General features: G+C 48.4%; 5 long non-coding RNA genes across 6 annotated transcripts; 2 read left to right on the forward strand and 3 right to left on the reverse strand.

The window, feature by feature from the left end:
- Positions 1–36914: 36914 nt before the first annotated feature.
- LOC138916019 (uncharacterized) lies at positions 36915–42913 on the reverse strand. The gene is made up of 3 exons (XR_011422653.1): positions 42760–42913; positions 37878–38671; positions 36915–37549 (listed from the first exon to the last, which is right to left on the reverse strand). It is a non-coding gene; the product is annotated as an uncharacterized lncRNA (long non-coding RNA).
- Positions 42914–49855: 6942 nt separating this feature from the next.
- LOC138916018 (uncharacterized) lies at positions 49856–63068 on the reverse strand. Its single transcript, XR_011422652.1, has 4 exons — positions 62949–63068; positions 62784–62836; positions 53048–53132; positions 49856–51575 (listed from the first exon to the last, which is right to left on the reverse strand). It is a non-coding gene; the product is annotated as an uncharacterized lncRNA (long non-coding RNA).
- Positions 63069–73073: 10005 nt separating this feature from the next.
- Positions 73074–90698, reverse strand: LOC102147353 (uncharacterized). Of its 2 annotated transcripts, none has more exons than XR_001379647.3 (4): positions 90555–90698; positions 74644–74852; positions 74183–74322; positions 73074–73866 (listed from the first exon to the last, which is right to left on the reverse strand). It is a non-coding gene; the product is annotated as an uncharacterized lncRNA (long non-coding RNA). The 2 variants fall into 2 exon arrangements; XR_011422654.1 differs by lacking the exon at positions 90555–90698 and adding an exon at positions 89911–90105 and having other exon boundaries at positions 73077–73866.
- Positions 81883–86898, forward strand: LOC138916020 (uncharacterized). Its single transcript, XR_011422655.1, has 2 exons — positions 81883–82053; positions 82756–86898. It is a non-coding gene; the product is annotated as an uncharacterized lncRNA (long non-coding RNA).
- A 7850-nt stretch (positions 90699–98548) lies between the features above and the next one.
- On the forward strand, positions 98549–99996 carry LOC138915872 (uncharacterized). The gene is made up of 2 exons (XR_011422273.1): positions 98549–99188; positions 99333–99996. It is a non-coding gene; the product is annotated as an uncharacterized lncRNA (long non-coding RNA).
- Positions 99997–124727: the final 24731 nt, after the last annotated feature.

Here is a 124727-nt window from a genome sequence, read left to right on the forward strand (position 1 = left end):
AGGGAGCGGGATGGCCTTGGCCCACAGGTCTGGTGCGTCCGCCTCTGCTGTAAGGTGACAGCAACACGTGGTTCCTGCCCTCAGTGTTGGATGAAGCAACCTAGTCCATCCTTCCCCGTCTCTCCTGGTGTAAAGCGGGTGCACCAGGGAACTTTTATGAGACTCCGGGGAAGACATTAGTTAAGTTAGAAAAGAAAAGCATATTCACAGGAAGAGGAGGAAGCAACGGAAGGTGAGATATGAGCACTTTGCTATAGTGAGAAGTCAGATGTGTATAACACAGGAACACCTGTAACGCCTCGTACAATCTTTTAAGACGTGAGTCTCAATAATGATAGATTCCTCATATTTTCAAGTTTGAAGAGAATAGTCTCCCTGCCCCTTTGTTTGACAGGAAAGGAAGTTGACTCAGAGAAGGACGAGAAACGCCCCTCGCTGAAAGCGGAGGCAGGCGTGGCATCTGCGTACTCGGGAATTCCAATCGAATTGTCTTTTCATGGGCATCATTCATTCTGCTCACAAAAGAATAACACATTTGTAACCCGCAGAAAAAAAGGACATGGTTCCTAATTTAGAAACTCTTTGGTGCTTTTAGAGGAAGTACGTCAAGTTAAAGCGTGATACTAATGTCAGAGAATTTTTCTGAATTTTGTGTCTGTGTTGGAGGAGATCTTCTGGGTAAAGACACACAGTTGTTCAGCTGATGTTTCCTCAGGCAGCGACTGCCAGTCTGGCAGATTCCACGCTGGTTTCAGCATGAACCGCAGTCAGAGACTAAACAGCTGTGAGCCCTTCACGGGGTGGAGCGCCAGCCCCCACTCCCAGAGACGCCCCCTGCACCCCAAGGCCCAGGGGACAGCAGTCACATCAGGGACCAGGATCACCAGAGTCCCGCTCTCTGGGCAGCTGTTAACCTGGATCAGAGAGCGAATTCTCATTTCCAAAACAAAAAGGGGGAAGCACGGCTGGAAGACTGAGGACGAAAGGGAAGCCGGTTACGCGGAGCGGGGAGCCCTGCAGGGAGAGCGCACCCAGGCAGTGCCCAGCAGTGCATCGCTGCAGCGCGCAACCAGCAAGAAGGAAGCAAGATGAAAAGTCTGACAAGGGGACGTGAGCACCCAGGGCATTCCTCTCCTGCCCTGAAGCAGAGGGGAGCCCTGTCCTGCTCAGCACCAACCGCCAGTGAGAACCTGCAACAACCTCAGACACCCGTTCTTCTCCAATGAACGTTTGTTCAAAACAACCCTCCCCAGTTTCCTCCTGAATCCTGACAAAGCTGATCCTCTCTGTGTCTCTTCAGACTCGCCTGCAGCTTGCTGCAGTTTCCCAAATTGCGTTTCCTAAATTGCAGTTCTCTGACCCCAAATAAATACTCTGCCTCTTCAGCTGGTTTCTGTTTTCAGAAAGTTGACCAAAGAATGGGTGTGAAGCTCTGGAGAGCAGGCAAAGCAATGTGGCCACCCACTTTCTTCTAGGCAACAAGGAAATAAAGTCGGATGACATTTATGCTTCTGTCCAGCTTTTAGACTCGCCGCCTGTCCTGGTTGCATCCTCGTGTCCAGGTGAAGCTTTGCGCTGCTGCCCTCTGTCGGACAGAAACTCAACTTACTCCAGTATCTTGTTCTGGCCAATTTCTGTCAGTCAGAAAGGTCTGAACTGAGCTGGAGTCCCAGCCAGCTCCCAGCCGCCTGGCCTGTGCCAAGCCAGGCTTCCCACAGGGCCGTGGGGAGAACTGACGGCTCTTGTGACCGTGGAAACAGCACGCCGGCTCCACAGACTAGAGGATAGAAAAAGCACCAGCAGTGATCTCCAGACTCTGTTAGCTAAGCATATTGTTCAAGCAAACTCAGAGAGGCTGCCTGGTGTGCGCCAGGCTCCAGTCAGCCCCATGGCAGCCCCCACCCAGGACGGCAGCCTCAGCAGAGGCCCCTTTGGAGAAAACCCAGGCTAAGAAATCTCGCATGGAGAAAACCCAGGGCGATGGCTTTGAAAACCTCTCTCTCTCTTCAAAACTGCTTCTATGAACTAATTCCCAAAATATAAAGCGCTCTTCCCCCTAAAATTTAAAGTATCAATTTCCTTACTTCCCCAGACAAAAATTCTGCCAAATTTCTGCAGCTCGGGGAGCCGTAGTGTGTCTGCATGCAGTGTTATGGTTGCCAACAAAACGGGAGCTTTCCGGAATGTGTACAAGTCAGAGGACTGTGTGTTTGTGCTCAAAGGCCGTCTGTGGGGCTACTTGCTAACACCCCCCAGGTGCTTATTTGTGACTTATTTGGTTATATGGGCCCTTAGCACCTTTGGAGGCTTAAAATTTAACTTTCTTGTTTCTCAAAATGGGTCTATCTCTTGGGGCAGACCCACTGTAAGCAAGAATCAAAATTTTAACAAGTTAAAAGAACGAACTTATCATGAGAAACATGACAGTGACACGGAGAATTCTGGATGTGGCAGACCTACGATCATTCTAGCCCGTCAGCCCAAGGCCAACAGGAACGGAGCTGAAGTCCGAGAAGTCAGCGTAAGGAGAGAGGCTGCCCCCAGAGTAACAGTGAAGCCGCTTAACTGACAGAGGAAAACACGAGTTATTACAGGGTTTGGGGAAAGCGTGGGATTAAGGTGAAAATTAAATGCAGTGCTTGACAGGCTCAAAGCCGACCAGGGCTGTGGTTGAAGGCTCAGCATCCGTCGGACCGGGACGTCGGCCGGAGCACTGTTTCTTCAGAAGCCACGTGGTGGAGATGGCCGTGGAACGCTGTGTCCCGACAACCCTGGTCTGAGGCCCTGCGTCTGCTCTGGAAATTGAGGCTGCTCTGTTGTATCGAACTGACTGTGACCCTCCAGGCGAACGGAATGTTCCATCCCTACTGACACAATTCCAGACAGCAACGTTTCCGGTGCCTCTGCTAAGAGAGAAAAGTGACCCAGCATGACAGCATCCGACAGGACAGGCGGCCCCCTCCCCCGCATTGACCTCCGACCTTCCTCCTTTCTTTTCCTCATTCCTCCTGGGCCCTGCTCTGTTTTCCCTTGTGGAGAAGATGACGGGCCACAAAAGCTCTTATTTGACACATTCTTCCTTTAGCTGTGCTCATATTTTCGGTCAAACTTCTCTTTTCTGTTATGATCCATTTTCTGTCATCTTCCTAGTTGAACGCTGAGAGGGGCATAGGGGTCATATCTTATTTTCAAATTATTGGGGGAGACATCTCACAATTTGCCTTGATGGGGTTCAGGACATGCTACCCCAAGATGTGGCATATTGAATATCAAGCTGAAGGAGTCTGAGGAAACAGCAGAGGCAGCAGGCTTGCTCTCAGCAACCACCCGCCTTTTTCCCTGGAAGCAGGAGCGAGACCCCCGCCTGCCCCCATAGAGGCACCCTCCCTGCCAGGAGGAAGGGCGTCCTCAGCACCAGAGACCAGAAGGCAGGGCTGAGAGGGCTGTGTAAACAGACCTTCTCACCTCTACGCCACTTACCACCCCAGCCCAAGCCCCTTCGTCTTGTCACTCTTCACAAATTTATTGTTTCTTTGTCTAACAAGTACAAGAGCTTCCTGCGCTGGCCGTTTCTTTGGGTCTTCATTCTCTTGTGAAGGCTCCCATGGGCATGTAAATATTTAATAAAATTTGTCTGTGTTTTTCCTGTTGATCTGCTTTGTCAGTTTAATTTTCACACCCAGCCAAGGATGCTAAGAGGGCTGAGGAAAATTTTTTTCTCCCCTACACCTAAAATACAGCTAAAAAGCGATATTTACTTAATTAGAGTGGAAATGGGCCAAATGGTGCTTAGTAAGAGGATTATAATTTTGGTTGAAGTTATGATTTGCCTCAATGGAGCCAAAATAAAATACTGAAAACTGTCTGAGTAAAACTGACTATCTTATATTTACTTAGTAATATAGTAGTTTGCTTGTTAAAGCTTAACACTTTGCCAAATTAAGTAGAAAAAAAGTCGTTTTCAGTCTTGCAGCTTTTTTTTAAGTAGATGCTGACATGCACATACATTCCTTTTTAAAAATTATAGGAAAGTTAATAAATTACTCTTGATTAACTTTCAGATCAAAGGTTTTCTTGATGTGACTTCTACATAATCTTCTGAATTTTCCAGATGAGGTAGATCTGAAATCCCCAGGGCGATTTCTGCCCGTGGAAAAGCTGGATGAGCCTGGACTTCCCGAGTGACGTCACAGTGAGACGAGCTTCGAGAACAGGACTTTCGAGACCACGCCAGCATTTCAGGAGATCGTCGAAGGAAACACAGAAGACCCTTGTGACAGGCTCAGTTTCATAGAGTCCTGTTTTCACTGAGTACCTATAATTGCAGATTCAAAACGAACTCTTAAATTATCTTGCTTTACAGCATTCAAATGTCTTCAAGACAACATTTTAAGACCTATCTAGCAAGGTGCTCACAGTACACCATTTTTAAGTGATGAAAACAAGCTGCAGAACAATCTGGATACAGCACCCCCAGTTTGGTTGGAAAAAAAAAAAGGAAAGAAAAGAAGCAGAAAACACTCCACCTGTGAGTTGTTGTGTGTGTTTAAAAAAAGGCATCAAAAATACCTGTCTATCCGGAGGGAAATTCATCAGACTGTTAAATGTCATTACCTCCCAGAACTTGGAGAAGGGGCAGGAAAGCCTCATGTTTTCCTTATGGTCCTTGTGGCCTTCGCACCTGTTATGGTTACACTATATTGATTGCTTAAAAACTCAATTAGAAAAAGGCTATCCGAGTTCCAAACACCGCGTGTCCCTCTTAACTCACAGCTTCTCTAGGTGTGAACAGCATTAACACTTAGCAGGAATGTGAATGTCATGGCTTTTAATTTCAGTATCGACTGGCTCACTAAGCTCTTTCTGACATTAGGATATAAAGGAATTGTCCTGAACCTTACACTATGTAATGTTACCGTGTAATATTATATATGATAGACAACGTTAATATGTAATATGAATAGTGGAGGCTCTGGAAAGTCAGAAGTCTAGTCTCTGTGAATTCATTCATTCGTTCAATAAGTGTTTACGTACATCCCACACATAAGGCTCTGAACCAGACATCAGGGCAGCGGACAGGACAGAGTCATGGTCCTTACTCCTGAAGAGCTTATGCTCCGTTGGCGTAAATACACAGAAATGACTGATATACCATGAGAAGCAGTCCAAGAGAGCTGTGTTGTATGGAGGGATGCAGGCCACACTGTGTGCAGGCAGGCAGGGAGGGCTCCTGGGAGCTTGCTCCAACTAGAGCTTGAAGGAGAGAAACTTTTCCAGGCAGAGAACATGGGTGAGGACATTCCAGGCAGAATAAATATCATGAATAAAACAATAGAGACATCAAAGTGTCTAGCACAGAATGGGATAAACTTTTTGAGGATATCAGATTAATTTACAATGACCTCACTTCCTCTGGAAAGTGCTCCCAGATGCACTGAGTTGATCTCCTGGGAACCATGCTTAGATTATAAGACACCTCCCCCCGCCTCCACCCCAGCCACATTAAGTTAGAACAGATATACACTTTCTTAACAATAACATTTTAAACATACACATGTATGTAAAGCTATGATCTTCATACAATTGAGTGGAGGTAAAAATTAAAGACAATGAGGTATTATTATGTATGTCAATGCATCTAGTTGGTGAGCCAGACATGTTTGGATGAATAATAAAATGACAAATTCATGAATTATTACATATTTATTTCATAAAATACGTTTCTCTTTCCTTCCACTTTATTCAAATTAATAATTACGTTGTTATGACTCAGATTTTCACCAAATTTGTATTCTAGCAACAGTAGTGCATGTTTCTTGGGTCATTATAGTGCGCGGCTTTTACTGGCTTCAGTTTGTGTCAACTTAACTCTCCTGGGGCAGTAGCAACAGGAATTGGCAATAAAATTCTTAAAGCAATACTTAGATTCAGAACTAATGATGAAATTTTCATATAATTTTTTTTACTTTTTAAAAAATTGAGATATAATTGACTTACATTTGATTCTGGGCATTGTAACGAAGCTACATATAATAAATTACCCTAATCACTGAATCTATTGTAAACTGTCTTAGTTTCATTTGTCATTGTCACTTTACAAAGTTCACGGTCTTTTACAGCTGTATCCACACAGTACCTCTTAAGTTTTTCTTCTTTAAAAAATTTCAGTGCTGTAATGTTGTAAAAAATGAAAACAGCAATGACGTATTGCTCAATTTATTGAAATCTCTCTTCATTCAAGGCTATATCTGAGCCTACAATATGTTCAGAAAATAATCCCTTTAGAAATTGCCTTAGGGACCATGGGCCTGCGAATCCTTGCCCTCACAGAGGAGCAGAGCCTCATTCCTCTTTTCTTTACTGTGCTGCTACTTCTGTTATCTTACATGCAGTTTTGAGTCAGAAAGAAGTTTTCTCTAAATTTTTTTAAAATATGCTTTTAAATTTTTGAAAGTGGACTAAAAGCATCTGAGTTTCTTGTAAGCTTTTGCTAACATGATTAGTAGTAAATAATAGTTCACACCAAATAACCAAATACAAGATTAATTCATTCTTTGTCAAAGATTGATTCCTCTGTATTTGGGATCTTCAGTTATTCTGCTTTCCTCTTCCAGGAAATATATATTTTGCTTAAATGAAATATGATTGCCGTGGCAGCATTTAACTGACATTCTCACTGTGTGTCTAAGTGTAGTGTTAAAGGTATATTTGGTGAGCCGACCCAGAAAACATCTGACACAATAACTGAATTGTTCCGTGGAATGTCGTCACTACTGAGCCATCGACACAGTGGAGACCTTGTCTCAGGTGACAAATTTGAACAATGCACAATGTGGTTCAAAGAACGCTCCTTGAATTTGGGCCAAAATTCTGGTTTCTACACTTTTTTTTTTAAGATTGGCACCTGAGGTAACATCTGTTGCCCATCTTTTCTTTCTTTTTTCTTCTTCTCTCCAAAGCCCCCCAGTACGTAGTTGTATATTCTAGTTGCAGGTCCTTCTGGCTCTGCTGTGTGGGACACTGTCTCAGCATGGCCTGATGAGCGATGCCATGTCTGTGCCCAGGATCTGGACCGGCGAAACCCTGGGCTCCTGAAGCAGAACGTGCAAACTCAACCATTCAGCCATGGAGCTGATCTCTACACTTGTTTTTTAAACAACGATGTTGCTCTATTATCATAGATCTGCCTAGGTAATCTCTCAGGTCAATGCCTAACACTGAAAATTTTGAGGTTTTTTTCTTTTTTTAAAGAAGAAATGTGATTTATTTAACATTACCATCTGGGGTTGGAAACCAATACTGCCCACTCAGAGAGCTAGGCAGAGCTGAGCAACACAACAACCAGTGTAGGACACAAGCAGAAAATTGTGTTTTAAATATCTTCACTTAAATCCCACAGTTGTTCCAACATATATAAAACAAATTAAACACTCTTTAATTTCAATTTTGTTGTTTTTTTCTGGTAGTTCAAAAATTTGTATAATGAAAGTTATTTTTCAACATGACTGTTGTTTCTGATGCAATATAGTTGAAATCAGTAATGTTAGATTTTTATTTTTTGGATGATTAATTTTTTTCTCATTTTATTATACATAAGATTTAAAAATTTTATTTTGAGTTTCTTCTTTATTTTTTACTCAGCTTACATTTCACCCATCATAGCATAAAATTTCTAAATAATTTCTAATGAAACTAGAAATTTTCAATTACTTTCTGTAAATTTTGTGCTATAAAAAGCTTGGGATAAAAACAGACAACACGATGTTCTTCTTCTAGGCACATCACGCTAACGTCCTACACCAGTGTGTTAACTTCTTGGCTGAATACTGCCCGTTTTTTTGCTGTTTAAACTTTCAAAAAGTTCTGGTAAGTGCACATTGCTTGTCTGTGCTGTGTCTGTACGCACAACCAACACTTTGCGTTCTTCTGAGACCGTGAGAAATTTTAGCAACAAAGACCTTCATTTTGACATTAATCTTGAAGATTGTTTGTGAAGCATTTGACAGTAGGGGGATAATATTTTTTGAAATTAGAATATAACAGGCAGTTTTTGCCGTTTCCTTCTCCATTTGAAAGAATTTTGATAGAAAATGAAGTATTGCATGTTCTGTGACGTTCAGGCTATGGAAAGTCAGAATCATTTGTTTCCTCAGAACGTGTTTTGCTGGAAACGTTCTCACGCTGTCAGAAACCACACGGGTCATCTTCCGGATCATCTCATGACCAGCGCAGCGCAAGGTTCCATCTTTCTCATGAAGGGGCAGATTGACGAGTGGTTTTTTTTTATGTTTTAAAGGGAAACACACTTGCATTTGATATTTCTGGGTTGTGATATTGATATGAGTAATTATCTTTTTTAATCCCTTGTTTTGATAAATAATAAGCCTTCTTTTAGTAAAGAATATCCATAGTCTTCATATGAATTCTGAATTCTTCAGTTTCGGGAATTTTCTCTGGCATATTCGAGTTGTGGATTTGACTGGAACAATTTCCTTGCTCATTTTCTTGTCTTGATCAGTAATTAAACTTCAGTAAATATATAATTTGCAATATCCGATCCATAAATTTCATGTGGATTGAGCTTTAATAATACACATGTGCTCAATTGTGAGTTTAAAAACTTTAAGAAAACAACCCCTTTGAAGATTTTTTATTCCTAGTTTCTGTTTTGAGTTTACTTTTATATTTTCTACTTCTTTCATGATTTTAACTTGTAGTCATTCCTAAGGATCTAAAAATTTTAAAAGTTAAATGTAATTTTAAGATTTTCATCCAAAATTTCAACAAAATACTTATAAAAAATTTTTAATTAAATGTAGAATACTTTAGAAATATTCTTATAAAACTTATAAAGCACAAAACATGTTTTCTCCAAAAGTTCTTTTTCTCCTAATGTATTCTAAATCATCTGTCAAAATTAAAAAGCAAAATACAAATTGTAATCAATTTGATACCATAATTTTAATCAAAACTAGTTAAATCAAGGTGATTTTAAAAATTTTTATAGTTTTAATGAAATCTTACTGTTTTATAAAAATAAAATGATTTGTAATTTTCCTATTCAGTGTCCACCTAGTGGCCAATGATGAGTCAGTACTATGCTTAACCGATGTCATAGATCTTCACATATGCAAATTTGAAAGTAATGTGGGGCCAATGATGAGTCGGCACTAGGATTAACCGACGCTATAGATCTACACATACAAATTTGAAAGTAATCTGGGGCCACCCCAGGGCCCAGTGGTTAAGTTCGCGCACTCTGCTTCCACAACCCAGGGTTTGGATGGTTCGGATCCTGGGCACGGACATGGCACCGCTCATCAGGCCATGCTGAGGCGGCATCCCACATGCCACAATCAGAAGGACCTACAACTAGAATATACAACTATGTACTGGGGGAGTTTGGAGAGAAGGAAAATAAATAAATCAATCAAAATAAAAGTAACCTGACTTGCCTACCATTGCAAATGTGTCTCAGCTGCCCCAGCAACTGTTATGAACACCACACTCAGCCAGCAGTGCCCCTGCTCCCGCAGATGGTCCCGAGAGGGAAACAGGAGAACAGCGCTCAGTACTGCTGAGGAACAACATTCACTGTAGATGGATGTGTGTTATTTACGGCATCTGGGAAGAAGGATTTGACAAGTGCGTCTTCCTCCTTCCTAGGTGCAAAAGCCGCTCAAATTCCCCTGGGCTCTAAGGCAGTGTTTGCCTCAAGCATCAACAGCAGCACAGTCCACAGAGCCTCATATAATCCAGATGTGGGGCCTTTTACTCGAGGTCCTGATGCAAGACACATAGAGGAGTGTGTCTCTGAGGGTTCAGGATCACAGCTTGTGTTGCACCAGCTACAGGCAGGATCCCAGGGACAAAGACGCCCACAAGTTCTTTAGGAAGTTTTATTTTTCTCCTGGTTTGTGATATGCAGGGTCCTCTGAAGCGTGGGGTGCATGGCAGGATCTGCCATGCCTGGGTGTAAAGGAAATGCTGGCTGAGTCATTTGGATTCTTCTCAGGATTCTGGAATTTAGAACTGAGGCTTGCTGGGAGCTGAGCCTTGTTAATGGCAGACGGCGGAACGTCCCTTTGTGGAAGTTCCTGGATCTTCCAGAGGCTGGGGAGTTTTTCCTCCTCCCTGGATCCCATGAGATACAATAACATCCTTTAACAAATGCCCTTTTTGTGTCGACTGGCTTGTTTGGTTTCATCACGAAGCCTGAGCGTCTCATAATAGCCTGTGGGGAGGGCAGAGATGAAGCTGAAGGGTTGGTGGGCACCAGATCGCAAAGTGACCCGACCCCTCCCACCAGGGGGTGGGAAAGCCACCACATGATCGTACTGTCTCCTAGGCCCCTCGATCGCCTTGGGACCATTGATAAAGTCTCCTTCCAGCACTTTCCTTTGTTTCAGGAATGATGTCATGGAGTGACAATGGCATGATGTCTCTGGAGAGCGGGTTTTTTCTTCGACAGGTGGCTTTGGGCATGGGAATAGGAGCTCTGTGTCCCTTATCGTCCTGTCGGGCCCCAAAAGCGTCTGACTTTCTGATGGTGTGGGAGAATGGGGATGCTGGGCATCCATCTATCCCAAACTCGTTCGAGTCGAGTCTCCTGTTCCAGAGAGGCGGACACTGCCATGAAAGAGCCTTCTCAGCAATGTCATTGCATTCACCAGGGCAGTGGTGAATTCAAGCCGACAACACAGTTCAATCTGCCTGGATGTCCACACTTGAGGCTGGAGGAGATCTGCAGCCTTCTGCTGACCGTGTGCTCCTACAGACACTCTCCAGCACGCTGCAAGCCATGTTCATTCATTTAAAAGCCAGCTCCTCATTGTCTTCTGTGCAATTTGTTGAAGTAAATGATTTTAAAGTACTTAAGAAAACTATGTTTAATAATGATTACAGTCATTAGAAATGATATGCAATTAATGTGTTAATTATACATCATTTCATTGAAGCCATATATTGCATTAGCAGGTATTTTGTTTTACTAGATTAGGTTATTGTATGCTTTAACTGAAATGTGTATTGCAAGAAACTTTATGAACTCTGAAGCATTAAAAGCGTTAGATTACATACTTGCGAGCAATAAAGCTTATTACTTTTTAAATAGCTTATCAATTGCAAAAATCAGTTGACTTCATATACACAAGTAATAATCACTTAGAAAATATAATAGAAGACAAAAATTCTGTTTACAATAGCAATAGGAAATATAAAATATTTAGAAATAAACTTAACAAGAAATGTTCAAAACCTAAATGAAGAAAACTATAAACACTCTTCAGAGATTCAAAAGTGGAATTGAACAAAGAGAGAGAGATCTTGGGTTCTTGGTTAGGATGTCTCAACGATATTTAGACGTTGGGTGTCCCTAAAATAATTTATAAATGTAGTGCAATTCCAATAAAACAAGGTTTTTTTTTCTGGAGCTAAGCAATTAATACTAAAGTTCATATGGAAAAACAAACACATGAGGAAAGCACTGAAAAGGAAGAGATTGGGGTGAGGTGGGAGTCGAGGATTGGAGAGGGACTTTCACCCTTGTTGCAAAGCCTCGACGCTGAACACAGTGCGGTGCTGGGACGTGAACAGGTGGGACAGAAGCGAAAGTGCAGAGCCACAGCCAACTCGTACATTATCCTAGACCACAGGTGATAAAGGCGTATCTCAGACCTCTGGGCACGTAAATGGACTTTTTAATAAAGGTACTGAGGCAACCGGATGGACGTTTGGAAAGAGGGAAAGTTACATCCATTTCTCATGCACTCAAGAATCACCTCCACAGAGATGAGAGATCCAGACGTAAACTCGTGTAGCTGTACAGACACTAGAAGAAAACGTGAGTGGATTCCTCTAAAATTCAGCGTAGGTAGAAGATTTCCAACCACAACTCAAAATCCAGCCGCAGAAGAAACACCTGATAAAGTTGACTACCAAAAAATTTAAAACGGCAAAACCCATAAGCAAAGTTGAAAGACAAATAACAAATTGGGACAAAATATTTGAGGTTTTATCACAGATAAAGGATTAATATCCCTAATAAACAAAGAACTTTTAAAAGTTGAGAAAACACTGAAAATCCTGCTTTAAAATAGGCGAATCAACCATTCCCAGAAAAGATATTAACATGGCCCTTGAACTTACGAAAAGACGCACAACTTCACTCATCACAAATGAAAATTGAAACTGCTCAGAGGTACCATTTCTCACTCATCAGATTGGCAACTATTCAAAAGCCTGACGAGGCACTCTATCGACGAGCACGTGAGGAAATACGCTCTCTCATACGTTGATGGTAGGGATGCAAAATACAAAGACACCCAAGGAAGGGGTATTTGTCAACATAGAGCAAACTCACAGCAATTCCACTTCTAGAATTTACCCTGATGATAAACCTACAAAATATGAAAATACATAGGTGCAAGGTTCTTAACTGCAGCATTATTTTTAATAGCAAAATATTGGGAACTATCCAAACACCTAGGAGTACTTCACAAGATAGAGTGCTATACTACTGTAAAAAAATAAGATTTCTACCAACTCCAGGAGGTATTAAGTTTTAAAAAAAAATGTAATTGCAAGAATATCTACAATATACTATCTTTTGTGTAAGGAGAAGAAATAAGAAAACACGTAAATCTGCTTATTCTTGGGAAAAGAAAGACAAGAAGGAAAACCCAGAAAACAGTGTAAGTGGTTACCTACAAAGGGTGAAGGGCACAAGTGGGTGTACTCAGTGCATCTCTGAGTATTCCTCTTGGAAACCAATAACACGACTACATTGAAGGGCAGAGTGCCAATTCAAGTAACTTCAGAACACTAGGGGAAAATAAAGAACGGCAAATGCATCTTAATTTCTTCTTAGCAGACATGATGTACACAATAATTTGGGTAGAACAATTCTGAAGCTATTTCATGTGTGTTGTAGGGTTGGGAAGATGGGCAGAGAAGGTACACAATGAGTCTGGAACATCCTGTTCAACTAGAAAATAAGAAATTGTTTTAAAAATAATGATGGGAACATATCAAAAGCATATAGGAGCCAGCTAAAAGGGGCACCAAATTGCCAAATCTGGGACAATTTTAACACTAAAATTGATAATGACAGGAATGGATTATACCTCATAGAATGAAATTGGAATCTATAGATCCATATTAATAATAGATAGATAGGTGAGAGGGAGGGGAAGAGAGAGAGAGAGGCATTTCTTACAAAAGAAAAGAACATCTGCTGATAAATGTGGAGAAAGTGGGTGGACACGGAAGATTAACATTTACAACCATCATAGCAGAGATGGATTACGGCAAGAATCATCAAGTTTAGGGAGAAAAGGAATCAGGTAATCAGAATTAATATCAAGAATGGGGGGGCAGATGGATATCCTATACCAGGAATATCTGAGACGGACACATCATCCTTTGTGTAGTTTTCTGGCCAGAGATGCATAACCTGAATCCAGTCATGGGGAATACCAGCAAACCTCAACGGAGAAACATTCCATACAATCATTAACCTTTGTCATGAAAGGCAACGAGAAGACTAAGGAACTGCTCCAGAGTTGAAGAGACTAAAACGGCAAGGAGACACACAGTCTTGCTCCAAATCCTGGGGAACATATTATAAAGGGCATTATTGGGACAACTGAAAAAATACGGATGGTAGATGAAACTATTGCGTCAATGTTAAGTGTCCTCAGTTTGATGACTGTGCTGTAGTTACATGTGAAAATGCCCTTATTCTTAGGAAATACTTATGAAGTAATAAGAGGTAAAGGGAAGTATAAAAAGATAACCCTCAAGTGATTCAGAAAAAATAAGCAGAGACCTGCACAAATAGAACGATAAGACAAAGGGGTAAAAATGTTAAAAATCTGGGAATCTGGATAAAAGATAGATGGGAATTTTGTATATTCTTATAATTCTTCTGTAAGTTTGAAATTATCACAGTTAAAAGGTTTTCTGAAGCTTGTGTTTGAGGATTATACTGATTCAGACCGTTCTTTGTCCATTAGTTTGAATTAGTATGAAACGGCTCTAATTTGTTACGTAGAACCCTGGGGCCTGGGAAGAATTCTTATCCTGGTGCCCGCAGGGTCCCTATGGGCGAATCACAAGCCAGAAACGTCTGTTATGTGATTCTACCGGGACTTCTGACCTCCTTAAATTTGAGGGAGTGTGTTTGGGAAGAAAAGCAGAAGTTTCCTGCTACTTAAGTCTAGAACGAAACAGAACGCATAGACTTCATATTCCAGGGCCGATCAAGTGGAAATGTCGGGGGGAAATCCCGGTCAACTGTAATTCCCATCATGACTAAGTTGCGTGAAGCTTCAGAATGCGGTGACCCAGCGCTGACCACAGGGAGAAATCACAGTCAGGTCAGGATCGCCATTTCCAGGATTCTTGGTAGGGCTGACTCGGCAATTCATCAGTCTTACCACTGACAGCAAACGTAAACCAGACCACTGCACGCGCTTCATCTCTCAGATGGACGTGCGGTACAGCGCGAAGCTGCGTCTCAGGACTGTATGTGGTGTTCACGTGCTCTTAGGACACGTTCCGATAGAGAAGCGTTTGCCCAGGGTAAAGGGACTGCATGTGATCGTCTCAATGTGAGTATCAGACGGTAAAGCTCCAGTTCGCTCGTTACTGCCCTGGACTTCCCAGCTCTGAGAGGGCTTGGCGTGTTCTCCAAAAGCTGTCATGTCATTAACTGGGAAACAGAAGCAACACCGATTCCTTCTAACCTGCTCAGTCCTTTTGGTGAGAAAGGCAGGCAGGCTTTCATGTGAAAGGTGTGGAAATCTTGAAAGTCGTCTCATTCTTCTCATAGCCCCTGGGCTCCCTGGTGTTTATAGTACAGCGTTATTCACAGTATAAAAAGAGGTCACTCCATTCTGAGTCAATTCATTGCAAACAATGGTGAGTACAAATTTCAGCTCTGATATTGTTGACTGTATGATTCTGAGCAAATGATTCATCTCCTGGAGACTCAGTTTCTTTAGAAAACAGAGCTTCCCAAGAAGGCCAAGCAGAACAGTGGGGGGTCTGGGAACCAGGTGACTTAGAGAATTGGTAAGAGAGCTGGGGTACCACCACACGCCTGTGAGAATGGCCAAAATCCCAAACACTGACAACACCAAATGCTGGCGAGGACGCGGGGCAACAGGAATTCTCCCTCATGGCTGGCGGGAATGCAAAACGGTGCAGACACTTTGGAAGACAGTTTGGGGGTTTCTTACAGAACTAAACACTCTTACCATACGGTCCAGCGATTGTGATCCTTGGTATTTACCTACAGAAGCTGAAAACTTATGTCCACACAAAAACATGCACATGGATGTTTACAGCAGCTTTATTGATAATTGCCAGAACTTGGAAGAAACCAAGATGTCCTTCAGTTGGTGAACGGATAAATAAACTGTGGTTTACCATCTAGACAATGGAATATCATTCAGCACTAAAAAGAAAGGAGCTATCAAGACACGAAAAGATATGGAGGGACCTTAAATGCATATAGTAAGTGAAAGAAGCCAATCGGAAAAGACGAAATTATGAACACAGGAAAAAATCAGTGGTTGCCAGGGGATGGGGGATAGGGGAGAGATGAACAGGTGGAGCACAGAGGATTTTTAGGGCCGTGAAACTACTCTTATGATATTATAATGCTGGATACACATCATTATACATCTGTCCAAACCCACAGAATGTACAACACCAAGAAGGAACCCTAATGTAAACTATGACCTTGGGTGACCATGATGTGTCCATGTAAGGTCATCGATTGTAACAAATGTACCCTCTGGTGGGGATGTTGATAATGGGGTCCTATGCATGTGTCGGGGCAGGGATATATGGGAAATCTCAATTTTTACATTCCTCTCAATTTTTTCGTGAACCTGAAATTGTTCTAAAAATAAAGTCTTAAAAAAGAGAGAGGGGCGTGGCCCTGTGGCTGAGTAGTTAAGTTCACGTGCTCCACTTTGGCAGCCCAGGGTTTTGCCAGTTTGGATCCTGGGCTCAGACCTGGCACTGCTCATCAGACCATGCTGAGGCGGCGTCCTGCATAGCACAACTAGAAGGACCTAAATCTAGAGTGTACAGCTACTTACTGGAGGGCTTTGGGGAGAAGAAGGAAAGAAAAAAAAGATTGGCAACAGACATTAGCACAGGGCCAATCTTTAACAAAGAAAAAAAGAGAGAGAGAGAACTGAGGGGATGTTAAATCCAGACATGAGTGGGGGGGGGGATGATGGGGGCCCCTCCATTGTGACAAAGGAGAAGAGTGAAATGGTTCATGTGGCTCCGCGAGAAGAATTAAGCTCCATAAGTGAAAGGGCCAGGGAAGTAGATAGTAGAGAAAGGCTTAAAATACTGAAGAATTTCCTAACGTCTGAGCTGAGCTACGTGGAAGGAACTGTTTAAGGGGTCACTAGTGGGGTCAAAAGAGGCCCTGGGTGATTCTAGATAGCAAAAGCCCCACGCGATGCCAGAGGCTGGACTTCTGGATAACCAAAACACTGTCTCCAAGATAACATGATTCTTTGCTTAATTTGGTCTAAAATTGCATTAGCCTTTTTAAGACATTAAAGCAAGCCCTTGACTGGTATCAAGCTTGAGATCAACTGAAGCCCCCAGATCTTTTTCACAAGAATTCTGCCAAATCAGACTTCCCCAAACCTGTACAGGCACAGCAAGTTCTTAATTTTTCTGGGTGATGTAAATGGAGAAAGGTTTAGCAAAGATAATGGTCAACACATGAAATCAGGCAACTCAATAGGCAAATTATACAGACACGGCAATGAGTCATCAACTGATTACATTTGTTAAGCCGGTCAATCCTTCTAACTTCTTGGGGTGGCTAATCCAGGCTTGCACTCTCTTTTGGGGTGTCTTTTCAAACTGTTTCTGCACTAGGACATAATGTAGGATTCCCCTAGAGTTATTAAGTGTCCTATTTTTCATTTTCTACGTGGTTAGTCTCTATTCTTTTACCACAAGCCAAGATACTTCCAATTACCTGACAGCTAGGTGAGTTGACCTGCTGAGCTCGTGTGATTCTCATCAAATCAATAGACATTTATTGAGGGTCTGCCTACCATATGCTTTGCTTGGTGCTGGGGAGAATACAAAGGAATAAAAGACATAATTCCTGTTCTCAAATAACGTGTCATCCATGTGGGGATGTATAATGTAACATACAAAGCCCGCACTCGTGATGAGAGTACAGTGAGTGGAGGAGAAAATGGACGTTTATAGGAATTGAGAAGACACCGTTGCTCAGGCTGATGTGATCAGAGAAGCTTCCGTAGAAAAGGTAAAGGCTTTAAGGATGCTCAGATCATGATCAGGCCTCGCTTTGGTTTTTCTTTTACTTTCTCTTTCTATTGTCAACAAGGGGAGATTTGTCAGAAGAACAGAGGTGTGTCCTAAGAACTCCAGAGGAGACAGGCAGCTGGGCCTCCGGTTTGGAAAGGCTTGGTAAAGCCCCAAGTCTTCCTTTCCGGATCGCCCTCTGTTTCTCTCAAGCAACCTGCTTCACACCCTCCTCCGCGTCCCTGGTCCATGGGGAGGCAATCTCATAGCTCCAGAAGTTACATGTAATTTCAACCTCCCACAGAAGGAGAATCCCAATTTTCTTTGTGAGGGTGGGGTAAAGCTGTTAGTTTGGGATGGATAATTTAAAAGACAATTGTCAAAAGAAAAAGAATTTAACATTCTCGGTTCACCATCAAATCTTCTCCCAAACATTTCTCAAAATTTGTTTCTCATCTCCCTATTTTCTTAAACTTTTTTGTAGCCATGTTTTTAGACATTGTTATGACAGTGGAACACACTGGGTAAAGCATCCATCAATTAATTACATTGGCATCTGCCTCCATCTATTAGCAAATAATCAAGAACTGACTGTGCGACTTTTCTCCTAAAGGCCGTGTCTTAAATCAGGACAGAGCTCCACAGAGCAGCTGATAGCATCCTCCACTACACTCGCAAGTGATCGATCGGACGGATGAGTCAAATTAGTGCTTCCAGTTCACATCTTTGCTCGGAAAGGTGGAGAACATTGGCTTTAGATTGTTTGTGGGGAAAGGCAAAGTGGGATGGTTTCTTGGCGGAGGAAAGCCTAAAAAATGAGTCAAAAGATCTCCGTTATGGTGTATAAAACCGTTTTGAGTTGATTGGTACAAATCAGTATCCAGTCAAGGTCAAAACTCTGCATTTTGTGGTTAGGCCTTTAAGTCTCTTTGATTACAGAGCAACCCAGCACCCCCCTCCCTCCTAGCCCACCTTATTATACCAAGAATTTATTGAGGAAAATGAGCCAGTAAAGGTTTCACAGATGGTGCTGACTTGATGAAATATATGTTTAAGAAGGAGCACTGTGGGCAGACTGATGAGAGCATTACAAGGACCGTAAACTAGAGTCTGGGACAGTACATTCAGGAAACAGTTGCCGGCGTTCTGAACAAAGATGATGGTGGTCTGAATAGGTAGTTGGAGCAGGGAATGGAGAGATGAATTTGTCTTAGACCCAACCCAAGGGACGGTTCCAAATTCTGGAGAGCATTACAGCAATTGTCTAAGATCTGTAGTAACATAAAAGGTGAGAATAATATTTACTAAACTTTGATTCACATGTTTAGGGAATGTCATTAGGTGGTGATCTCTCCTAAGAAATGTTCAAGAAAAACCTGGTCGACCAGCCACAGGGGATGACATAGCCCTAAGGCAAGAACGTCTTGTCGCCTCCCCCTCATCCTCAACGAGCAACTGTCCGACCTGTCCTTGGAGCAAGAGAATGAGAGGAAACACATAGCTTGCTGAGGCAGCCCATTTTTTGACTGAGCATCTTAATTATCAGAATGTTTTTCCTGACAATTAGCCCCAAACCTTCCTAGTTGGCCTTGGTTCAACCTTCTAGGACTATATAGTAGAAACCCCATTTCTTAGTAACTTTATTCTCCAGGCCAAACCTTTTCAGTTCCTTTAACTGTTTCTCATTCCCCTTCTTTGTTCCTCTTCTCTGGCCGTGCTCCCAATTGTCACTCTCCTTTTTGGAGTGTGTACCCAGAAGTGAACACCATGTACGACTGTTTGGACATGCACACCTGTGCAGCTCACCTTAGAATCTAAGTGTAAAACTTCGTATTAACCACATTCCGGTCTCCTTGTTGGATTCAGGTCATTGTTCAGGTGCATCAAGGCCCCTTTGAACCCTAAGTCTGACATCCGTGTTTTAGTAATTCCTCTCAGTCTGAAATCATCTGAAACTTTAATTAAAAAGCCAGCTCTGTCCATGTTAATTAAAACAGGGTCGTTAGATAGGGCAGGGCTGTGGGTGAAACCTCCCAGAGAGCTTCCTCCAGGATGACACGGTTTCATGAGCAATTCTTTGGATACGGTCCTTTACTAGGTACAAATGCACTTAACGCTATATTCTAGCCCAGACTTTTCCTTCTCATCTCCAAGGATGTTAAAGACTCTAAATATTGTCTGCTGGCAGCCATCCGTTGGTCTAACCAAGTAAGGATTCTATGGATGGATGGGATGAGTCCAGCATGGCCTGTTTGTTGCGAATCTGTGCTGACTCCTGATCTCTCCCGGAAGCCCTGCCAGACTGTGGCTCAGAGACTCCCCTTTCCTCCCCCTGGATGTCAAGACAGCACAGGCCTAACTTTGCCTTTTTGGAGCCTGTGCCAGTCTTCGCTGTGATAGATTAATACAGCACCGTGCCCTTTCTGGCAACTTCTCTCAGGCAGTTCATTCATCTGGGCCAAGAGACTTAAACGCACTTAAGGCAATTGGGTTTCAAGGGTCTTTTGCCAAAGTTGGATCCAACATTGCAGGTCTGAAGTTCTTCTCATGGATGAAGACAATGGAAGCAAATAGCAGCGAAGAGTTGTTTTCCTCGCTGTTTCCTACAGACATCTCCCCGCTGCCCCAGAGCAGGTCCTTGCCTTCCTCCTTTGCTCTCTGCTTCAAACACACCCCAGATCCCCCCACTGTGCACTTCTGCCTCTCACAGCCTCAGTTCCTACTAAACCTTAGCACTGCAGACGCTGCAGGCAACCCCAAGTGCACATTCCTCCTTCATTGTGAGCTTCTCTGACTTCCCCATGGGTCTTTCTAAAATCTGAGCCGAGTTCCTCGAGTGCCACACCAGCATCTTTGCTGCCCTCTCCAGCTTCCCTTAGGCTGGTTATTTGCAGAGATTATCCGTCACCCAAGCATTTTAAGTCGTCTCTATTTTATAGTTGAGTCACAGGCTAATACCCACCTTCAAGGAACTCTTTCTGAAATGCTTTCCCAGATCTAGTTTAAACGCCTGACGCCCTTCAGGGGACATGGACATTTTTTCTCAATGGAAGAGGTCAGCACTCCAAGTCAGGACTTTGCTCAAAGCCTGTACCTGCTCAAACCAGCTGGGCGACCTCAGGCCAGTTCCTTGATCTCTCTGAGGCCCAGAGGAGACAATTATGCATTCTCTCACAGAGGTCACCTCACAGAGTCGTGCAGGTGGATGACCGAGATGCCCCGTTTCAAGTGCCTTGATGGACATCTGATGCATGGCGAGCAGTCAGGAAACGTGTGCCTTTCCTCTTTGCCTTCCCTCTCTCCCCTTCAGATCACCAACCTGTTTTCACTTGTTTTTCATAATTCCTTCAGGGTAGAAGTTCCTCAAAATTTGTTGTTCCTTTGAGGAGACTCAACACCCAGCCAGCTAAGTCAAGAATGAGCCAGCCTTCTGCTTTTAGCTCCGATGAACGTAGCTGTGAGCTCACAGAACCCTGTCACTGCCACATCTCGCCTTTTGCAATTTGGATCGTTCCTCCATCTGGTTGGGTGTTAATCACTATTAATGATAAAAAATATTTGGAAAACATTTCAGCCCTTTGTACTCAGTTCTTCTCGTGTTTAGCTTCCTGTTCCAAAATATAGTCTATCTTTTAGATCACAGGGGTAATTTTTCTTATCCTAGAGCGCTCAACTCTGAGGAACCTGGAGTTGATGGAGAGCCAGAGCAGAGCTCCTTCGACAACGCCCGGGACGTGGAGGGACACGTTTGAGCTTGGTGGTTTGGAGCTGGGCTCCTCATAATCACTAGTCTTCCTTCGTTTCCAGATTCAGGGCTGAGCTGAAAGGTTTTGCTTCTTCAAATGCTTCTTTGAATTTCCATACTTCCTCCGATGAGAAATGCCCACCCGTCTGGGTTTGAGTGGGGATAGCCATTTGCATTAACCATTCATCACTACATGTTTCACTTTCTCTTTGCTCGTTTCCTCGTTCATTTTCCACCTGCTGCCATGTCTTCTTCAAGGTGGACCTGATCCCACAGAACAGGCCTCCTCTCCTAAGAAGGCTGGAACTAAACCTCCTGTTGAGCAAAACACACTTGTGAGTTTCTGGGCCAAGTGTGCGTTACCAGGTGGCAGGGAAGAAGCAGGAAGCAGTGGAGAGAGCATGTGCCCCATCGCTCGATTTCCTCAGTCCTCAGGGCAGCCTGTGAAATACAGCCACGCCAACCCTCACCTCCCAACCAGTTTGTTTCTCTGGATTTTTGTCTTAGGTCAGGCCTTACCCACAGCTGGATATACAACATCCATCAAATCTCTCTCTCTGTCCCTATGTATCTCTATCTCTACATATCTCTATCTGTATCTATCTCTCTCTCTCTGTCTCTGTCTCTGTCTCCTTCCTGGTTGTTCCAGGAGGAGTTATGCTTGGTTTTCAATGTCTAAGTGCTAAAATGGCCTTTGAAGAGGGGCTGGCCCCTTGGCGGAGTGGTTAAGCTCATGCGCTCCACTGCCGGCAGCCCAGTGTTTCGTTGGTTTGAATCCTGGGCATGGACATGGCACTGCTCATCAAACCACGCTGAGGCAGCGTCCCGTATGCCACAGCGAAGAATATACAACTATATACTGGGGGGCTTTGGGGAGAAAAAGGAAAAAAATAAAATCTTTAAAATGGCCTTTGAAGAAAGCTGAAATTTTTGCTGAACTCTTTTTGTTTGCAGATTCTCTATCAAAAATCTTTAAGGTAAGTCTCCCTGTCCGCGCCCCCCGACTCAAGTCACGGTTTTAAGCGAACTTTCAAAACTTTCTCTTGGTCACCGGACTGTATTTTTGAAACAATGTCACCATTCCAAGATAACAGTTGGCCTCCAATTTGATGAAGGATTAAGGAGTAAGTTCTTGAATTTGCAAATCTGAATGTGATGGTCTATACAGTCTCTGTTCCCCAAGTACCAGGGTCTGTTCTATTTTATTTTTTTAACAATTTCTTTCTTTTTTTGTTTGTTTGCAGGGAGAGATTTGCCCTGAGCTAACACCTGTTGCCAATCTTCCTCTTATTTCCCTCCCCAAGCCCCAGAGCATGGTTGGACATCCTGGTTGTAAGTCCTTCCAGTTCTTCCAGGCGAGTTGCTGCCACAGCACGGCTCCTGACAGACTGGGGCAGGGGTGTGGTTCCGAACCCAAGCCACCAAAGCAGCAAGAGCATGAACTCCACCACTAGGCCGTCAGGGCTGGCTCTGTTCTATTTTAAAAATTTGAATTCAATTCTTATTAGCTCCCAGCTCACAGCTCAGAGCGCCTCTCTCATTTTCATTCACTCTTCAGTCTCCCCTTTGAATCCATTTACAGGGTTTTTCCACGAGAATAGGCTGCCAAAAGCTCCTGGGCAGTCTGGGAGCATCACCAATGGCAGATTATAACACAATACATACCTGGTTTTGTTTGGCAGCACGACCCCTGAATTAGCCTTTCGTTTGTGGCAGGCAGAATGTCTGCGAAACAAGGAAATATTTTTATGCTCAAATACTGGACGGTGGAGGGAGGCAAGTTGTGCCAGTGGACACTCAAAGGTCAGTGCTGGATGGGACGTTTTGTGCTCGCCCCTATTGGTTACACTTGGGCAGAGCTCTCCAGAGGCTTGTAGGAAACAGGCACGGGATCCCCACCATCCAGGCAAGTGGTGACCAGAACAGATGCGAGCCGAATGATAAGCACAGTATCGCACAGCGGCAGAAATGAGGAAACTAGTTTGGAAGTAACTGAAGTAGAAAGGTCAGGAGAAAACCTTCAGCATCTCTGTGTGGGTGGGAACAGGTCTGGGAAACCTCACTGCGAGAACATGAAGGCAGAGGGGATGCTTCGTCGTCGGACTGGAGTCGCCTTCAGCGCCGGTCCGCGAGCTGAGTGCAGGCTCTCGGACTCCCGGATCCTAATCTTAACCTAACCCTAATCTTGTTGGTCTTCTGTCTCTGACCGTTGGGGAGCTACTGCTAACGAACTGCATATGGGAGAAGATCCTTCGGCAAAGAAAAAGACAGGAAACTATTTTCACCTCTGCTATTTTTAGCATACTTAGAAAAACTTCGGGAAAGTCATTTCGAGCTGATTGTTCAGTGTTCATTATTTCCTCCTCATTTAGTTTTGATGTTGCTCATGAATTCGCTAACATTTATTGAGTATTTGCTTTGGGCCAGGCTCACGGGAGGCCCATGATCAGCCATGCGAACCCAAGGGGCCACTAAACTGGGCAGTTAGTGACTTACGGGACCAGTGACTCGCAGAGGCCAAGAGGAAGAGAAGAAATCAATGGCATTCACGCCGATCTCAGTACCCACACCACAGTGCCCCCAAGAGCAGAGGGGGCGGGAGCATGGCTAGAGGAGCAGAAAGCTGCAGAGCTTTCCGGCTTTAGGCCCGCTCTTCACCGAACGAGAAGCGCTGTAGTTTCTGGTGCCGTGTTGTGTCCTTTGACAGAGAACTGCCACCTCCACCAACCATGATTTAATACAACCAGGTTGTCCAGTGTCAGCGACGGAGTAAGAATCCTCTGTCCAGAGAGGCAGCTGGACCTTGCAGCTTTGACATGCTTCCTGGGAAGCTTCTTTTAATCCTCACGGCTACCACCAGGATGGCCTCGGCAGACCCGACCCCTCCTTTACAGCCTTGTCTGGGCAGAGACAGTGCCCGACGCCTTAGCCTCTCCCAGAAGAGCATTTAACAGCAGCAACGAAAGACAGACATGCTGGGAATACAGACACCGAGAGCTACAAGATGCGTGGACCGTCAGGCCTCTGCCCATCCTCTCTCACAGCTCATCCCAGCAGCCAGACGTCCCAGCACCCAGGCCGGACGCTCCCTCCACCTCTACCTAGGGGAGCATGTCCTCGAGAGAAATACAAGCTCAGTGTTTCTGCACACGGCCGTTGATGGAGATTAGTGGTTAAAACTGGGCTTAGGAGGGGGCCGGCCCCATGGTCGAGTGGTTAAAGTTCCACGCACTCCACTTCAGTCAGCTCGGGGTCTGGGGTTCGGATCCTGGCCATGGACCTACTCCACTCATCAGCCATGCTGTGGAGGCACCACACCTACAATGGAGAGGAAGATGGACAACGGATGTTAGCTTTGGGCTAATCTTCCTCACAAGAAAAACAAAAAACAAAAAACAAAAAAACAGAAAAACCCCCTGAGCTTTGGAGTCCAACAGCCTGGATGTGAACGCTGGCTCACTCCACCATGTGCCAGTTGAGTTCCACAGCTTTATCAGCTACAACATGCTGAGAGCAATTGGGGGTGTGAGGGTCGAATGAGCTAGAACAAGTAGAGCCCTTAGAACAGGCCTGGCCCAGATGTAACGCTCAATAGATTTCACCTTCACGTGACACAATGACCGTCATGTCAGTTAGTCCAGTAAAGCCCGTCTGGCAGCATCAAGGCGACTCTCTCCATTTGTTTCTTGGGAAACCTCATGACCTGTAAAATCCTTGTAGCTTCTGCTTAGGTCAGAACTTATCTGATAAGTGAGTGGTCACTTATCTTCCATTAAAACAAATGTGCTATGGATTTAAAATGGCTCTTGAAAATAGTTTATTTCTTAAGAAAGGAAAAGCAACATGGACAGATGATTAAAGAAGAAATCTCCCCCCTTTCTCGAAATTGCTCAGATAATTGTCTCCATTTTTATTTCCTATTGATGGTTGGGTCCTGGCTAATCAGTACGGGTTTAAAAAGAGAAAGTCCTACGACGGGATGGAAAATCATCAGTCTGGGGGTGATCCCACCTCCTCCCCTCTCCCGCCCATCCAAGAGGACTCGCCCATGGCTGGCGCCATTTTTCCTCCTGGTGAAGCTGGGGTCTTTCTGACAGAAGAGTTGACGGGGGAGATGCGGAGGGAGCGTGTGGAATGGAGGGGAGGGACGAGCCCCCCAGGGCTGAGGGTGGGGAGCAGATGCAGCACCTCGTGGAGAGGCAGCAGGCGTGTGGAGCGTTTCAGACCAAAGGTGATTGTGGCAGGAGTGGTTGTGTTTGTGTATTTGGATCCCTTTCACAGTTTTGGTGCTTTTTCTTTGAAAGCCTCTCAAATCAATGATTAACCTAATCTTTCAAAACTTTCTTTTGGCAAGCGGACTGTATTCCTGCAGGACGTCAGCAGTCCAGGAGAGCAAGAGGCAGACTCCAACGTGATGAAGGATTCAGACAATGCTTTGGAACTTGTGAGTCCAAATGCGATGTCTATGGATTCCCTGTTCCCCAGTACCAGGGCCCGTTCTATTTCAAAATTCCAATTCCGTTCCCGTCGGATGCTCCTCGCGCAGGCCAGGACGCCTTCCCTGTTTCGCTCCCTCTGGGGCTCTCCCCTCCAGCTCAGCGTCTGCACTGTCACAGGCCATTTTTCCAGGAAACAAATCTGGTTGCATTCTTTCCCTTCCTTGGCCTCTCAGGGCCCCTTCTCTCCAGCAGTATCAAATTCAAGCTTCTCAAAGCGTCGTGACCTTCTACCCCAAATCCTCCAAAAGCTCCCCCCGCCCCTGTTGAGCCCCAGCACACCACCAGCAGGCCCCGAACAGGCCAGGCTGCTCCAGCCCAGGCCTCCACACGGGCTTCTGCTGCTCGAAACATGCTGCCTGCCCTTCCCGCCTGGAGAGTTTCTACTAGGCCTCCCGAGAAATCCTCGCCAGCCGCCCACGGGCTGTCATACCTCCAGTCCAGGGAAGACAGAAAACATCCCCTGACAGCCCCCTCACCAGGTGTAATTCTGAATTGTGCTGTCAACATCAGCTTTTGTCTGATTCCTCCACTCGACTTCCAGAGGGCAGGTCTGCAGCTCACAGCACAGGAACTCACCACGTGGTGGACGCCCAGGGATGGAGTCTGCACGAAGGAATGGATGCGTTTATCAACACCGGGCTGTCCTGTGGTTTTAAAGTAAGCCTAGAACATCTAACCACCATATTCCCATTGTTTTTGACCCAAAGACCCTCAAAAGTAGTCCACAGGGACTTTCTTTCTCTTGTGAATTTGTTTCCCATTTGGACAGTACACGGTCTCACAGTTGACGATGGTTTAACGTCATGAAGCCATGGACCCCCCCGGGAGAGCCTCTGGCTTTATCTGGGCCAAGCTGGAAGTCACAAGAATATTTTTCTGTGACTTGTGAGTGCCTCGTCCAGGTTAGACATTTATTAATAGTGAACCGAACTGAGCCTGGAAGACGAGATGATGTGGCAAGAGAGGGAGGCAGAAGACCCACCTGGAAAACCCCAAACCTGCTGGTTGTGATTATCCGTCGTCTCCACTGCTGTCTGGGGCCACGAGCACGGTTGGAGCAGCGTCACCTGCGTGAACAAGTTGGTGTTGCCATCCTCTCTCACGCCCTCAGCTCAGCATCCCTTCTGAAGTTTCCTAAGAAGCTGCTTTCCAATTCTTCACTTTCTTCAGCTCCCCCTTCCTCTTACTTTCCTAAGAGGCAAGAGAAGTCGTTAGATGGAGGAATGACTTGGCAGTAAAACTTAATGTTTTTGAAGAACGCTTTCAGTTGCCAGTATTAGAAAACCTAACCCCCCTGGTTTAATCAGTAAGATGGTTTGATCTGCTCCACATCAGCAAGTTTCGCTGTGCGGCCTCTGTGTTTGACATTCCAGCAGCTCAATGACGTCGTCAAGGACCAGGTTTGCCCACCTCCCTTCTCCGCTGGCCTCAGCGCATCGGCAGTCTAGCTCCCAGCTCCAGGCCTTACATTCCTTTGGGGAAGAAAAAAACATTCCCAGAAATATTTGCAAGACCCACAGAAAACTTCCCTTCACACCTGCTTGCCCAGAACCAGGTCACACATCCGGTCCTAGATCAGCCCTGGCGAGAGGAACGAGGTTTCCACGTTGGCTCCTAGTCACAGTCAACCTGGAGCTGAGACTCAGCCTCCGTCTCGGAAGAGGGTGATGACGGAAGAAAATTGCAAGACAGACCAGCCCCCGACCCCCTCCCTCCTTTTCTGACAGAAACCGTTCCTTCAGGTGCACACGGCATAGAGTGCGATTGATCTGTGTTGAATAAACAAACAGGGCTCGACACCTTGCCTCGGCCCTGCCACCGACCCACTGTGTGATTTTAAGAATTGATTGAGGGGGCTGGCCCGGGGCCGGGTGGTTAAGTTCGCACGCTCCACCTGTGTGGCCCAGGGTTCACTGGTTCGGATCCTGGGCACGGACATGGCGCCCTCATCAGGCCATGCTGAGGCGGTGTCCCACAGAGCAGAGCCGGAGGACCCACAACTACAATATACAACGATGTATGGGGAGCTTTGAGGAGAAGAAGAAGGAAAAAAAAAGATTGGCAACAGTTGTTAGTTCAGGTGCCAATGTTTAAAAAAAAAAAAGAATTGATTGAATTCTCAGGGCCTGGGTCTCCTCTTCTGCAAGCGGAGGGGTCTAGTGTAGCGTAAGCTGACTGTTGCTGGCTCTGTTTCCGTGACCTCAGGGGGTGAAAAAGGTGGCCATACCTCATGAGTGTCTAGCCTGTCCAGGGAATGGCTGGACTCTGAAAATGTGCAGCAGTTGTCAGCAATAATTGCTCTGTTTAATTTTTTTTTTCCTTTTTCTCCCCAAAACCCTCCCAGTACACAGTTGTACATTCTTAGTTGTGGGTCCTTGTAGTTGTGTAATTGCTCTTGATGCTGTTGAAGAAGTCTTGATCTTCTTCCGGGCCCAGCCGGGGCTCAGCAGCCAGGAGTGTACACACCTCCCAGCCAGTTTTAGTTTCTGCTCAAGGGAGCAGACAGGCAGGGCTCCCGAGGAACCTGGCCGTCCGCCCCACAGGGCCCTCTCTGACCTCCCCCCACAGCTGGGAAGTTGATCTCCGTAAGCCATTGTTTTCAAAGCAAGAGCCTCTGGACTTTCCCAGGAATTCCGCTGGAATGTCAACAATCTTCAGATCCAAGGCAGAAGCCAGCGGATTTCCTGAGCTGTCACAAAATCACACCCGTTGGATCCAAGGATTTGAGGCTTTTTTTTTAATTTTAAGATTTTTTTGCCTCGTTAGCTATAATTTTTTAAGTCTCTAAACATATAATATCTCTGACGTCAGTTACTGTTAATGACCTGCAACGAAAGGATGAGCCAACTGAATCATAATTCTGTAATAAAGACGTCACACAAACGGCTTCGCACGTTTCCCGACTCCAGAAACTGCTGGAAACACAAGCTCCTCAGTGTCCACCTTTGCGCTGGCTGCGATGGAGCACTGCAGGCCTGAGTCCATTTGTTGCCTATTGAATACCAGTCCCCATCCTTCCTAAGCTGAGGCGCCTCTCTGCCCTCACGGCTCTCCAGCAGGCCTTGAGACAGGGCCACGGGGAACACCAGGTGCCACGGTCCCGCGTGCTCACGGTGACTGTGCCTGCCCCCCAGATTCTCTGTGTCGCATCATGGCTCAGACACCGTGCTCCCCATCTCCCAAAGGCGCCAGAGGCCCGATCCCCACAGGCCCTCCTGTAAGAAGATCAGAGACAGAAGATCTGGGTGTGGATCAGTTCCATCCTCTTCAGCTCTGTGGTCTGGGGCAAGTTACCTGACTTATCTGAGCAGGTGCTTCCCTGTCTGTAAAATGAGGACCACGGCCCTCCCCAAGTGGGATTGTTGTGGGAGTAAATGGGATAGCATGTGCCCAGCTTCTAGGTGCGGCCTCTTGCCCAGCGGCTGGGTCCCTGCTGATTCCCGTCCCTTCTGTCTGCAGCTGCTGCCTCTGGGGTCCCAGGCCATTCCCGCTGAGCTCCCTCGAGACCGTCTGAGCAGCCCGAGAAATGGCCGAAAGGTACAGGCCGCTTCCTCCTGGGCCGACTGACAACCCGACTGACAGTCCAGACCAGCGGAGGGCTCTCTGGCCCCTTGCACGTGGAGGCGGGGGATGAAGAGAAATTCCCTGGAAGATGAGGACATGCAGATGCGTGATGACCAAATATTTCTTTCCTTTTTAGTTTCCTTTTCCCTCAAAACCCTTGCAGCTCTCTGAGATGCCCCCTGCCACCTTCCTCTTTTGCACCCTCACGTCCTTCTCTGCTGGGTGGCAACTGCTGAGGCTGGAGGATCTGAAGACGCTCATGGCTCAGGGTGCGCCAAGCCCCAGCCACGAGGGGCTGCCTTTCGCATGCTGCTTCAGATGAGTTTTTGGGTGTCTTCAAAAGCATCTGCTAAGACGTAGATGTGGACTCTGAGTGTCTGGTCGAACTGGTGTCCAGGACACAGGGATGGAGACTGAAGCTTGATGAAACTGTTCCAGGAGCTTGGGCCTCCCGATTCCTGGGGGCAGGAGTGAGCGGGGTCCAGCGACACAGAGGAGCAGCTCCAGCCCCGCTCCTGCAACGCCGGGAAAGGCTTTCCTTGGGTCTCCGTGCTCTTTTCTCAAGCCGAGCACTCAAGAGCGTTGGAGAGCTAACATCCCGATGCTTCTGCATTCTAGAGGAAGCCACAGCCAGGAAGAACAACGTGGCCCTGAGTCCAAGCCCACCCCCCAACCCAGGTGCACCCAGGAGTCTGGTCGAGACCAGGCACAGCAGTCTGGGGTCAGGAGGGTCCCACATCAGGAGTCATGCCCGAGGACTCCAGAAAGTTCTGAGTCCCTGAGAGGGAGTGAGAGGAGGAAGAAGGGAGATCCCAGAGAAGTCGAGTCCGGTGGTTGGGCTGCCCCTGTCTGCAGATGGCTCCTGGGGCCCAGCTCCTTCACCTACAGGCCCATGGCCCCCACCCTGCTCTCCAGGAGAGAGAAAATTGCCACTGGTCCGTGGATGTAAGAACTCTCTCCCAGTGGTTCCCAGATTTGTTGTTTTTTTAAGGGGCGGTGAATTGCTTTGGGATTGCCAAAATAAGGGCATTAAGAAAACCCCCAAAACTCCAAATAAATCTAGAGTCATTATTTCTTCATTGAGACAATATTTTATCACCAAAAAAAGGTAGAAGGGCCAAAAGGGCATAAATCTCAGGATAAAGGACACTTTTAAAACATAAGTAATTCACATTTGTAGAAACCTTTCCAAATTGTCTGACTTTTCTCATTTTTCCGTGGACGGAGGGAACTTCATCACAAATCAGAACAGAGAATCAGGAGACCTGAGTTCACGTCCAGACTCAGATGCTGTGTGCATCCTGCCCTCTGCTCTGCTCTCCCCTGAGCGAGGGAATTCTGACGGCTGGTCTGCCCTTCCCTGAGATCCTGTGCCTCTGATTATAATGTGGAAACTGACATCTGTTCCTGTCCCGACTCGGTCACTCTGGGTCCCGTTTCAGACCACATTTTGTTTCATCCCCGTTTGCAGCCCTGCTGACGGCTCCCTTCCTGGGATCTGTGGAGGCTGTCAGCTCACACAAAGTCAGCAACTTTCCCACCAGTCTGGGAGTTTCCCAGGATTTTCTGCCAAAGATTATTTTGGCGTCTAACAACTTTTTTGAGGTTTCCATCATCAGTATTATCATCAACAAAAAACATTTCTTAAGTTAACAAGGAAAATACTGAATAAAGACGATAAAGACTGATCATTCCGTGGGTGGAAGTGCGGGCGGCATTTCAAAGAGCAGGGCTGTCTTCACCTCGTAAACCCGTCCGGGAGCCGGGATGGGGCCGTGGGGATTACAGGTGGCTCCGGGGGCTCAGAGTTGAAGCAGCCAGTGGGGCCAGAGGCCAGCACCTCCCTTCTGGTCAACCGAAAGCCTCACGGAGACACAGGGCTCCTTAGGCAGGTGGAGCGGGGTCGGGGGAAGGGCAAGAGAAGGGAGACCCTGCAGGGCAGGGGGTCAAAAGGCACAAACATCCCACAGAGCACAGCCACACACTGACCAGTGCTCTCAGCGGGGGACGATGTTGCCCAGGTGGCATTTACAACGTCTGGAGACAGTTTTGGTGGTCACTCTGACCAAGAGGGTGCCATTGACATCCGCAGTGTGGAGGCTGGAGACGCCACGGAGCATCCTGTGCTGCTGACACACAGCTGCCCTGCAGGGCACAGGCAGCCCCACCGTACAGAGTTATCCAGCCCCAACGCCAGCAGTGTGGACATTGAAAACCCCTGTGTTTGGGTGAACTTGGGAGCGAGATTGAGGTGATGAGCTGGAGGGCACTGAACTTAGGTGTGAAAAACAAGAAGGTGTTCATTCTGAGTCAGCAAAGGAGGGTGAGGAGGACCACTCCTCATGGGAACCCGCAGCCCTCCCACCCGTTCTGAGGCCCCACAGTCGGTCCTCGGCAGCAGAAATGACGCAGAGCCCGAGCCAGGCCTGTGGTGGCCCCGGGAGCAGAAGTGTGGAGCAGGCTGGGGGCAGAGGCAGCTGGCGGCCTTCCTCCTGGATCCCAGAGCGCACGAGCCGAGCCAGTGGCAGACGGCAGGACGGCTCTGGAGGAGGAGGAAGAGGGCAGGGGTGTGGGGAAGCCGTCAGGCACAGAGGCGAGGGGGCAGAGCAGGGTCGCTGCCTCAACACGGACGGACCCGGGCCTGCACTTTCCCAGCCCCGAAGAGCTGCCCCTTAGAACAGGGCCACCTCACTGCTGCCCGTTCAGCACATCAAAATCCGTGAGCCAGGTGGTTAAATAAACCCCGGGTGGCCAGGCAGTGCCGAGGGATCAAAAGTTATGTGCTCCCGGAGTCTCGCCAGGCCCCTGAAAGCTCACTGCGAGTCACCCTTTCCTTAACCAGTGTCCCCTGGAACCTCTCACCGGCCAGGCCTGCCCAGCACGGGGGACAGGATGGAAATAGGAGCAGACGTGGTCCCCACTCGCACATCACTTAGAGGCTCGTGGGGGATGGGAAGTGGGCAGATAATCACGCAGACATCATAAACGGTAACTAAGAGGCACGCTCGGAAGGAGTAGAAACTCTGAGAGATGCTAATGGAGCGTCTGCTGCTGTGGGGACCAGGACCCTCCTGCGAAAGTGGGGTCCTGAAGGCCTAACTGCGAGGCTTTGCCATCAGAGGCTGTAAGTGTCGACTCTGGGATCACGTCCAAATGTACATCCAGACCCAGAGCCCCTGAGAGGACTGAGGGACGCTGCCCAGTCTCCCCATGGCTGCTTCACGCTCGGTCCTCCGTCTCGGGCGACACCAACCCAACCTCCCAGGGCTCAGGCCGCAGGCCGCAGGTCATCCTTGAGTCCTCTCCTTCTCACAGGTCACAACAGGTCCGGCCGGGACGCTTGCTGTTCCGTCTTCAGATCATATTCTGAATCTGGCCGTTTCTCGAAATCTCCCCTGTGAGCCCAGGAGCCCCCAGCCCCCTCACCTGGTCACTCCAGGAGTCTCCTGACTGATCTCCTGGCTTCTGCCCTCGCCCACAGGGCCTAGTCTGCAAATAGAGCTGGCACAGTTCTTCTAAAAGCTATAGCAGACCACATTCCACCTTTGCTCAAAACCTCTGTTGCCTCCCAGTGCACGGGAGACTAAAAACAAAAGCACAAGGACAGCGCAAGGACAGCACAAGGACAGCACAAGGACAGCCCGGGCGCCTGCTTCCTCCCCGACTTCGTCTCCTCCTAGTCTCGGCCCTCACTCCCACCACACTGGCCTCCTCCACTATTCCCAGAACATGCCTGCCTCAGGGCCTTTGCACGAGCTGCTTGTTCCCTGCCTGGAATCCTCCTTCTTAGACCCACATGGCTAACTCCTCCTCGAGTTGCAAGTGTCTTTTCAGAAACCAGCTTCTCCATAGGGTGAACCCTGACCCTCCGACACTGCTGCCACCCTCAACACAGGTCACCACCCCATCCCATCCACAGCACTTGTCCCTATTTCCTGTGCTCTATGTTTAATTGACTTATTTCTTTTATCTGCTGCGTATCCCCCAGAACGTGTGCTCCAGGGTCTGCGATTCCGTCCTTCTTCGTGGGCCGACGTGGCCCAGCTCTGAGGGCAGCACGGGGGAGCTCTCTGCTCTAAATGTGTCACCCAGCTCCTCATTCCTTTGCTATCATGCCTTATGAATTAATGCTTTAAATAAACCCTACAATTATATACTGATTAGCACAAATTGCATTGCATTTGCCCAGAAAAGTGATAATGTTTTTCAGGGTAAGCGTTTTGGTTATACTGTTCCGATAACTCTGTGTGGACGTGTCTTCATTTGCCATGAACAGGGACCCTCTAAGAATGGAAGCGGCCGGGCCTTGATGTCCGGTTTCCGCCACTAATAGGTAAACCCGGGCGGGACCGCTCACAACCCTGCTGGCTTTAGAGCTAACAGGCATCCAAACAGGCGGGGGCCCAGGTTCATTTAAAGCGCCCTCGCACGTAACACACGGTGACCTCGGGAGACCCGTGGTGCAGCCTGGGGATGTACCGGGTGGGGACAGTGTCCTCGTGGCTCTGACGGGAGCAGACAGTCCGTCCTTCCCCAGACACTCCTACAGGGGAAGCCGGTGCTGGGACAGGGTGAGGCAGGTGGGGATTTCCCTCCCCTTGGTCAGCTTCACAGACGGCCTCAGGGTGACAGACGGGTCATCCCCATGCACAGACACTAACTGGACGCCCAGGCTGCCTGGGGAGAAATATTGGAGAATAGGTGAAACTAACCTTAGTCCCCCCAAAACTAGACTTTTGTAGGGACAAGAGGCCGTAAACTTTGCCAGCACTTCAGCACGGCTGCCTCGTCGCATCCCCAGCAGATGGCAGCACAGGACCCGCCTTCCGTCCAAAGCAGATGAGCGACTTCAGCCCAGCTCTCCACTCCCAGGGGACCGTGTCCAGCAAACCCTGCCCGTCGCAGCTCCCCGAAGCCAGATGGCCGTGCGAGGTGTGCAGCAAACCTCGATTTCTTTCCCTCCCTCCCTGGACCTCAAACCACAATCACCAAGTCAACCGTGGAACCGTGACCTGGAAAAACAGCCAGGAAACAAAACACAAAACAAGCAAACCCACACTGTGAGCAGGCAGGTGGAGCCAGTTCAGTTCAGAAGAGTCAAAGGCGGCATTTTTGTGATTTGCCTTTTGAGGGTCAAGAACCTTCACGTGGACACTGACGTTCGAGTGATGTGCACTGAGCTGACAGTAGCCAGGGCTAGACCTATATGTGTTTAAAAACAAAACAAAAACCCTTCAGGTTAACCAAAGTATTTCTTAATAGAAAGGAAACCAAAGTCCAGCCCACTAGAACAGTGTTTTCAAACCACAGGTCACAATTGAGTCGTGTTTTGGAAATCAACTATGTAGGTCATAGCAAGCATTGCAGAACAGGACAGCACAGGACAGGACAGAATGGGACAGGACAGAACGGGACAGCACAGGACAGGGCAGAATGAGACAGGACAGGCAGGACACAATACTGTCCGTCAGAGCGCCTCCCTGTATACAGGGGTCTGAGGTAAAATCTCTCGCTCTGGGTTGTGGCCAAAGAAACCTGCAAAGCTCTCTGTGGAGGCCGTGTCTGCTCTCAACCTGTGTGCTTTCTATCGTCCAACACCAATAAGTGCCTCACTATCCGGAAGTCTGACTTAGTAAGTCCTGGGTGGGGGGATGCCATCAGACAGCAGGCTGAATTCAGGGGCTCCCGACTGTGTCCACGCACGTGCAGAATCAGGTCATCTGTCGTCACCATCATCCGTGTAGCTGTGATCTTCCAAAACAGTCCTAATTTCGGGCATCTTGTCCTGTTCTTCCACAAACACATTCACGCTCATGGTGGTCTATGTCCTAAATTGCAGTTTGGAAAAATCTAGCCACTGATTCAGCGGAAAGGCCAGGCATCAGAACTGAGACGTCTGAAGGAGCTGGGCAGGTGAATAAAGGAGTGAAGAGGGCCAGGAGCAGCGAAGGGATGAATGTGGATTTCATAGGAAATAGAGAATTTCTTAAGTTGAAAACTAATATTAAAAAAGGGAAAATGACAAAAAATATTGTGCTGGGCAGAAACCATGCCTGTCATGGACTGAATGGTGCCCCCCCTGCCCCCAAATTCGTGCATTGAAGCCCCAGCTCCTAACATGACTGTAATTGGAGATGGCCACTTTAGACGGAACTAAGGTTAGATGAGGTCACAAGGGCGCCCTGATCTAACAGGACTGGCGGCCTGATAAGCGGAGGAACAGAGATTTCCCTGCATCTCTGAGGAGAGGCCGTGTGAGGCACCGAGAGAAGAGGAGAAGGTGGCCATGTGCGAGCCGGGAGGGAGCCCTCACCAGGAACCATGCCGGCCGGCTCCCTGACCGTGGACATGCAGCCTGCAGGACTATGACATGAACTTCTGTTGTTTAAGCTGCCCAGTCTGGGGAGTTTGGGTACAGCGGCCAGAGCGTTCTGATACGAGGCCCAAGGCCTGCACGTGCCCATGCTCCCCACGGTCACAAGCTCCACCCCAGTTATGCTCTGGGCTGAATGAAGCGTGACCTGCTCAGGGGTGAGGGCCCCAGTCGGTTCAAGCATCAGCCTCACATGGCTTTGAAGTCACAGCACAACGGCGACAGGATATTTACTCACTGAACATGATTAAAACCAGTGCGTAAAGCAGGATAAGGAAAGCATCTTGAGATCACAGAAAGAAAAGGTCACCATGTCCTGAAGAGGCGGCCACCCTGGCCTCGGGACGAGCCTCCTGGTCACTCGCAGCCCCTCGGGCCTGGACGGGTTGGCCCCCGCAGGACACAGGCTGCAGGACACTTAGCTTTTACTTTCTTCTTCCTTTCCTGTTCCAGGTCATTGTCCTCCTGGTGCAGTTCCAACATTGTTTAATTTAACCTGCATGGTTCAGAATTTCATTCATTTGTCAATAATTATTTTTTCAGCATTTGCTTTGTGCCAAACACACGTCTAGATGCTGAGATGCATCAGTGAAGAGAATTCATGCGTTCACGGCGCTTCTGTTCTACGTGGGCGGTACAGACAATGGACAAAATCAAGAAGAACGGGTGACGTGCTAGAAGGCTGCAATGTGATCTGCACGGTTTCTTGAGACTCATTTCTGCTCTAGAAGAAAACAGTTGGGATGGGTGACACTCAAATGGAAGCACAGGTAAGTGAATTAGCATCATATGCCACCTGTTAGAAAGATGAAGTAGGGCCTGTGTGCATGGATGAAGATAGGAAGAAATGGCAGGGCCAGGACACGTAGCACTCACGACACTAAAATAGATGCAAGACACTCAGTATTCGTGAGTTCTTAATTTGGCCACCCATTTGGGAAACTCCTTGTGCCCCCAAGTAACCATGGCCCAAAAAACACAAATAAAATCCTAGCTGCTCAGCAGGCTAGTTGGCACAAGCACCCACAGCATGTGCTGGTTCCAGACACCCTCCCCGTCTGCTGAGACCCCAAGATCAAGTCCAACGTGGTCCTGGCCACTCTCGGGGAGGGCTGGTGTGGAGAGGAAGAAACAGACCCCGGACGTTGCTGTGGCTGTGGACCCGGCCCTGTGGGTCTTCTACCCATTTGCTCACCTTGTTAAGTGTGCTGACTTACCTCATTATTCTCCCAGTGTGAGTTTTAGTGGAGTTAATAAGCCGTGTGATTCAATCATCGTAATTTGATTTGTGAGCCTTTGTGGGAGAGCTTGCCTGGCTGTGGACATAGAGGCTGTCACAACAATGAAATAATCTCCCGTGTGACAAAGATGAAAAGGGCGGCATAAAAAATAGAGCACAGACGGGAGATGGGGAGGGTTTTATTTATTTCACTTTCTTTTTTTTCTTTGATAATGTTTTCGTTTACTTTTTATTGAGGTAACGTTGTTTTATCGCCTTATATGAATTTCAGGTGTGCATCATTACATTTTGATTTCCATGTGGACTATATCATGTTCACCACCAAAGACTGATCACTGCCTGTCACAGTACCTCTGATGGGGAGCATTTTAATCAGAGTGGCCAGGGAGGGTCTGGTTGAAAGGCGAACGCTGGCGCAAAGACTCGAAGGAGCTGAGGGAGCAGGACACACAGGTATGCTGAGGAGATCATGCAGTGCATGGGGAGCCCCACGTGCCAAGAGCCCAGCGTGAGCTTCTCCGATAAGCTCCAGGAACAGCAGGGAGGCCAGGGCTGCCAGAGAGGGGTGAGCAGAGCCGTGGGCTGCAAAGCGGGAGGTGGCTCGGGGCCCCGTGGTCCTTGTGAGACCTTCGGCTTCACTCCGAAACGGTTTCCACTGGAGGGTTTGCATGGGAGAGCGGTGGATTTACACTCTAACGTGATCGGTCTGGCTGCTGCTCTGAGAGGTTAGAGGGCAGAGGTGGAGGCCAGTTGGGGAAACCGCAGGGATCCAAGCAGAGGTGACGGTGGCTCAGCGGAGTGGAGCAGCACAGCTGGTGAGAGGGGGTGAGATTCTGGATCTAGTTTGAAGTAGAGCTGACAGAATGCCAGCCCTGGTGGTCTAGTGGTTAAATCCACTGCTCTGGCCACAGCCAGGTTCGTATCCCAGTCAGGGAACCACGCCATCCGTCTGTCGGTTGTCACACTGTGGCAGCTGCATGTTGCTGTGACCGAAAGTGATGCCACTGGGATTTCAAATCCCATCAGGGTCACCCACAGTGGACAGGTTTCAGCGGAGCTTCCAGACCAAGACGAACTAAGAAGACGGACCTGGCCACCCTCCTAAACCCTAGGAACAGCGGCAGAGCCGTATGTACGTACCTGCTGCAGAGCCAGAAGGTGAGGGGATGGAGCAGAAAGACAGGGCAGGTTCCGCTCCGCTGTGCACAGGGCTGCTAGGAGTCAGAACCCACTGGACGTCAGGGGCAAAGAGGATTTTCTATGAAATTGGATGTGGGGAGTGAGGAGGGGAAGAGTCGATGATGAACCCAAGAATCTAAGCCTCGGGGAAAGGACGGAGGAACATAGAGAGGGGACGAGAATCGTAAAGTCAGCACAGAGAAGGCTGGGTGACAGCCTTTTGACAATTTTACTTTAACTCAAAATGTAGCGTGAAAGTCTTTTGGCAAATATTTCTCTCTCATGTGGACCCACAGCTCGATGCAGCATCACGAAGCGCAAGCTTTGTTATTTTTCAGGTGAGAGAGAGTCTTTCAAACAGACTTTTCCTACTGTGTCTGCTGTCAACGCTTGTGTCACAGGACACCAGAGCAGTTAGCGACCAGGTAAGCATGATTAGGCTCATTTAGCTGATCACAAACGCATATGCCAGGTCAGCGCGGACAAGAATTGTAGACACGAAGGCAATCTGATGTTCCTTACCTCGGTGTCTCTCAGTTCTTAAGGTGCATGGGAATCGTGCAATGCCGATTCTGGTTCACTCAGGCAGGAACGGGGCCTGAGACTCTGCATTTCCATCAAACTCCCACGGGTGCCAATGCTGCTGTTCTATGGGTCGCTTTTTGAGGAGCGAGACTCCAGCCCTTTGTAAAGAGCGCCACAGTCAACATCACGTAGTGGAAAGGCCCCCAAATCAGAAGATGCGAAGTCTCATCCTGCATGTGAAGTGAACAGCACGGCTCAGAAGTCAATTTATTGTTTGGAGGAGGGAAGGGTGTCAAGCTGAGTAGTGGAGCTAGAGAATGTAAACTCAGGAAAATCAGAACACATCCAATCATCAAGACATCAGGGAGAAGAGACACAACGAAGAAGAAGAAATTACGGGATATTTGCCGCTTTCCTGCCTCCACCAGAGCAAGCTGAGCCATGAATCCAGGCGGAATCAGGGCTCATGGAGCAGAGGGATAGTGTGACAGTGGCCTGAGCACAGGTGACCCAGTGGCCTCTGTTATGGGCACCTCTCCCAGACTAAGAATGTTGCAAAAGGAAGAACCTCGTGAAATGAAGCGAGCACTAATTAGAGGTGGAGAAACATGTTGTGCCAGGCGTGCTTTGAGAAAGTTCCCAGAGGTATTTGGGACGTGCTTGTGTAGTGCAGGGTGAGATCATGAGAGAAGGAATTTAATTATGTAAAAAGATGTCTGGGAGGTGCTGAGCCCAGCCCCGTGCCCACGGGACCTCGGTGCGTGTAACTAGATGATGGGACTCCGTGCTGCCTCCCCTCTCGCGTGGAAGGAATCCACGTGGATCCAGCCATCTGTTAGTGACGCAACGGTGGGCCACAAACTGAGCTTCAGTCATCGTCTCAGCAAAATGACGGATGACTCTCCACACAGCCTGGCAGTCAGAGGCGTGGGCTCGGGGCCCAGACGTCCAGGGGTTAAATTCCAGCTCCACCCCTTGTGGTGGTGTGACCTTGGACAGGTTACTCACCCTCACTGTGCCTCAGTTTCCTCATGTTTGAAAATGAGGACACTGGTGGCAGCCACCTCATGTCACTGTCATGAGGGTTAATGGAGCTGGGAGTTGCACAGTGCTTGGAACAGCGCGGACGTGCTGAGAGCCACACATCATTTAATAAGCAGAGTTGGACTCACAGATGCTTAGAGGTCCACGGCCATGCTCTCCGAAGCCCATAGTTCTTTTCTAAGTCTTCACCTAAACTCCACGTTACCGTCAGGTCACCTTGGAGCATCTGGATAAGGACCTGGTAACTGAGCACTGCGTGCTGTTTCAAGGCCCTCATGTGCACATGTGTACTCTGTGGACAAGATCTCCCAGCAGCTAGAGTGGAGAAAAGCGCTGGGAGATTTTAAGGACTCCAGCTCATGGTGGGAGATGCAGGCTGGTCCTGAAGCTCGGGTCCAGACAGTTCCGTCGTCACCTTACAGCCCACGGGCAATGCAGATCCCATCTTTGCACATGCTCATTCGCCTAGCAGTCAACACACGAGGAAAACATTTCATTCCCGTTTCTAGCACTTGATATGTATTGAAAAATTGCTGCAGTAGGGCCCTATCTGCAAGTGAGTAAGACAGCTTTCTAGAATTATAGAGTAGTATTTCAAACCCTTGAATGGGGGCACTGCCAGACCCCCAAGGGGTGCAGTGAGGCTGGCTTGGGGAGCGGAAAGAAGCTGGGAGCCGGAAGGAACAGCTGCTGCCTGGCTGAGGAGCTGCGGGCGCTGCCCGGCAGGGGAGCCACGTGAGGGCCTGGTGCGCCTTCTCCTCCTGTCTCCCCATCTCTCTTCGGGGTCCCTTGGGGCAGAACGCAACAGGGAGATGACACAGGGAAAACAGGGTTTTCAGTGACCCAGAATCACAAAACAGGCTATAAATGGGTTGATTTGGAGCTGGAAAGAACGGTTCATTTACCACTCCACGCAGTAAAGCAGGGACAAGGTACGTGCCTCAAAGGTCAGGGTGTGTCTGGAAGTGCGCCAGAGCTGGCTACCTGGAGGTGGAGTCCTGGAGATGTTCATAGCATTGAGCAGACAGACAGACAGCTAAGAACCAAAAGGAGAGAGTTCAACGGCTACGGAGGGTGAGATCTGGGCTGGAGTAAAGGGTGACTTGATGTCAAGGATTTTAATATTCTGCTTTTTAACCACTAACGTGTGTATATGGGAACGAGGAGGAACAGTCAAGCTTAACCTCCAGCATTAACTTTGGAAAAGCGCCTCACCGTCTTGTTCTGGACACTTGCACCCAGGGAGAGGCCAGCAGCATCCTGGCCACGGGGACCGCATGCGAGGCCCTGACGGGTGGGCCGTTTTCCCAGGCTAGAGAATCTCACCTCCTGGTTCTGGACAGAAGGTCTCAGAGCCGCTGCTGCCCAGCTTAGCGGCCTTGGCCTTGAAGAAGCTGGTACGCCGCTGGTGCGCAGACGTGACGCTGCTGAAACAGAGCATCAAGAAACTTGTGCTGGCTTGCATCCGTTGTTTACGGCAGACACTGGTATTTGCATCGACATCTTCTTTCCAGAGTAGTTTTGTCACATGGCCCCTCAAGGATACTAATACTTCCACTTCTGTTGATTCATTTCACGGACACAATCCTGTATTAACGTGTGCGTTAGCCACAAGAACTTGCCCCTGAATTATGTCATTTATCTTTGAGAATCCGTGGATGTTTTCTTCTGTTTTCCAAAGAGACATCCATTTCATATGTCATGAGAAGGGGTTGTGCTACAGATTACATTGATTTACTTATTAGACAAAGAATAACTGAGGCCTCATCATGGACTCACCCCAATGCTAAGTGATCGGCCAAAATGTACGATCCTTGACCTCATGGAGGTTACACCCCACGGCGAGAGGAAGAGCTCAGTATAAACACACTAACATGAGGTATTCTCTGAGGAAGAGCTCCATGAGAACAGGGGGGTAGCTTCCTTCTAGCATTAGCATGGAATTCAGCATGTCAGTTTAGAAAAGCTTCTTGATGAAGTGGTATTTGAACTAAGACCTGAAGGATGTATTTTAAAAAACCCAGTGGTGGGTGGGTGGGTGGGAGGGTCTCTTGGCAGAGTAGAGAGTAGAGGAGAAGGCCGGGAAATGGAAAAGGACCCGGCCTGCTGGGCAACCAGCGGGAAGCTCAGTGCGGCTGGGGCACAGTGAGAGGATTCGGTGAGGCTGGGAAAAGCCGCATCCACGTGGGTTTATTGTACTCCAAGGTCAACTGGATCCTTGGGAGGATTTGACGATGAGTGATGTATGCCACTTCTCGACTTTGGTATGAAGATGGATGGCCAGGCAGGAGTGGAAGCCACTGCAGTGGTCCAAGTAGTGCCACCAGGTGTCTGTCTCCCGGGCTGACATTCACACAGAGAAATCAGGAAGCTTGGACGGGAGGAGAGCCATGAAAGAAAGGGGATTAGAGCTGAGATCTGTTCTGAAGGAGTGCTCTGCAGGGCCTGGTTATTTATTGCCTTCAGAGGGGGATAATTCTGGGTTCCTGGTTGCGCAACTGGGTGATCGAAGCAGAGGGGCTTCCTGGAAGAAAGGACTTGTGGCAAGAGCAAGAGTGGAGAGCAGGCCAGAAAGGATGTCAGGAGTGAAAGGCACTGTGCAACCGACACAGCGTACGCCACTTAAGAACTGCGCACCCCACAGAAAACTGCCACACCAATGCCAGCGGTGGGCAACAGACCAACTCAAGGGCAACACTCTCTCTTTACTAAAAACTGAAATTCCTGCTGGCAAAAACTTGAAGTAGGGCTGTGAGTTTTTCTGTACAAACTTGCCTAGGTTAGTTCACTGACATTTAAAGTAGTTGGTGCTTCCTGGCTGTAGAAGTGAGAAAAACATCTCTAAGAACAATGACAAAATCTTTTTCTTTTTTTCTTTTTTTGCTTTTTCTCCCCAAATCCCCCCAGTACATAGTTGTATATTTTAGTTGTGTGTCCTTCTAGTTGTGGCACGTGGGACACCATCTCAACATAACCTGATGAGCAGTGCCATGTCCACACCCAGGATCCGAACCTGTGAAACCCTGGGCTGCTGAAGCAGAGCACACGAACTTGATTGGCCACAGGGCCGGCAGCCAGTGACAAAATCTTAAGGCACACACAGCCCAGTCCTCTGGTGTCAACTTGCTCAGTGCCAAGTCATAGCCATAATCTCTTGGAGAAGAAAGAGCCTGCATTAGAGACGATCTGTGACTTCTCAGAGGTCTTATCGGTTCAGAAAATGGCAGAGTCAGGATTTGGGAAGATAAGGGAAAAAAAAGAGTGGAATTCTTACATGAATTGGGACAGAGGACCAGAATAATCCAAAGATGAACTACCACCTTCAGGCTTCAGTGGTTCTGCCCGGCTGTCTGCGTCCCCAGAGCCATTGAAGTGCTATCCACGCTTCAATTCAACTGTTTGCTGTGGTCATAGACTCCGTGTGTCATAAAGGCTCTGGAATTTAGGTAGAGTAATAAGATCATAATTACAGGCACTCCCTCAGCAGTCTTTGCTGTTGCCTCAAACGACGGAGGAAAACTTTCTACTATAACTAACTGCCAAAAAAAGAGAAAGTCACCCCTCCTAATTTGATTTTCAAGGTATCCCCGGTATTAACAATGATAGATGAAATCATTGCCTCCTGCTGGGAAGGGACTGTAAAGAAATTGTCACTCCCTGACCTTGACCACGGATTGAGGGCCTTCCTACACTTTCTTTTCAACATGTCCGGGCTTAGTGTAGGTCATTTGTCACATGAAAACCCAAGCTGAAGATGCTGCAGGTGACAAGCAAACAGGGCGGACAGGTTGGCCTTTGCCATGTCCACGCTGTCTGTGGACACTGCCTGGTGGTTCAGAGCTAGACTCAGGAGCCAGACCCCTGGGTGTGAACCCCCCTCCCTCCCACCACCAGCAAATTTCTAGCTGTGGGACCTTCAGCTGGTCAATGCTCTGTGCCTCAGTTTCCTCATCAATAATATGAGGGTAATCATTTACTGGTTCCTGGGGCCTCATATGGATTCAATGAGATACTATTACAAGGGCTTCTGTGACGCACTCCCTGAGTGTTAGCACAGCCCGCGGGCTCTGGGTGATGGGCTCGAGGCGGTGCTTGTTTGGGTTTTAGCTCTTCGTAAAGGAACCGCAGGAGGATGTGGTGACTTGGTAAATGGGGCAGCCCTAAGTGCAAATGTTTGTACCTGATTCTGTACAAAAGCGCCTGGGTTGTGTTAGAACCTAAACATAAAGAAGATGAAAAGACTTGCCTTGCGAAGGAGTTGACAATATTTAGGTAATTTTGACTCTGATTTTTAACTTAGCTGATGGATACTCTGCACATTCATGATGCTTATCCCATTTAAGTATTATTTCAAGACCTAGGAAAAACAATAAGTGATGGCTCATATTTTTAAAATTAATTTGCTCTTTCTGAGGAACCTACCACGTGAAAAGTACTTTGTGAGACTCATGGAACGAATGCAAAAATCAGGACCTTCCAGCTGTTCCTGGCATTATTATTTCTTATAATTTAGCCACTTGAAAATGTTCCTTTAACTTGATGCTCTGGATCCCACACATCTTTGATGACACCTCTGTCTTCTGCTGGTACCACCCTGCCTTCCCTCCATGGGCTCTGGGATTTCTTTTCTTGCACTCTGTTTTCCAGTCAAATAACCCTCTCCCAGTGCCTTTTGACTATCCCTACTTTTGAAACAACAAATATTGACTGTCTTCACGCGGCGTGCATGCCCTTGGGCCAGGTGCCGTGAGTTACGCAAAGATGAATGGCACTTGGACTTTGCCTGTAAATATTCAAACCAGCAGAGGACAAAGGCCACAGTTATGCAGCTGGTTGGCTGGTCACTAAGCCCTGGACTCTGCACAGACCTGGGGTGGAGTTCCAGCTTCTCCACCTACCAGCTTCAGCAAGTTATTTAAATTCTTCTGGGTTCCTGTTTTTTCCTCTACAAAGGGGCATGAAGATAATAATATCTGCCTTGTAGGCTTCTTGTGAAGATTAATCAAACAATAAATGTAAAGAACGGTGCCTGACGCATGGGAAGAACTCAGTACCACGTGGTCTTGCTGTTTTTACTATTATCATTATTTCCACAGGGAAGAGGATGTTGGGACTTTTTCTTCTGAACTCCCCTCTCCCTGCTCTTTTTCCACTCTGTCTCGTAACTGCACAGGGCTCTCTAGCCTTCTTTTTAGAGCAGAGAGAGAGATGCTCTGCAGAGGACCTGAGATCCGAGCAGATGATAAGATCTGGGTGCTGATGCTGTGCCGCGGTTTCATCTGCTTCCATGCTGTTGTCATTGCCTGGTTCCTGACCTTTGAGAATCATTTGTTGTAGAAAAGGACAAAGGATGCCATTACGCAGCTGGTGGTGGTTGAGAGGCATCCACTCAGTAAATATTTATGCTGCAGTGTCTGTGTCCCAGACCCTGAGTCAGTGCTGGGGATGGAGTCGGGGACACGGCAGCTACAGGCTCTGACCTCATGGGACACACCGCCTAGCAGATGGCAGACAAACACCCAAGGGTAGTCCAGTGGAGAGGGGCTCAGCCGAGGCTGCCGGGCAACGTGTGACCTTCCACCAGGGGCCACATCCGGGGTCTCATGCACAGTGTGGCAACTCTCAATTGCCCAGACTGGAAACCCCGGGTGAAATGAACAGCTGAAACTTTGAGGTGGAAGCAGGGGATTAACGAGCACAATATCAAAGTCCAGTTGTAGCAGTGGTTTTAAATTGCAAAAAAATGTGGGCCAAGGCAGCTAAGGGGGCTAAGTGTTAGCCTCTCCAAACTATTTTCTGGCCACAAGTGTTAGTTCACAAAAAGTAATCTGACGCTGGAGGTTATTGCTGGTATTTCCTGTGCCTTTCCCCAATTCTCAGGAATCCGCCAGCAGAGACTAAACTATGAATTTACACTCAAAATAACGTTGCACGGTGGGAGAGAACCAACTTCATCGACTGGATGAATGCCTGGAGGTGGCCTGGATTTGCCGAGTTAGAAAGGCTGAGCCCGTCTCCGAGCAAGTGGCAGTTCTAATGGCTACCGGCTCTGCAGTGACCTCAGACAAAACTAGCAGCCTGCTGCCTGGCCATCTGGCAAGGACCTGGTCACCGTCCCTTGAGATTCAGGAAGTCATGCTTGTCAAATTGCAGCTGCACACGGCTGGGGAGGGGGTGGGGGCTGAGGCCTGGCCTGGGACTACCCGCCTTCAGAACGAGTCTGGTGCTGTGTCAGGGCCCAGCCGACCTCCGATTCAGCCCCTCACACACGACTGCCTCTGTGACAGCAGAGCCGGCCCGAGTCACAATTTGAGGATGTCCCAAATGGCGGGAGAAGCGAACCTGCAGCGTCCCAGGTGGGCGAGGCTCGGAGGGCAGGCCGCAGCAGGGAGCGCCAACGCTTGCTGGGCACGACCTCTGTGTCTTGCAGAGTTCCAAATTCTGCTTGAATTACCTGGTAACCACTGTGCTGTGTGTCTAACATGAGGGCCGTCTTGCAGGGCAGGGAGTCGGGGAGGGGCCAGAAAAATGGGCGTCCTGAGGGCTTAGAGGAGAGCTCAGAACCTGAGATCAGGCAAAGGTCCAGCTGTGTGAACAGGTGCCTCGAAGAGTGGTCAGCAGGCTGTGGGTGGCCCTGACCTAGGGGCCAAGACAAGAGAGAGCCGAGGGAGAGCAAAGAGGGTACGGACGCTGGCAGTGGTTTGTGCTCCGCGTCGTCGTCTCAGAGGGTGAGAGCGACCCTCCTTAGCAGCTGCTGCCACAGGCCAGGAGGCTCCAGCTGCTTCTCTGAGGCTGGCCCTGGGCCTCCTGAGTTGGCCCCTGTGGCCAGCTGGGCGAGCAGGGAGACGGGCGGGCTGTAAAGGGCCAGGAGCCCAGGACTGTCATTTACCAGAAAGGCAGCACGATTCTCACGTGAGACTTGGGCACCTCTGAGGGGAAAATAGGATGGCCTCAGGCCTTCAGAGAAAATGTGCTTTCATTTTTACCAATTAATGTTCTCCCTCCAGAACTCCCAATAGATGTCCCTCCCTTTCCATGCAGGACAGGCAGCTGACAGCTGAGCCAGTCTCTCGGCTCTTTGCAGTGAGTGGGAAAGGAAGCGAGCGATGCCCGGGTCATCTACAAAGTGCCGCTGTGGGGTCAGAGAGGACGGGGGCAGGTCAGCCACCTGATGGCTTGCGAGAGTGAAACTGCTCCACGCAGAAATAGCCGGGTCTCCCGGGGCCCCTCCTCACCCCTCGTTGCCCAGGGAGTCTGGCAGGCAGCCTTGCGGGGTCTGGAGAGGGGACATTGCAGCCAGAGCAGCACTGGCTTGGGTCTAATACCAGCTCTGCTGGCTCCTGACTGGTGAGGTTTGGGGCCGTATTGCTGCCCTCTCAGCCCTGATGTCTGCATCCCTAAAAGGAGGGTGTTGTGTTTCCTGAAGCTGAGGAATGTGAGGATCAGATAAGACAATGAGAAATTCTGCTCCTCCGTCTTCCCAGACACCTCAGCCAGAACCGGCAGGCACGGAGACTGCTGCCCTCTCACTTCCCACTGTTCCCACCCCCAAATCTCTCTTGAATCTGCCCTTCCTCTCTCTGCCCGCTGCCCCTGCCTTACGTCAGCTCTCGGGCTCTCTCACCTGCACACACTGGTTCCCCGCCCCCGATTTAACCCTCCGTCTGTGCATCTGCTCGTCCATTCCCACTCCCACCCCACCCACCACCGAGTGTCTCAAGAGAAGGTCTCCTGTCTCGTCCCTCGGCACCGTCAGTGTCAAGCACAGCAATAGCAAATAGGCTCCCCCCGAAATGTTTGATGAGTGAATAACTAGGTAGAGCAATGAGTTAATTGAACAGTATGGGAGGCCACCTTTTCTACAAGATAACGTATGAATGTGAGCTGTTCTTTTCCAGTTCAACCAGTGTGAGTGTTTACTGTGGATCTGGCTCTTTGCTGGGTACTGAGGACACAAAGATGACTTATAGTCCCTGGTACTGGAGCAGGCTGGAGACCTAGGGAAGGACTGATGTTGCAGCTCTAGTCTGAAGGCAGTCTGGAGGCAGGATTGCCCCTTTCTCAGGGGACCTCAGTCCTTTTCTCTTAAGGCCTTCAACTGGTTGGATGAGGCCCACCCACATTATGAAGGGTAATTGGCTTTGTTCGAAGACGACTGATGCAAATGTTAATCATATCTAAAATATACTTTCTCGGCAACGTTAGACTGGTGTTTGACCTAACCTCTTGGCACCAAAGCTTGGTCAAGTTGACACATTAAAAACCATCCTCAGACTCATAGGTTGTCAATGACAGCACACTGTGTACTATTGTGTGCCTGCAACGTGAGCAGCTGGGTCTTGCTTTCTTGAGAAATTTCTCTTTGCTCTCTGATATTCAAACTGACAATTGCTAATTGCTCCCTCTGTACCTGCCGTGCGCGCTACTGGGTGCCCCCGCACCCCGTGTGCGCCATTCAATCCTCAAGCAATGGTGGTGCAGGTATTGCCACCCGCTGAAGATGGAAGAGGCCCACGTAATTGGCACGAGGTTCTGCAGTGACTGCGCAGTGGAGCGGAGTTTTGAGTGAGTGATCTTTCTACGACATGGTGATGCCGCTGGCAAACATGCGGCTGGGAGCCTGGCTTTTGCTGAAAGACGCACTTGCTTTGCCAGGAATTCTGCAGTGCCACCGGATTTTGTAAGGGGAACCCTCCAATACAAGGATGGGAACCCGCGCTCCAGCTCATTTCATGGCAGCTCTGCACCTGGGGGAGCACCGCCATTGGTCACAACCACATGGATCACGCTGAGTCGACAACCTGACGGGGAAGCTTCTCAGATCTCATTCCTATGACTGAGTTTTTCACAAAATAATTGTCTCCTTAACTCCAGGCAGAACACAGTGCACATAGCCACATGGCTTTCTCAGTGGAGAAGACAGAATTATCAGCACTAGGGTAATCTAAGTGTCTGCTCAACATATAAAGAATAATCTGCTTTAAACTTACCAAAATTAAGTAGCATTGGCTGCATATGAAGAATGAGCTTTCTCTGGAACTCCAAATTTTGGCAGGAAGAAAAGACAGATGATATGGACACGTGGACTCAGTAAATGTCTATTGGTGGCCAGCTAAGGGCCACACACTGCTGACCTTTCACAGAGTCCAAGATGGGGAGGACAGACCTCCACCTCAAGGACAGGGAATGGGGCAGAAGGGGAGAGTAATATTTCTTGAGTGGCTATTCTATGGCAGGCGTTTCATGCCATTGACCACTCACAACAAGCCCACGAGGGGACAGTATCACCCCCCGCCACAGAGTGGGGGACTCGGCCTCCACAAAGCACAAAGATTTGCCCAAGATCACACAACTGGTCAATCCTAGAGCTGGCACCTTAGCCCAGATCTCTCTCTAAATCCAAAGCCCATTGCAGAGAAAGTGAAACAAATCTACGAACCGTTGCAGCCAGCGCAGAAATATAACACTGAGGAGAGGTGAAGTGAGGTTAGAGAAACTGGAGATGTTATCTGAGATGGACTTTAAAGAAAACAGATGGTATTTTTCAGGGAGAGATGAGACAGGACATGAGCAAGACATGGAAGAAAAAGCAGGTGTTTGGAGGAGAGGAGTCCCACAAGCATTTGTGGAGTCTTTAAATCAGGATGATCGTTCTAGAAAGCGTAACCAGGACAGATTAAAGCAGAGCAGGCTGGGAGACAGGGAGACCCAGTAGGAGTCCTTGCAGTATTCTCAGGGGAACCAGCAAGCGTGGAAAGGGGAGAGGGATCCGAGAGCCAGGGCAGAGGGGGTCGTCCGTGGCACTGCGTTGGAGCAATTGACCCATGAGTTCAGAGAGCTGCAGGCGCAATGAAACCAAATTCAGGTGAGGGAGTAGGTGACCTGGTCATGGGCTAGAGTTTCCAACAGAGAGGAGAGGAAAGGAGAGGGGCAGCGAGAGAAGGAGGGGATTGCAGGCTCTGCCATGCTGGGAGTGGAGCAGATCCGAGTGGTGACCAAGTGTAAGACGTGGCCCTGCTGGGGAGGGGCTGAGGGAGAACGTAACCAGAGCTCATCCGAGGGGGAGACCCCAGGGACTGTGCGTCTGACAGTCACCCTGGAAGCTGCAGCGAATCACGTGGAAAGGAAGTCAGAGCCCTGGAGGCGGAGACATTGGAGACATGAGAAAAAAGTACTTAGACCTGGAAGCAGAATGCAGGGCAGAAAAGTCAGAAGTTTACCATGAGTAAGGAAAAAAATTGTCTAAAAAATAGATAGTGCATTATCCTGAAGTCATAGGAGGTAGTTCCATGAGAAAAAAATAAAATTCAAAGACATTTCACTCCTAACTTAAAATGAGGGAAAAAATGAAATATTAGACAGTCATGTAAAGAATTACATTTTCCATATTTGCTGGCAAGGAGCATCAAGAGAGCCACCTAATGCTGTCAGATCCAGATTTAAATGCCTTTCCCTCACTGTCCTGTGACCCACTCAGGCTACTGGAACCCAGTCAGGAAGAGAAAGAGAGAAGCTGAGCAAATTCTCTCCAATTTTTGTTGAGTCGATCACTTGCTGTCACTGAAACAGGCTTGCTTCTGTCTCACCCTGCCCATCTGTATCACTTGTGATATCAACTCCAACAGGCAAAGCATTGGTCCGTGTAACGTGCAGGAGGACACACAGCCTGGGTGGATGACCTCTAATCCGCACGAGGTATAAAAGGAAAGTCTGTCCAACATGGCGCCACAAGCTGCATTCCAGCCTCATGACATGAAATCAGGTTCCACCACTTGGTCAGCAATTGTGTTCCAGTTGTTGCTTCTGTTAACTGCAGGGTTTTGCAAGCCTGGAACTTCCACCCACCCCGAGCAGATTGCTGAGGCTTCTCTGGCATTCACTCTAAAGGCTCACGCACTGTCATGCATGCTCTGGTTTAGACTGGATCCAATTGTCGCATAATCCAGGGGGAAGATGAAGAGCTCTGTGCACCGATCTTCACGTAATTCCAATTTTCCTATTGTTAGGGCCCCACCTGCTAGGGAATTCCAAAAACCGATGCTTAATGATTACGCAGCAAATCATGGCAACAAAATGAGTGGTATGGCTGTCAGTCATAGGAAAAGACGAAGGAAAACAGTCCTGCTTGCAGGCAACTGACCAGCTCCATTTGCTTTGTGCTGACATTAGAATCTCATTTGGAAGGGACCGTGGAGGTCAGTGAGTCCAGTTGCTCTTTCTGAGCAGCATTGTTGCAATATCGTCCTCCAGGCTCAGGGAGCTGGCCACCTCATGGGGACGTGGCTTTGTTAACACAGCTGGAATCTTTGTTAGGAGCTCTATTTATTGAATGTTACTGAGTGCCAGGCACTGTGCCAGCTCTTTAAATTCATTGTCTGGGGTACAGGCTCCTCAACAAGCCTGCAAGGCGGGTCCCTCATCTCCATTTTCCAGATGGGAAACAGACTCAGGTCCCGTGGAGCCAGGATTGGAACACACGTGTGCAGGCTTGGAGGACAGCAAAACTGTGTTCTTTCCACTCATGTTCTGTGCTGGTTCCCAACGCCTCAGTGTCCACACTTCGGGGTGCCACATTCACTTTGAATTCTCTGAATCATTCCCCCAGGCCTTGTGGAACTCACAGGTTCTGCCAGCTCCTCTCTGGGGTGACAAAAATCTACAGCTTCTTTCGCAATAATCTTAGTGATAATAACAGTCAGCTTTTGAGTAATTTGCAAATATATTATTTTATTTCCTTTTCATGCAAGTCTAACAAAATGGATAAACAGGGAGTTTACAGTTCAGTTTACAGAGAAGGAGCCGAGACTCAGATAACTAAATTCCCTCAGTCACAGCTAGTAAAGCGAGGAATCTGGGATTCAGCCCCAGGTCTTCCACGGGGGAGGCCCATGGTCCTCAGAGGGAGCTTCAGCAGCCTCCGTGAATTTGTTTTAAATGCAAATTCTCAGGGCTCATCACAGACCTAACACACCAGCAGCTCTACGTTTGCACAAGCCCTCCGTGTGACTGCAACGCGCACACACGTTTGGTCCAGGCCGTCCTCTTCAAAGCCCAGCACAGCGTCCACTTCACCACGCCTAGTTCTGACCTCTGCAATGAACAGAAAGAGAAAGAGGTGACTGGTCCAACAGAGCCTTTTGTACCCAAAGTGAAAGCCTTCAATAATTTCTTAAGATTATTCTTGGGATTCTCGGTGTTGGAGAAAACAGGTCTCAGCCCGTTGAACTTAATTTTCTCTCAATGACCTCAAGGATGACTATCCTACAAAATGGAGATTGCATCTTTTTCTTCTACTTGCAAAATTTCCTTTTACCTCCACAATATTGCACTTGTGAGGTCCAGCACCGTCACAGTCACAAATGCCTATTAGAGGGTTTTTGCTTGTGATAGGGTTTTGCCTATGATCATTAAATATTTTTCCATTGGATTGTTTATTACAAATTAGCAATATCCATCTAAGTATTAAATCTAAGATGGTCATTTAATGGCCAGTAGAGACTATGGGGCCCAGAAAAGTGATCAGAAAGTGGACAATTTGAAAAGACAGTTGAGAACTGACAACTCTGACCAAGCAAATGGCCATTAAGATCAGTAGAAATGACATTTATTCAAAGTCGTATCCACTGGGAGAAAGCATTGCCTGGAGCACAAGAACCTGGCCTTTGAAGTGAGATAGACCTGGGGTCCAGCCGCAGCTCCATCGCTTACTATGGCACCCAGGGCACATTACATATCTACCCTCAGGCTCACTTTGTGCATCTGAAAAATGGGGATCCTATTTGAACCCACTTAAAGTGATGCCCCGAGAATTAGATGAACTCGTATATGAAAAGCACTTAACATAGTGGAACACAGTGGTTAACACAGACTGAAGACTCAAAAGCTGTTAGTAACTACTTTTACTTATTAAATACATATTTGTGCCAGGCATGTAGCAGGCCAGATGCCAGAGATTAACAATGACCATCTTGTGAACCCTGCGCTCTGACCCTTCAAGTTTGACCCTCTCACTCTATTCTGGCAAAGCCTGTTTTTGGTATGTTTTTAATGTAGCTTGTGGAGCATATCCAGAATTCACCATGTGCCATGGCAGGGCTGGGCACCAGTAGAACTTCTCTCATAAGTGCCACATTTGAACAAATCTAAGACATCATCACTGAAAGATGCATTATTTTAGGTACCATTCACAAAGCAAAAAGCACTGCCAATCATAAGTGTAAGATGGCACTGATTGTCAAATACTCCCTAATTTCAACTCAAAGGTGAAAAAAAGATTTTTTTAGGATTAATGCAATACGGTATTTTCATTTCCCCATCACTGCCTAGAATCCACAAAGCAACATTCTGTCTGAACTGTGTGTCCATATGTGTTAACAGGATGGAAGGGGAAGTAGCTCATGAGAAGGACATTTCACAATAGGCAGGAACTGGCTTTGAGGGAACCTTACTGGGCCAGAAAATAAATAAAATATCAGGGAGATAGATCCTGCACTCAGAGAACAGTAAATTCCTCGGGCTGCCTACGTCCATTTCAAAATGACTCCCACCATGTTGATTAATACATTTATTTTGCCTCTTCCATCTGCCGTTCTCAATGGGTGCAGGGCTGCAGGTGAAATAGCATCTGTTCTCTGTCGGGTTCACACACTGGTAGAAGAGAGAGAGACGCAGGTAAACACATGCAAATCGATGGTCTCAATACATTGAAATACGCACAAAGTCTAGCAATACCATAGGGAAGTGATACTTTGGGGGGTGGGGGTGAGAGAGTAGGGAGTGTGTGTGGAAGGAGTCTGCCTAAGAAGGAAATACCTGAGCAGTTTTGAGAGATGACCTGGAGCTGAATGAGTAACTGCTGAGAGCCACAGAGCTGACACAAAGGCGTGCGTGTCATTCTGTCTGTTCCAGCTCGCTTTCCTCCTTCCCAGGGCTGTGGACTGCACACCCCACTCAGAAGTCGGGGAAAAAGCACAATATCCTCCCACCCAAACCAGCGACCTTGCAAGCTCGTGTGAAGTCCTTCTCTATTGTTATACACACTCACCCAAGACAAAACAAAAAAACCTGGCAAAGACTCGGAAAAAAATTCTTTTTCATGGAGTTGACAAACTCTTGCCTTTTTCAAAAACCAGCTTTAGGGCTGTGTCTTAAGGAAAAGTTGAGATATTCCTTTTCCTCCTAATTCTCTTTTACTCTGCAAGAGAAATGAAGGGGGAAAGAAAGCTTGTGATAAAGGATGAAGAAACCAAACTTATCAAGAAAGTCGATAGAAAATACAAATAAGTCAGGAAGATGGAGGAGCATGTGTGGTTTTTCTCAAGGAGGGGTTTTGCTGTCTACTCGGGGTGGTCTAGGCTAGCTGGGAAAGGGTATAAATTGATTCAGTTTTCCTCTGGGCACTCATCCAACTGTCTCGAGTCAACGCTGGTGGTGCTGTAAAGTTTTTATTATTCAGGGAGAACTCTGCCCAGCCTCGGTGCTTCGGAAGTTAGCAGTTCATTTCCTTGAGCCTGTAGCTACCAGCATGGGGCCCCTCGCACGGCAGACGCAGAGTCGGTTGAACCACGGGTTCAGGGCTGTTCCTGCCTTGTTTTGTGAACTGTCATCCATCAAATTCCCTTCTTCCCACATCTGCCATCTCCTACCCACCCTCATGTGCACTCTGATCAACACACCAGATAACACCAGATTGACCACAGATTCATGTGGCACGGCAGCCATATACCAGATGACTCATCTTTGGACTTTCTGGGATTTCAGGGCAAATTTTCCCACAGAGTGTATGCACAGCCCAGGCTCCCTCTGATTACGGTCAAGCAGAGATAGACAAGAACAGATGACTGTGGTTCCAATAAGGAGACCTCACTCCACGTAAAGATCTTTGCTTGGTGATTGTGAACACAAAGCCCTCAGCACTCCCCTGATACGTCAAACCATCAGAGGTTCATTTCGCCTGCACGGGGCAACCTCAAACGCAGCCCTTCCTAATCTGAGAGGATAGGTATTCTGGGAGGATCCAAAGCTATGAAAGAGGAAAAGGGAAGTTTGGTTTGTTTTTATCAGAAACTGTGTTAGCTTAAAACAGAGAAAAGCCAAGCCTGACCGTCTTCCTCATTATTAAACCAGCTCAGAGAGGCGCAAAATCTCATTTTTAACACACTTCTGTGAACCAAAGAAAGTAGCGTGCTGTGTATCATTGGAACTTAATGCTCAGGAGACCACGAAGAATTTTTCACATACACAATTTTTATATATTTGCAAAGCAAAAGGAATTACATTTTCATCAGGTGCTTTTCTGTAAGTCAGTGCCAAACTCTCTTTCCTCCTTCTGCGTCTGAGGTGAGCTCAGCCTGTTTCAAGCTGGGAGTGCTGGGAAATACGGATGGCAGAGGGCCAGGGGAACTGGTGGGTTTCAACGTGTGTGTGATGCGTAGGTAAGTCAGAGTCTTCCCCGCACTTCCTCCTGGCCCCACGGATGAGCTGGTGGTGAAGGACGATTACAGTGGAAGAACCAGGCACCTTCCCTCGCTTCTGTACCTGCGCCGGTGGGCCACGGGCTCCCCACTTTTCCCAGCAGGGTTTTCAGCAGAGGCGTCTGTGGCTCTCAGGGCTGTAGGATCAACCCCTCTCACCAGACCCGACAAAACGCTGTTGCACAAACTGTGACGAGAACATCATCGTGCTGTGGAGTTTCTAGCAAAACATTTTTCTGTTTTGCTTTTGAGAAAAATGTAGGTATTGTGTTAAATCAAATAGCTCATACATTTTGAGCTCTTGGTGACAGATATTTATTAAAATTAATGTTTTCAAATGAATCATTGAACGTATAGCCAGTTACATTTAAGTGTTTAAATTATGTTCACGGGGAGATGTACGTTTGGATCTTTCTTTTTTCCTCAAGAAAAGAGCACTGAACAATTGTGTGTTTTGTAAAACCATTTGAAAGTATAAAATCATAACATTTTAGAGATTGGAGAATCTTAGGCATTGCTTAGCTTGCTCTGTTTGTTTTCTGCAACAAAACTTGATCTATAACCTAAATGCCTCATTGGAAACAACCAAGCAGACAGTGGCTGGGGGGCACGCTGAGGGGTCTCCCCACCACATCGTGATACTCCTGACTCGACACCATGATTGCACTGTTCCAAATCATAGAAACTCTGCAATGTATTTGCAATGGTAGAGTCTAAGGATCTTAGCCAATACAAGTACAATTTGCCAACTGACATTGTAAAGCAACAAGATCCCAACTATCAATTATTTCTTCACACTGTGCTTTTGTAACTGTCTGGTCCACCTCATTACTAACTCTGGCATTACCCTGGATCCTCTAAATAAGTGCCTAAGTTTGACTCATGATGATGTCTCGTTTCTGGATCCGTCTTCGTGCTCCCTCTGGCCATCCCTCAGTTACCACAACGTCTGCCCAGTGTAGCACTTTGGCCAGAAAAGAGAAGCTTGAGCACCCAGAAAAGTACCTTTCTGTCCAATTAGAAGCTAAAATTTCTTTGACTTCCTTTTGAAAGTTATAAATTCAATTACCCACTCATTCATTCATTTAAGAATTCTTGTGGGGACACATCCCAAGTCCCAGGTGCTGAATTAGTTGCTCTGGAGAGTTGGAGCTGGAGGGGACACTGTCTGTGGATGCACAGGGCCTGTTGCCTGGGGAGGGCAGGGCAGAGGCAGCAATAAACAGAGGTGCAAGGCAGGTGGGTCGGGAGCAGATAGGAAGGAGCTGTATCTGGGAGTCATAAGGAAAAGCTTTGTCTACATATGCAAAATCCAAGAAGTCGAGACGCCTGGTGCCAGAACTCTTCCAGGAACAGCCTCGTGCTGCTGCACTGAGGAAGGCACAGCCCGCTAGGAACCTGCGTTTGGCACTGTGATCACAGGAATGTCAACGGTCACGGCCAGATCACCTAAAAGGACAGGTGGAAGGTCTTGGGACCCCTAGAGTGCAGGTAGAAGGTCAGAATTGGAGAGGACAGGCCAGAGAGAATCTACTAGAAGACCACCTGGCCATCTGTAAGCCACCCGAGAAACGGTCAAATGAGACAGCTCTGGGAACCCACATTCTCAGCTGCTTGGCAGCCCAGCCTGGGCTGCCTCTGGGATCTGACCAGTCACAGGCACATTTTGGCATTTTAGGTGCATTTCAGTCAGAGGAGTAAATTGTCTCTTTGCACAGTTGAGGTTGAGGCATAGCAAGTAGAACTTTCTCTGCTAGAGCCCATGCAGCCCCAAGTGCTCTCACATCTCTGCACGTGCCTGGGGGACACCCCAACCACTGCGTTGCCTAAACCTCAGACCTCTCCCACACACTGGGTACCTCTCAGGGTCAAGGCTAGGAAGAGGCCAGTGAGGCACCTAGGATGCAAATGCAAGTAGAAGCTCGCTGTCAGGTGCCCGGCCTGCACTTGCACCCTAAGGGTGAGCGAGCACTTCCCTAAACCCAGCCTCCTCCCGGAGGGGCTTCACGTTCCAGGAGCAGGAGGATGGGCCTCAATGATTCCATGGCGGGCAGACACTTGCCTAGCAACAAGGAGAAGTGTGGGGCAAGGAGTAGACTGGTCATTTTCCCAAGGACCTATGACTAAAAATCCCCCTTGACGGAGTCCTAAAGGCAAGGATATCCCCAAAGCCCAGCCCGGGCACGGCTTTCCTGGCTTCTTTTTTCAAAGGAAAGACTTGTTTCATCTGTTAACTTGCTTCCTTCCATGAACCCCTTCACGTCTCCTCAACTGAAATTCCCCAGGTGCATTTCATAGCCCCTTCTTGCTCTGTTCACTGAAAACAGAGGTTCAAAATGTATGCCCCTGAGAAAAAAGTTTCCATGTAGGATATGTTTCTAATTCTGTTGTGGCTTAAGCCTGGGTTGTAACACCTGAGTCCCTCTAAGGAGCCTGGCTCTCATGTTCAAACACAGCCTTAGGATTAGTGCCTGGCTGCTCAGTGCCCTCGGGCTCGCTCCCCTGAGTGAGAGCTGGAACTGGCAATCATTTTTATAAACAGAGCAATAACCACAAAATAGTCAACAAATTAAATATAGGGCTTAACAACTACATGATCCAGAGAGAAAGCATAGACATTATTATTTTCACAATACATCTGATTTTTTCTCATTATCCAATTTCTTCAACTTCATTATTTACCTTTTTTAAAAAAAAAAAATAAGGCTAGTATTATCATAAATTTGTAACCATGTTTTTCTTTTCGTTAAATTCTCTTTTTCTTGTATCTTCATTCACACTCAACAAAGAAATCCTATTTGGGAAAGAGAGAAAAATAAGAGGAAACAATAGTTTATAAGGCAGGAGAGGGACATTTCATTGCATAGCACCATGACTCCAGAAGAAATCAGTAGATTTTCCTCAAAGGACAAGAAAGAACTACATGTTAGGTTTCACAGCCACAAATTCTTGGATACCAGAATATGAGTTACACCTCAGAGAAAGCATGCGCTTCCATCGACGCAGAGCTCAGGGATTCACAGAGAACCGTTGCCCCGCGGCCGAGGAGCCCGGCTTCCAGGCAGGGGTCGTTTTCCAGGGAACCTGAATGCAGCCCAGCCGACTCAGAGATTAAGTAAAAGCCGCCAGCAGCCCAGAAATGTGGGCCTTTCCCTCGGTGATTCATTGCTGTCAGCAGCCGGATAAACTGTCGCCCAGAGTCGGAGCATAAATTACCTCATCACTGTTGGTTTTAATTTAAGGCCAATTTAAAAACCATTGAAGTCTGAATGCGGTTGAGAAACAGCTAGCTCGTTTGTCACTTACAATTAACTCTAGGATATTTTATACAGTTAAGAGCAAGAAGACGGAAGAATGACAAAATATTACAGTTCTTCCAACTATCACTTTAAGAAAAATCCTCAGATATTTAGAAAAATGTTTAGACTTCTGAGACTATTACACCAATTCTGTATAAATTGTTAATAACATCGGTCAACATCTATGGATGTAAGAAGAAAATTGAAGTGGTAATTAGGAAATACAGCCACCGTTTACATTTTATTCTATTAAATTCTCACAAAACTCTGTGATATGGGGCTGCTATTTTAACCCCATTTTGCAGATGAGCAAGCTGAGACTCAGAGAGATTAGGAAGTTCACTGAGGGGCCCAATCCCTGTCAGTAGCAGAGCTGGGATTTGAACCAGGGGAGGAACCCAGCTCACAGGTTTCCTGCCGCACCAGGCTGCTTAATCCAGATGATGACCGAGTGTGTGCGACCTGCGTGCTTAGCCGTGAGAAATGAAAATAATCAGTGCGGCAGACGAGTTAGTCCTGTGTGGTCAGAAGAGCCACTGCATCTTGCAAGCGTCCACTTCTTTGAGAAGGCGGCCGTGTGAAGCGCGTCGATGCTGCAGCCAGTTGTGTAAGACCCACGGTCAGCCGGAGAGAAGCTGATCCGTGAATGGGCCTCTCTGTGCTGGAAATTCTGTTGCTTCCAGGTGCACTGTCCACCTTCCCACCTGTTCTGCACCCTGGGAGGCTGACGTCCAAGACCACTCCCCCAAGGGGACCCTCCTCTCCCTCTGGGAAGTGGTTCAGCCCTACACAGCTCTGACAGGGGACACGGGTGCCGGAGGACGTCTGTGTGGCTGTGGATCTCGCCTCCCCGGTGCCTGCTGGCCTAAGGGTCGGCAGGACTGCGTTCTTCCTCAGAAGAAACAGCTTGTTTTCCTCAGCTTCAGCTCTCTGTCTGTCTGTCTGTCTGTCTCTCTTCCCAGTGACCCTCAGTCACCTGTACCTGCTGACTTCGGAGTGGTCGCTTAGCCTCGGTTTCTCTTAAAGAAGAGTCTGAAGGGAATCTCATGTGCACGTGGTTTATCTGGGAACGTATCTCAGAGAGCAGGAAGGAGAGGCGGGGAGAGCGAAGGAGAAGGAAGTGAAAAGCCAAAACAAGGACGAGGTGTTGAAGAGGCCGCTGCCATCGTCGGCTGGTGCTCAGTCCTCAGCATCTTCTGAAATACCTGGCAGAGCAGTCTGCTTGGAAGAAGCATGAAGCGGGCGTCCTGGCTTCCGCCATCTTCTTCCGGGTGGCGCTGGCAGGAGCTCGCCCATGTCCAGGTTGTGCCCGCCTGAATGCCGGGCAGAGTCCCTAGGCAGCCACATCACCAAGCCAGAGGGTTCCCGGGGCAGGATCAGAGAGGCGACAGGAGCAGGTCGCCAGCAGAGAAGCCGGCGGAGGCCAGAGTCCACGGAGCGCCTTTGTGAAGACGGCGCCCTGCTCTCGCTGCCTCTGGGGTTCCTCACCAGCCTCTCGGTGTTCGGTTTGTTTGTTTCTACTTAACCCTGCCACTCCTTCTAAACAGTCCTTCTTTAAAATCTCCTCAGTGTCCCGACTCAGACGTCTGCTTCCTGTTACAAGGCCGCCTGCGTCACTGGTATCCTGAGTCCTCCAAGCCTTCAGCCCCCTCTCCCTTCCTGCCATCCTCTCCCCAGACAGTGACACCTGATGGTTTCATGCTCCTCTCTGCGCTGGGTTGGCTAGTGTACCCCCCAAATTCATGTCCTTTCTGGAACCTCAGGATGTGACCTTATTTGGAAGTGGGGTTATTGCAGATGTGATTAAGTTTCCCTGCGGTCATCCTGGAGTGGGGTGAGCCTTTAGTCCAGTATGACTGGTGTCCTCATAAGAAGAGGGGAGGGACACAGAGACAGAGACACAGGGAAGAGAGCCTGTGAAGACGGAGGCAGAGATTGAAGGGCGCATCTACAAGCCAAGGAACACTAAGGACTGCCAGCAACCACCGGAGGCTGGGAGAACGGTGTGGAACACGTCTCTCTCAGGACTCCCAGAGGGAACCAATGCTGCTAACATCTTGGTCTCAGACTTCCAGCCCCCAGTACTGTGGGAGAATAAATTTCTGCTGTTTTAGGGCCCCCTGTTTGTGGTAACTTGTTACGACAGCCCTAGGAATATAATACATCTCTCCAACAAGGCTCTCCTTCGAAGTCCCACAGAGGTCTACAAAGACTCAGGTCTCATTTTCTCTCCACCCGTCAAAGCTTATCTGTCTTGCGTTTGCCCTTCAAGGTCACAGCCTTTCCCAACCGAGAGGAGGCAAGGAGGCTGAGTGACTCTGCCGACGCTTTACCATCAGCTTGCGTGATGCCCAGAACACGGCACGTCTCTTCCAGCTAAGCTCTCCTGTCCGCTTAAGGAAGCACTTTAAGGACCCATAATGGCCAAATAGTGGACCACGATTTGGGCCACTGCTCAGACCATACCCCACAGGATGCCAGCTGCCGGTGCCCTACCAGCTTGAGTAAGAGGCTCTGCCAGCTTGGAGACCTAAAATCCAATGTCCGCCCGCCTGTTGGTTATCCCAGCAGGGACCACACAGGAGGCAGGGCTGCGCATCACAGCCCCCGAGGAATAAACCCTGGGCCCACGGGTCAGGAAGCAGACACCTTAGTGGGTGTAACCACCCTCCCGTGAGCACAATCACTGCTTGATATGCACTTGCTGACCATTCCCTTCCTGTCTGTCCTCTCTCTCACCTTTCCTTGAACCCATTTTGGCACACAATTAACTCTACCAGAAGAAGAAAAGGTCAAAGGGAAGAATATGCAACCAGTGTCTCTTGGGTTTGTTGCTCAGATGTAGTTCTTTAGATGAAGTCTCAGGCTAAAATGAGGCTTTGCCTGCCATGGGTTTGGTTTTGTCTTCCTGGCTGGCATTTGCATATGGCGGAGAGCAGAGAGGCCAGCCACCACGCCTCTCTGCTGCTCTGTCACCACTGCGTAAGGACTGGACATGAGCACTGCCAGCCTGTCTCCAGCTCCCCCAGGAGAAACGCCCGGTCACGGCACGGTTGTGAGGATGAAACAAGAGACTGTGCGTACGGCATCAGCACCGGGCAGAGAGGTGGGTGTTAGTGAGTCCTTCTCAGAGCTCTTCCTCTCATGTTCCACTTTAAGTCTCACTTTCCATGGTCACTTTGACTATACTTGTCGATACATACTTAATTTTTTTGCATCTGCCTTTTCTCCCTAACTTCATTGTAAACTTGAGGCCAAATTTTACTATATATCACTGTAAAAAAATATTGATAATAACATTTATGAGCCAACCTGTGTGTCAACGAGATGCTAAACATTTCTTACCTAATCCTGACACTGACCACTGATAGAGGATCTTTTTTTTTAAAAGATTGGCCCTGAACTAACATCTGTTGCCAATCTTCTTCTTCTTTTTTTCTTCTTCTTCTTCTCCCCAAAGCCTCAGTACATAGTTGTATATTCTAGTTGTAGGTCCCTCTGGCCGTGCTATGTGGGACCCCGCCTCAGCATGGCCTGATGAGTAGTGCCATGTCCGCTACTCCAAACCAGCAAAACCCAGGCTGCCAAGGTGGAGTGTGAACTCAACCACTCAGCCACGGGGCCAGCCCCCTGAGATAGCATCTTAACCCCACTTTAGAAATCTGAAGAGCGAGGCTTACTTCAAACAGCTGGGGAGTGGTGGAACCAGAATTCACAATCAAGCCTGTCTCAATTCTAGCATCTGCTCTCTTAAGCACACTGCTTCTATCCCACTGTCAGGCACGTAGTGGGAACTCCATGATAATCTTTAAAAATTATAAGTAAATCCCAACCTATAAGACACCATACGAGAGATAAATGTGCACGTTAATGACAGAGCTTACTTGAAAAAGACTTGTGTTAACATCAAATAAAATTTACTCCATGATTATTTAAAAAATACATTCTTCTCTTCCTTTTTTCTATAAACCTTCTCCAATTAGGCTTATCCCCACGATTCCACCCAAACTGCGCTTATCAAAATCTCTAAGACCTCTATGTCACTGAATTCTGGTCCCTTCTCAGTCATTGCTCTTCTGTCTTGACCTCTCTGCAGCACTGGGCGTTGATGAAGACTTTCCTTGAAACACTCTCTTCTCTTGGCTTCTAGAACACCCTGGTCTCTCGCGCTTCCTCCTATCTCACCTCCTTTGCCAGCTCCTCCTCTCCTCTGTCTGTCAGGGGTGGAGTGGCCCTGGACTCACCAGGCCTCTCCCGTATCTACACTCATCGCTGGTGTGTGATGTCATCCAGGACCACAGTCTAAAACGCCACAGGGTCAGTTTTGCTGTCACACAATGTAGCATCCCTAAAAATCCCTGTGCCCTGCAAGATCACGGGATGACAGCCACGGGGCGTACACGAGAAACATGGGTGGGACAAAGCACTCAACGACGTCAGCAGTGACATGTAAAAAAATGGATATAACCTCATAAAAACAGTAGCATGCAAAATGCATAAATACTACAATAAAAATGGCGCTTTACCTTGACAAAGTCCAGGAGTTTGCTGGTGGAAGGGTTGCAGCTTGTGAGTTAAGCTGTTGGTGTGAAGGGTGGAAGGAAAGTTGTCAGAACTGGTTGGGGAGCGCCAACAACAGACGCAGATGGGCGTGGCTCAGACCCCCCATCTCACCCCTGCCCCCAACTCACGGATGATCCCAAAGAAACACAGCTCTGCGCTCCCCACGGCTCAGGTGCCTCACGGGCTATCAGGAGTCTATCCAGGCTCATTTTGCAAAAGAGAATACTGTGCACCAGCAAGCTGAAATAACGTGCTGCTGTCGCATCACAAATTAACTCTAATTTGGAACCCAAACTCACGTTCCAGATTTCCTGGGCCTTTTCCTTTATAAGCTATAATGTTTTCATCTTTTCATAATATTGCCAGGGGCAGGTTCCGTTTTTCTTCAAATAAACAGGGACATGTAAAACGTACTCAGGAAATTCTTACGGTTCCCTGAAGACACCCAAGTCCTAAATCTGTTGTAAATATTGAGCAAGTGTGATCTGACCTTTCCTTTCTCATAATTCTCTCGGCATTTCTCTCTGGCAGCCCCCATCAACCCACCCCCCAACACCATAGCTCACATTCCTCACATTCGAAATGAGGAATCTGAGCCCAGAGCTCTCTGGTGCAGCCACAAGAACTGCATTTTTCCTTCAAGACTAAAATTCTCACCCTTCATACTTTAAATCTTTCTGAAAGTAGGCTGTGTAAGAATTGGTTTGTCCAATTAATGTAGTTTGGGTTTTTTCCCTCCACCAAAAACAAAAAAGAGCTATATTTAAATTGATGGTGCTTTTAAAATCTGTGGCATTTTAAAATTTAAAAAAATATGTCAACTAGAAGGACCTGCAACTAGAATATACAGCTATGTATTGGGGGCTTTGGGAAGAAGAAAAAGAAAGAGGAAGATTGGCAACACATGTTAGCTCAGGGCCGATTTTTAAAAATATGTACATACATATGTATATACATGAATAGCTCTGAAGTGTGTCTGCTGGAAACAGGGCTGAAATTATAAAATTTTTCATGCGTTTTCTAGCATCACAAGACTTACATTAGGAAGAACTCTCACAGTTTAACTAACGTGTTTGAGACAGGACTGAAGACGTTTACGATTAAAACTTCTGTGCACACTGGCTGACGACTGAACCCCTCTCTCACCTTCTGTCTGTTTCTCAGGCTCCCGCTCAAGCGTCCCACAATGCACACAATTCTACATAAACCACGCAGACCACCCAGCCTCTGGCCGTGGGGTCTTCAGAAGTCAGCGTGCACATCCGTCCATGAGCCTGCAGTCCATGCTCCATGGAAACCGGCTGCCGCTGGGGGAGCAGGAGCTAAGGGGCTTGCCTGCCATTCGCACCCCTGGTGCGCCGCTCAATCCTTTCAGAAAGCCCCTCTGAGAGAAGGGGTGTCAGCCTTTAAAAACAGACATTTCTGCTTCTCCAGTGACACAGAACCTTGACATCTCAGGACTGAAAGGACCAAAACTTGATGACCCGAGAAAAACAATGGTAAGAAAATAAGTAAACCAAGTCCAGTGTAAACAGAGACAGAAAAAGATTTTTTATTACAGAAATAAGGACAAGCAGGGGCTAGGATCAAACATAAAAATAGGAGATGTTTTTAAAAAGAAAAGTACTTGGCAAGGTTTCCTCAGCCAGATTATATTAGCCAACAATGTATTTCTGGTCTGTGGGTTTGAGTTATTGGTTTGACTCAAGGTGGGGGTGGGGGGGGTTCCATTAATAAGTCTGAAAATGTCCATTAATAAGTCTAAAAATTATCAAGTAATAGCATAAAGTCATTATCCATTAAAATGTTCATTAGGCCTACACATGGCCTCTGGGGATGTGGCACTTAGGGTTAGGTAGGTACTTCTTTAAACTGCTATTCTATTTGCCCAGCTGTAAGGAAGAGAGACCCTGAATGCAGTGGGTGGAACAAGGTGAGCTCACTTGTTCTCACGTAACAGGAAGTTGCTGGGGCGGCTGCTGGGGCTGTTTCAGTAGCTCAGCAATGGCAGGGCCTGCACGTCTGAGATTCCCTAGCCCGGCCTTTCTCTCATGATTACAACATGGCTGCTGAAGCTCCAATTACCAGGTCAGTATCCAAAAAAGGGAAGATATAAGTCCTTTTTAATGATGCAAGCCAAATTTCCCAAAAGTTCCCAGCGGATTTTTACTTATCTCGTTGGCAAGAACTGTGTCACTTGGTCCAGGGAGTGTGGCCTTTTCTGTGGAGGCAATAAGGGGACAAGAGGGTTAGAAGTGAGCGATGGATCAGCCAACTCTTAATTTCTGCCAGAGTTTTTGTCTGGATGTTTCCAAAACACGATAACTTGTAAATAATCCTGGGAATCAGTAGCTTTGATAGTTCTGCGTCACCTGACTTCAAAATTCCAATGTCACTTAGTATTTTGTTTTTACTGAAGATGAGAAATCTAGTGAAATCTTAAAAGTGGCTGGGGTAGACAGAATAATGGACTCCCAATTACTTCTACTGCTAATCCCCAACACCTGTGGGCTTGAGACGGCGAGATGGGGAGCCAGAATGGATTATCTGGGTGGACCCAACATCGTCACAGGGTTCCTGGAAGAGGGAAGCAGGGATGTGAAAGTCACAAGGAGGCGTGGTGATGGGAGCCGCACACAGAGAGCGAGACGAGATCGGAAGATGCCACGCTGCTGGCTCTGAGGATGGAGGAAGGGCCACGCACAAGGAACGTGGGTGGCTGCTAGAAGCTGGAAAAGACAAGGAAACCGATTCTCTCCTGGAGCCTCCAGGAGGAGCACAGCCCTGCTGACAGCTTGATTTTAGGGCTTCTGACCTGCAGAGCTGGGTGGTAACACATTTGTGTTGTTTTAATCCACTGGCTCTGTGGTGATTGCTATAGCAGCAGTAAGAAATCAATGCAGATTTCGGTGCCTGGAAGTGGCGTGCAGCTGTGACAACCCCTGAAGATGAGCAAGTGGCCCCAGAGACCAGCAGCGGCTGGGGGCACTGTTGGGAGTGAGGCAGAAGAAGCCTAGATTGCCTCAAATGGACTTTTGTAGAAATGTGGATTTTGACTTCCACTGAGAGTTTAGAAGGAAGTGAGGAACATAGTGGAGAGAAGCTATGCCATCTTAGAACATACGGAAATCCTCATAATCTTATAACATCATTGGAAATGTGGACGTACAGAGCACCACGGGTGATAGATCATCAGAAGTGAGGGACGTGGAATTGTGTCCTTCCCACAGGGCAGAACTCGTAAGTGATGCACAGAACTGGTGTTACATGCCTGTCCCATTATTACATTTGAGGAGCAAATAACTTGTTTTCTAGTTTTCTAGGTCCACAGATGTGGAGGGATTTTGCCCCAGAGCCTCACCCATTCCCTGATTTAGATGCACAGGCCGCAGATTCCTGGTGAGGAGCATCTGGGGTGGCGGCGTGGGCTTGCCAGGCTCCTTGGAAGAAGTCAGCTGCACAAAAGGGCACTCAGAGGGCTATCCCCGCTCTTGTGAACACTGGGAAGAGCTGACCAGGAGCCAGCTTCCAGCTGAACCACCTGGTGGGGCCCTGAACTGCACAGGGGCCGTCGTGTCTGTCCTGCGCGCCGAGGCAGGTATCAACAGAGGAAACGTACGCTTGTTAGAGGCAGTCTGAGTAACTTCTCCATAATCTTCGAGAAAAATGCCACTGCTATCAGAATACGAAGGTAATCCAGTCCCCAAAAGTGGTGTTTGAATCCTGATGAGGTTTAAAGAAAGCCCATGGCAGCCCTCGCGTTGCACGGTTCAGCTACAAACCAGCTTCCGTGAACACGACGTGCGCACAACAAGAGCTGCCCGTGTTCAGTTCTCAAAGGAGTGAAGAAAAGTGATCCAGAAAATCGCTCTGCAAGGACTCAGATGCTAAAAGTATACGTATACCAGGTGCTTCCACGTGGATGCGCAGTTACAAAGGTAACCGGTCAGGGTACACTGAAAATTCTAAAAAGATGCATATAAAGAAAAAGCAATTCTTTAAAACTGAATAATCCTTATAAAGAGAGCTTCAAAACGTTCAACTTATTATTAACTTATTTGGTCTTTAGTGAAAAATGTCCCAAAACATAAGAGAAAATGTAAGTTTAAAAAAAGTGGCTGAAGGGGGCCGGCCCCACGGCCGAGTGGTTAAGTTCACATGCTCCGCTGCTGGCGGCCCAGTGTTTCGTTGGTTCGAATCCTGGGCGCGGACATGGCACTGCTCATCAAACCACTCTGAGGCGGCATACCATATGCCACAACTAGAAGGACCCACAGTGAAGAATACACAACTATGTATCAGGGGGCTTTGGGAAGAAAAAGGAAAAAAATAAAATTTTTAAAAAATAAATAAATAAAAAAAAGTGGCTGAAGCAATTACAGATAAGAAAAGCTCAGCAGTACCAGCAGCTTAAATGTGTTATCTGTGCCAACACCAGCGTCAAGTGAGGGCATGGGACAGGCGACGTTTAGAGTCTCAGAGTGCACGTGATCTCAAAGGGACATTAACGCCCCTTGTTTAACCTGCTTCAATGTTTGTTGTTTTTGTAAAAAAGGAAAAAAGTAAACCAAACAAAAATCTCTCTCTTCGAAGACCTTCCCTTTTTTGGTGTTTAAAGTGGATTTAGAACCAGTTCAAAATTTTGTCCTTGAGCCAAGTCAGAAAAGGCCTTAAAATAATAGCTGCGATGTCCCTGGGGGACGGATTCCAGCCTCATCAGACTGACCTCTGGACCCTGATTAACAAGAAAGTGTGTCTCATTCTCAGGGAACAGAAGGGGGTACACGGCCAAGGAAATTACACCATGAGAAGTTGAAGTTCAAAAGATAAATCAGATGAAGTGTCAGATGGGCGGTTTGCATGACTTACAGATGATTATTGGAGATCTTTGTGTTTCGGACTCTCTTTACATCATCATCCTTTGTCCTGAATGATGACAGGCCTGCTGCTGCTTCCTGTGTACACAAGAGCGGCTGAAAGGAGTGAGGCATAGCCGGCCGCCTCATCGCTGTTTCCTCCCATCTCCGCGTCCCATTCAGGCTGCGAGCTTAGCTTCCAGGACCTGCTGCTATTTCTGGTGCTGTCTCAGACCTGGCACCATGGGAAGATCAGAATTAACTGGGAGTTTTTCCACTTGACGGGCTTCTTTGTCATTTCCAATTCTTGTCACTTGCATTGTGTGACTTCTAATTGTGCTTAGTATGCACTTAAAGGATCATTCCTGCCCATTTTTAGAATATTCCCGTGGCAACTTTTTATTTTTCTAATTCAGCACAAGAAATTTAGGCACACATCTGAAAGGATTAAAAGACTGTAAACAGAACAAAACGAATCAGGAATGATTATCATGGAACCACAAACACCACGTAACTGTGTCTCTTTACACTTAGGAAAACCATTCCCACCTCATCTTTCCTGTCAGGCTTCAACACAGAGCCGTGGCTATGGGGATGGCCATACAGATCTGCCTTGACTTACAATGGGGTTACATCCTGATAAACCCATGGTAAGTTGAAAATATCATAAGTTGAAAATGCATGTAACCCTCCCAACCTAGCGAACATCACAGCTTAGCCTGGCCTCGTAGGAGGGCTGCTATGCCATCCATGATTTCCTAGAGATTTCCTGGAAGCAGCAGCTCCAGAGCTGGCCCCTGTCCACCTTCGTCCATCCCTGCAGTTGGACCCTGGTCTGAGGCCACTGGAGATAACAGTGCTTGGAGAGAAATCTTCTAACATAATAAAGTTAAGACGTATCAAACGCTCTGCGTCAGGGTTCTGCACTCTACTCATGTTAACTTATTGCATCCTCACCACTCTGTGAGGCAAACGCCATCATTCTCTCCATGCAAAGACGTGGAAGAGGCACCGAGAGGTGGGGGCATGTGCCAACTGAGGACGGCGGAGCCAGGATCAGAAGGGATGGTGACCAGGAGGTGGTTCTGACCACTGGTGTAGGACAGGTACTTAGAGAACAGATAAGGTGGCCAGCACTGGAAGAGTCCCCTTTTTTAGAGAAAGGATAATATTTGAAGACTAAGACCCAAGAATATTGAGCTTAGTAAATAGGAGTTGATGACAGTGATGGAGAGACTATGAAGGAGCAATCCTCTGGGTCTGGCAGGCAGGCAGGACTTCAGCCAAGAGCAGGACCCAGCTGTCAGGTCAGGATCTGGTTCCTGAGGAGGGAATGGCAACGCCCAACATGGACTCCAGTACTGAAACAAATCTGGGTTGTTAAGATTCTGACTGCAAATAATTCTAATGTGTGGGGGTTTTCCACACCACCAAGCAATGCTCTGACACCAGCTGGGTCTCCTACAATTCTGACACTATCTACCCAAGATGGCATGAGATCCCATGGATTAAAGACTCAATCCTACAAGGCAGTCCACCCCGATCCACACACTTCAGATACCAATCACAAATCCAGGTTGTCACCTGTGCTTCTGACCAGCTGGTTGTAGACTGGAGGTTCCCATGGCTCCCTCCTTGGGTTTAATTCTTGTGCAGAACTCAGAGAAACATGTTGCTCACTGGATTACTGGTTTATTATAAAAGGACATAACTCAGGAAGAGCCAGATGGAAAGATGCATGGGGCAAGATATGGGGAGACGGCATCTAGCTTCCATGCCCTCTCCAGGTGCACCACTCTCCCCAAACCTCACATGTTCACCAACCGGGAACTTCTCTAAACCCCGTCATTTTGTGTTTTTATGGAGGCTCCTTTACATACGGATGATTGATTAAATCATTGGCCATTGGCAATTGATTCAAGCTGCAGCGTCTCTCGCCTCCCCAGGAATCGGCAGGTGGGACTGAGATCTCTAACACTCTATTCATGGTTGGTTCTCCAGGCAACCAGCCTCCAGCCTTAGGTGCCGTCCAATTGTCACCCGTTTTGTCACCACAAAAGACACTTTTATGGCTCTCAACATGGAAAATTCCAAGAGTTTCAGTGGCTCTGTGCCAGAAACGGGTCGAAGACCAAATATCTATTTCGTATTACAAATCACCACGTCACAGTTGTCTGTGCAACTACCAGAGGAGGAGTTTGAGAACAGGAACCAAAAGGAACCAGGCTATGAGAACCACAGCCTGAGATGAGGACGGAGCTAAGGGAGAAGCGGGAGGCCGCTCCAACGCCAGAGGGAGCGAGAGCGGAAGACCAGCAGCGGGGTGGGCCACGCACGGAACGACGACGCACTGACCCTCTCTCCAGCTTGGTCCTGGCCTCACGGAGCCCAGCTGGGCCTGTGTCTGCCATCTTGGCCCAGCTGTGGTCAGGTGGCCTAGCTGTCTGCCAGGAGGGGAAGCAGCAGCAAGCCAAGGCTGACAGGAGACCTAAAACCTACAACCTCCCCCACCACCCACAAGGGAAGCACCCCCCTCGAGGAGACAGAAGTGCCCCCAGCAGCTCGTAAACTCCTCCTCCGCTTGGCTCCAGTCCTTGCTCTTTCAGGTCAGGAGGAAATAAGTTTTGAGCTCAAGAAATCTTAATGCTAAATTTTTTTTAATATGGAAAAATAAGAAAGAACCAAAATTCATGAGATGTCGTCAACAAAGTCATAGAGCATCATTTGATCAAATGGTGCATGGTCATCACAATCACAATAGGATTTCCTATCCTAGGGACATGCTCGAAATCCAAGGATGTGACAAAAAGCAGGCAACCTGCCAGAATGTGCTCCTGATTTGCTGGGGAAAACTATGTTTCTTGTCAATGGCGAAAGTGCTCTGAAAAATAGAGACTCGTTTTACAGTAAATAAATGGCCTCCATTCGTGTGACAGTGACAGTGCTGTTACACTGTAAGAATGGTCAAGATGTGCGAAGCATGGAAACGTGCTTACTTTCATAACACTTCTATAGGATTTTATTTTTTAAAAGCCTGTCGGCCGAAATGCCTAGAAATGTTGAAAATAACTTAGGGTAATTCTTATCCTTCTTTGTTTCAACAACTTGGTCTATTTTTCTCCTTTACTTACTAAATAAAAGTTGTAAAACTTAAAATTACTACATAGAAATTATAATTATTTGTGTAAAGTTTTTCATGTAGCTGATTGATGCCCATTGAACTTTCTTTTTAATAGATTCCATCAAAAGGGGTTAAATATTTGTGTTAAGTTGTTATCTGATCTAACTACCTGCAGGGAAAAGAGAGACAGCTCTTGGAGCGTAATTAAATTGCCTGGAGTTGTGCAGACCTTCCGTCAGTGTAGACTGAGAACCCACCAAGCAGAGGTAAATTCTAATTTACCAAGGCTTTGAAACCCTGAGGTGGAGGCGGGAGCCACCCACGCTTGGTGTAGCTCTGCCTGACATCCTGTGCACGCACCTATGCATGAAACTAAAGGGCTCGGGCTCCGGGCCCTAAAAAGTCCCGTTGGCACACCTCGGCACTTGGTGGCTGGGGAGGGCGAGTGCTGCAGGTGACAGAACTGGTTTGATTGTCTTAAAGTCTGATGGAGGCGAGGGGGAGGCATGGCAGCGTCAAAGGAAGAGTGGGCTTCACTGAGACAGCACAGCTGGGCCCGCTGGGCCCCTTCACACCCTGCCGGGAAGGGTCAGCCCAGAGATACGAGGTCCCAGAGTGGTGAGGGGGTGCCCCGAACCTCGGAGAGTCCAGGAAAGGAGGGTGTGAACTGGCGCCAAGAAGCTGAGGATAACGAAGGGAGAAGAGAGGCCGAGGGTCTGGATCACCGTGGGTCACGGAAGCCGGAGCGGGGCCCTGGGGATCCCACAGTGTAGCCTCGTGGCTTCTTTCCAAGCCCACGAGTAAGTCCTGGGTCTTCCATATTTCCTCCCTTCTATTTCCTCTGGTCCCTCTGCCCCAAGAGATCAACAACTAACTCAGGCCTGAGTGGGCAGCGGGGGCATGGCGGGGGCACGGATTCTGGGCTCTGGGCCCCATCTGCCTGCTGGTGGCAGGATGGGCACAGCGGGAAGATGCTGGGGTGTTTGTGGACTTTGAAGGCAAGGCGGGTGGGGGGTGGTCTGTGGACAGAAATCTGCCCGTTGCCCTCTGCTCTCCAGTGATTCTCGCCCAGGAGTGGCGTTGGGATTTGCCCCCACCGCCCAAGTAGAGATATCAAAACGCAGCTTGTACTGAGGCCCTAGTCTGGAGTATCTGCCACAGTTCGGTCAGGCCGGCTCCCTCTCCCCATGACCCCTCACGCCAGTCACCTGGTCACCTGTCTGTAAGGCGCTCAGGAGCACGTCACTCGAGCGCAAGGGTAGTTCCAAAGGCGAGTGTTCATTTACAGTTGGCTTATCTTCCAACTCCCTCACTCCCCACACCCACTTTTAAAAAGGATCTGAAGTCTGTAAATTGATGTTCTATACAAATGGAAATAGAAAATGAAAACCAAGTGGAGAAAGGGGGAAACACAGATACAAGTGGGTTCAATTACTGTAACAGAGCCAGCCGCAAGAAAAGTCACCTGGGAAACTAGCAAATATTGTTGTCTGTAGCCACAGTTGTCTCAGAAAAACTCATTCCCATGATTCCACTAAGTCAGTACTATTGTGTTTCATTGAAAATATGTCTTGGGGCCTCCCCGTGGCCAAGTGATTGAGTTCCCACTCCACTTCGCTGGCCGAGGGTTTCGCAGTTTGGATCCTGGGCACGGACATGGTACCGCTCGTCAGGCCACGCTGAGGCGGCTTCCCACATGCCACAACCAGAGGGACCTACAACTAGAATATACAACTAGGTACTGGGGTGCTTTGGGGAGAAGAAGAAAAAGAAAAGATTGGCAACAGGTGTTAGCTCAGAGCCAATCTTTAAATAAAAATTATGTCATATCTATGAAGGAAAATAATCCAAACTGTTAGCAAATTTATCAATATCACTCTCCGCAAAAGTGACACCAGAAACCAGAAGCTGCAGGAAGGCAGCCGTTTGATGAAACCAAACAAGAAAGAGAAGCACGAGGATGCTCAGTCACAGAGGTGGGGCCTGAAAACGCAGTGGACCACAGCAACGTGGAACCAGAGAGCACGGGTTTTGAAATCAGACAGACCCCAGGGGTTCAGCCTAGGCCCCCACCAACGAGCGCTGTCCCGTGGCCTCCTGTGCCTCGGCTTCTCCATGTTGGAGCCTTTGAGGGCCTGTTTTGAAAAATGGAGGCCAGTTTGTAACCAAAATGAGTTTGCTCCCCAGTGAGTTATAAGTCAGACGCTCCACCAGCAGCAGTCATCACACAAAGCAGAGCACATTTGCAGCAAATTAGGAGACGACACAGAATTCTATCCACAGTCATGGCTCCCGGAACAGAAGGAGGCGGGTCCTTTATTTCGGGTGGGGAATGAGTATTTGAAAGGGAAGTTTTGTCATCACACAGAGGTGGTACAACCTGGTGCAGGAGGCGTCTGAAACATGCTCTCACATACATCGCATGTTATGCTAACGAGGCCTAGGCTCCTCCTGGGGCGGAGGTTTCAGTGTTAAGATGAGGAAAAGGGCATTTTCTGGTCATCTTCAGGTCGTCTGCGCAGGCACTGCCCTTGCAGTGGGGCTGGGGCTGGCTCAGGCCAGTCGGGGCTGGCATCTCCTCCCAGCAGAGCTCTGGAAAACAGTCTTGAGGGAGCGTTAAGCACCTTCAGACTTCCTTCGAGCTGCTTAGGGAACAGACCGGTGACAAAGCTGCCACAGTGCCCGGCACACAGAAGCCAATCAGTAAATGGTGTTGGTTAGCTGAGCGCCTACAATGAGCCAGCACTATTCCAGCGCAGGAATTAAAGCGGGGAAGAGAGAAGTCTTCATCTTAATGACATTTATGCTGGGGTTGGGGCAAGCAGCCAACAAACAAGTAGGAAAAGAGGGAGAGGAGGAAGACGGGCTCAGGGTTGGGGTGAGGGGAGTCAGAGAGGGGTATTCCCCGAAAACAAACACCAGGAGAACGGGGCAGAGGTGTCTTGCAGGGGGCAGCTACTCCAGCTGGCCCGTCAGGGAAGGACCGTCTGAAGTGGTGATGTTTTCTCCAAGTGCTGGATGATGAGGAAGAAAGGCAGAGCAGGTCAAGGTTTTGGGAAACCTTTGCAGCTGGAGGAAATGGCAAAGAGAAGAGGCTGTGAGATAAGAACAAATTTTGCATTTTCCAGAGGCAAAGAGGAGGCCCGGTGTAGTAAGTGGCAGGAGAGGGGTACAGCATTAGGTCCAAGATGGCGATGGAACCAGCTCCGGTAAGCCCTGGGCCCTAACAGGATTTAGATCCTATTTGAATTACAATGGAGATGTTAGGAGGGTTTTAAGTGTGTGTGTGTAGCGGGGTGAGAGGGTCTGTAAAAAGAACACTCTGTCTGACTTTGAGGAAGGAAGGAGCGAGCCCAGGGTGGAGAGAGCACGAAGGCAGGCCTACCAGTCAGGAGGCAGCTGGGGCAGCTCAGGTGAGAGACAACAGTTCCCTGGACCAGCCTTGTAGCCGTAGCGGGCGAGATGTGCTTGGACTGGGGACGTATTTTGAAGGTAGAGGTGACAGGATGTCCCAAAGAATTGGATCTGAAGGAAAGAAAGAAATGAGGGCTGATTCCCAGGCCGTGACAGGCTGAATGTAACACCATTGCTAAGACAGCAAAGAGGAGGGGAGGATGGCTGTGCCAGGATTGTCAGACAGCTGCCTGGGTATTGGACCTACAGTCTGGAAATCAGGACCAGACCTGGGAGATAGTATTTGTATAAAGTGTAATGTAAGCTCACGTTACGTAAAACATCCAATTCAGTTTTACCAAAATGAAAAAAAAAGTATTAACAGGTGGTATTCACTGTTATTGTGAAATTAGGTCTTCTTGAAAACTTTTATTTAAATGAGTCTTAACCTACCTTTATTGATATACAAGGGTTTGCTCAGTAAAAACCGTAATTTCTCTGTGATCATCAAAACCTGATAGAGCAAGTCATGATTCAGTTTCAGTATCACAAACATGGTTTCCACAGCAACAAAATTCTCACAGCATGCAGTCACTGATGCTAGATAAAATGCTGCTTCACTGGTTCGTATCTTCTGATGGGTGTAGTTAAAATCGTTTCTTCTGGAAGGAAAAAAAAACAGAGAGGCAGCCTCAGACTTGTATTTTTCTTGGTGCATCGAATGATGTCCAAGCTGGCATGGTATCAATTATGATAAACTGATTTGGGCTAAATTCCTCTGTCTTGCTCTGGTAGAGTCCTAAAGATAACCCCGTCCCATGAACTCAGAGATGTGATGTTAAGTGACAAATGCAATCACTATGCTACATACCCAACCTCACAGATGATGTGAGCGTTGGGCTCTCAGGGAGTCACCTGCTTCTACTCAAACACTGGTGAGGTCTGTCTTGAAAATCAACTGTTTGTTGATGGCTAATTACAGAGATGCCTACCATTGATTAAAAGTCTCCTCTACGCCAGGCTTATAAATTATCTTGTTTTAACCTTCCAAACAAATTTGAAAGTTTTTCATTTTAGAGATAAGAAAACTGAGACTCAAAGAGATTGTTACTTGCCCAGAAATAGAACCTGGTTCGTATGCAGCTGTGTCCGTGTCTAAATGTAGTTCTCTGCCTGGTCCATTATTTGGTGCCCATCAGTACACCAGCGTCACGAAGACGATGAGGATGGAGGTAAAGGACCATCGTCCCACGACTGCGCACAGACGGTTGACCCCTGTTATTTGCAGTAGTTGCACTCTATAAAGTCTCGGGAACCCTGAATTAACAAACACTGAGCGTTTGCTCCTAGAGGAAATACGGGGTCAGGTTCCTGCCTCTCTGGTCACAACATTTCCATTGACCACCCAGTACATAACCTTGTTTTGTGTACCTTTCTCTTTAAAGGCTTCTCATGTAATACACGTTGTTAATTCACTCACACTGAACTCGTGGCCAACGTCACTGAGGCTCGTGCCCGAATGAAGCTCACCCAACACGTGTTTCCTGTGTGAGGAACATCCCGACCTTGCTGTGCTTGGGATGCAGACAGCACTTCAGCCCTCTGATCAGGGGTCATTTTAAACATGAAATCACCAGCAAAAACCAAAAAAAGAAAAATGGGGAAAACATGGCACTGAATAGAGTATGGAACGGACACCTGTGGAGTGGCAGGGGTTGGGGGGGGATTGAAAACACACGATCTGACGTCAGGAAGCTTCTAGGCTGTTGGAAAGACAAGAATAACACGCTAAACACGGACGGCCCAACTAAGGGCGAGGTGGCGAGAGGGTTTGTGTCAATCACGTGTTCCCCCTTGTTCTATCCGTCTCCAGACGTTTCAAGCACCAAAAATACTTTCCATGTGAGCTGCTATCAGGGGAGAGCAGATCAGCCTGAAACAGGGAAGTCTATGAAAATAATGACCGGACTTCTCAAACGCAGAGTAGACACTGTACCCTGAAAGCCAAAGGGCTTTTTATTTGAAGAATCAGCCTTGGCTGAGAGAAGCAAAGGGCTCCATGGATTTCTACGAGCTGGGCTTTACTGACCAAGAACCCAGTTTGGTGGACTGAGTGCCGAGCTTGCATCGACCGCCACAGAAGAGTGGAAAATGCCAGCTGATACATCTGTCTTCCCACCCAAAAAGGAAATGAAGATTTAGCCATAGCAAGAGGAGAGATTCAGAGAGAATAAGGCGGGTGTGGAATAAGAACAAGACATGGGCAGTGAAACCTGTTCCTGCTGCCGTCAAGCCTCAAGCCTCAGGGGGAGTGTGGTCACGACCCTCGGTGTGTTCATGGGACCCCTGATAGCACTTTCCAAGGCAGAACCTGAGAGAGCAGCCAGTCTCGTGGAAAAGCTTTGATCCTGGATGGCGCTGGAGCAACATGGCTCTTGCATCAGGGCTCAGCAATGCCTGAGGGAGGGGGGCAGGCAGACAGGCCCCAGCCCAGCCTTGCAGAGTCCTGCTTACTGCAGAATCATGAGGAGAGGCAACTGGGAGTTTTGAAATCCCAAGTAGGGGTGTGGAGGGGCTGTAGGAGTTGGTGAGTCACAAGGAGTCTAGGAGCGGAGCAGGAGGACACAGTGTGGGCTTCATACTTGATCACACCACGGCAGAGACCAGAGGCAGCAGCAGCTGCCAGCCCCCTGTGTCAAAGGCTGGGCAGGACGGTGAGGCCTCCTGGGTGCGGCCACGAGTCCCCAAAGCCCAGAGAATTGCAAGAGGAACCAGGGTACTCCTCAGCCTCCTGCACCCTGAGGCCACTGCTGGGGAGATAAAGGGAGAACTCTGAGTTTGACAGCATCTTACGAAAAGGGCAAAATTTTGAACTAGAATTAAGGAGTTACCTTGACATGGAAGGATTAAGAGCCTTAGGCTATCGGTAAAAATCAAGTCTACAAATGGGACTAAACTGAGTTTAATTACAGAAAAACAAAGAATATTACATTTCTTCACATCCGATTTGTGGCTGTAACATTCTGAACTTGCTACGTGGGCTGAATTGTGATGCACCAACCAGGAGCCCTGCAGCCTTCAGCGTTGAGCGACGTGAGTGAGGCCAGGACTGTGCAGGGCATGGTTGGGAAGGAAGGAAAATGCGGTGGTCTCCATGGCACGCTGGGCCCAACCAGAAGAGGGGGAGGCAGGGCACCTGGTCCTAGGCAGTGCCTGAGGTGCACAAGGAGAGACCTGCCAGTGGGCCAAACGCCGGGGTCACCAAGGGTACCTGTGAGGTGAGAGGTTGTGTGCTGGGAACTGTAAGCCCTGCAGTGGAGAACCTGGTGGATTTGCTTTTCTTGCCCGGGCCATGCTCCTTAGAGATTCTGCTCCCAACGTAGCTGGTGGGAGGGCAGCCATGGGCCCCGAGCCCACCTGCCTTCCAGCGGCCCCCTCAACTACATGGATGGAGGGCTGCAAGTGCCAGACCCAAACAGGCCAATCAGGAGCCCCTCCCAGGAGTTTGGAATTGGGACACAAGACTCTGGTTCACCGACTCTCCAAGTTGAGTGTACGTGAGAATCACATGAGACCCCCCAGCTCCCCCGCCATACCTTCAGGACGGGGGCTGATGGACCTTTGACCTTGACAGTGGCCAGATGCAGCAGGTTTGGAGCACAGGATACTTTTAACAAGCGTCCCCAGTGAAGCTGGCACAGAAAGGCCATGCACCACAAACTGAGAAACAGGCCTCTGGATGGGGCGATTCTCCAGCGCTAAGGTGGGCAATGTTAGCCACGTCAATGGTGAAGCAGAGGGGGGAGGTCTGGGGAGAGAGGGAAGTGCGTGGTGGCAGGGGCTGGCTAACCAGTCACGCTTCCCAGCCTGTCTCCTTTGCTCTCCCACTCCAGTAATGACTGGGATCTCCAGGCATCTGTGCCCAGTCTCCTTGGAAGCCAGGAGGTCATATGACATGCTCTTGGTCAATGAGAGGTGCATGGAAGTCTGCTTTGTTGGGGAGGGCATTTTGGGAAAACTTCTGCCTTCATAATGGAAGGGTAGCACGGGGGCAGTGGCCCGTTTTCACTCTTCTTCCTGCATAGCACCTGGAGCAACAGTCATCTGCAATCCATGAAGCCGTAGGCACAAACACAGAGTCAACACCCGAAGGAGACACAGTGGGAGAAAGGCCTCAAGGGATGGACCCAATGCCACCCCCTTTCATGTGGCACATGTCCATGGGAGGAAATGTTTCAATCTTGAGTGACTTCGTAGAAGAGTAATCAGGACCATGGGAATAAAACTGTGGGTGAGCACACTTTCCAGGGAGTCCTGGAGTTGTGTCAGGGACAGGAAGAGCCATCGCTGCTGCTGGTCTCACCTAACCACCAGGTAGAAAGAGCTGGGAGCAAGGAGGTGTGTATAGCAATCAGCTCAGAAGCAATCTCAACAAGGCGTTCAAGACAGTTCAGAAGAGAGCTCACAGCCCATCCGAGGAAAGGAATCTGCTAGATTTTCCTTATTGGGGTAGTGAACTCCCGTAAGACACCCGTAATTATCCTACAGATTATGCCACCATACACAGGCCAAATGAACTTCAAGACACCAAGTCACAAAAAAATGAAGTCAATAGGAAAGGCAATTAAAATCCTGTGACAAAACCAGGGAGCTTTATCACAGAAGGACCTCAGCCTGTAAACAGTGGCTCAGGCTTGAATCGCCTCGTCCGTACAACTGAGTTGAGGCATCAACAAACACAGCTGATCTGAAAATGTCTTCTACTTGGGAGGGCACAGTCGCTCCAATCCTAGAAAAATGATTCTTGTCTTAGACACGGGTGACTGTGTCTAAGTCCCAGCCCGGTAATCCAGGATAATCCTCCCACATGAGCTCCTTATCCACAACGGCAAAGCCCTTTCTCCTTATCAGGTGACATTTACAGGTTCTGGGAAGTAGGACCTGATATCTCCGGGTGACCATAATTCAGCCTGCTACAGAGACGTACTGAGAAAATCTAATATACTTGATTTGTGATTTTAATTTACCATTTAGATATGTTTAAGTTTATAATCAATGTATGAAAGTTGAGGGAACTATATTTTTGATTTATTGGGACAAGAAGTATGTGAATATTTAAAGGAATGTTGCTTGTTAGGAGCTGGCCCCATGGCCGAGTGGTTAAAGTTCTGTTCACTCCTCTCTGGCAGCCCAGCTTCCCAGGCTCAGATCCCGGGCATGGACCTACTCCACTCATCAACCATGACAAAACAGAGGAAGACTGGCACGGATGCTAGCTCAGAGTGAATCTTCCTCACCAAAAAAAAAAGTCAGTTTTTAAATAAAGTCATCAGATTAATAAAGTAGAAGTTCAACAAAGTAGAAACGGTTGCCACCATTCTCCTCCACACAGAGTCTCTTGGACTTGAACAAGTCCATGACGTCTTCTACTTGACGTCTCTCTTGATCTACTAGGGATGTGTGTCCCAGGAATCCTTGGTGGACTGTTTTCATTCCTACCCTGAAGGATGAGGAGGGAATCAGAATGGATGCAAAAAGCACGCTTAAATGTGTGCACTCCTTAACGACGAGAGCTGGGTGAGCAGGACTGGGCAGTCGGCACACGGGTCACCCGCAGCGGTGGGCAGTGGCAGACGGCACAGGAAGGCCCTGAGCTCACCGGTGCTGCGTCTGCCTCGCGATGATTCTGTCTCGTGCTTGAGGGTTTGGTTCCTTTAGCAACGGCTGCTGCAGACACTTTGTTCCCTCTATTCTCACTGACCGTGCTAAAAGTGGCCTAGGGTTAAAACTCCCTTTTGAAGAGGCTTTGCTGAGATGCGTTTTCACAGAGGACGCCCCTCCATGGGGCACAGACTGAGCTCAGGGATTCCCGTCCTTATCCAGTTGAACATCAAGACAAGAAAGTTCTGAATATAAACAACCCATTTTGCCCAAGGCGTCTGTCCTTCCCCTCAACGCATTCTGTTCCTAAGGCCGTTCCCTTCCTGGCCTCTGGTACTTCTTCCCGCCCTGCCTCCTCAGAGACGTCTGCGTGCCCGAGCAGGTAGACGGTCCCACTCGTAGGATTTGCATAAGTTGCGTGATGTGGGGCTCTCTGGGAAAGCATGATTGATCCAGGAGCCTCGGAGCCCCGAGGACGTCCTTTGTCTTCCCTGCAGGTTGCCTTTTTGGTTATTTTGTGTCTATGAAACCACATCCACCACTCAAGAGGATTTTTCCTCTGGTCCTATTTCAATTTGCTGTGTGGTCAAAATGTTGGGCCAATGCTTTATTTGCGCTACTTTCCTTTTTGAGAATGACTTTACTGAATACAATGCACGGATGAGTCATGGTAACTCAAGGCCATGAGCTCCATAGGTTACACCAAATATTATAGAGTATTACTAATTATGCTGTACGTATATGATCTTCAAGATACGTTATAAATAAGAACTCAGTCACCTTCCTTACTGAGTAATCAGATCCACATGTCAACATGTCCGGCCATGTTTTCTGCAGTTGAGGAAATAGGAGGGAGACAGCAGAAGTCACTCACCCCGGGTCACAAAGAGGCATCCCGCGCCAGAGAAGAAATACAATCTTTCATGAAGACCGGGTAAAGTACAAATTGCTTCAAACTAGAAACACTTTAATAACGTCAGTCAGTATAAGTTTTGAGTCACTGGAACAGCATTTCCTGAACTCTGGGAGTCTCCTTGGACCCTGTCCACTGGAGTAGAAATGAGCCCCAATCCAATTAAGCCTTTGAGAAGAAATGGAGTTACAAGGTGCCCACAGGGCATTTTTATGTCTCCAGAGATGTGTCGACGGATGTGAGGCAGAGGAGGTGGTCAGGATCGCTCCCTGAAATGGAGGGGAACGAGAGGGGAGATCGGTTAGTGACCAGGACGACTCTGACCAGGACATAGAAGCGTGTGCTTTTCCCTTCCTGACCCCGTGTATGCTTCCTAGTGCTGAGTCTTCCAGGTGCTGGTGGAAGCGACTGGAGGGCTGGAGGGGTGTGCAGGAGAGCCCGGATCTGGGGGTCCGAGGGGCGTCGCAGGCTCCTGGCTGCAGACTGCACTGTACGCCCCCCGATGGTGTAGTCGCTGCAGTGCCTGGCGTGCGGCCATCTGACCCCGGGCTTCCTCTGTGGGCATTCTTTTTGTGCCATTGAGAACGGTGTGCATGAAATCTCAAAAGCCAAGGCAAGGGCAGTGACTAAGTTGAAATTCCCTGAAGAGAAAATGGGGGAAATTTCACACAGGTCCCACCCGGGTGGAAAACAATCAGTCTTCAAGTTTGAGGAACTGACCCCATAGGCACGTAAACTCGAAGAGCAGATGGAGCGGGAAAACGCAGTTCCCAGGTCATCCCAAAGCTGTGTCACCATAAACCCCCACAGGCCGGACCCTCATTACCCCAGATCACCTGACAAAACCCGCATGGAAATCCTCACATATCCGGCAAAGTGCTTTTCAAAAATCACATTTTTCAATGAAACTAAAACATGAGACAATTCTGTGGCTGGATAGGCGAAGGCACATCAGTGCGGGTGTCCAGGGAGAACGTGGGAGGAAGAAGCTGAGCAACATCTCTGCTGCACCCTCCGGAACCCTCCGGAACCCTCTGGAACCCTCAAGACTTCAGGCCCCGTCTGTGACACGGGGATGACAAAGCTGTCCGCACCTCAGGTGTCAGGAAGCTCACAAGGGGACGTCGCCGGGAAGGCACTTTGTAAACTAAATAATTACTCAAACGTGACGTCTATGTGTATCCATCATGACAAGAAAACTCAGTATAATGGAAAACCTGGATTTTCTCTGATGCTGTGGCCGTGCCCGGAAACACGTGAACCAGGACCAAGTGGCAGCTCGGGGACAGGTGGGGGCGAGGACGCAGCCCAAGGGGCCTCCTTGTTTCATTCCTTTTGCTGGACAACGTGGGATGTGGTGGGGTCACGGGTAACCATCGGCTTCTCAGCTTCTCCCAGCAGAGACCTCTCCAGGTTCGCCACGTCCTCACTAAGTGAAGACGCCGTCTTGATAATTGAGGTGATTCCGAGTGTAGGCCTTGGAGCCAGACTTCCCAGCCTCCAATTCTGGCTCTGCCACTCACTGGCTGTGCAACCTTTGAAAACTGCTGGACCTCTCTGTGTCTCATTTTTGCCGTGTGTGAGAGATGGTGACTGAGCCTACACAGAAAATGCTCAGTGAATGTTACTAAACCATAGTTCGAATGACTTTAATCAACTAAGCATTACTTAACCATCTAAGTAAATAGGGAGTGTTTCCTTCTTTTTGTCCCTTGAATAAGACAATTTCTCCCTGGAGTCCACACAGAGCCCATGCACACACTGAAAGGCGCCCGCTCCTCAGGACATACCACACTCAGTGCAAAAAGTCTCCAAGACAACAGTGTAACTGGGATGCCCTGGAACTGATCAGTGAACAACCTGTTCAACCTTACGTGGCAGTCGTGTCTCCGAAAGTCATTCTCCTTTTATGGAAAAAAACAGCTGTTGGGTTAGAACTCTCTAAATTCCTTCATAATCCTAAAATATTTGTGATTCTTTTGTTCTTTCAGGTCTTTAAACTGCCTTCAGGGTCAGAGAGACTGCATTCCAGCCCAGGGCCCATGCTGGGCCAAGCAGAGATAAAGAGCCAAGCGCAGAGTTCCCTCAGGCTCCTGGGATGGGACAGATAAGAGAGCATTCTCGTACACAGCTTTGGCGAGGCTTGCATTTTACGGCCAGGTTGGCGCCCTGCCCACAGCCTCCCCCATGGAGGACCCGGTGCTGTAAGACTCAGCATGAGGGGACCGAGCCTTCTGGACGGTCCAGGCAAGAATCAGCCTCGAACGGGAGCCGGGAGGCCTCGCGCCCTCACCAGCTATGGCACAAAAACAGCAACGACTTTTTACACCCTTGAAAACGAGAGCCAGGAAGGTCGTTACTAATGGGGATTAGGGTGTGAGGGCAGGACCCCAGCCGCTCGCTGCTCCCAGCCCCTCCCCCCCCCGGCCTGGCCCAGACACCACAGCAGGGCCCCTGCTCCCCTCCCTGGCCCCTGGCACATCCTGCCTCTTTGTCCTTCGTGCCTGTAAAGGAGCCACTCTTTCCCCTCACGAATCACGGAGCTGCAGTGGCCCCTGCCTCACAGCACGCATCCCTGCGCTGGCTCAGTGGTTTCAGAAGTCCCCTTCTTGGGGGCCATGTGATTGGACCTCCTTCTCAGAACAGCGACGAGAGGAATGCGGTTTTTGCTCACTGGCCTGAAGGCACAGCACGTGTTCATCTTACAGATGGAAGCCCCAAGGAGACTGAAGGTTTTATGAGAAATTTTATGAGAATTGCCCGGCGTGTCATAAACCCAGACACAAGAGTGTGTGTCAGGAGGGCCGAAGTTCCCCGAGACTGTGGAAGGGATCCGTGAGCACTCCTCACCCTGGGACACTGCCTCAGACAAGCACAGCTTGGTGTACAAAGGTCTTTAGCTTTGCACTCTTTTTTGATCTACAAAACCCTATGAGGTTGTCAGGCGGTGTGTTATTATAATTCCTGTTTTAGAGATAACAAAACGAATGATCGGGTGGCTGAGCGACTTGTAAGTCACATAGCCAAGAAGCACCAGGAGGGTAGGCGTCCCTCTCTCCTTGGCTCCTTCTATAAAAGACGTCAGGTGTGCGCGTGGCGGGGCGGAGAGTGAGGGAGAACGCTGCCTGATGAGAGGCTGCAGCACACTTGCCTCTGGGATGCCAAGCACCTATTAGATGTCTTCTGTATGCACGGCACAGCCCCAGCCCCCACGGCGAGGCTCCCTCACGGTTCCACAGAGCTGTCCTCTGAGGAGGGGAGGCCGGAGACTCACCTGCGGGTCTCGACTCCATCGCCCCTCGGTTGGTTGCACCCGTGACCACGTTGATACGAAGCTCTCTGGGAGGGCAACACCTGGCCTGTTGTCTTTCCTGCCCGGGTCACCGCCCGTGTACTCAGAGCACGCTCCGCGCCAGGTCCTGCTAGGTGCCCAGAACACGAGACTTGAGATGGGTTGAGTGGAAGCCCAGAAAGACGGAAACAGGAGGCACGGAATGGTGCCTGGAGAGCAGCGTGGGCGGGGGGGCGAGGAGAGCACCTGATCCCACACACACTTTGGCTTCGTCAGCAGGGAGCAGGAGCGGGTGGCTTTGTGCCGAGGATGGCCAGCACCATGAAGCACATCTCAGATGCCGGCACAGCGTTGTGCTGACAGGAGGAAGCAGTTCTGGGTCCGGCGTGTCTGAGAGCCTGGGCTCTGTGGTGCACCCTCCAGGGCCTGGTTCCAAACCCTCTTCACCTCCTTTCCTGGTCTGTAGAAACCGGGCTGTGAGGTCCGACAGCACAGTGCTGCTGGGAGCGTCCGCCCAGTGGCTTCACGTAACGGAGGGACTGTCAGGGTTCCAGGCCTGGCGCCGCCACTAACTCTGGTCCTTGGGCAGTAAATTGGTTCAGACCTCAAGGGTCTCACCTGAGGATTAGACGACGCGTGTGACCCTTCAGCACAGGCCCTGGCACAGGGAAGCACTCGGGAAGCGCTGGCCGGCACCACGCCGTCCTCCAGACCACCGGCTCCCAACAGAAGGGCCAATTCTTCGAGGCAGGCCCTTTAACCCCTCTTCAAACCCGAGTTCCTGCTCCTCGGGTGAGAACCAGGGCACATGGCGCTGTCCCACGGTGCCCCCTTCCCAGGCTGTGCCGGGGATCGGAACATGCACCCCAAGCCCACCCCTCTGGCATGGGGCTTACCTTGAGCTGAAGGCGGCTGAGAAGAAGCAGACCCAGGGCAGCTCTCTGGGCTCCCGGTCTCCACCAGGAAGGGCAGGCTGACTCTTCGTCACAGCAGACGGCTCTCGACTCGGCAGCGCAGGGTCGACACCAGAGGAACCCAGGTACCGCATCGCAAAAGCCCTCGTCTCCCACTGGTTCCCCCAACATTTACTCTCCCGCAGTTTGCTGCCCCTAAAAGCCTAGACCCCTTTTCCTTCGTCTTGTTGCTTCTCTATGAAGATATTGCTCTTCACTAAGATGCTGTACGAGCCCCAGTTCTAACCGCCCCTTTGAGTTTCTCCTCATTGCGTTCTCCCGTGTGTGCACCATGCGTGCATTAATGAACTCTGTTTTTGTCTTGCCAGCACACCTGTGTCAGTGTAATTTGCAGGCCCCGGCTGGAGAGCCCGGGAGTGCAGAGGAAAGGGCTTTTTCCCTCCACTGTGGGTGACCAGTCACCCAAACAACTCCAGTCGAACTGCTGTCAGGAGCCAGACCTCTTCTGCAGCTGGCGTGGCGTGGTCCCCAGGTCAGCAGCACGCGTCCAGATCCAGGGCTCGCCTCCCCTGTTCCCCTCACCGCTCCTGTGGGTTCAGCGTGAGGCTGCCTGAGGAGGGGCACCCAACAGCTGGCCCTGGTCTCATGAAGACTGCTTGGAGCACAGCTCACACCACTGTCCCTGGGATCACTGAGGACCCTGGATCCCTGGTGTGGTGAAGGTGACCTTGAAACAAGCTTGGTGTTTATGAAAACAAGGTCTGTGATTTTTAGAGCTCTCCTATGAGTTCAAATTCAGCATTTCTTGAGCTTGCCAAGTTCTAAACAAATCGCTGTGGGAGGATCAGACAACGCGAGACCCTCGTCTCTGCAACACGAAGCAGAGAGCTTCGGAGACTGACCAACATCAACAGGATTCAGAGTGTGTCTTGAAAGGAAAGCAATTTGTGACGACTGCACGACGTTGGCGATCCTGCCGTGGCGTCCCGGAGACAGAGCTCGCCGGGGCGAGGCTGGGCGGAGGGACTCTGTGCTCCGTGCAGTGGAGCAGAGACCTGAGGTCAAGGAACGGCAGGATGCGAAGACCCAAATTCCAGCAGAATAAGCAAATGTCCAACTAGATCCATCCTCCTGGACCACAGAGACTGCCTCCTTCTCATCTTTGTATTCCCAGGGTTTGGCTCAGAGTGGACACTCACAAATGTTGGAGGATGAGAACAGATATTCCACAGTTTTTAACAAGAAAGATTTCTGAGTTAATGTTCTTATATGGAGAGGTGTGCATAAGGACATATGTAGGCATAGTATATACCTACCTGAGTACACATATGTGGATATAGTCAATAAATGTATAAATTTGGCTTATTTTATACGACAGTGACTGACTGACTGGTACAGCATGAGCTACTGAGGAACCAGTTGTCCTGTGTGTGTCTCTTTACCATTAATGGTAAGAACCAGTAGCCACTGACGTCCTCTGAGGATGAGTCCAACACATACATTCTACGTGAAGAAGAGCCAAGCATTTATTTCCAGGATGACTAAGCATGTACGCATGTGTGTAAGTTTATTTTATAAGGTCATGTAATTTATAGGAAATTATATCTGGATTAAGACTGATTATACTGCACTAAAGAATCATTTACTGGTTCAATTTGCAATCCCATTTTCCACCAGTTCTTGCTGTGAAATTCTCTAAGGAGCTGCTTTGCCTGTACCTGTCAACAGAGTTGTCTGAGGAAGTGTGGTCATAGCTGCCATCCAGAGCCGCAGACTCCTACCCTTCGAGAGCAAAAGGCGAAGATACCTTCCAGAAACCTAGAACCTTCTCAACACACTGCACTTGAATTCGTACATCATCTGAGTCCTCGAAACTTGATGGAAATTCATACTTTTTGAGAATATTATTTGCCTTTTGAGAGTGCGTATAATATCACAATCAGTCTCTTTCGTTTTCTGGTATTAGGAGCAATAGGAAAAGTTCAAGAAAACTCAAATAGTAAAATGCTATCCCTCTATTTTTTTTTTGGTGAGGATGATTGGCCTTGAGCTAACATGTGTTGCCAATCTTCCTCTTTTTGCCTGAGGGAGATTGTCGCTGAGTTAACACCTGTGCCCATCTTGCTCTATTTTTCGTGTGTGGAATTCTGCCACAGCGTGGCTTGATGAACGCTGTTTACGTCCATGCCCAGAATCTAAACCTGCACGCCCTGGGCTGCCGAAGCAGAGCCCGGAAACTTAATCCGCCCACCACCAGGCCAGCCTCTATCTTTTTTTTTAGTGAGGAGACGATAGAAACCAAGTTCTACAGAATAGTGAGCTAACGTTTATTCTTGGAAAATTTTCTAAGCCTAATATTAAGCATGTGGTTTGAGAGGCAATTTTTTTAAGCGCAATTATCCCTCGGGGCCAATATAAGCTTTCAGAAGCACAAAATCCCAAAATAAAGTAATAGGCCTTTTTAATGGTGATTCAGAGTGATCGCCCTCTATGCAAGAGTCTTCGTGAGGACACTGCCCTACTGGAACTCACAGCGGCCCGGAGGGTGTCAGCTTCCTTGCTGAGCCGCCTTCACCTCTGTTCTGGTCCCTCCGGTTTCCCCTCTTCCTCGGCTCTCCTTCCCCTGATGATTTCTACTTTCGAGAACTCCAATACCCTGTGAAATAGTGGTGATGTTTTGAAGCTGTTACGTCATGGGTTTGTCATTCTCTCTCTTTATACATCATGAACATAACGGCCATTCTGCCAGTACAGTCCAAGGGGAAAGGAGGAGAGTGAGGGACACTTGGGCAGGGCGGAGTGCCAGGAAGGGTTCCTCAGGGAGCAACAGCGAGTGGAATTCCTGCCCTTTTGGCCTTGGTGGATGACGGAAGGAGAAAAGAGACAGAGAGCCGGCAGAAGGCTCAGACTTGCAAGCCAACACTTCAGTGGCAGAAATACCCACATGGGTAGAGGAAAGGCTGGGATCACTCTGGGCCGACAGCATGTCTGGGATGCAGCCGCATCAGCCTGGAGAAGGAGCCGCAGCGCAGCGCTGGTGGAGGGCAGCGGTCAGACAGAGCACGTGAGGAGGCACGTGCTTCAGGGCCTGCACAGGACACACACTGTAGCTGGAGGTTTCCACGTGCTGTGTTGAGGGACTCTGAGACCTGGCATGAAGATGAAGCCATTGTGGACGCTGGGTCCACTGTGTCCTGTGCAAGGTACCAGGATGATGGCCAACGACCACACAGGTACATGTGACACTCAGATCTTGTCTCTCCACCACAACAAGTCACATGAACCTCATACCCCTCATGTCAAGATGCCACCTTGACAGGAGCAGTGGGTGGCAGGTAAAATAAAAAGATGGAGCAGGTCCCTGAAACACACTAACCCAGGAGATAGCGAGGTCATAAACTGTCAAGCTTAACGTTGATTTCCCCTTGTGTTAAAAGATAAATTTTTTTAAAGATAAAACCATGACTGTCGTGTGTTAAAGATTTTATTAACTCAAGTTATGCGGAAACTGTAAGATTTTACAGCCAATTCAAAGGAGAATTCAAACACATCCATATTTACAGGCCATCAGGAAGACTGAAATGACTACCAAAAATTGGTCAATATCCACAGGGTGGTAATTAACTGCATCTCCACCAGACTCAGTTTGCAGATGTTTATATTGCTATCAGTATTCCACAACTTACAGAGTTATAAAATAGCTCAAAGTCAACGAAAGGCAACAATAACCCAGAAAGGTGTACCAACCATCTGTTTTGCTCATTCCAGAGTCTTTCACGATTTTCCCCGATATCTGCTGCCAAGTAGTGGGGACTCTTGCAGAAGTTCAAATCAGCTACGGGAATTGAAGTTGTATGTTCTTTGCGTAGTTCAGAAGTGATGTGTACATTTTGCAACTCTCTATGAGGTCACCTTCCGGGGACACTACGACCGTCTGCCACCAGCACCGTCTGGCTTATCCCTCCCAGGTGTTCTGTAGAGCTGGAGCTGACGCCCTGAGCCGCAGACTCGGCACCGGAAGCGCTCCTGTGCAGGGCCGTCTAAGCCAGCGCCACCAGGGTCTGGACTTGGAGGAAGTGAAAACTCTTCTCGCCAATGGGAGCCAACCCCACTTATGTGACAGACCCGAAGCCATGCTCCAGGGCTCGTGTCACCCGGGAGAGTGGCCCTTTAGGTTTCCTCTGGAGCCCCTCCCCCTCGGACTCCCATGAAAGATCTTGTGGGTCAGACCAAAGGGGCAGCTGAGTGACAGGAAATGGTCATTAGGGCCGTATTTCCATCCCCCAACAATCGCGAAAGCTTCCCTTTGGTGATTCTGGCCTATCGCCTGTCTGTCCACCCATCCGGTCCTCCGTTGTTCACACCAGCCCAGGCCCCGCTAGGCTTCAGGCAAAGAAGCAGAGCTCCCTAAATCCTGTCAGCTGACACCTTTCCAGGAAATCCCATCTCCCAGTCCAGGGAAACAGTATGGTGTCTCGGGGAAGCAGCAAGACGCAAGCTTCCTCTCTCCAGGCAAATTGTCATCCTCCATGAAACAGGAGGATGTGGCCTCACCACCTCTTGACCTGCTGGGCTCCACCACGTGGCTGGGTCTCAGGTTCAGGCCAATTGCTGGCAACACATGCTCTCTCCCTCCTACTTACACTCTTGTTTCACTTCCGCGTCAGTCATTAAGGCAAACCTTACATTTTAGTCCTTTCTGGTTGGTTTACTAGTATAATATCACCCTTTATCCTATTATAACCAATATTATGTCATAATCCTAACTTATTTATAACCTGATGAACCTGGCTCCTTTGACGATAATTGTCTCATTCTTCTCTCACTACACACTGGTCATGAATGATCTCATCTACTCCTTGGTTTTTATCACTTTCTTCTCAACTCCTGATTGCCTACTGGGTTTTTCTATTTTGTGATTTATAGCTGGGGTTACTTACAATATCAAACCCAACCACATCGACCTCCCATAGCATCTGCTCCTCTGATTCTGAGCATCATCTTTGTGACAGGCACAGCGTCCCAGCTTCCCAGCGTGATCATAACCTGGGCCCTTCCAGCTTCCTGTTGTTCCACAAACATTGTTCTTTGTCATGCCAGCGCTTCGGCTGGAGACATAAAGAAGACGGAACGCCCTCCAGAAGTTCAAACCAGTGTATAGGAATTGAAAAGAGACATATTCAATTCAACACATGGAATAACTTTCTTAAAGCTTTTGTTTCCAAAGTTAAATAGGCTATTGCAGGAAACAGTGAACTTTCTTGTCCTGTGCTGTTCAAGCCAGGCTAAAAGCCCATCGTATTGGGGCGGGAGAGGACAAATAAAGAGCCTCTAGGCACTGATGCTTTCGGTTACCTGTGGGGACTGTGAAGAACCAGCTCCAGCCACAGCAAGATGGAACCCTGCAGCTGCCTCCTTCTCCCCGTCTAAGGGGAGGGACCCTGGCTGAGGAGCGGGGGAGATGGTAACCGGAGGAGGCGATGAAAGGAGACGTCCTCGATCCTTTCCAAAGGACTAAAAAAGTCCAAAGAACATTTCTGTTTGGAAGCCAGGATTTAATTCACATCATTAAACAAATATTTACCTGGTGCTGGCGATGTGAGTAGTGAAGACAGAATGGGAGGCTGTGCCGAGGGCACAGCACGGAAGAGCAGAGGAACGACGAGCAGGAGCTCCCTCGGGCCGCCAGCGCGGTGCTGTTCACACTTAGGTTACTCTGGAAAAGTCCTGCTATTTAATTTGAGGATTAGCAAAACCGCAGTCTCTGTCCTGCTCCTTCAAGTTAGAGTTACAAGCTCGTCTTTCAGGTCTTGTGCTTGTGGCGTAATGGAGCTGGTGACGCGGCTCACAGGCCTTTGCCACCTGCTGCGGGAGGAGGTGTGTGTGCCTTCTCCGGCCGCTCTGGATATAATGTTACTTCCCCCAGGACAAGGATTACCTTCAGATTTGCTCCAAGTCTAGCACAGAGCCAAGTATATTAAATGCTTGTAAAGATGTTCGTAAAAATGACAAAGGGGACTTTCCTTCGTGCAACACTTGTCATGTTTCCGTCTTATTCTAGTTACAGGTGAAGAACAAAGTGTTCACTCAACTCTTGTTCCAGTTTGTACGGATGACAAAAAATAGACGTAGAGACATAAATGTTTGACTGGTCGTACGTGAAGAACTCTTATCTGGAAAGGAAGATGATGACCCTAATGATTAATTCACTGAGGAAACACATGAAATGAAGCAGATTCTCATCTGCTGTTTCAAATCTTGCAACGGGGTGGGGGGGCGCTCCTAACCGTTGTGTCAACCAGGAGGTTTACGGCTTCTCAGATGAGATGTTGACGATCGCGACTGTTTCCCAGCAGGCTGTAACCACGGATTTCTACCAAAATAGGAGATGAAGATGTCCGCCTCTGTGGCTGATTTGTGCACGATCCCAGCATCTCTCCTGCCATTGTTTCTTCACGTACAGCCTGGCTGTGATGACCCTTGTGTCAGGCTACCTCCTGCAGTATCACTAAGGTCAGCAATATGACGTTAGCAAAGGATATCGAGCTCTCTGTCGTCTGCTTCAGAGGAAGGAAGCCTGAGCCGCCAGCGACGCGACTCAGCTGGCATCACTGTGGGCCCCGGCAGCAGAGGAGCTACAGACCCTGGTGAGCAAGGCGGATGAGGCTCCCAGGCCTGCACCCGGTGACTCGGAAGCCCGCCTTGACGCATGAGACACAGGGAATATTGGTTGGTGCCCGCTCAGGTTTCTCTGCTGCCTCAGTCCTCCCAGCCACCCTGCTGGCTTACGTTGACCTCAGGGCAAAACCGTGAATGTGGAGTAACTCCTGTTGCACCCTTCCCATCTTCTCTCTCTGTATGCCCTTTCCTTGCAGGTGGTGCCCCCAACTAGGACCAGGTACATAATTTTGGGGGCCGAGTGCAAAATGATACTACAGTGTCTTTTGTTCAAAAATTAAGCATTTCAAGATGACAACAGCGGAACATTAAACCAAGCATGAGCCCTTTGAGCCCTTTTAGGTGGGGTTGCCTGTGCAAACGCATTGGTCTCAGGCCCATGAAACCATCCTGCCTCCCACTCCTCATCAATGGCCTCAGTCGCCTGACACCTAAGCCTCCATAGGAAGCCTCGCCCTGGGGCTCTAGGGGAGCTGCCTTCCTGCAGCGCCCATGGAGCCTTCCTCCAGAACCCTGCCCTCGCCCCACTCAGGGGGCTTCATCTGTGATGACGTGCTGCTGCCAACAGCGCGATGCTGAGTAGCAAGGAGCATGCACCAGGACCCAACGCCGAGCCCCCTGCGGAAGAGTGTGAGGCTCCAGGACAAGCTTCCAGGGACGTATGCAGACCTTTTCAGTGACACGCCCCTCGCCTTTCCCATCTGTGGCTTGTCCATGCCTGTCAGGGTGTTTGTGGTCCACACGTCTGTCTCATGTTTACTGAGCACCTGCCATCCGACAGGCTCCGTGCTAGGGTCTGGGAACCCAAGGGTGAAGGGGGTCCTCCCCAGGCTGTGAGGAGCTCCCGGCTCCTGGGGCCGGCAGCCGCAGAGGAGACCCTCGCAGAGCAGTGACCAGGGGGAGAGATGAAGCATTGCAACGACGTTGGAGAAGGAAGTGCAGGCGGTGAGGGGGACGGCATCAGAGAGTTTGTTTATTTTCAACCTTTCTAAGAGGTGAAAGCTGAGCCATTACAGCACAGATGTGCAGAGGCACAACTGATTTTATTCCTAAAATTGACTCAGTGTCGCTGTAAACCTCACAGTCTGCTCACGGGGGGGCCTGGTTCCACCCCACTCAGTGTCCCAAGGGGAATCGCAACAGGCTGCCCCCAAATATCCTGCTTTGGCGTGTGGATTATTTGAGCTGAAGGCCCCTGAGAAACAGCAGATGCAGGCAGGGTTCTCTGAGCTCCCCCTTTCCGCCCCAAAACAAGGAATAAATTCCCCACAAAAAGACGTGCCTTTTGTGTGGAGGGAAGAGGAGAACATTCTCACCATGGGAGTTGGGGAGGCGACGCCGAGACAAATGGTACTAAATGCCCCGTCTTCCGTTAGTTTCCCTCAGACATCTATAGCTTCCCCAGCATCCCCCACCCCTGGAAGCCCCAGCCTCCTTCTCTCCACGTCATCACGTCTCCACAAGCTGCTGTGCTTTGCTGAAATGGCGTCTAAGTTCTCAGGCCGAGCTGTTTCTCTGGGTCTTCATTTCTCTTCTGCGGAGGCCCCTGTGCCGCGTGAGAACGTCAGCATCAGGTAGAAAGTGCACTTTCCTCCTGCGAATCTGTCCTTATCAGTTTGTCTCGGGCTGAGCCACTAACCTGGGAGGGCAGAGAAGTCCCTCCCTCCCTGGAGTGCTCAGTCTGGGGCCGGACTCTTCCAGCCACGTTCGTGTGTTTTATTTCGGTCACCGTCAAGCTCCAGCATAACCCTTCTGGGGTAAATACCCAGTTAAGTGGAGGTTCTGCCCAGGCCCTCTGCAGTGGCCCCTCTCTCTGAGTCTCTGTGAGGGGGGACAGGGAGCGTGTGGTCCTGTGACAGGGACGGCCACTCTCCAGAGCCCCACTCACTGCCCACTGCCCTATGTCCTCTTCGGATGCCGGGCTCTCTCCTGGTGGCCTGGCGGTCACAGTGCAAGATCTAGGGAGGTACCAGGGTCCCACCCTGTTGGCAACCTCAGGCTCCCCGGTGGTGGGACCTGGTCCTGTGCTCTGGCCTCACCTGAGTGTGGAGCTCGGTGCAGCTGCTGTGGGTCCACTTCCCTCCCTCAGCTGCCCAGCCCCGCGGGTGGAGCGCCAGGCCCATGCCTGCTTCTCTGCAAGGCCTGCAGCCCCTCCAGCTATCCCTCGGAAAGCCTCTCTAAAATGTTCTAGAACAGTCTCATGTTCCCTGTCCCTGCTTCCCACCAGATTCCAACCTGATGCAGAAGCCAGAGGATTCTCTCTCTGGCCTCCTCCCAGCCCTCTGTCCATGCAGCCTCCTTAGTGCTTCTCTCCTGCTGTGGGAGGGAGTTTCCTCACATCTGAATTCTTCCCCTATCTGTGATCTGCTCTGTGGGGGCCCTCTACATTTATTTTATTTTATTTTACTTTATTTATTTATTTATTTATTTGGTGAGGATATTGGCCCTGAGCTAACATCTATTGTCAATCTTCTTCTTTTTCTAAATTCTTCTCCCCAAAGCCCCCTAGTACATAGTTGTATATTCTAGTTGTGGGTCCCTCTGGCTCTGCTATGTGGGACGCCACCTCTGCATGGCCTGATGAGCAGCGCCATGTCTGCACCCAGGATCTGAACTGACGAAACCCTCGGCTGCCGCCCAAGGGGAGCGTGTGAACTCAACCACTCAGCCACCGGGCCGGCCTCCCACGTTTAGTTTCTCCATATGTAGAAAGCAGGCTGTGAGGGTTCTCGGAGAACTCTGTCTCCTGAAAGCTTGATTTTCAAGACTATTGTCTTCCCTGAAGTTTAACATCCAAACTCAAAGTGAGCAAACAGCTTTTTGTTACAGCTGTTTGTGTCCTCTTCATGCTGTGAAACCAGAAACCAGGGGCCAGGTCTTCATAGTATAAAGGCTACTGAGGAAAAAGTCTGAAGTACTGGGAAAAAGGAAAAACAAATCTGTTCCAGATGCCATACTATGTGAAGGAGCTAGAACTTTATCCTGTAAATATGAGATGCCCCTGAGGGAAGGGAAACAGACGGGGTGACCCTCTGATTGTTCCAGATTTCTGCATGGAGGCCATTTCCAAACCACAGGAAGCGGGGCTCAGGCAGAGCTGAGTGGTCTGTCTGCCTGGAGGACACAGATGTGGGAGACTGAGGAATCTGTCATTTGTAGGCCAGAGTTCCAGAGAGGCAGGAGTTAAACAAGAGCTCCAAGGATCCCCTGAGGCCTGAACACTAACTCCCCTTGTCTGAACACTGATCTGCTCGTGGTGGGCTGGATTGCCATTAGAACCACTGCCCGTGTACTAAAGCTGAACACCTTCCTGAGCTCATACACATCTGGGAGAAATTTGAGCCCCTACCAGCTAGAAGGAAGGGGCTCCTGAAACACCCGGTGCGTTCTGCAGAAACTACAGAACGGGCGCGTCTCAGCAGTCAGGATAAGCGAGCTCCAGAGTAAAGACTATTGTAGACCCTTCCTAACAAAGCTTAAAAATGGGTCTCCAAAATCAAGTTAATAACAAGTAACTTAATCGCCTGCCAAATAATGTTCAACTGTCTTCAAAGGAAGACAGCAAAATCCAAACACTCAACAGCATAGTATTAATACTGTGTGACATTCAATGAAAAATTATTAGAAATGCAAAATAACACGAGAAAACCTATAGCCAGGAAGAAAATCAGTCAATGGAAACAGAGCCAGCTCAGGTGACTGAATTAGCAGACAAGAATGTTAAAACAGCTCTTTAAATACGCTCACATATTTAAAGGAAAATATAAACACGATGAGTGTTTCAATAATCACAATAAATAAAAATGGTCTCCATTTTACATTTGGATTGTGCATTTATATACACTTCATTTAAAAGGCAGAAATTGCCAGAATAGATGAAAAGCAAGATTCACACAAGCTGCTACAGAAAATACCCTTAAACATAAAGACAAGGATAGACTGAAAGTAAAAGGATGGAAAAAATTATACTATGTAAACACTAATCCCAAGAAAGTTAGAATAAGTAATGTGAGATAAATAGACTTCAGGAAAAGGAATATCATCAAGCCTCAAGAAGGTCATTTCATAATAATAACAAGGTCAATTCACCAAGGGGACACAACAATCTTAAAAATACAGACACTTAATAACAGAGCTTCAAAATACGTGAAACAAAAACTGATGGATTGGAAGGAGAAATATTCAAATTTGCATTTATAGTTGGAGATTTCAATACTTCTCTCTCAGTATTTGATTAAAAAGTCAATAGAAAACGAGTAAAGATCTAGAGAGCTTAACACTACTATCGGCCAGCTTGACCTGATAGGAGCCCACGCTCCATAACGGCAGCGTCCACATTTTCTCAAGCGCACATGGAACATCAGCTAATATAGACCACATGCTGGGCCATAAAAAAAACTCAGTACATTTAGAAGGACTTAAATCATACAGAGTGTGTCCTCTGCTCAAAATGGAATTAAAATAAAAAGCAATAATGAAATGATATCTGAAAATCTTCCAATATTTGGAAGTTAAACACACTTTTGAATAACTCATGGGTCAAAAAGGAATCACAAAGAAAGAAAACGCAGCACAGTTTCTCACATGCACAGATTTCAGTTGCCGTAAATAATGCCAGTCCCTGACCAGCAAGGTTCAAATGCCAGTTACCACATTTCAGTTCCACAGCATATTAAATAACCATCAGTAATTACATAAGGTATAAACTTCATTGCTAGCTCATCAGCCCATGAATCACCATGTAAATAACAGGTGAGCACCGTGATCAGACCAATCGCATACTTCTTCCAAAATCTGTTGGTGATCTGTTGCTACGCATCTATTATTCAGTCCACACACCTATGACAAAGCTGTTTCCTCCTTCTCGCCCACTGATAAACCATGTGACATTTTACAAAAATGAGTGACCCAAAGAAGGGGCTGGCCAACAGAAAGTGCTTCAAACAAACGAGAGGCGATCCTGTTGGAAGTGCAATCTGAGTCAAATGAATTGGAAATATAAAAGAAATAGCTAATGTGGGAATGTTAATTTTGGCACTGTTTGAGAGACTGGATTCACAGTCACAGGAGCATAGTGAATGAAGGTGACATAAATGAGGAAAGTGCTGATAATGAAAAGAATAAAGGTGTCCCAGAGGAAGTGACTCTGGCAAAAACTTTACATTAAATATCTCAGATATTTCACACCACTGAATGTGCAAAGGATAAAATGTTGGAAGCTAACCCAACCTTAGAAAGTTCTGAACATGACAATTCACAGAGGCCTGGAAAAGGCGCTCACTCCATTTGACAAATTACACAAAGAGGAGGCAGCCAGCTCCGTTCACACTACTGCCGGAAAGTTTCTGTCGATTGTGGTAGCAATTTCATAATATGAAATTTACCCTTGTAACATTTGTAAGTGCACAGTTCAGTGGCATTAAGCACACTCACATTGTTGTGCAACCATCACCACCGTCCATCTCCAGAACTTTTTCATTTCCCCAAAGTGAAACTCTGTATCCATTCCCTAAGTTTTTTACAAAAAGGCAAAACACTTAATTCTCAAAGTGTTTATTAGAAACACTTTTATATTTCTAATGTTTTAAATTACAATATACTAAATAAATATTAGTTTCGCTTTTTTTTCATTTTCCTATACAATTATAGCAGGCAGAGTTTTTAATGTCATGAGAAAAAATTTTAAATGTCGTGGAACAGTTGTAATTTTTCCATTGATTATTAAGATAGCTTTGCATGATTCCAACTTGCACAGTCATTTTTATGGTCCTTCATGACTGTCTAATGCAAGGAGTGCCTGTATTTGTGAGTTAAAGAGGCCCTTAAGGGAAAATTTGTAGTTTTATATGCTTACATTAGAAAATAAGAAAATTCTCGCCACCTGTACATGTATTGAATCATCACCTTGCACGCCTTAAACTTGCAACAGTACATGTCAATAATATCTCAGAAAAGCTGGGGGAAAAAAGAAAATGAGAAAATTCTCAAGTTCAATTGCTAAACTTTCACCTTAAGAGCTAGAAAAAGAAGAGCAAATTGAACCCAAAGCAATTAGAAGAAAGGAAATCATAAAGAGCAGAAATTAATGCAACGGAAAAGGCATAAACAACAGAGAAAAATCAGTGAACTCAAATGACCCATCAATGTTATTCCTTTGTATTTATCTAAAAAATAATGAAAACTATGTCCACACAAAGTGAGCTTTATTCATAACAGCTCCAAGCTAAAAACAACACAAATGCTTATTAGGGGTGAATGGATAAATAATTGTGGTATATCCATTCAATGAAATACTACTTTGCAATAAAAAGGAATGAATGACTAATTTATGCAGCAACATGGATCTTAACATTTTGGGGAAAGCATCACGCTCTGTAAAAGGAGCCAGACACAATGAGGTCCACACTGTATAATTCTGTTAATGTGAAAATCCGAAACGGGCAAATCCTCTCTACACTGGCTGAAAGTAGATCAGTGGTTGCTGGTGCCTGGGGTGAGGGTGGGGAGATGGACCATGAGGGAGAGTGGAAAAATGTTAGGGTGATGGAAACGGTCTATATCCCAATAGTGGTGGTTACTCAGATGTCTACATTTGTCAAAACTCACCAGGTTTAGCATGTTCATTTTACTGTAAATAAAATACATAATAACCATGAGGAACACCAAGCTGAGTCTGCAGGATGTGTTCACGTAACTCTGTTTCTCGTGAGCCAGGAGAGCTGCTGGTGGAGAGGGGAGGTGGCGCTTCACAAGGATGCGCGTTTGTGCTTGTGGTGTGTGCGTGTGTGCGGGTGTGTGTGTGTGTGTGGTGATGGTGGTGGAAGGTGGGTGGCTCCTTTCTCACCATTCCGCTGCATTCTGCCCCAAAGGAAGCACCCTCCTTCGCTTTGCTTTCACTCTCTCTTCTAAGTGCTTGTTTCCAGCAGGCAGAACCTTCATCGTATTTGCATTTCCAACACAGAAATTCAGTCAGCAATAAGGAATACTGCAGCCTCCTGTGTGCTCCTCTGCAGGAAACGCTTCGACACACCCTGAGCTGGAGGAAAGCACATTTTCTGCCAGGTGTAATTTACAGCCACATGCTTTACTACAAAGTGAGTATTTCTCTCTACAAGTTCCCAAGCAATAAGCCACGGACTTCCTCCGGGATTTTTCCTGGAACTAGGCGTATTGATGAGCGATGGTGGCCGCCTGCCCTCCCCTCCCCTCCCCTCACACACACACACACATGCAGATGCTGTACTTCCTGGGGGAATTCAGCTACGGTGTCTGGCAGTTCCTCCGAAGCCTGTGGCCTGAGAGGATGTGGGGCTGCCACTAGCAACCAGAAGCCAGAACGGAGAATAGCAGGACCTCAAAACCTGTCCAAGAAAGTGTCCGAGACTTCCTACTTTGAAAGACAGCCCTGCTTTCTTTGAGTCCTGGACGCAGAGCAAAGGATAAGAGGCTTTGTTTGTCCTGGGCCTCCGTCTCTTGCTCAGCAAACCAACGCCAAGAAGTGGACTGGGCACACTCACAGTGTGCAGTGCCCCTTCCTAAGGTGGGTGCGGGGCCGGGCTTCCTCCAGGGCTGGAGGTTGGCTCCCGCCCTCTGTGCTGCAGGCAGACCCGGGCTGGGGAAGCCCTCATGGGCTCTGCCTCGCCCCCGCTCTTTCTGATTTGCTTCTGTCCATTCTTCCATGTAGCACCGTTTGGAAAGCCCAGAAGCTGCCTAACGCCTCTCCTTGCACACCTGCTTCACAAGCCACTTCTTCTGCGTGGCTGTGTGTGCCTTTCCAAGGTCGGAGTCACGTGAGCTGCCTCTCGCTGGATGCTGCAAACCATTGAGCTGGGCAGAAGTCACAGAATGTCTTCCTTTCTTAAGCGCCGCTTACATAGACAATAAGTACAGGACTAGGATAAACTATATCTAGTCCTTTGATCATAAAATTTTGCCATTCAAATTGATCACGCCTGATACTAAATATTCAATATTAGTTCCCCAAACCAAAAGAGCTATGAATTGCTTTTTTTCCATATTCCAAGTTTTGGGATACCACTGTATCTTGTGAGAAGCACTTGTGTCCCCTCCTGCAGCTGAGTCGAGGGTGGGCAGCATCGTGCCCCCCACACAGCCAGAAGGACAGCGCCGAGATCTGGACTAACAGCTCTGCCTCACGCCAGCCCACAGCTTCCACCGGGACCTGAGCTTGACGTCTCAGGCCTCTGACCCACCAATAAACTGAGTCCATTTTAATCATTTCCACTCCCTCCCATGTGTCCTGCTTGAGACGGACACAAAGAGGCAGACAAATGACCTCCACATTGGATCTGAGCACTCAAAACAATAAAGTTTAATCTAAAACCACAGTTCATTTTCTTTCATTGTGGCAGAATTTATTTTGCTCCCAGAAACGCTGACCAAAAGATGCTAATCAAGTACTGAGCTGAGGGGCCAGCCCGGTGGCACAGTGGTTAAGTTCCCAAGTTCCACTTCTGTGGCCCAGGGTTTGTTGGTTGGGATCCCTGGTGTGGACATGGTACAGCTTGGCAAGCCGTGCTGTGGTAGGTGTCCCACGTATAAAGTAGAGGAAGATGGGCACGGATGTTAGCTCAGGGCCAGTCTTCCTTACCAAAAAGAGGAGGACTGGCAGCAGATGTTAGCTGAGGGCTAATCTTCCTCAAAAAAAATAAGTTCTGAGCTGAACCAAAAGTCAGAAATAAAATTTTTAAATTTACCTGTCAAAGAAAATATCTTGTGCTGTTTGCTCCCTTATACTATGGGCCAACTCCTCAGCTTGGAAAACATGTAAGTTGTTTCATTTGTCAAAACCACGTATTGGAGGAAAATCATGAGTTTTGAAAATATTTACATCTTCTAAAAATTCCTTGTGTTGCCTTTATAAAGTTGCACTTTTTAAATAAATCAAGCATAAAATTACTTAATCTTTAGAAGACATCTCACGTAGAACCCTAGATTTGAAATGATAAAATTAGTATTGTTTTATAATCTGCTTAAATGGGTACCATTTCTCATAAACATACATTCCAATCGAGCTTAGAGAAGTAACTTTCACAGCTAAGCACAATAAGAATAAGTCACTATCGTATTCCATAGGTCAGGGAAGATTCCCCTCTCTGCATAGAACATTAGGTACATTACAGGAGGGTTTTTCTGCCCTGGAAAATTATCAGACTAAACATTAATGGCATTGCAGGTGGCAGCAACTGTGATCTTACTATAAAGGGATTATTGTCAGCCACTTTTCCCCCAAAGATGTTAAAAATTTTCCTAAAAATAAGATACGCATTGATAACACCACTGCTTTCAAACAAGGGTCCTCTAAGTTACCTGACAGTGAGCTCTGACTTAGTGCTGGGGTGACCGATGGGAGTCGGGTGGGTGGAGGGGGCAAGGAATCCCACGCTAACCTCCCTCATGGGAGCTGAGAACTGGTGGACCGCCTGCACCTCCTCGAAATTTGAAATAGGGATTCTGGCAGCAAGAGCAAAGAACCAGCCCAGAACAAAAAGAGGTTACTCCGTGCACCAGCTCCTCACTTAGGCGACTAAGAGGCTGATAAGGTGAAACTTCTTACTAACCAGAAGCTAATGTTGGCCCATGTAAGCAGGTGTTTGAGGACATCAAACACCAATTATTAAAATGGTCCAGACATTGTTAAGTTTCCTACCTAGGAACAGACATATAATATTCTCAAGATGGCCCCTTCTTGTTTATAAAGATACAAGGGCTTACAACCAATTGATAGCTGGCTAACATTTAGCCTTTCCCAATGATTTCCACAGGTTTCGTGTGACTGGATCCTCATCTAGATCATAGAAGAAAATCCAAGCAATAGGGTCCTGACTTCCAGTGGAACGGGAAGAAACAGGCCAGCTGGAGTCTCTAGGGCACGGTTGGAAGTCACAGCCAGAGCCTCATCATCAAGAGCAAGGCTGACGTGGGTCATACAACAAATGAAGAACCCCACAGGACTGATGGTTGGTTATGGGGTCAGAATCACTTTCCGAACCAAATCCTTTTAAAATACCTGTGGCTCACACTTGCTGCTCCTCTGCTGTGATGCTCAGGGAGGAAAGCAGTCAGGCTGCTCCCTGCACAAGGACAAAGATCTCAGGCAGGGCGCCCACACCTGTCCAGAAAGGAAGAGAAGTTGCTAGAAAATGGCCAAGGCAGTCAACCAAGATCTGGGCATATTTTAAACTCATTTATAGGTATAATTTGATAGTAGAAATGGTAGGTTCAGCCAACTCTCAAAGGGGAACGACTTCAGCCCACTCCTTTGACTAATGACACCTCTGTGTGATACATGGTAACAAGACCAAACATAAAGAAACCCCACACTGCCAGCGTGCCTGCAGCCCCCATGAGATCTAGGTAGGGAAACCGGGCAGGAGTGGAGCAGAAGTTCCTCTTAAACCCAAACTCCCCAGAAACTTTTTGCCTGAAGTTGTAAAAGTATTGGTAATTTTTCATGAATTTACTCTATGTCTTACGAACACTGCTCTTGAGAGCTCTGTCTCCCCAGAAGCAGAAGTGTCCAGTGTTGTGGGATAAAAGGCCCCCAGGGTATTTCCAGCCAGACTGGCATCAAGAAGCAATATAATCCTCTAGCAAAGGAAATGTCCTTCTGCACATTACCCAAGAAATGCTGCTGAGCCCCCGCAGGCTTGAGTCAGGGAAGGAAGCTTCAGAGAGCCACGTGGAGACAGGCCAGCCCTGGGGGAGACCCCACAGATCAACCCTTACCTAGGAGAACTCACCACTTCCCCAAATCTGGTTCAAATCTTGTAGGTACAGAAACGTTCTGGTAAGTGTCCCAGGGTTGGCCAGACTTGAGATGCTGACTCATTCAAAGAAGGCCCGGAAGATGACAATATACAAAGTTAGAAAGCTAATTAGCATTTCACAATCACAGCAGCCCACTCTTTCCTTTAGACGAGCTACGTAATTGCCAAGTTGCTCAGTAAGCTTGGGTGACAACCCAGGTGGTTGGGCACAGTGGCATTAGGCTCCAATGGCCTGGTGGATCCACTTCCATGTTATAGATGGACTTGCCAGACAGACCCAGCACGCAGTCACTGACAGAGTCCCTCCTTCTCTGGCACATGCCTTTTGAGTCTCCTTTCCCTCTGTGTTCACGGCTGATTAATTCCTTTTCTGGTTGACACCCCTTTTTTCTTTATCTGGGTGACTTCTTTCCCTGGAGTTGAGCAATGGTCCTGCAGTAAGGTTGCACTCTGTGGCTGTGAGGCTCTGTGTGCTGGTTTCTTTATTTAATGTGCAGGGTGCCGTCTCATTTCAGGTTCTTAGGGGCACTTTTCCAAGTGCCACTGACAAGAGGAAAGGACGTGAGGGTATCTGATGAAAGCCGCGTGGTTTCTGGAAAGCTGGTAGCTCGTGGGAGCGGGCAGTCTTCCAGAATAGGATAGAGAAGGTGCGGCCGGGATGGATTGCATGTGTGGGGGTTAATCCTTGATGGGATATTGGTTACAGGGTCACTGAGGTGTGTCAACTGAAGGAGGAAGAAGGAAGGGAAAAGACACGATCAACGCCTGACCTCTGGGGTGTGGCAACCGCACCTGGTTCTAACTTGACAGCTTCTGACCCGGGTGCAGTCCGTCACCGAGCCCTGCGCACAGGCAGAGTGCAGGGTCTACCAAATGAGGACACCTGTTACAGGTGATCACTGGACTTTGCTCTTTCTGCCTTGCCAGCATGTCCATTTTCCTCGTTGGCCTGGAGTTTCTAGAGGTGAGGAAGGCAGGGGAGAGGGAAGGAGACCAGGGAGACCCTAGGAAGGAATACAGAGAGAAGACAAGCATCGTCTCCCGGCACCCCACTGTAGGACTTTGATGCCCAGCACAACTTTATGAACTCAGCTGACACCCGAGAGGACGTTGTCCTGGGTCTTAGCAGTCAGCCTGCCTGGGCCAGCAGATCCCAGAGCTTCACACGAGGTCCTTCAGGAATAGGACATGGGTCAGCGAAGGAGGGTGTGCACGGGGGAGGGCCTGTCTCCTTCTGACCCCAGAGAAGGGGGAAGGAGAGGAAAGGAGAAGTGCAGTGCAGGAGGCTGAGGGCCGACGAGCGTCCCCTCTGCCCCGTCCTGGCTTTTGGCCCAGAATGGGACCACATCCCGTCCACTCTCCCGGTTCACTGGAGTCTGTTCTATAAAATCACTGCAAACACTGACCTAGCAAATCCTGGACCGTTGTCCTGGGAGAAATACAGGGTCAGTGCTTGTGAGCCGCTGGTCACATTTTTTTTTTCTTTTAAATAGATTTTATTTTTTAGAGCAGTTTTAGGTTCACAGTAAAGTTGAAGGGGAAAGTACAGTGCGCTCCCTTAAGCCGCCTGCCCTCCCAGGGACACGGCCTCCCCCATTATCAGTGTCCCCGAGACGGTACCTTTGCTACAATCGATGACCTGTGCTCACACTTCGTCCTCCCCCTGAGTGCACAGTTCACACCAGCTTCACTCCTGGTGCTGTATGTGCTGTGGGTCTGGACAAACAATGGCATGTAGCCTCCCTGGTCGTATCCAAGAGGATTCTCACGGTCTGACAACCCTCTGTGCTCCATACACACACCCCCAGCCCCACACGCTGACCTCTCACCGTCTCCAGAAATTTGCCTTTTCCGGGATGTCACACAGTTGGTGTCATACACTATGTGGCCTCCTCAGATGGGCTCCTTTCATTTAGAGATATATATTTAAGGTCTCCCCAAGTCTTTTCATGGCTTGACAGCTCATTTCTTTTTAACATTGAAAATTATTCAATTGTCTGGATGTACCTCAGTGCTATGATCTGAATTGTGCCCCCACCAAATACATATGTTGAACTCCTAGCCCCCAATATGACTGTATTTGGAGATGAGGCCTCTACAGAGGTAATTAAGGTTAAATGAGGTCATAAATGGGGCCCTGATCCCATAGGACTGGTGTCCTTCTAAGAGGAAAAGACAGGGTTGCACAGACACAGGCCAAGTAAGGACAGAAAGAGAAGGTGATAGTTCATAAGCCAGGAAGAACTCTCTCACCAGTAACTGAGTTTTCCAACACTTTGATCTTGGATTTCCAGCCTGCAGAATAGTTAAAAAGTAAATTTCTATTAAGCCACACAGTCTGTGCTATTTTGTTATAGCAGCTGGAGCAGACTGATACACACAGCTTATCTCTCTACTCACCTACTGAAGGACGTGCGGGTGCTTCTAAGTTGGGCAATAATGAATAAAGCTGCTGTAGGCATCCACACGCAGATGCTTGTGTAGATATGAGTTTTCAAGGCCTTTGAGTGAATCCCCGGGAGGGTGACTGCTGGATCATGTGTGAAGAGTGGGTTTCGTTTTGTAGGAAACTGTTAAACTGTCTTCCAAGGTGTCTGCACCGTTTGCATCCGCACCAGCCACGAGGGAGAGTTCCCATTGCCCCACATCCTCGCCAGCACTGGGTGTTGTCACTGTTTTGGATTTGGGCCATTCTAACAGGTTTGTAGTGGTATCCCATTGTTTTAATTTGCATTTCCCTGATGACAAACCATGTGGAGCATCTTTTCATATGCTTATTTGCCATCTGTATATCTTCTTTGATGAGGTATCTATTCAGATCTTTTGCCCATTTTGTAATCAGGTTGTTCATTTTCTTATTGTTGAGTTTTAAGAGTGCTTTGTATATTTTGGATAATAGTCCTTTATCAGATGTGCCCTTTGCAAATATTTTCTCCCAGTCTGTGTCTTGTCTTCTCATTCTCTTGACAGTATCTTTCACGGAGGTGAAGTTTTTAATTCATTAGCGAATGAGAGCATAACCCTGCTTTATGCGCGTATCTGTTTTCTTTAATAGACCCTGTTGATTCGCTGGCATAGAACTCACAGCCAAGGCCTCACAGAGCCGGCCTGAAGGAAGTCGGCTGCGGCTGCCACGAGTTACTACATGCTGCGAGGCTTAAACAACAGAAATTTATTTCTCACAGTTCTGGAGGCTAGAGAGTCCAAGACCAAGGTCACCGTAGGTTTCCAGTGAGCGCTTTCTTCTGCTTTTATATGGCCTCTGCGTCCTCTCATAGCCTTTCCTCTGAGGCCAGAGAGAGTGCTCTCGTCTCTTCTTACAAGACAAGTCAGGACCCCACCCTGATCCACTGGACCTGGCCTGTCCTCAGGTGCCCCATCTCCAAATTCAGCCGCCCCGGAGGTGAGGGCGTCCACTCGTGATTTCTGGAGGACACAGACCTTCAGTCCATGTCACACGGGTTTTCTCTGTAAGGCATCCGCAGGCCTCCTGCTCTTAGGAACACAACACAGCCGTCCAGCACGTCACCTGGGGCCACTATACACAGCAAAATCACCAACACCAGGCACACAGCTATGGAAAACACGCACTGAGTAGACCATGAGAACACTTGTTTACGTGTGAGCACTGAAATGAAAGGTAGGGTGTCACCTCGTATGTCCTCAACTGGGAACGTGCACAACTCAAATTTGCCGCCACTCTGCACGCATCCACAAAGGGCCATGAAAGTGCAGAAGTGCTGATTTGGGGATTAAAATAAATTTCAGTGAGTAAGCAAATTCGCAGATACAAAATCTGCTGATAGTGAGGATTGGCTGTACATATTTTAGATGAAGTGAGGGGATCACTTCGGGGGGGCCTGCCCAACGTGCCGACTTGGATCTTAGGGAGAAGGTGGCGGAACAGAAGGGCCAGGCCAGCGCGTGGTCCTCTTGGTCCTTAAGAGAGTGGGCGAGTGTGAGCAGACAGGGTAGGTCCAGCTGACAGTCGGAACCCCCATTTTTCTCGCCTGCAGGATGCCGCTCTGAGAGCCCAAGGGTCTGCCACAGGCCTGCTGTGACAAAGCAAGGGGACCCCACGGTGAAGGCTGCAGCACATGGCCAGGCCCGGAGCTGAGGGAAACAGCAGAAACCCAGGGTCTGTCTGCAGCTCACTCGAAGAGGAGCAGAGATGGGGAGCAGGAAACGCAGGGCAAGTCCTTTTCCAGAACACCCTGGAGCCAGAGTTTGCCAGCTGAAGATTCCAGCCTGGAAGGACAACAGGGCTGCCTGGACAAGCAGTGCCCACTGGAGATGTGCAGACCCCTGCCAGTGCACCCATGCACCCCCGTGAGGCCAGCGGTCCGTTGGTGACCCATCAACACAACTGGGAGCGAGCAAGCCGCAGCCTTTCCCCCGTCCACACCTGGATGAGATCCCAGCATCTTAGCCGTGCTGCAGCGAGGCGGAAGGCCAGGCGAGCTGAGCCGCTGAGCAGCCACACCCCACAGTGGCTTAGGACAGCCAAGGGACTCTCACTATGCAGCTTTAAGTCAGATGGGACAGGCAGTTTTCTCCCACTTAGCCGTGGGTGGGGACTTGGGTGGAGAGCAAGTTCAGTTAAACAAAAGATAAAGAAATTCCTTCTTCTCTGTCTCTGCTGCACTGTGAGCTGCGGTATGAGACCCAGTAACATTAGAATTTTAGTTGATTATTCTTTGCACGGTGGTCATAACCTAGTGAGGGAAACAGGTGCTCCCTGGTTCATCATAAGGGCGAGGCAGCTTGCGAGAGAGCTGTGAGCATCTGTTGCGCTGATGTGCATGTCCGGAGGGCGGCAGTGACCTTTGGCAGTGCTGCAGCAAAGGCGCACTGTTGAGGACCCTGAGGACGTTAGATGTTGCTTAGAGATAGCTTGTGACAGTTGGCCCTCTGGGTCCTGTCCTTCCACTGACTCTTAGTTGGTGACATAAGATTGAAATCTCACCTCTTTTTTTTGAGGGCTGTATCAGTTTCCCATTGCTCATAAACAATTGCCGCAAATTTAGTGACTTCCAATGGCAATCTTTCATTATCTCCACAGTTTCTGCAGGTCAGAAGTCCAGGCCCAACCGAGCCAGGTCCTCTGCTCAGAGTTTCACAAAACTGAAGAAAGCTGTTGGCCAGGCTGCGCCCCTGCCTGGGGCTCAGGGCCCTCCCCAAGCTACGAGGCTGTTGGCAAAATCCAGTTCCTGTGGTTGTGGGACTGAGGCCCCAGTGCCCTTGCTGGCCGTCAGCCGGGACGGCTCTCGGCTTCTAGAGGCATCATCTGGAGTCGAGGCGGCATCTTTCAGCACCTCGTATCCTCAGAAGCAAGAAGCACCCGGGGCTCAGAGAGCAGCGGCCTCATTGTCCCTGTGTCTTGGGGTTTTTTTCTGGTTGGGTTGGAGAGGCCCGAGAAGAGCAAAGTCACAATAAAAACCTTTCTCTTGACCAAAGATTTGGCAGCTCTAGTTTGTCCTGTATTTTCCTGTCTTCAGTGAAATTTAAAGTTTTGTTAAACCCCCTAAAAGATCTTTGAGGGAAAAAAATGAGTGAGTTTTGTCAAAGACTGTACTTCAGCCTTTAAAATACGGCTGCAGACCACAGCCCCCAGGTGGCTTCTTCCTGGAAAACTCTCACTTTGCAGCCTGGGATCAGTCAGATAAAGGTTTTCTTTAAAGGGATCATTTCCTGCTACGTCAAACCTTTGTGTCTTTCCTGGACCAACAAGGAGCGTCTATCTTCTCTTCTAGAGCAAGATAGTTTGTGAACTGAAAACCCACCCACGCACTTTCACCCTCTTGCCTGAACGTTCTGTACTTTACATGAACTCTGGAACCCGTGTGTCCTTGTTTCCGGCCATTTCCTTCCACGTTGTGCAAAGGCCTCTTCCTCTCACACAGTTAGCAAGTAAGTGGTACACACGGAGACCTGCCACCTCGCTGACGTGCAGGAGAGACCAGGAATGTGAGATCCGTGGCTCCACATTCTAGGTGGGCGGCTGCCGTGAGACCCGTTCTGTATCTGAGGTGGGACAGCATTTGTAAAATTTTCCATCCAGGAGTTCTTAACTCACAAACATCTCGGGTTTCAGACGTGTATTCATCAATCCTTTTGTTTACAAGTGAAAAAAGGTCACCAACAGGTGTTTACTCCTGTCTGGCTTCTTGTTGTAGTTCCAACAAACGGCAGTGGGAATGACTTCTTTCCTGTTCGAGAATTCAACATACTCTTTTCCTCCCTGCCTTGGTATGTTGTGGTTGCATCAGGCATCTCTTTTCCAAAATGAAAGAGCTTCAGCTAAAATGAGGACCTATTCAGGAAAATGATCTCTCACTCACTGGTCTTTCCAGCGTTCAGTGAAACCCCGTAGCAGCCACACTTTGATGATCCGAAAATCCCAACACGTGCTAAGCTCAAGAAAACCTCAGTCACATTTTTGCCACGCTTGGGCTTGGTGCTGTTGAACCCGCACTCTGAGCTTCTCCTAAATCAGCCTTAGGTTGCTGTGCGTCTAGTCTCCACACCCGGGCTGGGTGGCCTGGTGGATCCTGGTAGTTTTATTTCTGCCATCACAGGCCAAATGCTGAGCCTTGACACTGGTCTCTCCAGTACTTTCCAAGGTCAAAGGCTGCCTTCAAAGTCTCCAACATAGGAATCATAGGGACCTTCTAACCTTGGGAAAATCCCTCTAAATTGACTATGACATCACAGAAGTCAATGCAAGGAGAGGCTGACCTGACCTCCCCATCTCTCAAAACCCAAGATCCTGGAGGGCTTTATACAGTGTATATGGTATGGGAAAACTTCTCTACCCTCTTAGGCGCACTTACTGGAGCCCATGAATTAAACTGACTGAAGGAAACCAGAATATGTTACCCAAAATATGTCACCGGCATATTGATTATTTCAAAATACAAGCACTTAAGAAAAAACAGGTACAAGAAAGACGCTCTGAGCCTCCTTTTCCTTCTGAAAGCAGGAGACAAAACTCCCTGGGAAAGGTGCCCCCCAAATCAGGAAGAAGGAATCATTCTCATCGCCAGAGATGGGGGGTTTAAGGCTGAGAAATCTGTACAGACAAACCTTGTTAATCTGACCTTATCTTCCTAGTTACTTCTTCACCGTTTACTACCCAGAGCTCAAATCCTTTTGCTGCATCAACTCCTTACAAATTTATTGTCTCTTTGTCTAAAAGGTATAAAGCTGCCTGCTCTGGTCACCTGTGTGGGTCTTCATTCTCTTGTGAAAGCTCCCGTGGACGTGTAAATATTTAATAAAATGTGTACACTTTTCTCCTGTGAATTTGTCTTATGTCAGTTCAATTCTCAGGCCCAGCCAGAGACCCAAGGAGACTAGAGGAGGATTTTTCCTCTCCTTCATGAGAAAAGACAGAGTCACAGGGAAATGCACACTAATTTATCCGATGTTAGTATTTTTATGTGACGTGGTATGGAGGGGGGCATTTTATAGGAAAGAAACAAAGACCCCAAAGAGGCAGTTAGGCTTGAGGGCTTATGTACCATTTTATCAAAGGGCAAGGAATTGTGGAGAAGTGACGAGACGAGACGAAGGAAACGAGTCAGGGCTTCTGGGGGCTGTCAGTCGTGGAGAGTGACGGGGAACGCTCTGAGGGAAGCTGGTGGAAGATGGGCCATTTCAGCGACATTTGCTTGTGCATGGCGTCTCAGCACCGACTCCCCATCTCCAGCCATGGGAACGTTCTCCCCTTCCTGGTGGGAGGGCGACTTCCTCCTGGGAAATTCATGTCCAGCTTTGGGCAGAAAGGAGGAGGGCAGAGAGCCCTTCCTGCGTCTGCTGTTTCTGAATCGCCTTCAGCTCAAACAATCACTGTGTCAAAGCGGCCTTGCTGAGGCTGGCCTGTTCCGTGCCCTTCAACGGGCTCTGGAGGCCCTTGCTGGATCTTCCATTTGCTTCCCCAGCAAGAGGCAAGCCTGGCTGGGCCTGAATGGCTTCCAGGATGTTCTCAGGCATGACCTCTGGGTGTGGCTGTCAGGTCCCTCACTTCTTGCTTCGTTTGCTATATGTTCATGGGGAAATGCACCAGATCGTGGGCATGAACCCAGGAGGATGGCTGACCTCACATTTGCTGTGCCCGGCCCAACCCAGCGTTTGTATTCCCGTCTCATCATCCTCTCTGTTCCTGATGTGGAGAACGCGTCACTCTTCACAGGGTGCATGACTCACCTTTGCCCTTTAGATATTTCCCACTATCCAGCAATTCATCCGATTTTCCCTGCAATGTTTGCCATTTTCCCACAATTTTCAAATAATCATCTGTACTTGCCTTTTTGTCACAGTGACGCAACTCTTCTAAGATAATGATCCTGAAACATCTTTGCAACCCAACCCCACCCAAAAGAAAAACACAACGGCAAACACTGACTGTGCAGACAGTTGATCCATCTTTTGGTGTGGGCACAGCTGAAGTGCCCCATCTCTGGAATAATTCTATTCCACCTAAGCTTGTAAAGTATTTAATAGAAAGCGCTTCGTTGGCGTTAGTTTGGAGGCAGTGGCACCTACCATTCTTTGCTTATCTTCTCCCCGTCCCTCAGAAGATGGTGCAGTGTCAGACCCGGGTCTTGCTCTCAGACCCAGGTCGATGGACCTCAGTTTGTTCACCTTTGATGTGAGAAGGTAGCCTGGATTATTTGAATTTTGCCCTCCAATGCTTAGATTCTACAGAAGGCTATTCAAAGCTATGCATTCCTTTTCACCCCAAAAAACTTTTATTGTACCCAGTGCACAGTGCGTTGTGTGTTATGCAAAGGAGAATCAGAAAAGTTGCCATTGGGGCCAGCTCCATGGCCGAGTGGTTAAGTTCGCTAGCTCCACTTTGGTGGCCCAGGGTTTCACTGGTTCGGATCCTGGGCACGGACATGGCACCGCTCATCCGGCCACGTTGAGGCTGTGTCCCATGTGCAACAACTAGAAGGACCCACACCTAAAATATACAACTATGTACTGGGGAGATTTGGGGAGAAAAAGCAGAAAAAAGAAAAAAGATTGGCAACAGTTGTTAGCTCAGGTGCCAATCTTAAAAAAAAAAAGCAAATGTTGCCACTCTTTGAGTTACCAGCCTAGTAGAAGACGGAAGATAAGTGCATAAATAACAATATACAATACATAAAACGGCAAGCACCTCCAGAAAGCAACAGATAAAATAATTTCTAGTTAAAGTCGGGGTCCATTTTTGGAGAGTGGGATAAGACACTCCCTGTCAGTCAGCATTGCTTAGGTAAATGAGATTAACGACAAGGAAGAAAGTGATTTGATTTGTTTAAATGATCATTTGGATGATTGTAAAAGTACTACTGAGAAAATAGCTGGGAGCCTTGACCAGGTCCTCACAAAGGCCAATCAGTACATGAAGAGGGCTCAGCCTCGGTGATCAACAGGCCAATGCAGATAACGGTCCTGAGATTCCACCACACACCCACAGAGGGGCTGAGATTAAAATGACTGATAATACCAAGCGTTCATTGAAATGTGCAATCAGGGGAACTCCCCACGCTGCCGGGGCATGTGTGAATACATGCGGCCACGCTGGAAGCCTGTTTGCATCCTTACCTGCACGACCCGCATACTCTACGTTTAGGTTCAAACCCAATAAAAACAGGTGCATTTGTGGACAAAAGACGGCGAACAGGAACGTTGGCAGCAGCAATTTTCCTAACAGCCTCCAACTGAAAATGGCTCTGATGTCTGTCAACAGTAAAACAGGTAGACACATTCTGATCGATTCACAAAGTGTATACAATTTCGCCTCTTGGGGATACCCTGTGTGTACTGTGGAGTGGTTCTTTGCAGTCTCTTTTGTGCATACCTATTATTAAAGATACACACTCTGTATCCTTTCTTTAAAAATGTAACAACATAGGCATTTCCCCGCTAGGATGGAAAACTACTTGTAATCATTTTAATGGTCACACAAGAGGTTACCTTATTCTCATTATTACGATAATTAATACATGCTAAGTGCCAAGCCCTGTGTTTAGCACCTTCTGCCCTGTATCCAGCCTTATCCCTGAGTGCTCTGCTCCAACCCAACCCACTGCGTGGTGTCACCACCCATGACCTTTGGCTTCTGGCCCCAAGCCCCAGGCTGGAGGCCCCTGGTGCAGTAGCACTTACCAAACTGTCGGCAACCATGGCCACCTCCTCAGGCCGACCGGCCGTGACCTACCAGCACAGCACTAATGCCTGGGGCAAAGTGGACCCCACACGCTCACCCCTGGCACCACTGTTCTCCAATTCCTCTACTCCTTTCTGGAAGTTTCTATATATCACCTCGCTCCTACCCTCACAATTCTGCCTCAGAAATTTGGCCAGGCTAGGGAGAACAAGAACCCTGACAATTCACTTCCACAATCTCCCAGTTCGTTTTTGCTTCCCACAACCCAGGCAGGAAGGACCCGACCTGCCACATCCTCTTCTTGGTGGGAACTCCTCTTCCCCAAGGCAGGAAAGCCCACCGTCCAAGGAAGAGAGGCCACAGGGCATCTTTTCTCTGCTGTGAAGAGCCCATGGTCCGAGTCCTCCAGGCTCAGCCCTCCATGTGGGATCGCCAGCAACTGGTAAACACCCCAAACAAAAACACATTGCTCTTCTATCCAAAAATTTATCTTTGTCTCACAATTATTGTTTTTAGTGCAGCATGAGAGATCTGTATTTATGTATTTATCTTTTCTAATCACCACATTTACAGGCAAGAGAAGAAAATTAAGTAAAAGGATCTTCAGTTATTTTAATTTGCACATTTTAAATTTCTAACGTTGAAATGTTTTCTATTTCTTAACAGTTTTATTTCTACTTCTACTCAATGTTATATCCTTTGTTCATTTGCTTTTTTTTTCCTTCTCCCCAAAGCCCCAGTGCATGGTTGTATAAGCTATTTGTAAGTCTTCCATGTGGGCCACCACCACAGCATGGCAACTGACAGACGGGTGGTGTGCTTCCGCCCCCGAGAAATGGACCTGGGTCGCAGAAGCAGAGAGAGCACCGAGCTTTAACTGCTACGCCATCGGGGCCGGCTCTGCTCATCTTCTTATACTGAGGTTTTCCTCATAGATTTTTATGACCACCGACTTTTAAAAATTAAGCATAATAACTTTTTGTGTCATGTTAGTTGAAGATACGTTTCCTTGTTTCTTTTGCCTTTTAATTTCATTCATGTGGTTGGTTTGTTGTAAAGAAGTTTAAAATGTGATCGAGTTTATCAATTTTCTGTTTTCCATTGCCTTTAAACCTGAAAAGTCCTTCCACATTCAAAGATCCGATATTTACCTACATTTTCTAAAATGTTTATGGTCTGATCTTTTTATAACTTAAGCTTTAAGTGAAGTTAAAAATCTAATCTATTTACATTTACTCTTTAAGTCAGATAAACTTCTAAACTGGAAAGTGGGTTTTTTTGACTGTCTATGTGCCAAATACTTTGCACACATTTTCATTTGCTCTACCCCAAAATGCTTGCAGACGGCCATCACTGGCTCCCCTTTAGAGGTGACGCAGCTCAGGGTGAGGGAGGCCAGACACAAGTTGGTCCACAGTGACACAGATGTGAACGTGTATCTGGACTTGAACCCAGGGTCCTGGCTCTAAGACGTCGCTGCCTCTGAAGCCCCTGCCCTCTCTGTGGTCAGGCCAGCGCATCCAGGCGTCGGAGAGCCCACTCAGGCTGCTCGTGTTCAAACACAATGCTCTCTCCTAGCGTCTGTTTCAGTTTCCAGATTCCCAGTTCCACCTGATGTAATTTAAACTGGAGTGAAAGGAGGAATTGTGCTGCTTTTCTGGGGAAGATGGTGATGCTTTCCTCTTCTTTTAGTCTCCAGTCCCACTCCCAAACCATTTTATTAAAAAGCGAAAACAACAAGAACCGTCCTGAAATCGCTCCTCTCCAGGCGTGCTGTTGCCGTGAAGTCTGTGCTGGCTCCGTCCAGTAGATCGTTCTGTGAAGAGGTGAATCTGCTATATTTGTGCTGCCCGAAGCAATAGCGTGCCGCTGGCCACATGTGGCTGTCGAGCACTTAAAAATGTGGCCAATGTGACAGATGATGTAAATTTTTAGATCAGTTTAAGTTTAATGTGCCACATGTGGCCACTCTATTAGACAGGCAAGTACCAAAGGCTCTCAAACCCCGAACTTGAAAGCTAAAATATCTTCCCCACATCAGCCCATTGTAGGTAAAATAATTTCGCTTTAGCATCTGGCTCACTTTGCCGGAATGAAAATACACGTCACGTCCACCAGCGGGTTGTCCTGACAGCCGGGGCGTCCTGCTGCCTGGAAGGACAACTACGTGTGGACTGTATGAGCACATGTGTGGCTTGTGCCCTAGCGGCTGCAGAGCATCACCCAGGCGGGGAGGACAGCTGTGCCCACTGCTGAGTCCTCGCTCTAACCTGCCAGGGCCCCCACGTCTCTGTCCAAGGCTCCCCGGAACCCTCAACAAAAGTGGAGGAAGTGAGGCCGCCACCAGGAGAAACTGAGGGGCTGGGGGCTCCTGCTTCCTCCTCAATACGCACCAGCGGAAAGCAAAGGCCGTAAAAACAGAGCAAGAGGGAAGACACAAAACAGCGGGAGAGCCACAGGTCAGCAGGAAAGCACCCTTTTCTGAACTTGACTGGGTACCAGCAGGCCCCTGGTTCAGAGCAGGCAGGTCCTTCCACCCCGCTCCCCACCCTCCCTCAGGGCTAGACCCCGGGATCTGCTCTGTCTGTCTCCCTCTCTGTCTCTGTCTACTTCTGTCTCTGTCTTTCTGTCTCTTTCTCTGTCTCTTTGTCTCTCTGTCTCTCTCTCTGTCTCTCTCTCTGTTTCTCTGTCTTTCTGTCTCTCTGTCTCTCTCTGTCTCCCTCTCTCTCTCTCTCTCTCATACAGCCTTTCAGGTTCCACGCTGGTCCCTGCAGGAGAAAAGCCCTGTCTCTGGTTCCTGAAATATCCGCCTTTGGCTTCGACCGTGGCGCACAGTCTGACAAGGCCAGCTTCACTCCTTTTCCAAGGTTTTCTGCTGTGCGGGGCTCCTAAGATTCTACTTTTCTCCCTACCCCATCGACCTTCACACTGAGTGGTTTCTCTGCAGCCTGTTTAGCAACGAGCTGTAAAAACCTGGTCTCCTGCTCCCGTGTTTGGAATGAAGCAGCTGCCGAACAAATATTTTGTGAACGACTCGCAACTGGGGAGCGTTTAAGTTGCAGAATGAGTGGCCCAGCCCCTCCCAAGCAGGGAGCTGATGTCATCACCCCACTTCACAGTGGTGTCACAACTGGCCAGACACTCAACTCCCAGGACGGGACGAAAGCCGTGAGAATTGAGTCAAGATTTCTTGATTTCAGGAGACTCCTTCTCCCTAATCGTCCTGAAGCCACTACTCGCTGGACCCAGGGGCAGAATTTGACCAGACCAAGAGCCACTGCTGCACTTGTTTACAAACGTGTCTTAAAAGATTAGAGTCAGACAAAAGTCTGAAAACAAACACTCCTGTTTTGCAGAAGCCAAGGCTGGCTGAGACAAAGGCTCAAAGGGAACGAGTGTGGTCTGAGGAGGATGTGGAGGCCAGGACCCAGGCCAGGAGGGAGAGAGAGCTGCTCCTGCCCAAGCAGGGACCAACTGGCTCAGTGCACGGCAGCCTTCCTGGGCTGCGGGAAGGCGCTGAATGACAGGGCCAGTCCTGGGCCTGGGGGAGTCAGACAGGTTTGGGGGAATCTGTGAACACAGTGCGAGCTGGGAACACGGCCAGCCTCTCGCACACTGCCAGCAATCCTGACCTGGAGAACTGCCCCGGCCGCCCCAGGTCCATGGCTTCACAACCTGCAGTGTGGTAGCAAGATGACAAGGGGAGGATGAGACGGGGCAGAAGTGAGGATGCAGGTACCAAGGAGACTGACTGGCTGAGGCATGGGGACAGAGTGCAGAATGCACCGAACCACGGAGGCCGTGGGAGCAGGACCCTGGACGTCAGCAGGGACACGGCACCTAACTGTGGTGCATGGGCCTGGTCTCCCCTCTATAAACGGCACAGCCCAGGGAGCAGCTCCTCAGCAGAAGCCAGGGGGCCGCAGCGGGCGACCGGGACATGGGGCCCTCCCGCTCTGCCTGGCACATGGTCCTCGGGTCCAGAACAGAGAAGAGGGGGAGCCTTCAGAGGAGAAGCTGCCCTGAAGGAGGGTTTGAACTTTGAATGAACTCAGTATTCACCCCACAGAAGCTTGCTGAGCCTGGAGAGAATGGAAATTGTCAGGGGAAAGACTCCCATCCCGCCATCAGTGCAAACAGGGGCTCTGAGCCCGGTGAGCTCAGGGAAGGAAAAGAAAGAAAGATGCCTTCTTTGTGTTTTACTTATGCACATCTGATTCACACTGCGTGAATTCTGATCCCACTGCGAACACAGGGAGCATCTTCCCATCAAGGTCAAGAGGAAAATGATGCTTCCCACTCTGCAGATTAGAAGCCGTGGTCACCAGATTGCTTCCTAAACCCAGAATGCTCCTCGGTCGATAGTGGCTGGTTCTAACCACATACCATGCAACGTGTGGGCTCTGTAAGTCCAGGTTTAAAATGCAGTATTCATCCAAGACATTGTGAGCAAACTATTCCCACTGCCAGGGAAAACGGGTAAATCCTCAGAAAGATAATACCCGTGTTAACTATGATATTACAAAGCAAATGTCTTCATCCGCTTCTAACAAGACCCCAGACCTAGGTGATGCTCCAGCTCATGGGTCACCTGCACCCGAGATTTCATCTTTACAGGAGCCCCACCTGCCTCTCCTCTTCATAACCTACGCGTGACGCTTAAATTAGACACCGGTCCTTGATGTTAAGCGGTATCTCTGTGTGCAAAATTACACTCCTAAAATCAGAACATATCACCATCAAGAATAACTTAAGTTTATCACGTGGGTCGCAGTTTCCTCCGTGACTCACACTATTTCGCTTGATCTGCATGCAGGTGGGGTGTTCATTACGCCCACCTGCAGAGGAGGCGGCTCCGCTGCACGACAGTCTTTCCGAACCAGGACTGACCAGGTCTTCAGACGCTCGTGCCTGTGCCACCGCCCCGCTGCAGTGTCTGCCTTGGCTGCCGCCGTTCCTGGGAGACGGATCCGATCTCTGCCGCTGGCTTCCAGACTGTCGGCTTCGGGTGGAGTACGGTCCCAGATGCAGTGTCTGCACAAAGACCCCCCTGACCGACCCCGTCCGCGTGGACCCGCGGCCTGTCAACGCCACAGCATCTCCCCTGAACCCCGCAAAGTAATCCCCCATCGTCTCCTTGAAACGCCTCCTGCTCTGTTACCCCTTCAACACGTTTGCCTCTTGTGGCCCCAAGTAGACGCAGCTCCTTGAAGGTCTTTTCCTACCCAGTCTTCCCCCTCTTTTGCACTTGGCACCCCACGGGTCCACATGTATTTCCGGATTTGTTGATTGACTGAAACAGTTCACTTCCTCTCTTTCAAAAGAAATAGGACCCCATGAGGTGCCTGGATGCCAGGACAAGAGAACTCCAGAGAGGAGGCCACCGCACGGAGAGGGGAGATGTCCTGCTTCACAGTTTGCTTGTGCCCATCCCGGCCACGATCCCAGCAATCAACTGACTGTTTAATCCATCTCAGGGAAAGCCAGGTAATTCCATTCTTCCATCAAGAGTGCTGCCATGTGTTCAACTAAAACGTACGTGAGTAGCTTGCAAATGCTGCAGGAATGACTTTCCACCAGATCGACGCATTCCCAGGCTTCCGCTGCGCACAGAGCCCTCAGGGGTAACTGGGCTTTCTCACCTTGTGACACAGCCCACGAGCTGCAAAGTGCCTTCTTTATTTCCTTTTCTTAAAAAGTACGCTCAGTCTACTCTGGACTTTCCCATCTGTCAGGGCAGCTTGAGGTGACTTCCTGCTCTGTCAGCTGACCGTGAGTCACGCCGAGGCTGCACGTTAGTGAGGCTGCTTCTGCATCCTCATCCTCGGGGACCAGGCACAGAGAAGGAGAGGCAGGCGGGAGCCCCAGACCTCCCTCGTGGGCTCGCTCTTTTCCCCGTTCCTTTAAAACCTCGCATTACGAGCTCTGCTCTCCAGCTCTGGCTTTGTGACGACACCGGAAAAGACAGGAAGCAGGGTTCCTACTTTCCAGAAATGAAATGACATAAAAAAAATCCATCTCCGTAGCGAATGAATCATTTCTCTGGGCAACCCCTTCCTCCCCAGGGGTCCTTCCTTTGAGCCGCCTCTTGGGGACGTCTCCAGGGAGGCAAAGGGCAGTGACAGACGGCTGGTTCTGGAACTCAAAATGATGCAAGGAGAGTTTAAAAGGAATTTCAAAATCACAGGAAAGGAGCTCCGAGGGTATGTGGGGCGGATTTGACATAGAAATAAGGAAACTTTCTGGATGGGGACGTCACTGGAGCAAAATCATGGGCAAGCTGGGGCTCTGTAGGAAGGCAGAGCGGCTGGAGGCCACTCCTGCCGTCTGCAAAAGTCTCCAGACAATTTAGTTGCTTGGGGGTTTAAAGTCCTTCTAGGGAAGAGAGGATGAGGGAGCAGTAACACCTACCTTGTCTGATGCTTTTGAAAAAAGCCAACAAAGTATTATTGTGATGCACTCAGCGGACATAAATAAATTAAAAACACACTTTGCTCAAGTAGATCAGTGACACAACAGTCCAGTCACATTGTTATCGCCTCTGATTTCTCCAGAGTTAGGGCTCCTTCTCATTGTCAGGTTATGCTTCATTTTTTTCCCCTTCTTTCAAGGATTATTGGCATGAAAATGATTTGGAAAAGAAAAAAACAGGTAAATTAGAGGTGGGATGGAGGGTGAGCGTATGCACTGATTATGGATCCCAGCCAGAAGCGTGGTTGGAGGACTGACAGCCAAGCCCTTGGAGACCTCGGTGGGGAGGACCGCTGGCTGACGTGGGAAGCTGAGGAAAACCCACAAAGCTCTGACGTCAGGATGCCCCGTCACATTCCGCTTAGTCCAGGATCGTGAATGATTTTGGTCCTCCCAAGCAAAACATCACCACCCAAACATTGACATGTGTGTGATGTAAACAGATGGCAAGCCTCCACTCTGGACTTTTCCAGGGTATTCTCAATCTGAAACACTCTTGTGCGTTTGCGGAACCATGCGTCAGACCATATAGCTTGACACTGATTTCAGAAAATAAAGTGTCAGGTTTTTCATCAAGGAAAATTAAGCCAATGCCCATCAAAGGACTAGGTGGTGAGTAATGGGAATTGGCTTTAAATTAACAGTGGTTTAAAAAAAGATAGAAGTAGGGGCTGCCTGGGTGGCGTAGTGCTTAAGTTCACACTCTGCTTCAGAGACCTGGGGTCCGCAGGTCTGGATCCCAGGCGCAGACCTAGCACTGCTCATCCGGCTACACTGTGGCAGCATCCCACATAAAACAGAGGAAGATGGGCATGGCTGTTAGCTCAGCAACACTCTTCCTCACAAAAAACAAACAAAGAAGAAAAAAGATAGATGTTCATTTTTCTCATATGAAAGTCTGGAAGTAGGAACCCGGGTCTCGAATGGCAGCTCTGACCCCAAGTTCTCAGGGACCCAGCTCTCTCTTGTGCTGTCCCAAAGCTACGGTCCTAAAGGTCTGGCCCAAGAGGCTTGTCCTGTCACCAGACCTAAAAGTAGCAAGAGAAGGAAAGGAAGACAAGGAGGGGCTCAGACCTCACGCCACTGGTCTTTTAGGTGAAGCTTCCAGAAGCGTCCACCCAGGCGACAGCTCCCTTAGATACCGTCACTCAGACGTCCATCACCTGGACCCGCCTCCTGCAAGAGAGGCTGAGAAACGGTGTCCTTCCCTGCAGAGCCACGGACCCAGCCAGATGCCCGCCGTGAGGAAGGACGAAAGCTAGATTCCGGGGGTCACTTGCTGCATCAGCCACAGAAACAAGGAGCGTGTTCTGTCACTTAGACGGGCTCTACACACTTCCACGCAACGTGCTCGGAGAGTCAGCACTGGGACAAGAGTCTGGCTGAAAACAGAAAAAACAGTTCACTCTCTGGGGCTGGCCCCATGGCCAAATCATTAAGTTCACACGCTCCACTTCAGTGGCCCAGGGGTTTCACCGGTTCAGATCCTGGGCATGGACCTAACACTGCTCATCAAGACACGCTGAGGCGGTGTCCCATACAGAAGAGTCAGAAGGACCTAAAACTAGAATATACAACTATGTACTGGGGGGCTTTGGGGAGAAGAAGAAAAAAAAAAAGATTGGCAACGGATGTTAGCTCAGGGCCAATCTTTGAAAAAAAATAATAATTCACTCTCGTGTAATAATTTATGGATCATTTGGGGATTCCGGACGGGACATGGCCCACCATCAGCCCTACAACATCACGTGCATATCTAACTGCTTCTTCTTCCCAACCTTTCTGGGTTGGTGACACTACAGATTTATGCTGGAGAAATGCATGTGGCCTTTAATATCGTAGATGAGCACCTTTAAGCCCAAAAGAGAAGAGCTGGTTTGCAGGTCAGGATTGCATCTTCAAAGCATTCGTTGAAGTTATTCTTGGGTTCCCGTTTTGGAGAAAGTCTCATCTGTACTTACATGTATGTTTACATATCTTGTTTAAATAAAAATGTTCGAATTTCTGTATTCCTTCCCACTGTGTCTAGTGATATACGGGCACTCCTCAAATGTCCACTTCATAGAAGTTAAGAAATCTCAGTAATATGGATGGGGGCTCAGCACTACTGATTAAACTGGGAAGTTCAAAGTTGTGCTAAGGAGAAGCTTTACCAGTGATTAGAGTGAATTGTCCTAAGATGATCCTCTGGCTTTCACGTGGGAACACCCCAGAACCTCTGTCTCAGGGTCTGGACATCTTGGTGGTTTCTGAATTACGGATGGAAACCTGGTGACCATTCCCTAGGGCTGACCGTGATTCCTAGAAAGGAAATGAAGAACAATGTCTTCCATTAAACTTGAAGTGGAATCTTAAGGAAATTGCTTATGAGTCTCTCAACTAAGATGAGACAACCTTTCCAAGATAACATATTGTATGGAAAAATTTTTATAGGTCCTTGAATAGGACTTTAGAGAACCAGCTCCAGCAACTAAACCTCAAACCCGGGGAAAGCTGAGACTGAGTCCTGACTCAAAGGCAGGGCTCCACTACCAGCTCCCCTACAACCCTGCAGCAGCACCCTGGGTTTTCCTGAAGGGATCGGCGGCCAAGGATGGGGCAGGTTTGGCCATGTTCTCTTAGGAAACCGCTGATGATGCAGCCACAGGCCTAACACTCAAAGGTTATGAGTTGGGTTGGGGCCAACTCTCTGCCCTCCATCCAGCAGAGAACTCTAATTTCTTTAACTGTCAAGAACTCTTTCAGTTCAATCACCTGTGCCCTCTGCTCATGGTGAAAACACTGCTTCTAGCTCGATCCTTTTCAGATAGCTGAGGGTCTTAATCCATCTCGGCTCAGTTCTGTCCATTCTTGATATTTACGGAAAACACTTGTTCAGTTTCAGCTGCACTCACTCATTGCTTTTAATATTTCTTTTCTCTCTGGCTTGCTTCTAAATCGAGAATCATTCTCAAAATCACAGCACAGATGTCAAGCAGCCAAGATCTAGAGGAGCCCAAGAATCTTAGACTTAAACTAAGTTAGAGCTAGAAGCGCCTTAAAGATCCTCTGGTCCAAACTCAGGTCAAAGGAGTCAGGGTGCCCACATCCATCCTCAACAGCACAAATGCAATCAGAACTGGGCCCCGGAAATTTCCAGTAAACATAACTTCGACCCAGCACTTACACACCTAGGAATTCAGTCGGCAGATATACCCTGAAACGTGTCCAAAGATGCTCGCACAAGTCCTCTCATTGCAGCGTTGTTTGTAGTCAAGAAATATTGGAAACAACTGTCAGTAAGAGGATGGCTATCAGTAAAAAGGTGATCATAGCAAGTGATGGGGTGTGTACAGAAGTGCGTATAGACAGGATGCCACAGGCCTGTTTAACAGTGGTCGCCTCCAAGGAACAGGACGGGCCCAGCAGTGGGGGACAAAGAGGGCTGTCCCCACTTTTATACGCTCCTGTTGTAAGTTCTTAAAGTGAAACTAGTCAGGGGTAAGAAGAGCACAGGTGTGACTTCCTGAGTCTCTGGTAACCGCTCTCTCGCTAAAAGCATCAGTGTGAACATTTTCCCAGCTTGCTAAATGTGCTTACCAGCCTGCTCTTTCCCCATTGTCCAGACAATATGAGATAAACGTGTTCAGCATTCTTTACTGTTGGCTAATGCTGGAAATGTGATTTTTTAAAAGGTTCGGTATGATAGGAAATGATCCACTTTCCCCACCAACACTCCCTGCGGCCTGTGGAGGCCACACGGGTGATGACGGGAGTTTTGACAAGCCTGGTCTTCCTCCCTGTTGGTGAGGCTCCATCAGTGAACCGGTCGTGGCCCTTTGATGCAGCATTTTCCCCTCTCTGGGCCCTGCACACGGGGATGAGTCCTGGCCGTGACAATATTAATAGTGTGGCTCAAGTTGCCTCCACAGAACAACCCCAGCTCAGGTTCGCCTGGTTCTTCCCACAGCCTGGGGCGGCGGACCTTAAACCCCTGAGAGGCATCTTCCAAATATTTCTGGAGATCCCTAGAAGGAAGCATCCTTGTGCGGCTGAACAAGACCCTCCACCAAGCTGGTCTACAGTCTCTCCCAGCCGTTCAACGGCCGTCTCCACCTCCTGCTTGGCATGTCCACCTGCTTCTGCAGCTGAGGCCTGGAAATCAGAGATGCGCAAGTTGCACGGCTCCTCTTTAGATAGAAAGATCACTTCCTTCCCCACCCCTACGCCCACCCCCAGGGAGGCGCCCAGCCTCGGCCCCAGTGTGTTACCGAATTACTAGTCACTAAAGAACTTTGGCTTCTCTTTGCAGTTCCCCAGGTGTTCAAGGACTCAGGTTTTTATTCCTGAATATTTATTGGCTACCTGTTTTGTACAGAGACACATAACACATGCAGCGACGGATGAAGGGGCCCGGGACGTTGCTATCATGGAATTTTAATTCTACTCATGGACAAAGATAATGAACAGTAAACAAAAGCAAATAAATATGTAACTGCAATTGAGGTGGGTGTAGAGACAGAACAGAGGGTGCGAGAGAAAGTAACTCCTGAGTTATTTCAAATGGGAGGCTCAGAAAAGGCCCCTGACATGGTGACAGTTTGTACAACTAAGATGTTGAAAATCCAGATCTGGAAAAAGGGACAGGGAGCTGGGGGAAGGTGAGGGGATAGGAACAGAAGGAGGGGAAGGCGCTAACACTTTAACTTATTATGAACCAGGGGCAGTCTAAGAACTTTACATATATTCTATCCTTGAGCCCTAACACAATCCCACTGTTCGCTCCCCTCCCAGATGAATGAACTGAGGCAGGGAAGCCTTGTGTCCCTCGTCCTTGTCACACAGCTGCAAAGCAGTGAAGGCAGAGCTTGAATCCAGGCAGGTTGCACCATCTCCCCATGCACACCTGTTGCAGCCCCCCCGTTAGAGAATTACGGGCGGCCAGATTTAACCGTATTCTCCCTGGGGTTGAACACTGAGTTGGTACACACGGGAGAGGAGGGGCAAGGGGGGCGGCCAGCTGCCACAGCGAGCCCGTCCTTTGTGGGCGGCCACAGGCTCGGCCCTGCCAGGAGCCACTCAGGTGCTGCCTTGTTCACGGCCACAGGCCACGCCCTGGAGCCTCTCTCTGCTCTGTAACTCAGACAACAAGTCTGGAGAGGAAGGAGCAGTGACTGCTGCACTTAGCGCAGAACAAGAAGTAAAAGGGTGACGTGACTGCTTCTCTCAAGACTCAGCAGCTTCTCTCAGCGGACAGAGTGAAGAGGCCACAAGGTCGGCTTTCCGTCTGCTGCTCTCCCGAATCCTTTCAGAGGATTCCTCCAACTCTTAGGAAATCTCAAATTGGCCCAAAAATGAGAAGATGAGCTCGACGTAACCACACAGCTGAGTGTAACCTCAGCTCCAGTGGCATAAAATAGAGGAACAGAGGGATTTCCCACGTTCTGTCTGCTTGTCACAGTCAGCCCCCCTCGGCTAATGTGTCTTTGCTCCTTGTTGAGCAGTGTGGACGTCCATTCCCGTGTCCCCCTCTGCAGTGGCCCTGCAATTTCCGTTTGTGGGCCCAGGTGGCTCCTGAAAGGCTAATTCCATCCTGGTGGTCAGACAGGGGCACATGGCCCAGGCTGAGCCATCAGTGTGTCTGTCCCACTGGCCACAGTGACTGTGACCTAAGCAGGTT

Source organism: Equus caballus, chromosome 10 (genome assembly GCF_041296265.1).
Source record: "Equus caballus isolate H_3958 breed thoroughbred chromosome 10, TB-T2T, whole genome shotgun sequence".
NCBI lineage: Eukaryota > Metazoa > Chordata > Mammalia > Perissodactyla > Equidae > Equus > Equus caballus.